Genomic DNA, 121299 nt, shown 5'->3' on the forward strand with positions numbered 1-121299 from the left:
ACAACCAGCACACATTTAACGTTACATTCGCAAAGATTTATTGAGAAATATCTTACCGATACTCCGCTTGTGCTCCTCTTCTGAAAAGGCGACATGGCGACGATCCATCTGGCGGCGCTCGATTCCTCCTCCCTGCCTTCTATAGGAGATAGCCAGGAAGGAGAAATCGAACGCAGCCAGATGGATCGTCACCATGTCGCCTTTTTAGAAGAGGAGCGCAAGCAGAGTATCGGTAAGATTTCTTAATAAAGTCTTTGCGAATCTAAAGTTAAATGTGGGCTGGTGTTTTTTTTTCGTTAAGGGAAAACGAATTTTTTCATAGAAAAAATTTCATGTTACTGTTCCTTTAAAAAGTCCCAGATTACTCTTTGATCTCCTGCACTGACACCAGAAGTTTCTGAAACTTAAATAAGAGGCTTTTTGGCAGAGAGCCCAGAATACACAGCACCTGCACTTAGATACATTTATAGTAATTTAAGATAAGCAATGATACAATTGTAGCTATTGACTTCTTTAGGAAAAATGTTATAAAACAAAACACTAAAACTCACTCATCTCTCAGTAGGGATGCACCGAATCCAGGATTCGGTTCGGGATTCTGCCTTTTTCAGTAGGATTCTGCCAGGCCCAAATTAATCTGAATTTGCATATGCAAATTAGGGGCGAGGAGGTAAATCACGTGACTTTTTGCCAAAAAACAAGGAAGTAAAAAATGTTTTCCCCTTCCCACCCCTAATTTTTGGATTCGGCCGAATCCAAAAAAAAGTGGATTTGGTGCATCCCTATCTCTCAGTGACTATATGATGATGCAAGAGGAGAAAACATGAAGGGGCAGATTTATCAAGGGTCGAATTTCGAAGTAGAAAAAGGTTCGAAATTCGACCATCGAATTGGAATACTTCGAATATCAAAGTCGAAGTTTTTTTTACATCAAATTTGTCCATTAGCGGTAGAAGTAAAATCGTTCGATCGAACGATGAAATCCTTCGAATCGAAGGATTTCATCCATCGATCGAACGATTTTTCTTCGACTTCCAAAAACGTAGAAAACTGCTCTAGAAGGTCCCAATAGGCTAACATAGCACTTCGGCAGGTTTAATTTGGTGAAGTATTGAAGTCGAAGTTTTTTTTAAAGAAACAGTACTTTGATTATCGAATGGTCGAATATTCGAACGATTTTACTTCAAATCGAATTCGAAGTCGTAGCATCCTATTCAATGCTCGCAGTATCCAAAAAACTACTAAGAATTTTGAATTTTTTTACTTCGAAAATTCCCTCTAATTCACTAGGCCCCTTCATAAATGTGCCCCCTAGAGTGAAGCCCATAACATAAAAATTAACTTTTAAAAACACATTCGAGTTCAGAATACATAAACCTAAACAGTATAATTTGAGTATCTAAGAATCACTCGTTTCATAGCATAATACAAAAAAAGAAAAAAAAAAACAGGCCGGTCACTTTTTCCCCCTCACGTCAGTTACGTTTTTAAGTACGTTATATCAATAAAACTATATCACGTCACAGGATGATGATTTTAAGACTTTATTCTACGGCTTTGCATAACCACGCCCCTTTATCTAGAATCGTCATCAGAGCGCCCACCAGGCCAACCAATGGCTTTCTCCTTATCGTGACAGATATGGCATTCAACCAATGAGTAGCTGCGGAAGGTTTCTTCACTCTGTAGCTCTAGTAGAAAGCTATCTGTACGAGAGATCAGACATAGCGGCAACGTTGTGTGAGGACGTGCAGACTAAACAAACATGATTCGTCTAGCGAGCAGCGTTGCGCTTAGAGAACTACTCAACACTAACTGCAGGACTTCGGTCACCGCTTTGTCTGTTCGGAGACTTGCCATTGACACCCCAGTTCACATCGTTCGGAAGAGAGCTGGCGTAGTCGGCTGGAAGAAACATTGCCTGACACGCGCATGCATACTTCCGACTCGCAGGTACAATTCAAAATCCGAGGGTACGACTACGGAAAACGAGAGCGGAAAAATAACTCCAGCCACAACGGAATCCGCTTCCAGAGATGACAAGTGAGTGTTTGTGTAAGGACCGCTAACCCTGGCTAATAAACGTGTTGCGCTGCCGTGCTCTAGGGCGTGCCGTGACGTAGGCGACTCTGGGGTAACACTCTCCTGTGAGGGAGCGCTGTCATTTTGTTGGTGGGCTTGACGTTGTGAGGAAGCGCACGGCCTTGCAATAGGTTGGCGAATGAAGGAAGACACTGCCGCCTAGTACTGTGTAGATGCTTCTGTCTTCGCGGCGTGTCTTCTCAGTCAGTGAGTTCAGAGAAGCCGTGTTGCTGCCTGACCTCGTGTTGCCCTTTGATGGAAATTGGGACGTCATGGCAATTGTCACGTATTGAATAGGAAACGGTGCTTTCATAGGGGTTGTTCACCTTTAAATTAACTTTTAGGGGTAATTTACTAAACTCCGAATGCAAAAATCACGAATAATTAATGATTTTTTTTTTATATATATATAAAATCGGACTTTTTAAAAAAAAAAAAAAAAATCTTTACGAATTTATCGGAAATGATTAAACCCCGAGGATGGAGAAGTCAGAATCTGAAAATCTGGGGGACATGATTACACTTTACAAGTACATTAGAGGACATTATAGACAAATAGCAGGGGACCTTTTTACCCATAAAGTGGATCACCGTACCAGAGGCCTCCCCTTTAGACTAGAAGAAAAGAACTTTCATTTGAAGCAACGTAGGGGGTTCTTCACAGTCAGGACAGTGAGGTTGTGGAATGCACTGCCGGGTGATGTTGTGATGGCTGATTCAGTTAATGCCTTTAAGAATGGCTTGGATGATTATTTGGACAGACATAATATCAAAGGCTATTGTGATACTAAACTCTATAGTTAGTATAGGTATGGGTATATAGAATTTGTGTGATGGTATGGGGTGTGTGTGGATGCTGGGTTTTCATTTGGAGGGGTTGAACTAGATGGACTTTGTCTTTTTTCCACCCAATTGAACTATATTCTGAGTTAATTTGCCATTTGTTTTCATTTTTTATTAGTTGTGTTTTTTATATAGTTATTTAGCTTTTTTCCCACAGCTCTCCAGTTTACAATTTCAGCAATCTGGTTGCTAGGGTGCAAATTACCCTAGCAACCACTGATTTGAATAAAAGACTGAAATATGAATAGGAGAGGAGTAATACAAAGTAACAATGCATTTGTAGCCTTACAGATGGAGGGGTGCAAGTAACATACCTCTTCTGTCACTTTCCCTTAGTTTGGACCCTTGTGTCCCCCAACTTGGCTCCTCTTCACGTATTCTTTGAAATAATTGGCAAGTATATGCACACGCTCGCTTGTTCCCGTGCCAGCAAACTCATTCACGCATGTTAGGTGGGTGGCGGCAAAGCCAGACGGGTTGCCTAGGGCGTCTGGCACTGAGCACAATGTTGTTTAATTCCTAAATAACAGTACCTTTTCTCCAGTGAAAGGTTAAATTCAGTTCTAATGTCACCTATATGCCACAGGGTTGTTATTTAGTACTCTCAAAGGCATCTAGAAAAGCTGGGGTGACCCCTATTTGAAAGCTGGAAAGAGTCGGAAGAAAAAGGCAAATAATTAAAAACGTATACAAAATAAATAATGAAGACCAATTGAAAAGTTGCTTAAAATTGCCCATTATATATCATTCTAAAGGTTAATTTAAAGGTGAACCACCCCTTTAAAGTTTCAGTAGCTTTCTGCCCCTGCTTGCAATGTATAAACACACAGGTAGCGAGAAACAACATGGAGCAAAATGAATTAAAGCCTGGCTCAAACTGATTCTGTACATTAAAAGTGGCCTTCTACAGCTCTATTTATTATTTTGCATATTTAAATAACTGCCATTTTAAATGGGCTGTATTGCATTAGGATGAAGATCTGAACACCTGTAAACACGGTTATAGGGGTGGTTTGGCGCCAAAATTTGCAATTGCTTTTAGCGGGCGTAATTGGGAAGCCTGGTCCCCCCTTCCCCCAGTCATAGGATAAACAGAGAGACACACTGGCTACACAGAGAGTGCTACACACTGACAGCCCATAGATAGCAGATAGCTTTATCAGCTAAAATTGATGTTGGAGGAGTTTAGTTCTCCTAAAGCAGGGGTGTCCAAAAGGTAGACTGGGATCTACCAGTAGACCTTTAAGCTCCCCATAGACGCGACGATTCTTCTTGCCGAACGACCGATTTTAGCGAAATTATTGTGGGATTCGAACGATCGTACATCTTACGATTTTTCGGCCGACATCTGTCAGGAAATTGATCGGCCAGGTCAAAAAATCTTTGTCGGGCCCAGTGCAATCTATCTATGTTTTCCTGGCAAATTGGTCTTTTTAGTTGATGGTCAATTCGTACGATCATTCCAAGAAAATCGTGGTCTCACGATGAGGATCGGATCTTTAAAAAATCTCAACATCTATGGCCAGCTTTAGCTTGTGATCAGTAGATCTCAAGACACTGTCTGCAAACAGCTTGTCTAAATCATCCTCCTTCATGCTTTTCATACAGATATTTATAAGAAATTCTTTATATAAGAAATAGATGTTTAAAGGGGTTGTTCACCTTCAAACAACTAGTTGGTTTCAGATAGATCACCAGAATAATAATGACTTTTTCCAATGACTTTCTATTTTCTATGAGTGACGGTTTTTCTAATATTGAAGTGTAAAGTGTCATTTCTCTCCTTCTGAAGCAGCTCTGGGAGGGGGGGTCGCCAATCCTGTAAACTGTTCTAAATGGGTACATATAGTTTCTTATCTTTGTCCATTACAGGCAGATGTTAGAATTGATACAATAGTTGCTAATACTCCAGAGATGCTGCTGAGAAATGTATCCACTCAATGTTGCAAAATTGTGACAGTTTAGAGTCTGCGCCTGAATTACTGAGCTGCCAGACTCAAACTCCAGAGACAGGAACATTTTTGCAACATTTAGTTGATACATTTCTCAGCAGCATCTCTGGAGTATTAGCAACAATTGTATCAATTCTAACAGCTGCCTGTAATGAAACTCAGAGATTCTGCTCAGTAGGGACAAAGGATATGTATATAAAAGAGAAATGTATCATCTAAATGTATCCATTTAGAACAGTTTATAGGATCTTCAACCCCCTCCCAGAGCTGCTTCAGAAGGAGAGAAATGACACTTTAAACTTCAATATTACAAAAACCGTCACACAAAAATATAAAGTCATTGGAAAAAGTCGTTATTTCTGGTGATCTATCTGAAACCAACTAGTTGTTTGAAGGTGAACAACCCCTTTAAAGGAGTTATCTTAATTTTGCAAGATTTTCTCCCTATTTCTTTCTATAAATCTTTGTCATTTTATCACTTTCTAATTGTCCTCTTCCAATTCCCTTCTGTTATCCCAATATTTTTAATCCCCTTGCCTATTCTATTTCCCTTTCTTGCTTTTTAATATTTCCCTGCTTCTGATTTGTATCCCAACTTTCTTCTCTCTATTCATGTCATTGTTTTTCATTCCTCTTCTGGTCTCGTCTCTTCACCCTTTCCTTTATCATTCTCTTCCATGTTTTCTGATTATCCACTCACACTTCCCCCCCCATACATGTACTTTACTACTGTATGTCATTTCATTATATATGAATTCCCTTTCACGCTTCTCTTCCTCTGTTCCCTCTTTCTTATTCTTTCCAATTTATTTTTGTGCTTTTTTTTCAATCCTAACCTTTTGCTTTTTTTTGTCTCGATCTGTTTGTCCTTGTTAATTTTTACTTCTCCATATCCATCACTCTCTTATTGGACTATGCAGGCACATAGAAAGCAAAGTGGACGATGTTATAGGCACATAGCAATTATACCACACTATTGGTTAACCCCTGAATGACCAGGATTAGAACATAACTACTGCCATAACTTGTATCAGTCTCTGTTGTGCATAGGTATTGGTTGTGTTGTTCAGTTTTAAATCTCCTGGACATCCAATACCAATGGAGATTGAAGCAAGTCTGTGGCAGGTAGTGATGTGCAAAAGTTACATGGTCAAAATTCCATCAAGTTGAACTCCTCTAAATGAACACCAGTGCACATGTGTCACACACAAACAGATGTATCGATACACTCGTATATTTAAACTGCCTATATGGATACCTATATTAAAGTAACTGTAGATAGCCTTGGATTGTATACTTGTTCAAGAAGTCATCCATGTTCTTACACTCAACTCTATTCACAGTGAGGGTTTTCTAGTCGATATGTTTTTGTTGTAAAATGTGTTTATCTGATATTTAATGTGGTATAATGTTGAGAACTGAAAATATTCGATTGCTTTTATGTACACTGTTTTTGCCGTTTTGTACATTGCTCCTTGGAACTGTGCCGAAATTGCACTTTTTGCATATTGTTTGTTGTAATATGCATTGTACATTGTTCTTTTAGTGGGTTCTAAAACCTTTTTTACAATTTTCTCACTGTGTACTTGCATATATTTGAGATGACCATAAAGTCTGACTTGAATTAAAGGTCAAACCAGCCATCACAACATCACCCAGTACTGCATTCCACAACCTCACTCAGGGCCATTTTAAGGCCTTGCTGGGCCCAGGGCAGAGAGCTGACTGGTGGGCACCAAAAACCTGAGCGCGCGCAGCAGTTCATGTATACATGGAGTGCGAAATGTAAGTGGATCGGCCAGGGGAGGGAGCCAGCACCAAGTACTTATTTAAAAAATAAATAAATAAAGGCAAAAATTTACAAGTCATGGGCCCCCAAAATAAGTGGGCCCTGGGCCGACACTGTCCTCACAATGAAGACCTACGCCGTTTCACATGAAAATTAATTTCCACAAGTTTAAAGGGATGGCCTCTCATTCTTTGATATTTTCTAAGGGAGAAAGGATTCCCTGCTATCTTGTCTATAATTTCATCTGTGTTCCTAAAAAGTAACCATGTTCTCTTGCAGGCAGCTTTGCTCCAGAGACAAACACAACCCTGTGGTGTATATATTTGAATTCTTCCTTTCCTTTTACCAAGACTCTGCACTCTTTCTAGCTTATTTATATCCTTCTTAAGAACTGTAGCTCAAAACTGCACTGCATACTACAGGTGAGGCCTTACCAGGGACCTATATGGAGGCAAAGTAATACTTATATAGCTTATTAGCCTCAAAAATCTCCAAATCCTTTTCAAAGGATTGTTCACCTTTAAATGAACATTTAGTATGATGTAGAGAGTGATATTCTAAAAAAACATTTTAAATTGGTTTTGATTTCTCATTATTTGTGTTTTTTATTCAGCAACTCTTCAGTTTGCATTTTCAGCATACAGTTGCTAGGGTCCATACCACCCTATCAACCATGCATTGATTGAATGACAAACTGGAATATGAATAGGAGAGGTCCAATAGAAAGATCAGTAAAAAAAAAAAAAAAAAAAAAATTGTACAAAATATAAATCTACAGCCCTATGGAGGGGTCTGTGTTCCCCATTTGAAAGCTGGAAACTGTTGGAAGAAGAAGGCAAATACAGGTATGGGACCTGTTATCCAGAATGCTTGGGACGTGGATCCTATATCTGTAATTAAATAAAAAAACTATAAAAAATTAAGATCAATTGAAAAGTTTTAGAATTAGCCATTCTTTAACACACTAAAAGGTGAACCACCCCTTTTTTTAAGGAACTTCCCAACACACTATCATTTATTGTGTATCATCAACAAAAGGAGAACCAATGACTATCATTTATTGTATAACTTCCCTAACCCTCTACCCCAGTGATCCCCAACCAGTAGCTTGTGAGCAACATGTTGCTCCCCAACCCCTTGGATGTTGCTCCCAGTTGCCTCAAAACAGGTGCTTATTTTGAATTCCAGGCTTGGATGAGACTTTTGGTTGCATAAAAAACAGTTGTAATGCCAAACAGAGCCTCCTGTAGGCTGCCAGTCCGCATAGGGGGTACCAAATAGCCAATCACAGCCCTTCGTTGGCATCCTCAGGAACTATTTTCATGCTTATGTTGCTCCCCAAACCTTCTTACATTTGAATGTTGCTCACGGGAGAAAAAGGTTGGGGATCCCTGCTCTACCCCCTCTACTGCCCCTTGTTCAAGCTCCCTGCCTGCAGCTTCTATATTGTGAAAAATGTCCATATGCCAACCTGCCATAAGTTCAAAGGCACCATCTCTTTCACTATCACTATCCTTTCATCCCTTTCTGTTAGTTCACCGTGTAGAAGAACTGACAGAAGAGCGGCTTTATGGCAGGTTGGTATACTCGAGAATTAGATGCAATGAACTCCAGCTCTCCCATTTTGATCAACAAATTCCGTGTATTTGCCAGCATACAGCGTGGGTTACTACTTTTCCATTATGTAATGGAGAGTTTGATCTAAAGTTATTATTAGCTTGTTTTCTTTGTAACAGCGTGATCTCCTTAGGTGGTAAACTGTATGCTTCCAATGCTGTAACCACTGAGGAAAGCAACCTATTAATCGCATTGGTGGTTTTCTGTATTCTTTATGACTTTTTTGGGTCAGCCACAATCCGTTCCTCATTTCATGGTTACGGTCTTGCAACATCTCCCTAATCCCCCCAGCAGCCTATCCTCCGAACAATGAAAAAGTAAAAGGATAACTGCTCCCTGACACCTGCATTGCTTGGCGTAGATGCATACCTCCCAACATTGGAAAAATGAAAAGAGGGATTCAGAAGCACTGCTGTTAGTAGCACGCTGGAACTTTTTAGACCACGTCCATTTTACAACCACACCCTTAATTACCAACTCTGGACTTTTTAGTATAAATTCAGGCTGAGCTGTCAATCAGGACTTTCCCACAGAAAACAGGACAGTTTGGAGGTAAGGGTATATATGAGAATAGCACTCCATAGAAAAAAATCCAAGTCCCACTGCGACCCCACCCAGTTACATTGAGTAGGAGAAACAATAGCTTATCTGAAATAAGATCCATTGTAAAGTGCTGCCTCTTTCTGAAAGCAAAGTATCTGGAGCAATGACCTGTGATATGGCTGCCTACATACTAATGTTACAGCTAAAAAAATAAAATGTTATATGCTAGAGTGAAATTTTGAATCTTTGTTGTTCTGGTGTATATTTGTATTTTGTAAACATTAAGGTCACTATTCCCTAGAGCAGGGGTCCCCAAACCCTGAGAGCAACACAAACATGAAAAAAGTCCCCAGGGATGCCAAATAAGGGAATTGATTGGCTATCTGGTAGCCCTTATGTGGACTGGCAGCCTACAGGTGGCTCTGTTTGGCAATGCACCTGGTTTTTATGCAACTAAAGCTTTCCTTTAAACCAGAATTTAAAAAACTTGCTTTAGGCCACTGAGAGCAACATCCAAGGGGTTGGTGAATAACATGTTGCTCACAAGCCACTGGTTAAGCATCACTGCCCTAGAGGAAATTGTGTAAATAAAAATTGTTGTATTTATCCCCAAACAAATCTCCACCCCAGCTATGCCCTAAACCTCATCTAACCTATCTTCCACATACAGTATATTACTCACTGTACCCTCCCCCATGCCTAGTTTAAAATCAACCCCAGCCTTCTAGCCATCTTCTTCCTCAAAGGTGCAGCCTATCCCTGGCAAAGAATCTGTAACAAATGGAAAAATATGCCCAGTTCTCAAAAAAACTCAAATATCTCCTCCAGTCTCTCAGCCATGCATTAATTTCCCTAAGCTTAATGTTGCATGTCGCCCAGGTAATATCTCTGGCTTAATTACCTTCGAAGTCTTTGCCTTCAGCTTTTTAGCTAATGTTCTTTTAAATTACAATGCTAACTGACTTTTCAATTTGAGGTGTAGCACAGAACACATGACCTTACTATGGAAAGTATGCTGATTTCTGTAGCAGTGCTAAGAAAAATCATAAGTAAACTTAGCTAGGAATGCACCGAATCCACTTTTTCGGATTTGGCTGAACCCCCGAATCCTTTGTGAAAGATTCGGGCTAATACCGAACTGAATCCGAACCCTAATTTGCATATGCAAATCAGTGAGGGAAAAGTCACATGATTTTAAGGATTCGGTTTGGCCAGGCACAAGGATTCTGTCGAATCTGAATCCTGCTGAAAATGGCCGAATCCTGGCCAAATACCAAACCGAATCCTGGCTTTGGTGCATCCCTAAATTTAGCCTAAGTTAGCAGTAGAAACCTATAATTAATATTTATTATTTATAGGTTTTATATATAATAGTATTTTTAATTATACCACACATTTAGATAGTAACTAATATAGGATATAATAAGAGTCCTTTTCAAAGGTTTGCATACCCTTCGCACATAATATCTTGTATTGCTGCCTTTAGCATTAAAGGGGAAGGAAACCTAGTCAGCGCAAACCCCCCACTCCCCATCCCGTTTGTTGCCCACCCTCCCTCCTCCCCCCTGGCCTACCCGTCCCGCTGGGCAAATGCCCCTAACTTGTTACTTACCCTTCTGCGCAGGTCCAGTCCAGGGAGTTCACCGACGACATCTTCTTCCACGCGATCTTCTTCCTGCTGTGAACGGCGTTTTGGCGCATGCGCAGTAGGATCATTTCGCCGGTACGGATCTACTGCGCATGCGCCAAAAGTTACGCGCATGCGCAGTAGATCGTACCGGCGAAATGATCCTACTGCGCATGCGCCGTTCAAAGCAGGAAGAAGATCGCGTGGAAGAAGATGTCGTCGGTGAACTCCCTGGACTGGACCTGCGCAGAAGGGTAAGTAACAAGTTAGGGGCATTTGCCCAGCGGGACGGGTAGGCTGGGGGGGAGGGTGGGCAACAAACGGGAGGGGGGGTGGGGGGTTTGCGCCGACTAGGTTTCCTTCCCCTTTAATGATGGTTTGTAGTCTTTTGTGGTAGTTGTGAATGAGGCCCTTCATTTTCTCATGTGTGATTCTTCTCTGGTGGGGGGTTTGCGCCGACTAGGTTTCCTTCCCCTTTAATGATGGTTTGTAGTCTTTTGTGGTAGTTGTGAATGAGGCCCTTCATTTTCTCATGTGTGATTCTTCTCTGCAACTGCATGGTCTGCTTCCTTTGCCTTTACGCCCAGATCGCAATGAACAACACAAAGGTGGGGCTATTGGGGCTATCAGTGTGTTTTCATTTATCATTATGATCACACACAATTCTGTGATCATAAATAGCTTCAACTGACTAATATTCTGAAGTAAAAAAATGTTGTGCCGGATCACTCACATCTTACAGATTTTATACTTATAACTTTCCTTCTCCTTAAAGTTACCGAATCGGCTTTATTTCCTAAAATCTGCCACAGTTATGCACCTTGTTTTACTAACTATGTTGTATTGTAGCAGAAAGTTTTACTCTATTCAGGGAGACCATAGAAACAAAGGGGTTGTTCACCTTCAAACCCTTGGAGTCTGTGATGTGATGGTACTTCACCAGTAAATACAACACAAACCTGAAGTGAATAAAATCTTACAACATCAGCTGAACAACAAATATAATGAGTCTAACTTGAGAATTCTGCCAATAACCACAGGGCATCATGGCCTATGGGCAGTAAGCATATGGTAACTTGGAGACAGCTGTAAGGCACTGGTCAGACATTTCTGTATTAAACAATACATTTCCATGGAATGCATTTCCAAAACTAGGAAAAGGGCCCCACCTTGATGTTCCTAATCTGTAAGCCCTGCTTCCTGAATCTTGGCAGGATGAAAGCACAAATATCCCACCCAATCCTCTCCAATGGAGGCACCTCATCTCTGCCATGGAAAATTCAGCTGTACAAAGTAATTATTTCAAAAAGCAATAGCAATGGCCAATCCAACTGAACTATAGGCAGGAAGACAAAAAAACATACTCTGTTATGATGCAGCTATTGAATATACATATTGTTAGACTGCCACTTTCAAAGTTTGCATATTAAAGGCACATTAAAACATGTAGCTTAACACATACATACTGGCTGCTCCCAGAAACCTTGCAGAATCCTTACAAAACCTGTAAGTGAAACCAACTTTATTGGGGCACAGTGAACATTTGCTGCTGCAGCTTTTAAGGATCAACTTGCCATGATTTATAATTGCTGCTATATACCAGCCAACCAACTGCTAGACATGCATATAGTCTTGTACCATAAGATTGGCTAGTTGCCGCTTTAAAAGTATGCCGTAATAGAACACTAAATTAAATACAGTTTTGCTGTAGCTTATAATGCATGCCTACACCAGGGCCCTCCCTCATGTACACTGAGAATGACATATGCTTATCAAGCACAAAGCCAGCCTGGTAAGAGAAACTCTCTGGTAAACTTTCTGGTAGGAAACACAAAGCCCCTGACCAGTTAAAATTGTTTAGTCTGAAAGTTTTTCTTAGTCCCAAAAGATCTACAAATAGAAAAGACTTATACCATTTTGCTGCTAGTGGCACACTGTCATTAGGTCTATCTGGACACTTGCTCAGTACCAGTGTCATTGAAGATGGGCTGGGGATTGTGAAATTGGGCAGTTCAGTATCAGAACCAGGTTGTGTTTGGGGAGCAAAACATTCAGGCTGCAGGGCTGGTGGGGCCTTTGGTGCTGGCCTGACCCTTCCCAAATACAAACCTGTTCCAACCCTGACTTGCCCTAGTTTCACTTGGCCACTAAAGCCCTGTCCATCACATTCACCTTTCACTTTCTTATAAAGCAGCTCTGGGAGGGGTTCAGTATCTCTGGAAAGTGCTCTAAATAGATATATTAGTTATTTGGTACTTCTTTTTCAGTTCAGTTGGTTTCAGATTGTTGAATAGAAATAAAGACTTTTTGCAATTACTTTCTATTTTCCAGTTGTGACAGTTTTTCTAATATTGAAGTGTAAAATTTCATTTTCACCTTCTAAAGCCGCTCTAGGAGGGGTGACATACATTGACACAAGCAATGAATTACCTTTCACACATCTTTGATCCTATAATCTCGTTTAGCATTGGAACAGCAACACTGGAGCAAGGCTGCTCAAGTATACATTATATAATCCAGTCAAGGCACTACAGAAATCTGTGTTACACCCTGTAAACATTCAGCCAGGTTGCTCCTAAGGGTTGAGACAAACGGGCAGATTCAGGGAGATTTAGTTGCCGGGCGACTAATCGCCTCTTCGTCTGGGCGATAATCTTCCCCGAACTGCCTTTGCGTGTCCTTTCTTTCGCTATAATGAAAAGTCGCCTACGCTGTTTCTTCGTGAGGCAACTTCGGGAGACTTTGGAAAACGAAGTGGCACGTGTGTTTTAAGCGCAGGCGACTTTTCATTACAGCGGATGGGAAGACACACGAAAGCAGTTTGGGGAGATTGTCACCCAGAAGAAGGGGCGATTAGTCGTCAGGCAACTAATTCTCCCCGAATCTGCCAGTGTGTCACAACCCTAACAAGGTATCTATCCAGAACAACTGGAAAGCCCAAGAAACAATTTGGCTAAAGTAGCTGTTATAGAGTGGGGAAACCCCAGTGTTGTAGCTAACTGCATGATTACATTTATCAGAGGCTGTTCAGGTATGCATTCAAATTTAGCCAGTTCTCAGATGTTGTTGCAAACCTCCACAGACACTCCAGAGCAACTGCAAAGCCAGTACAGTAGTCCCCTTCTGTCTGTATGTAATGGTTGGCCATACACGGGCAGATAAAGCTGCCGATATCGGTCGTTTGGACCGATTTGACAGCTTATCTGCCCGTGTGTGGGGGCTTCCGACGGGTCTTCCCGATCGATATCTGGCCACGACATCGATCGGGAAGGTTGGATTTTTAACCAACCGACCCGTCGGAGCCCCTTGGTGCATCGTAATTCGATCGTTTGGCCATACGGCTGAACGTTCGAATTACCCCCGATATAGCCATGCCGTTAGTGGCATATCGGGGAAAGATCTGCTCGTTTGGCGATGTCGCCAAACGAGCGGATCTTTGAGTCTATTGCCACCTTAACACAGGACTGTTGCTATTCCCTTGAAAGAACTAGTAGAGGTAGGGAAGACAAAGAGCCCTTTACCTAAATGCATGGCTGCCTTCAGATAAGATTACCCAGAGGTGTCAAGTTATATATCAAGGCAAACAAACCGAACTATCTTAATGCACCCTGACAGCCATAAGTTTAATGACTCAGAGATGTCAAATCCCTAAAAACAGTTTTGAGGAAAGGGAATAGCCCAGAACTATGCAGGAAAAAAACCCAGAAAGAAATGAGACTGTTTAGAATAGATCACTACTTTAGAGTATGGTTCACCTTTTAGTATGTTATAGAATGGCTCATTCTAAGCAACTTTTCAATTGGTTTTTATTTTTTGTAGGTTTTGAATTATTTGCCGCCTTCTTATAACTCTTCCCCGCTTTCGAATGAGGGTCACTGACCCCATCTAAAAACAAATGTATTTTTTTTAAGGCTGCAAGTTATTATTAACATGTATTTATAGAACGACAACATATTTCGAAGCGATGAGTTTGTTGTTATTTTTCATTACTCATCTTTCTGTTCAGACGCTGTCCTATTCATATTCCAGTCTCTTGTTCAAATCAATCTAAATCACTCCAAAAGCCACTAATAATAAAATGAAAACCAATCGAAAATTGGCTCGGAATATCTCTTTCTATATCATGTTAGATGTTAATTTAAAGGTGAACAACCCCTTTAAATACCTTACTCAGGACCCTTACTTCCTTACTTACTACCTCTGAGCATCTGAAAACATACAATGGTGTGTGATGTCATGTGCAGGGTTAGCTCTCATGGATCAAATCCATAATGCTTTTTTGAGGTAAAAAACAAAAAAAGGATTACTTTTACTGGAGTAATTCAAGCATAGGAAGAAGAGACATCATAGAGTGAGTAGGAAGGGCTTTTAGATTTTTGGGGAGGATCCTTCTTATGGAGAGGGAGCAGATTAGTTAAAAATGTTTTGAATTAAAATATTAATATATTTTCTTGTATATTTGTTGCAGAAATAATAAACAAGGTTTGTTGCCTAGTCTAGAAGACTTGCTGTTTTACACAATTGCAGAAGGACAAGAAAAAATACCAGTTCATAAATTTATCACTGTAAGTATAAATACTGTATTTTCATTTTTAAATGTATTTATTTAATGACTTAATTGAAATTGAATGTAATTACAGTGAAACCTCAATTTTAAGTACCCTGATTTTAAGTTTTCCCGCATTTTACACTTTTTTTTTTTTTGTAGCCCCACAAATTTATAATGCATTTCAATGGGTGCATTTCACTGATTTTAAAGGAGAAGGAAAGCTACGGAGGCATTTTATTGCCAATAGATTAGCTGCAATAGTGCAAGCTAGAATGCTATATTTATTCTGTAGAATGTTTTGCAATACCTGAGTAAATAGCTCTAGAAACTCTGTTTGTTTAGGATAGGAGCTGCAGTATTAACGTGGTGTGACATCACTTCCTGCCTGAGTCTCTCCCTGCTCTGGGCTCAGATTACAGTAGAGAAGGGAGGGGGGCAGGGGGAAGAGGAGCAAACGGAGCATGCTCTTGCCCAGGGCAATGAGGTTTAACCTGAAGGCAGGAAGTCTGATACAGAAGCCCATGTGTACACAATAGAAGAAAAGAAATGTGGTGTTTCTTTTGACAGAGGACTCAGAGCAGCATTACTTTGGGGGTTTACTGGTATATTTAGATGGACCTTTCTGATAAGGCTTACTTAGTTTTAACCTTTCCTTATCCTTTAAGTAATTTTTTCCCGGATTTAACATCAAAATGTTGTCCTGATGTTTTTTCCCCTCTATGAATGTTATTATTTGTGAAATAAAGAGGTTTAAAATAGTAACCAGATATTTTGCCATGGTTCTGCGTGTAAATGGTTAATTCCAATTAGCTGGCCCCTTATACAATCCTGCACCAATCACTTATTACTTTAGGTTGTGTATGTGACTGACAGAGAGAGTCTTGCACATGCCCCCCATAGTGTAACATTAAAGGGATACTGTCATGGGAAAAAAAAAATTTTTCAAAATGAATCAGTTAATAGTGCTGCTCCAGCAGAATTCTGCACTAAAATCCATTTCTCAAAAGAGCAAACAGATATTTTTACATTCAATTTTGAAATCTGACATGGGGCTAGACATATTGTCAATTTCCCAGCTGCCCCAAGTCATGTGACTTGTGCTCTGATAAACTTCAATCACTCTTTACTGCTGTACTGCAAGTTGGAGTGATATCACCTCCCTCCCTTTCCCCCCCAGCAGCCAAAAAAAGAACAATGGGAAGTTAACCAGATAACAGCTCCCTAACACAAGATAACAGCTGCCTGGTAGATCTAAGAACAACACTTAATAGTAAAAACCCATGTCCCACTGAGACACATTCAGTTACATTGAGAAGGAAAAACAGCAGCCTGCCAGAAAGCATTTCTCTCATAAAGTGCAGGCACAAGTCACATGACCAGGGGCTGCTGGGAAATTGACAAAATGTCTAGCCCCACGTCAGATTTGATTATAAAAAAATCTGTTTGCTCTTTTGAGAAATGGATTTCAGTGCAGAATTCTGCTGGAGTAGCACTATTAACTGATGCGTTTTGAAAAAAACATGTTTTCTCATGACAGGATCCCTTTAACACTGCAATGCTTAACCTTTTGTTATTAACACAGTAAATATTGTATTTTAATCTAAAACAGACTGCTGTGCTTATATCCTTTCAGTACTTGAAGAAAAAGTTCCTATGCTAGGAAGTTTTTAAAATATGATTTTTTTTTTTTCTTTGCTGGCAATTTTTTTGATCGGTTGGATGTCAGAGCTTGTCATGCTTTGGCACCCTTTGCTCTATATCTCCTTAGTTGATTTTTCATTAGGATAAAGTGGTGCTGTGCACAGGGACCCGGCTTTCTTCCAAATATTATTTTGGATTTTGACATTAATCAGGTAGTTTTGCCATTGTTTTATCCAGCACCTAAATCTGAGAAGGAAAGTGTGTCTTATTTGTTGGACTTTGTCAGGTTGTTAAAGTTCTGTTTAAAACATGTTCTTTAGGAAAACTATTTTGGTGCCTATAAGGGTGCAGGCACATCCAGAGATGATGTTCCAAATGGATCCTTTCCACCATTGTCTCTGCTGAGAGTGTGAGTTCATTCTCCTAGGGCTGTAGGCGCATCTGGGTGTGCGTGCAAGAAACACACTGCGCAATGTGGCACTTTGTGTTTTACACATTTAGCTGTTTTTAGACTGTCTGTTCCACTAGGAAAGACGGAGAAAAAAAATAATTATTTTTATTAATTACACAATCATACTTTTCTTTATTTATTCCCAAAAGGGGACCCAGACCTTTCCCTATTGGCTATTGCTAGATAGTGGCATAGTTTCAAGTATCCAATTCTGTTATCTTGTAGAGTAGACTATTTTGTGGTCTTTGTTACCGAGAACCTGGATACTATGGGAGAGAAAGTTTGTTGTTGTTAGTGCTCTGAAACTGAAGGAGCAAGAGCGAGGATAAACCCCTTGGTGCCTGTGCTCATCTTCAGAAATCGGAGAAACATATTTAACAGCAAAACATCCCTTTTTTTGTTACAGTAAGGCAGGATACAGCATCAGTTTTCTTCGATGTCACAGAGGGGAGGCTGGGCAGGTAGATAAGTAAATAAGCTGAGAACAGGCAGCCGCTGGTAAAATTGGTGGATGCTAATACTGGGGTGGGTCTAACATCACTTTAGTTACATTACATTAAAGAACTGTTTTTCTGGCCTGCAACCACCTGACCCACAGGTTTCAGGCCATCCTGAATATCCACGATTTACACAAACTAATTTAATCAGGGACCAATCACTTACAAAATAAAAGATTAGGTATGAAATCCCTTCCATGTTTAGTTTCTACTAAACCATAGTGCTGTGTATAAGTATTCACCTCCTTGGATTTTTTTTTTCCTTCTTTTTGTGTTGTGTTAAAAATACGGAATTAAAATTGATTTAACTGACTTTCATCCCATTTAGTTTGCACAACACATTTAAGGTAGAAGCTAATTTTGTTTATTTCACTTCCTTAGTAGTTTGTATAAGGCCTTATGCAGTATACCTAGCTTTTGTATTTTGTAGAGTTAAAGGGGTTGTTCAACTTTAAATTAACTGTTTATTTTGAGGGGGAATAAGTGAGATGCATATCTCTTAACCCCCTTATTTTTGGCAAGGCATATGTACTGCAAAAATGATTCTTTTAACTCGTGAAAAAACCGTGCCTTTTAGTGGAGGCCTGAGGATTTGGATGTGGCTATGGGAGTTATTCATTTATGATTTCAATTTGACGACTAGTGGTTTTGCTATTTTCCCACAGATAGAACGTTCACATGTATTTAAAAGGCCCCCTCTGGTTGTTCCAGCTGGTTTTATGGGTTAGCGTGATTTATCATTCTAGATGCAGTAATTGCCTGAGCAACTTTTCCATATACATGTATTAAAAATGTTAGTGCTTTTAAAGTTATATGTAAAAACAGTTGCTATTGAAAGCAGCATTTGCTAAACTCCTGGTTGTTACATCAAAAGCTATGTTGCAAAAGCCTTCCCAGCAAAGACAAGTCTATTAATCAGCTGCCTTGTTCTAGGTCAGGGATCCCCAACCTTTTGAACCCGTGAGCAACATTCAGAAAAAAAAGCAGTTGGGGAGCAACACAAACATGAAAAATGTTCTTGGGGTGCCAAATAAGTGCTGTGATTGGCCATTTAGTAGCCCCTTTGTGGATTGTCAACCTACATTGATGCTCGGTTTGGCAGTACACCTGTTTTTTATACAACCAAAACTTGCCTCCAAGACTGGAATTAAAAAATAAGCTCCTGCGTTGAGGCCACTGGGAGCAACCTCCAAGAGGTTGGAGAGCAACATGTTGCTCACGAGCTACTGGTTGGAGACCACTATTCTAGGTTCTGGCCACATGGGCAAATTCGGGGAGATTAGTCGCCAGGTCACAAATGTCCTCTTCTTCACCGCGATTAATCTCCCCAATCTGCCTTCCGTCGGCTAAAATGAAAATCGCCTGGGGGCAGGCACACTGAGCGCTTCGTTTTCCGAAGTCGCCCGTAATTGCCTCACGAGGAAATCTCGTATTTGATTTATTTCTTATTTCCTTATGCAGGCATTAAAGGCTACAGGATTACATACATCTGACCCCAGGTTGAAAGAATGCATGGACATGCTAAGAACGTCTCTTCAAACAATGTCTGATGGTGTCATGCTAGATAAGGAACTCTTTAAAAAGTAAGTGTTATCCAGAATGCCTGGACCCTGGGGTTGTTCAGATAAGGGTTTTTTTCTGTAACTTGGATCGCATTAATTAGTTAACATAATTGAACAGCATTATTTTGGCAGGTGCAGATATAGAATCTGTTATCCAGAATGCTTGAATCCTGGGATTTTTTACATTTCTACTACAGTCTACTAAACACCATAATAGTTCACTAAATAATCCCGGCAAAGCTCATTTGTCTGTAATAGGTCAGACTTTTTTTTTTTTTTTTTTAAAGGCTTGTTTTTAATATCCATTGAGCACAGCAGTATATGTTGTTGTTGTTTTTTTCTTTTCTTTTTGTGATGTGTAAATCTTTTTGGGAAGCTCTTCATCAGAACATTTTGCTATATTTCTGGTGATAGCATATTTTCTGGAGCTTTTCAGCCATGCATCCTATAGATTCCTTAAAATTAACTTTGATGTAGACACTATTTTTGTGGTTTATTTGAACAGGTCATCTAACACGAGGGATGTCCTAAATCCAGGATTATGTTGGCTTTGGCAGAATCCTAGCACATCTTGTTGAATTTGGCCCAATCCTTATAAATCACACAAATGAATGTTCTGCATAACTATTTCCCAACTTTAAATCGATATTGACACATTCATATAAAAATTATAGTAGCGTGTCCATATCTAAAAGCTGCTGTACGTGATGCTGGCTGGGGGCAGCGCGATCCTTCCATAAGATAATTACAAATAAAAACAAGACTACATCCTATGGAAGGATTGCTCGGCCCCGGCCCAGTGTCACTGAAGCAAGGCGGAAGATCCATGAAAAAAATATTCAGCGTGCATCAGCTCCGCCTCCTAGGTATGGACACATTGCTATGATTTTTATAGGAACATGTCAGTATCGCTTTAAGTACTAGACAACTGATATATACAATTTGATACTGTTTATTCAATATGTATATATGCAAATTAATATTTGGTGTAGTATTTGGCCAAATGTTATTATGAATCCAGTATTTGTCCATACCTAAAAATTGATTCTGTATGTTATTATCCTAACATCAACAGAGTCACTTAATAGAGCCAGGCCCAACATTTTTGGGAGAGGCTTGCACCATCAGCTGAGCAAACACGTTCCTACAACCTCACCCAAACTCTGCTACGTTATTTGCGGCAGTTGGGAAACCTACAGCTGTGACAGGGCTAGGGAACAGGACGCATACAGCAGTCCTCGAGCACATTATATGGTAGTTACTAGTGATGTGCGGGTCGAGAGTCCCTACCTGCACCTGACCCGGGCCCGCTGCTCCCCTTTATTTATAGACCCGCGCCCGCCCCGCAGTGACGTCGCAAAAGGGACGGCGTAGGCGGAAGTCTATAAATTCCGGCGCCGGCAGTACTAGGCCGTGGGCGGGGAGAGCAGGAGAAGAGCTCGACCCGCAGATTTTATCCAGGGGTCGGCCCGAACCCACCCGACCCACGGGTAAACCTCACATCACTAGTGGTTACACCACTGTGTAACATGCTTAATGCAGCGTTTTCCCCAAAAATTATATTTTACGAGGGGGGAACACTTGCGTGCCTCCCCTGCTTCTTCCCCAAAAATTATATTTTACGAGGGGGGAACACTTGCGTGCCTCCCCTGCTTCTTCCAGCCTATTAAAACACTTTTAATACTATGCCTTCTTTGAATAAAGTGCTACCATCTTCTAAAAGTAGAATTTTAATATGGCGCAAAAAGGTGGGGGCTGCAGGGGAGAACAATAAGGGCTAGTCCACACGGGGAGATAGCGACGCGTTTGCGGTCGCGGCGACAAAGCGCCGCGACAGTCGCCGCGACCGGCGCAGGCGACAGTTTTGTATGGGCGCCTATGTAAAAACGCCTGTGGCCTGTGGCCTGGCGAGGCTTTTTCAGGCGACTGTTGAAAAGCGCATCGCCTCGTGTGGTTAGCACAGGCGTTTTTACATAGGCGCCCATACAAAACTGTCGCCTGCGCCGGTCGCGGCGACTGTCGCGGCGCTTTGTCGACGCGACCGCAAACGCGTCGCTATCTCCCCGTGTGGAATAGCCCTAAAACTTTAAGGTAATACAGAAGAAACAAGAAAAGACTTATCCATACTTTAAATGCTTCCTCCTATCATGCAATTTCTCTTTCTTGCTATTCTCTTACTGCCTTTTCTTAAATTTTCTCTCAATTATTATTTTTTTTTTGTTGTCATCCCTACTGGAAATTTCCGTTCGTTCACCGATTTGTGGCCAGTAGTAAAATTAAGGTGATGATTAAACATGCTTAACTATATTAACCTTAATATACCAAGTAACTTGACTCCACATTAATGAACCTCCAGTAAATTCTCTTAGAGCTGTTTGTTCTTTGGTTTGTATACGCATAGATAAATAATAAGCATAAAGTGTACTGTATAGTTTAGAAGCTCTTTTAAGGCTAAGGTCACACTGGGCGATTTTTAAAAGCGAGTATTGGTGACAAGTCATTAGTTTTGTCAACACATCAAGATTCATGCAAATCGCAAGCTAATATGTACACAGCACAGTTTGAGATCTCCTGTAGCTTTAAAACGCGCAGAGACACTTTTTGGAGCGAAAGCTGAGATATCAAGACCCTACGTAACAACGATATGAGAGGCCGCACCAGTACAGACAAACAGCATATGGAAGTGGCGCACAGCACTATGGGATGATAAGCGCTTCCTGGTAAAAGTCGCTCTAAACTTTCGTTTTGTACAAAGGCGATCGCCTTGTCGCCGCGACTTTCTTTTAAAAATCACGGGCGACTTATCGCCCAGTGTGACCTTAGCCTAAAGAGGATCTAAAGCCTAAAATAGAATAATGCTAGAAATGCTGTATTTTTTATACTAAACATAAACATGAACTTACTGCACGTGAAGCCTAATTAAACAACTGATTTATGTTTTCAAAGTGGCCGCAGGGGGCTGTCATCTTGTAACTTTGTTAAACATCTTTGCAAGACCAAGACTATGCACATGCTCAGTGTGGTCTGGGCTTCAGTTGGGAGGTTAAGCTTAGGGATCGTCATGAAGTATGAAAACGGCACAAGCAGTGGCGGAACTACCGGTGGAGCAGGGGGTGTGAGCAGGCCAGGGCCCGCACCCCCTCAGGGCAGCCCGACCGCCACAGAAATGCGGGCCGTACGGAGGGGGGCGGGGGCCCAGCTGCACGTCATGCACCAGGACCCGCCCCCACTCTAGTTACAGTACTGAGCACAAGTCAAATAATATCTGCCGTAGAAGCCTATATAAGACATTAATAATCTGAATATACAGACTGCACTGGGTCTGCGGATACAAATCTCTACACAGTTGCCGGCTGCTCTACAGGGAAACCTACAAAGCTGCTTGAGGCCAGGGAAGCAAGGTGGGGAGGCTCCCCCCTGCCGTTTGAAAGTATGATCGTTTCCCTGCAGAGCAGTTAGGGACCGTCTGACGTTTCCTATCTGCAGCTGTCAGAGCAAAACTAGGGGGAATTTCACTGCATACAGTCAGGTTTATTATAAAAACAGTACACATTTTTTAATTAAAGTATATTGGAGATAGATTTCTTTTTCATTAATGAAAGTAAAAATGGGTTGTTTTTTTTGCCTTTACATCCCCTTTAAAGGAGAAGGAAAGGTTAAAACTAAGTAAGCCTTATCAGAAAGGTCCATCTAAATATACCAGTAAACCCCAAAAGTAGTGCTGCTCTGAGTCCCCTATCAAAAGAAACACAGCATTTCTTTCCTTCTATTGTGTACACATGGGCTTCTGTATCAGACTTCCTGCCTTCAGCTTAAACATCATTGCCCTGGGCAAGAGCATGCTCAGTTTGTTTCTCTTCCCTCGCCCCCTCCCTTCTCTACTGTAATCTGAGCCCAGAGCAGAGAGAGACTCGGGCAGGAAGTGATGTCACACCATGTTAATACTGCAGCTCCTATCCTAAACAAACAGAGAGTTTCTAGAGCTTTTTACTCGGGTATGGTAAAAGATTCTACAGAATAAATATAGCATTCTAGCTTGCACTATTGCAGCTAATCTATTTGCAATAAACTGCCTCCGTAGCTTTCCTTCTCCTTTAAGGGCTGCTTCCTTTTATCTATGAACAATATACCTTCAGCACCAAAAGGGAGCTTCCGGACATGTTGGGAGACACATCTTTGCATATTGAGCGATTGCATGCATGTAACATAGGATCAGGGTTGTGTGTAGGTATTAAAGGGGTATATTAAGTATGATGCAGATCTTGATATTCTGAGACAATTTGCAAATGGATTTCATTTTCTATTTAGCCTTTTATTCAGCAACTTTCCAGATAGCAGTTTCAGCAATCCAGTGGTACAAATTACCCTAGCAACCATGCATTGATTTGAATAAGATATAGGAATACCTGAATAGAAAGATAAGTAATAAAAAGTAGCAATTACAATATATTTGTAGACTTACAGAGCATTTGATTTTAGATGGGTCAGTGACCCCCATTTGACAGTTGGAAAGAGTCCGAAGAAGACAAATTAAAAAAAAAAACTATAAATAATGAAGACCAATTGAAATTAGAATTATGTAACATACGAAAAGTTAACTTAAAGGTGAACCACACCAAGAATAAAAGCCATAGATAAAAGGGTAGTAGTCCTGGAAAGGTTTCCCAAACTGATTAAATTTTGCTCCATGTTTATTAACCATTGGGAAAAACTGGAGCAGTGCAGTGAGGTTAGTGAGCACTAGTCTTGTATCATTTATTCTTTTTATGCAATCAATTACTGAAGCTAAATATTCACATTTAAAGCTGATCTGAACGTGCCTTCAGGAGCCCATACTTCTAGTCTGGAATCACATGGAGGAACACTTTAAAATCTTTAGGGATACTACCTTCTAGCTAGAGTACCAGTACTGTACCCATGCATATTGCATATATATGTTTGAGTGTAGTTTTGTATATCAAAAAATAATTGGCTGTATTGATAGGAATATAAAGTAAAAGCTTTTTTTGATGTAATAATTTCTGTCCTCTAGCAGTGCCTGAAAACCATATTTTACCAATTTTCTAGGGTGTCTATTTTCCAAATATAAGAAGTATATGTTGTTTACCTTACTGTTTTGGAACTCGTTAATAAGCTCCGTTTGCTGGGTTGTTTGGTTTGCACGAGCTAAAGAGTAGTTTGTGAAAGATGTAATGCACTTTTTTACATTTTGGGGTCTTTGCATAAAACATAATTAGGAAATGATTTGCATATGTGCTATCAAACAATTCAGAAAAGGCATTCATCTTTGTATTTATTTTGTCTTTCTATCATAATGAGGTAGGCAAGATGCTCTAATTGTAGAAGTTATTTTTGGTTTGGTATTTTTTTATGTACAAAGGCCTATTTAACCATTTTGAATTTCTCAGAAACTCTATACTCTATATTTTTTTTTCATTCAGTTCAGCCAGGCACTTAGATTCGGCCAAATCCTGCTGAAAAAGGCCAAATCTTGGCCGAACCCTGAACTATGATTTCAAACCAACCGCATATTATGAGTGCTACTAGCTAAATGCTATTAATAGCATCTGTACCTCCACATTTTAATGTGTATCCCTTTTGAAATTTAAAAAAAATGATACAATGTAACCATAAAGTATATATGCATAACAGCCCTAGCAATGCTAATCCCTGAGATCTCTTGAAGTAGAATTGTGCATAGGGGAAGGGAACTCCAAACACCATGGGGCAGACTTATTAAAGAGTCAAATTGAAAATTCGAATTTTCTTTATTGTCAAAACTCTCAAAATTCAAATTGTGAATAATCAAAACTCAATTTGAATTTTAATTAGAATTTCGAGATTTATCAAACCATGGCCCTTTAAAAATTTGAATTAGACTATTCACCACCTAAAACCTGCCGAGTTCATGTATAAATCAGTGGGAGAGGTCCAGTGATCATTTTTAAGTGGTTAGTAACCTTCTTGACATTAGATTTTTTTTTTTTGGAGAAAAAGCTCGATTCCAGTTTAGCCGAATTCGATTCAGATTAGATTTGAGTTTTCAGGTCAGTAATATTAGTTCGAGTTTTAGATATTACATTTTTTTATTAAATAACCCCCCAATCAAATTGAATCAAGTATATTCAAATTTATTAGAGTTAAAAAAAAAACTCACATGAATTCAAATTCGACCTTTGATAAATGTGCCTCTAAGAGCTACATACTTCCCTCAATGATTTATTACCTCTGCATGGTGTCTCTAACAATTAAGCTGGCCAGAGAAGTGCAGATTTTATTCTTTGTGCCACGAACTACCATTAACCATTCAGATTAAAAGATGTAGGAAAAAGAACAACTCAGACGATGTTCTGGCCATAAATTGACAGACGGTGATCGTGCAAAAGTCATGCCCGACAAATAGTAATGACAGTAACCCACTGATATTGTCAGGCGATACATGCAGAGATATTATCATTATCGGAGAGAAACTTTCTAACCTTTCTGATCGACTAAAAGATCGATCGCCATGGTAAGTAAAATGTCTGGACATTCCACACGTGATCTGAAAATCATCTGAATCTTCATTTTGTATGACTGCATCTTTGCGTCTATGGCCAGCTTTAGAGACAGACAGATTTGGGGAGCCTAAGGCTTAGGTCCCCAAGGTAACACAGGGCTGAAGTTGACATGAAGGAAAAGCAGGTGAACCAGTGCATGAGAGTAACAAGTGGAGTGAAAGAAAAAGGGCAGGCTAGAAGGGTAACAAAGTAAAGAAAATTAAATATATTAAAGATAGATAAGAATGGGGAGGGAGTAGAGAATAACAGTAATGAAAGAAGAAATTAATTCTAAATGGAAGAGGCTTGTAGGGAAAAGTTACTTAAGGGAGTGAGATCAAAAGGTAGTACATTTTATTATTTTAACAAGAAAAGAGGAAAATATGTGTATAATGTATCTATCGGGGAAAATCTATGTGTTTCAGTGTGGTGAGGTGCCTGGCTGATAAGATATTTATTTCTGGCTGCAGTTTTTCCCTCAATAACAGATTTAACCATTTTTTTGCCCTAGCCACCCAAGCTATTTTGTAACTAATCAAAAGTGCAATACACCCCCCTCCCCGGGGGATCACTCTGCAGTAGTGGTGCTGGTTCTCCGCTAACCCGGCACGGCCCCTTAGCAACAGCAGCTTTTTGTTCACGGATCCGCACACACAAAATTTTGCAGTGCCCGAAACGATGTTGGTGATATAAATCAATAAAGAAGGGGCACTTTCCCCACTGCAGAAATTTGTGTGTGTGAACAAAAACCTATTGCTGATTATACAGAAAGTGCCATTAAACAATCATGTTCATAAGTATGAAAAAATGATATCCAGATAACTGTTAAACATGAAAGACTGACCTTATTTTAAAAATGTTTCATTTTACTTTTTGTTTGATGTAGGTGTGTTCAAAGCAACATTGTGCTGCTCACACAGGCCTTTCGAAGAAAGTTTGTGATTCCTGACTTTATGTCTTTTACATCACACATCGATGAACTTTATGAAAATGCCAGGATGTTGTCTGGCGGAAAGGTACGGTCTCACTGACTCAGCTTAGATCACGCAAATAGCAACAGCTGCAACCAGTTTAGAGAATGATATGATTTATAATATTTGAAGTCAAAAATAGTGATGAGCAAGCCTGTCCAGTTTTGCTTTGCTGAAAAATTTGCTAAACTTTTTGGTCACAAATCTTTGCCACATGAAAATTTTATTTTGTCATGCAACATTTTTGTAGCAAACTAAATTAACATCTATGGCCTTTTTTTTTTGTGGCATCTTTTTTTCTGCTTTTGGGCAACCAATAAAACATTTTATCCAAACTCTCAAGTCTTATTGACTGTGTTGATGAAATCTACAATGTTCTGCTGAATTGCATTGCAAATGTATATGCATTTTTCACAAGTATACTGTTACACACATGCCTTACATTGTTAGAGGACCTGCTATCCATTACACTACAATCCCTTTTTCAATAGAAAATAAAAATACTCCCATGTTGCCAATTTCTTAAAAACATGTCTGGGATTTTTGACACCCACTTATGGTGAACTGATAATAGTATCCAATACTACACTTAGGTAGTTATTTATCAAAGTTCGAATTTATCTCAATATTTTCTGAAAAAACTCCGACCGTCTTCATGGGTTTTTTGGGCTTATTTATTAATACACTTTCCCGAAATTTTTGTTCGTTAAAAAATCGTGAAAAATCAGATTTTCACCGATTTTTCATCCGAAAGCTCAGAAAACATCGGGTTATTGCCAAAAACCTTGGCACATCAAAAAATCATTGGGACTTCTCCCATTGACTTATATGCAACCTCGACAGGTCTGAGATGTGGATTTTCAGATTCGGACTCCTCTGGGTTTAATAAATTTCGAAAAATTTGTGATTTTTTTTTTTTTTAAAAAAAGTCGGATTTTATTTTAAAAAAAATCTAATTTTTTTGTGATTTTTGCATTCGGAGTTTAGTAAATAACCCGCTTAGTAAGTCTGTTGCTGCAAACTGTTGTCATAAACACATTTATAACTAATCAATAGAGCAAAGACATGGTAGCTTGACCATTGGACAATAGCCAATCAAAAAGCTGCTGCTTTTACCTAAACCAAGGATTTGATTCATATATCAAAGCAGATGCATATATTGTAAATCATTATCAATTATATAAAAACTGCAATGCTACAGCATGTATCCATGTTTCTAACTGAATAGCCAAAAACTATTTTGTTTGGAATCACTTGCCGCTATTATTTTGTAGTTGACAGTATTACAAATCTTATTTTCAGGACAACCTGTTTTATCTAACGGTTTCTTTCTTTTCTTTACAGGTTGCAGATTACATTCCTCAAATAGCTAAATTCAGCCCTGATTTGTGGGGAGTTTCTATTTGTACTGTAGATGGCCAAAGGTAAATTCTTCAAAAATAAGTATTAACCCTAGTGCAGTCCGTTATCTTGCAAAGTTTAAAAGGGCTCATTTATTATATCCCTGGACCCAAATTGAAGAACCCTAAATGGAACAAAATTGTGTCCCTTAGTGTACAGTTACACAGCACTTTCATCCAGGGGATTGCTGTGCTCTGTACCATGCACATGCCAATATTCAAACTTAAAGGGCTTGTTTACCTTTCAGTTTAATTTCAGTATGATGTAGAGCAGTGATATTTTGAAACAATTTGCGATTGATTTTTTATTATTTGTGGTTTTGAGTTATTTAGCTTTTTTTATTCAGCAGCTCTCCAATTTCAGCTGCTAGGGTCCAAATTACCCTAGTAACCATGCATTGAGATGAATAAGAGACAGGAATATGAATAGAAGAGGCCTGAATAGAAAGATTAGTAATAAAAACTAGCAAGAACAATACATTTGTAGCCTTACAGAGAATTTGTTTTTTAGATGGGGTCAGTGACCCACCATTCGAAAGCTGGGAAGAGTCAGAAGAAGGCAAATAATTCAAAAACTATAAAAATGGATGAAGGCAAATTGAAAAGTTTCTTAGAATTAGCCATTCTAAAACATACGAAAAGTTATTTTAAAGGTGAAATACCACTTTAAAGCCCACGTGATGTTCTCATCCTGCCCACTTTTGAATACACCACTTCACAATGCAAGGACTGCTGTATTCATTGGAGAAGTATAGTGGGTAAGCCCCCCATCCCATCTAACACTCTCCCATCACCCTCCTCATAACCCATGATCCTTTTAATATAGCCCTCTCTGCACTTGTGTACAGGGAAAAGGACCAAGTTATGCCTCTGGTCTTGGGTGCTAAAGCATGGCAGTTTACTTATACTTTGTATCTTGCTTTAAATTTGGTAAATGAGCCTTAAAGTCTCTGAAGCTTTCCCTAGTTTAATACATACTTAATGGCACTGCCTTTTTCCCCTCAGAGACTAGTGCCTATAGGATGGAAGGCTTTATAAGAACAGATTAAGAGATTATCATTCCAAATTAGAATTTCAAATGTCAGCAACGTGTTGAAGATCTGACACATATACTGTGTAAGCGTTTCTTAAACACCGTTGCTGTTTCCATGTAATGATTACGCACCGATACAGTTATTAAATAACTGTACATATTTTTTGAAATTATTTAATTGGTTTTCTTTTAACGTAGCAATAAACCTACAGTTCTGACTGATCAAAGTGTCTAATCTGTTTCCCCTCATCATTGCTTAAAAGTCAGGCCACGATCATAAAGGTCACAATGTTTGCAAAATGAACAGTGCACATTTGACATAAGCACAGCATAATGGTTTGGCTAAAATCAAGAAATAAAATTGTCAGCAATTCTGGAGGAGGGGTATTCATTCTTAGAAGGCATAATGTTGTTACATAAATTAAAGGGGATGAAGTTGAATTTAGATTGTAATAACACGGGCAAACGTTACAATTTTTATATATATTTAATGAATTTATGATATAGTTTATAATATGTATTTATTTTATGTAAAGAACTCTCTTTACTGCCACCCCCACTCCTCAAGAGTAGCCACTAGGCCTGTTGTCCCAATTTACCGTTGACATGTTACTTGAAAAAGCATTTGTCTTTATGTATTCAGTTTAGATGAGTTACTTGTGTTCCTTTTAATCTGTTTCCTCACAGGCATTCAGCAGGTGATACCAAAGTACCATTTTGCCTCCAGTCTTGTGTGAAACCTTTAAAATATGCCATTGCAGTAAATGACCTCAGTACAGAGTATGTGCACAGATATGTTGGGAAAGAGCCCAGTGGCTTACGCTTCAACAAATTATTTCTAGATGAAGATGGTAGGTGAATGTATATGTATTTTTCAACAATAAACTTTTCAGTTGAACTGTAATGCATATAATACAATGTTTTTGTGCTGTAGTACACTATTCATCAACAGCTGAAACAAGTCTGTTTCATTCATGGCTTTCCAGATATACTCCTGAAGGCTTTATTATAAATAAAACAGCTTGTAATGAAATGCAGTCAATGTATCACTCTTATATAGCAGGAGTCTTTCAGGCGACTAATCCCTCCGAAAAGCCTTCCCACCGGATAGAATCTACTGTAAATCGGTGGCGTGTTGAAACGCTTCGTTTTCCGAAGTTTCCTTGTGAGGCAACGAAAACGAAGCGCTCAGAGCGCGATCCTGCTGGAGATTTTGATTCTAGCCGACGGGTAGGCAGTTCGGGGAGATTAGTTGCCCGAAGAAGAGGCGATTTGTTGACATCTGGGCCGGATTTACATAGAGGGCACCCCTAGGCCTGCTGTCGTTCGTCGACCACGTCATTCAAATTTCATCATCAGGACTGGAAATGGGGATTGGCGCACAGAAGATTTAAAAAACTGTTGTATCTCCTGCTCATCCCCAGTGTTTCTGAACCAATGTGGGTGTGGTTGGGCAGCATGTCGCCCCCTAAAATCCTGCCGCCCTAGACCCGGGCCTTGGTGGCCTCTCTACAAATCCGGACCTGGTCGCCGGGCGACTAAATCTCCCCGAATTTTCGTGTGTGTCTTTGCTCTTAAAAGCAGCTGTTAGAAGTGATACAATAGTTGCTAATATTCCACAGATGCTGCTGAGAAATGTAGCAACTAAATGTAGCAATTTGTAACAGTTCAGAGTCTGCACCTGGATCACTGAGATCTAGTAAAATATAATATTAAACGAATATTACGACTTCAATTTTGGGAAAATGGTAAAAGATGGAAAGCAATTGCAAAAAGTCTTTGTTTATGGTGAACAATCTGAAAACAACTGAACTGAAAATTTTTTTGGAAGGTGAAAAACCTATTTAAGACCCATCATATTTCAAGACTTCTAATACTTTATTCATATTTCAGACAAACCGCACAATCCTATGGTAAATGCTGGTGCTATTGTGATCACTTCTTTAATAAAGGTGAGTTATTTGTAGAAAACAATTTTTTTTTTTTCTTCTTCTAACTGGTTTTATAGTTAAATAGAAATACAGGTATGGGACCTATTATCCAGAATACTCGGGACATGCGGTTTTCTGGATAATGGATCTTTCCATAATTTGTGTCTACTTACCTTTGGTCAACTGGAAAAAAAATGTAAACTTAAACGAAACCCAATGGGACTGTTTTGCCCCAACTAAGGATCCATTATATCATAGTTTGGATCAAGTACAAGGCACTGTTTCAATATTACAGAGAGAAAGGAAATCATTTAAAAAAAAAAAATAATATTTGATTAAAATGGACTCTATGGGAGATGGCTTTCTGCATAATGGGTTTCCAGATAACGGATTCTAAACCTGTACTGTGAATGGGTATATCTGATTAACTCCTTAAAGGAAAACTATAGTCCCAAACAATGTTGCTCTCTGTAAATATTTTGCATAAAACAGCTCATATATAAAACCCTGTATCATGTAAATAAACCATTTTCATAATAATATACTTTTTAAGTATGCACCATTAGGTATTTTAAAAAAATAAGGGCCGCCCCCTGGGGATCGTATGATTCACGGTGCACACAAACATACCAAACAAACCATACTTGTTAGGTCACATGAGCCAATTAACGGACAGAGTTCTGCCTTTTGCTTCCATACTTCTTCCTGTTACATTTAGAGTTGCAGTATTTCTGGTCAGGTGATCTCTGAGACAGCACACTGACCATCACAAAATGGTGGTTCAAGGCAAGAGATGTAAAGGGCTAATATTTACTTAAATATATATTCCAGTTTGGTAAAATTCTTTAATATGCCACTTAATATGATGTAAACTATCTGTTACTTAAGTATTCGTTTTGGGGGTAAAGTTTTCCTTTAAATGCAGACATTGCTCAAAATGTCTGTGTTTATTCAGTTTCACACTGTAGCCTAGTAGCCAGTATTTGTACGTAATGTGTATATGTGATGTAGACACTCTTGTTTGTACAGTGCTGTAAAATATGTTGATGGTTTTTAAATATCAGATAGTAGTATTGGTTACTGGGAGGCTGATGAAATATATTTATTGAGCTTTGTGCAATAGCTTTATGGCAATGTTCGTCTATAGTGATAAATCTTACACATTAGACACAAAAAAAAATGCTCCTTTATAAAAGAGAAGGAAATGTGTTTTCTTTAAGAGTGCATTACTTGCTTTAACTCTTCCAAAGTCTAGTTTCCAAATGAAATGGTGCTACTATGTGAGGCCACATGTGTCTTGCTTTTGCTTTACAGTAAATCTAAGCTTACAAGGATTTATTTTTGATACCATGACCTTCCTCACTGAGCTGGCTGATAGTGGGAGGCTCCAGTTACCAACCAGCCAACTGCTCCTGTGGAGTGAATGTCAATTTTTTATTTCCCCGGTATATGTTCTTAGAAGCAATTACCAGGCAAATGGTTAATGTAACATGGACAGGTGTTTGTGGGTGTTTTTTGTTTTTTTGACAGTGCATACATAATCCACCAAGATATTGATCTTATTGATGTTCGAATTTTCTTGACAACTGGCTCTCACTCTTGAAACAATGTAGCTGAAGCAGCTGATTATATTAGCTGAATGAGAGTTGATTTCAGAATCTAAGAAAAGAGAGTGATATCTTTTTTTTTTTTTTCTACTTCTATATTTTTTTATTTATGATTGCTGCGTTTAACAAGACATCTGTATATTTTTGTTCAGTAAAAGTTATATGAAATATTTAAAAGGGGAAATGTTTTCAGAATGCAGCAATTCATTTTGCTCCTCATATAATCCTGTAATAAATAAAAACTGCACCATCAAGATTGACACTATCCCTTTAATTGATGCCATGCAAAAGTTTAATTTTATGCTAGTATTTTCATTATTGGGGGTAGAGTTGCCTATACAAATATTGAAATGTTTTTTTTTCCTTTTACAGCAAGGAGCAAGCAATGCAGAAAAATTTGATTATGTAAGTAAATATTTTGTTGTTACAGTGTTGAGAGACTAAGCAATAGAACAAACAAATTAAAACATTAGAAATCTAGATCTGATACTAAGAATTACAATTGCAGTTTGGAACACTATGCCTTATGTCTGCTAAAAATCTTGTATGCATTAAATATCAATAGGATTGTTATGCAGCTAAAACTTCAAGTACAAGCCACTGTTTTTGTTTTTATAGAGAAAAATGAATAAAAAAATGAAAATATAATTTTTTTTCTTAAAATGCAGCCTATGGGAGATGGCCTTTAGTAATTCAGATGTTTCTGGATAGCAAGTTTCTGGAAAAGTGATCCCATACCTAGTGCAGAATAATGGTACATTATATTTAAATGCATCTAAAACACTTCAATTTTTTGGTGTTACTGGTCCTTTAGCCTGTTGTGTGGCCATTAGTCTGCTTATAACAATGCAAATGTTGATTCAACCAAAATGAGCCCCAAGGTTTTTAAAACTAATTTTTGTCTTTTGTATTTGTAGGTGATGCAGTTTTTAAATAGGATGGCTGGTAACGAATATGTGGGGTTCAGTAATGCCACGTAAGTGACTAACTTAATATATTTTTTGTCCTTATAGCATTCACACTCTTAGAACTGCAAGTTTTGATTTTCTGTATTAAAGAGGGCATACATTCAGGAATAAACACAATTAAAACGGCCCTCCTAATTCATTAATTATCTTTGCTATTTCATTCTCCCCAGGTTATTTTCTTTTTTCATTTGATGGAGTACTGTAAAAATATAATTATGAAAAGACTACATGGGAGCCCTCTCTTCATAAAAATAATTGCTTGCTTTCTAATAAAGCTTACTTATGACCAAGGAAGTGAAAAAAATCACGTTTTAAATTACATACTCTACTCCCATGTTTCCTCTTTGCCAACGCAAATGTCATGTAATCTGCAAAGTTAATAACACAAAACCTTTAGCTTAATCCAAACAGCCTGAACATTTTTCTTCTCTCGCCCAGGCACACATGTATAAAAGACAACCAATCAGCCACAGTTAGGCAAAGAAAAACATAATTTGCAATTGGATAGAAAATGTGGGGTTATTCTTTAGAGGACCATTTAGCTTTGCTAATGTCAAAGGGTTGTTTTCACTACTACAGGCCAAACAGCCCTCCCTGCCTGTAACTGTATCCCATAGTAATCTAAGGAAACTACTATGTGAAGCACATGTATGTGCTGGTAGACCTCTGCTACATGTTTGCTTGATCATTTCTGATTGGAGATCCACCTGTCAATGCTACATGTGCTTTAGACACAACTTTTTATATTTATGGAAATTGAGAGCAGACACAAAGTGACATTTTACCTCCGCTTTTTAACTTTCTTTTTTTTTTACATTGTCACTTTAAAATATTTTTACCCCTTGCATTACAGAATGTTCTGGCATTGAATGTAGGTTTCTCCTTGTATATATGAATCATGCTCTCTATGAAGAAGTCTTAATGGCATGTACAGTCATTTTTTTATTTTAAAATAGATGTATGTTGTCGTGATGAATCAAATAAGCGGTGGTGGCTTTAATATATTTCTTCTTTTTACTTTGTAAGGTTTCAGTCGGAGAGAGAAAGTGGAGATCGAAATTTCGCTATTGGATATTACCTTAAAGAAAAAAAGGTTCGCTCCTAATCTCCCATTTTTCAATTCTAATGTCAGTTGCACTTGAAATTTAAATTATACAAGTTAGAGCCCCATTTTTATAAACAATGGCAACTCGTCACTCTAACGACTGGATAGCATTATCCACTATCAGTTCTTGGTACCAGGATTAATATCTCTCCTATACTTAACACTATGTGTACCAGGGATACAATTACCCACCCAAATATAGTGCTGCTGAAGTGTCCATATTGTACTGAGAGAAAAGGCACAACTATTTGTCCTCCAGACTATAAGTTTAAGGGCATAAAGGCTGCTTCTTTGGGTGCAGCTCACAAGGAAAAGAGCAAATATAGGATACTTTGTGTCTGTTTTTTCCCTTGGCAGTTGTATAGTAAATTAGATCTTTCATCTTTATTCAGAACAAATTACAAATAGAAAATCGAGTCACAGCTGATTGCTTAAAGTGCTTTGCAGTTAACACCACCAGAAAGTTGTATACCTAAATTGCCCTGTACCTTAATAGAGCACCCTGTTCAGACAGCTCCCTTGCTCTTAACCCTGTCTGCCAATCATGTATCTCTTACATGCTGACATTTATGAAAATAGACTGCTGCAAAGTGCAAGCTCTGAGTATCATTTCAGTAATTTCATCAAAACTGCTACATTTAGGAAAACTTAGTAGTGGAGAGTAGAAGGACATATTTACCTAGTCAGAATGCATTCTTTCCAAAAAGGTATGGTTTTCTGGGCTATAGTGCTTTGGAAATTTACACATATTTAGATTTTATTTTTAACATGTTTAGTTATTTAGAAGTATGTTTCTTGTAACAAAAGTTTCAAACAAAGATTGAGATACAAAGCTTTGGTTACCCTGAATTAAAAGATAGTATACCTTAGTAAACTTCCCCTATAATTCTAGTGTGTAAGCGCATTCACGAGAGGGTGAGGAGAGGGGAAAAAAATTTATTTTCCAAATATGTCTGATGCAACGTTCTGGAGTTCTGGAGTAATTTTATTATATGGGTTCTGCCCATTTCCAGTAGGGTAGGATCGACAGCAACCAATCAGCAAGTGTGTCTTTTGCAGATAAAATAATGAATATAAACCTCTCATTGGCTGCTATAGGTGACTCCAGTCTTTTTATGAATTGTAAATGTTCTAAATCAATTATAGTTTGCTTATTGGTGTGTACTGTTATTGAGTGCCATTTAATTATCCTTTTTCTTTTCCTTTCTGCAGTGCTTCCCAGAGCACACTGATATGGTTGGCATTCTGGACTTTTATTTCCAGGTACAAAACTGAGCAATGTATTTTGGGTTTTTATGTTTTTTCTTTACATAATAATGTTATTTTAAAGGAAAACTATACCCCCCAAACAATGTAGGTCTCTATAAAAAGATATTGCATAAAACAGCTCATATGTAAAATCCTGCTTCATGTAAATAAACCATTTTCATAATAATACACTTTTCTAGTAGTATGTGCCATTGGGTAATCCTAAATAGAAAATTGCCATTTTAAAAAATAAGGGCCGCCCCCTGGGATCGTAGGATTCACTGTACTAACAAAGATACCAACAAACTATACATGTTAGGTCACATGAGCCAATGAACAGACAGAGTTGTGTCTTTTGCTTCCTCACTTCTTCCTGTTACAGTTAGAGTTGAAGTATTTCTGGTCAGGTGATCTCTGAGACAGCATACAGACCATCACAAAATGGTGGCTCAAGGCAAGAGATGTAAAAGGGCAAGATTTACTTAAATATATATTCCAGTTTGGTGAGATTCTTTAATATGCCACTTAATATGATATGAACTATCTGTTGCTTAAGTGTTCATTTTGGGGGTATAGTTTTCCTTTAAAGTCAAGAACATATATTTTATTATATTATACATTTCTGAGTAGTGTTAAATGTACAGTTTTAATAATTGTTATTCCTTTATCATCTTCAATGAACTTAAGTGCACTGCTTATATTTAACATGTTTTTTTCCACAGAATTGGTTTTATTAACTTTATGATTCCCAAACTATGGAGCTGAAGTATTGGAACTGGACTCAAAATGAAAGCCAATTAGGGGGACATTTAAGGGTTAAAGGAGAAGGAAAGTCGCAATTGCTGGAGGTGCCAAAAGTTAGGCAATCAAGTCATCAACCAAAAGCACACCTTTTTTCCTAGACTATATACAATAATTAAGTGATATGCCAAATCTCGTAGAAGATTTGTTGGAATTCATTGATTGGAACAAGCAAGCAGCCCACAGTTTCCTATTTACATCCTTATGCACCACAGTCCTTTTATTCAGGTTCAGGGCCCAGGTTCAATACGTAGATCAGATCCACAGGAGATTTTCTAATTTCCCTGCACATATGGCAGTGGACTTGGAGTATGAGCCAAAACAAATCCTAGCATTGCTGCATGCACATAATCATTATGATGAGAGAGACTTAGGCTGCTATCAGTACTATACAGATTAATTGTTATTATATTGCATTCTGCCCATCTGTACCAAAATACACATGATAGCCACAGGGCCCATCATCTCCATAATGCATCCTTAAAATCATATCTCAAAAACAAGTCTCGCCCTCATCCATCAAGCTACTGTTAAAGGAACAGTTTAGTATAAAAAAAACTTGATGAATAGATAGTATGTGCAAAATAAGAAAAAAAAAATTCTAATATAGTTAGCCAATAATGTAATTTATAAAGGCTGGAGTGTACAGATATCTAACATAATAGTCTGAACACAACTTCCTGCTTTTCAGCTCTCTAACTCTGTTAGTCAGCGACTTTAAAGGAAAACTATACCCCCCCAAACAATGTAGGTCTCTATAAAAAGATATTGCATAAAACAGCTCATATGTAAAACCCTGCTTCATGTAAATAAACCATTTTCATAATAAAATACTTTTCTAGTAGTATGTGCCATTGGGTAATCATAAATAGAAAATTGCCATTTTAAAAAATACGGGCTGCCCCGTTGCATCGTACGATTCACTGTGCACACAAACATATCAAACACAACATACTTGTTAGGTCACATGAGCCAATTAACAGACAGAGTTCTGCCTTTTGCTTCCACACATCTTCCGGTTACAGTTAGAGTTGCAGTATTTCTGGTCAGGTGATCTCTGAGACAGCACACAGACCATCACAAAATGGGGGTTCAAGGCAAGAAATGTAAAAGAGCAGAATTTACTTAAATATATATTCCAGTTTGGTAAGATTCCTTAATATGATGTAAGCTATCTGTTACTTAAGTGTTCATTTTGGGCGGTATAGTTTTCCTTTAAAGGGGGGCCACATGGGACATAATTGTTCAGAGAGATTGCCACTGATCCTCAAGTCGAGTCAAGAGTGCGTTTATTGTCATTTCATCCATATACGTTTGTCAAGTACACAGTGAAACGAAACATCGTTCCTCGAGGACCATGGTGCTACACACAACATAGATGTACCAATCGGTGGAAACCAAGAGAGCTTCAAAATGTTTTGACTATTATGTTAGACATCCAGTCACTCCAGCCTTTATACATTACATTTTTGGCTAACTAACTATATTGAAAACGTATTTATTTTGCACAGACGATCTATTTACCCAGTTTTTATTTTTACACTGAACAATTCCAGCACTCAAAACCTCTCCATAGCAGAATAGTATAGTAAATTTCATTCTCTAAGAGTCTTGTCCATTTCATGGTTAATATTAAGAGACTTTTTAGATTTATTTGAAGCAGGGCTGGCAAGCAGGATTATAGAGATACAAATCAGTGGAGAGACCCAGAACATAGCAAACTGAGTACATACAAAGTTCAGTAAATGGGTGCATTTCCTTGGTGCAGCAGACCCACATAGCCATGCACACACAGGCAGACAGACTCACCCTTGTTTTTTTACACACGGACACAGTCGCCCACACAGAAACTCGATAATAATTTCTTCCCCACACTAATGCAGAAATGTGTTCTGACACTCTCTCGCATAACACCATATGACCAGGCTGTGACTCAGTCTCTAAATGAAAACAAAGTAAGAAGTATCAGAGCTGCCAAAAGCAGAGAAAATAGTCAGTTCCTGAATTCTTAAAGACATTTGGCTCAGTATTTTGAGATATATAATGATGTTTATCATTACACACACATACATAAATGCATACAGATTCATATTTAGTCTCTCTCACACACACTTCCAAGACATGGTTATTAATATAAAGTTGGTTTTCTCTTTGTTCTATAACAGCCTCTACACTAGATTTCTGAACATTTTTGAAGAGTATATTTTTACACTATGGCATAAGCCACGCAGTTAACAAGAGTAAACCTTCACTTCCCTTACTCTGTGCCAGGTTAATGGTGGATAAACTATAGGGTTCCACTTGGTAGTCCATTTTCTTTTTTTGACATTTGTAACATATTTAAAAATATTGATAAATAATTCTAGGATCCAGCAGAATACCAAATCCTCCACTGAAATTGGGGTCAAATGCAGAACTGAATTTGGTTTTGACTAAGGATATGGCTGAATCAGATTACTGCAAAAAAGTAATGGGATCTGTCCAAGTCCTGGATTCAGCACATCCCTATTTAAAAGCTGGGTAATTTTATTCACATGTATGCGTTTCTGTATACAGGTATGGGACCTGTTATCCAGGATGCTAGGGGCTTTCCAGATAATGTATCTTTCTGTAATTCAGATCTTCATATCTTAAGTCTATTAAAAAATAATTTAAACATTAAATAAACACAGTAGGCTTGTTTTGCTCCCAATGAGGAGTAATTATATCTTAGTATAATAATGTTTAATTATAACAGAAAAAAAGGAAATAATTTTATCCAAAAAAAAAAAATATATATATATATATATATATATATATATTTATATATATATTAATTGTACAGGCATGAATTCCTATCACTGACATGTTTTATTTATTTTCAGTTATGTTCCATAGAAGTTACTTGTGAATCGGCCAGTGTCATGGCAGCAACCTTGGCCAATGGTGGCTTCTGTCCGATAACAGGGGAGAGGATTCTGAGTCCTGAAGCAGTCAGAAACACATTAAGTTTAATGCACTCTTGTGGAATGTACGACTTTTCAGGAGAGTTTGCTTTTCATGTAAGACTCTTAAGACCTTCACTGCTTGTCGCAACAAATTATATATTTCTATTATAATGGCTTAGAATAGATCTGATTGTTTCAATATTCTATACCTAGGTCTTGTAGGAAAATCCAATATTATTCTCTCTGTATTGTCTGACAGCCCTTAGCTCTGTTAAATGCTGATGGTTATAATTCAAAAGCAGCAGCAGTCCTCTGTCCATATTGTATTGAAAGAGCAATTTTAGAATTTTGGCACACACTGCCACATTCAGTGTCTGTCAGAAACGATGTCTTGTGCAAGAAAATAATTATATGACATCCTGTAGCTACACCATTAGGTTAGTCAGAGCAACAAATCTTAACATATTAATTTTGATAGCCATATCCTTTTAATCTTATCCACCCCAAAGGTGGCCATACACATGCCAAGACAAATTCGGCAGCTTATTGGCCATTGTATGGGGCCCTCCAACGGGCTTCTGCAATTGATATCTGGCCAAAAATCAGCCAGATCTTGATCGGGCAGGCTTAAAATTCCCATTCCCAAGGACTGCATCAGTTTGTTGAAAAGGCTTTCAGTCTGACCAACTTTATTACCAGCATTGTGTAAGGAAAGTAAAGGATGCGAGTGCACTAGGGCCCATCCCCCAAGGGGCCCTTAAAAGTGCATTAGCTATATTGGTATTGGAGATATTGGGTGACGTGAGGTTGGCAGGTGGTGTGTTGTGGAGGGTGGCCAAGTTCAAAATTTTTAAGAATTTGTACTGTACATATTGACCCACAGGATATAATATTGTCTTTTAATATATCAGAAATGTTCTATCCTTGCTAAGCTGTTCTGAAGTGAAAAGGTCAAGCTCTTTGAAAGCAACAGTAATGTGTTAACACTTTCCTTTATAACAGGTCGGTCTACCAGCAAAATCTGGAGTTTCCGGGGGCATCCTTCTAGTTGTTCCTAATGTCATGGGTATAATGTGTTGGTCTCCTCCACTTGATAAACTAGGAAACAGTGTTCGGGGAATTCAGTTCTGCCAAGTAAGTTTTCTTGATTTACTTTTATCAATCGTTTTTTTTAATATGGTGTGGTTAACTCTTTTACTTACTAACAACTACAACACATGGTTAAACAACTTTAACATATGTACTGCTCCGCAGGGTTGCTTTTGAGTCAAGGGGAACATTTTGGCTTAAGTTGATGGGAGACGGGAGATTTGTCACCTGCTCTTAAATCTGTGCTACCACAGGTGGCAAATCTTCCAAAACTGCCTTCCCACCAGCAGATTTAAAGTGGACCTGTCACCCAGACACAAAAATCTGTATAATAAAAGTCCTTTTCAAATTAAACATGAAATCCAATTTCTATTTTTTTATTAAAGCATTCATAGCTGTTGTAAACTCATTTAAAAATCTCAGCTGTCAATTACTTTCACTTTCCATTCAGCACTTCCTAGATGTCACTGCTCTCCCCACATTCCCACATTCTATTTACCATTTAATTGTGTAGCCAGGGCATGGGGATGGACATTGGGTTCCCCATTCTGGAGCACAAACAAGATTCTGAGATGATGCAAAGCTTGCCTTAATAACAGTGTGCACAAAATGGCTGCTGCCTGTTTGCTATCATTTTGAATTCCCAGACTGAAGGAAACAAGATTCAAATAATTTATATAGTGTAATTTAAGTTCATTTTGCTTGACTAATGTGATAAAATAGGATTTTTGATAATTTTTTTGGGTGACGGGTCCCCTTTAACACAAATCTCCAAGCCTGCCAACACCTTTGTATCACTTACTGCTGCTACTAATACTACTACTACAGGAGAGCACTTTACAATGAATTTGCATCCTTTATTAAAGGACCAGTAATATCAAAAAATGTAATTGTTTTAAAGTAATAAAAATATAATGCAATGTTGCCCTGCACAGGAAAAACTGCTGCTACTGTTTGCTTCAGAAACTACTATTATTTATATAAATAAGCTGCTTTGTAGCCATGGGGGGCTGCTATTCAAAGGCGAAAAGGCTCAAGTTACACAGCAGAAAGCAGCTCTGTAGATCATAATGTTATCTGTTATCCATTATTTATCCTGTGCCATATAGCCTTTTTCAGTGGCGGAACTACCGGGGGAGCAGGGGGTGCGAGCGGGCCAGGGCCCCCCGGCAGCCCGCGCGACACTGAAATCCGGTGTGTACAGAGGGGGGCGGAGGCCCGGCTGCGCGTCACGCACCAGGGCCTGCCCCCCCTCTAGTTATGGTACTGCCCTTTTTTCAATTTCCGCCATTGCTACTCAGCAGCTTGTTTATATGAACTAAATTAGTGTTTCTGAAGCAAACAGGTCAGTTTTACCAGTGAAGGGCAACTACATGATATTTTCATTACTTTAAATCACTTTCAGTGTTTGATGTTACTGGTCCTTTAAGATCTTTCTATTATTGGTGTCTTTGGAATTGAGGAACAGCACTGAACCTAAATACAGCCACGTAACTTGAGACTGTAGACAATTATAACACAGCCCAGCCCAATAACATTTGTGTAAGCTTTTGTAAAATAGAATGTTTATAGTAGGGTTATCTTTTAAAATATGGGTTTTATAAAATGTCCTTGTTGCACTGTGGAAAAGCACATGAGGCTCTAAATACATACATTGTACATATGCATACTGCATCCATTTTACAGCATGTAAACTGATCAGGAAATTCAGGTATGTTTGTCTAACTGATGTCTGCTTGTCAATACACTCTCTAATACAGTAAACTTTTCTCTGAACTATAGGAGGTTTGTGATTTTAAAACATAAATACAATTACAAAATTATAGTTGAAACAGAAGTGTTATCTCTGCTATGTAGATGGACATTCAAATAGTAGAAGTAGCTCTTTATCATTTGTGCCAGGATCACTTTAATTTTTAAATTGCAGTTGTTTAGTATTTATATTAAATATGCCTTCTTTCATGCAGGATTTGGTATCTCTCTGCAATTTCCATAATTATGATAATTTAAGGCACTTTGCAAAAAAGCTTGATCCTCGTCGGGAAGGAGGTGACCAGAGGGTGAGTTCTTTATCTTCATGACATGTACACCTATGTCAATATAAGCTAAATAAACATGGCTTGTATAAAAAATAGTCTTATGTCTATTCATATTTAAAAACAATATTTCCAGTACCAATGAATAATTGTTCCCTTTTGCCCTTTCATCCTTTCCTAACTTTGATTGATAGCTCTGTATAGAAAAGCCTCTCATTTCTCCTGGTTGTTGACTGGATCAGGTTGATCGTGGAGGAGGAGTTCATTATAATTCAGTTTTAATTTCATTAACTGCTCACAATTCCTCTAAAAATCCAAGTTGGGATTTTGTAAGCTATTTAATGACTAGAAAACCCACTAAAAACTACAGATATTTTAACTGTAAGCAGAGTACTTGTCCAACATAGCCGTGTTTATTAGACTCACGTTGAACATAGGTGCAAGTGTTTTCTACTTTTTCATTTTTCTGCAATGCACATTAGTGCAAGCTTTCCTGCAAGTTTCTTTAATAATGTATATCTAGCTTGGAGTGCTGAAATAATATTTACTGATTTAAGATTATCCATAACTAAACCATAATATTAAAATACTATATCAAATATACAATATCTGTTAGGCCTTTTCTACTTATTTTTTTTTAATGATTTAATTAGCACTTTTTGTTATTGCCCTCTGAAGCAGAATGCCAAAGGTCATGTTTACAGCAAGGCAACTAAAACCAAAGAAATGAATATAGATTTTACATTTGTGTACAAATAGATTTGCCTATTATTATTTTCAAAATAAATTGTAAAAAGCAGGATTTGAATAAAGGGTTCATATTTTTCCAAATCAAAAGCTCTTACTGAAAAACGAGATGGGTTGTAAAGGAGCTTGTTATAGAACAGTTGCTTGTTTGGGTCATAGATGTTGTTTTAAGAGGATACAATACTTGTTTACTTGTTAAAATTTTATTGCACTTTTAGGCATTTTTTAGCTTTACTAGTCCGTTGCAGATGAAATTTAGTGTGAACCAGTGATTCACAATGACTCAGAATGGGGGCAGTGTTGTCCCCCTCCAATGCATTAAGAAACAGCTAGGTGGCAAAAAGCTAGACAACTCCCCATGTCATTAACCTAAAGGTTATGGATTTTTCATACAAGTTGCATGGATTTTATGCATGGCAGTGATGCAAGGTTTGAGGCACTAAATGGTGTTGCTATCTAATAACCTGCCTGGTGTGTCGGAGATACTTGGTATGTGCTTTGCATAGCCATGTCTGTCACATATAACATATGTGCTTTGTTCGCTACAACTCGCGCGTGTTTTGCAAGAGCAGCAAAGTCTTGACCTGTCGAAATACTGACATTCACTAATGAATTATGTATGTTGCTTAAGAATCAGAATTCGTATGGACCATTGGATTATGAACACCTGCAGCAGGAGCTTGCTCTTAAAGACACAGTATGGAAAAAAGTGTCACCAGAATCTAATGAAGATTCTTCAACCTCCGCAGTATATAAAATGGAGAGTCTGGGAGACCGAAACTAAAGTCCATGGCATAAATAGAATGGAGAATCCGGGACACAGAAACTAAAGTCCATGGCTCTCGTTTCAGAATGTTGTATATATGTTACTGCAGCCGTAGCATCCTACTGAAACTACTTGCTACAACTATATTTATTTTTTTCATGTTTGCTTTTATGTATGTAGTCTGACGTACACATATCTGTGTTATAAACTAAAGCTTTCAAATATGCATTTTCCTTTTTGTGAGTTTATTTTATGGTGGCCTTTCAAGTAGGGATAAACCGAATCCCCTGTTTTGGGATTCAGCAGAATACCATACCTTTCATGAAGGATTCAGCCAAATTCCAGGCTGAATCTGATCCCATATTTGTATATACTGTGCACAGTGTGGAAAATAAATCATGTCTTCCTTGTTCGTGTGAAGGAAAGTCACAAGATTTTAAGGATTTGGATTCTATTCAGCCAGGCACTTAGATTCGAGTGAATCCCGAATTCAGTGCATCCTACTTTTAAGTGAATTATAACTAAAAAAATTGCTATTCCAAGAGAGCTTATTTTGTAAATAGAACGGAAATATGCAATTAATTTTTTTTTTTTGTAGGGATGCAAACTACCTTTGTTCTATCATCCCTTTATGTTATACAGAGCAAAATTGTGCTTCTCATATGCTATCCTACAGCTATGGTAAAATGACTACAGACAATTCTCTGAGCACCAGTACAAATTAAAGAACATAACCTGGATTTTCATAGACTTAAATGATTTTTGCTGCTAGGACGTTGCCCTAGAGAACATAGACTGTGTAGTCAGTTTACTTTGTTGCTGGTGAGGACAATTATTTGAACTCATGCCTGCTTCATTTTGCCTATTGACTATAGTATGGGCATGTAGTCTAAAACATATTTTGAAAAGTGAAACTTTATACTAAATGTATCACTAAATGCAGGGTATGTGTAGGAACAGCTTGGTACAAATCTATTATAGAATAGAAACAAATCATTCTGGGACTGGGACTTGCACTCCAAAATTTGCAATGCCGTAAAAGCCTAATGAAGAATATTACATTGTGACATGTGAATTTTTATTCACAAATTTTATTCACAATTCTTTGGGAATTGTATAACATTTCCCCCTTAGAGTTTACTTGTCAGGCAATGGACATTGTATTAAGGAGAGGGATCTGAAAAGTAGAGTGATGTGTGATTGGGAGAAGCAGAGCTATTGCCATTCAGATGCCTCAGCCAGATCCAAGATTAAAGTGGTCTATATTATTGGCAAAATGATGTTTTGACTCTTTTTTTAGCTCTGTTTAAACCAGTATCAAAGAAAGCACTGATATTTCCCAACAAGAACACCTTGATGCACTATGCCATAAACTGTGCAACTGCATTTAATGGAGAATCATTGGTTTAATATTTGAGACACACACACACACACTGCCCTTCCCTTTTCCTAAGCCTTATGTCTTGGTTTTTGGCCTCTCCATGGTTTATTTCCAAATGCAGGCTCTGCAGTTTTTCTTGCATGTGCTCCTGTAGGGATTGAAATGTGTTGGCCTTTTTTGTTAGTGTTATAAATAAATTTAGAATTTAAATGTAGTGCACTGTATCCTTAATTTCAGTGATGCACTAGAGTCCACTCAGCAAACATTTTTCTACAGTTTAATTCCCATTTTGGTTGTCTTGCTTTTATATTGTTAAGGTATATACAGTTGTGTTCAGAATAATAGCAGTCCAACATCACTAAACTGATCAATCACTGTTTTTGGTAGAAATTATATTTCTATATGGCAAATAAAATAGTAGATTAATAGAAAACCAACATACCCAACAGCCATGACATGCTGCTGATTCTGTGAAATTGAATCATTACTTGAGGCTTGTTTCAAATAATAGCAGTGTTCAAAATAATAATAGCCGCGTGGAGTTCAATTAATAAGGTCATTTATTCTGTAAAAAATACAGGTATTCGTTACAGCCCTTATTTAAGGAAGGACGGCAGCAAATGTTGTGCTTGCAGGTTATAGTGAATTTCTCTCTAAACATCTGAGTAACATGGGTCGTTCCAGACATTGTTCAGAGGAACAGTGTACTTTGATTAAAAAGTTGATGTGAGAGGGGAAAACATATAAAGAAGTGCAGAAAATGATAGGCTGCTCAGCTAAATGATCTCAAATGCTTTAAAAATGGCAACCAAAACCTAAAAGACATGGAAGAAAATGGAAAAACTACCATTTGAATGGATAGAAGAATAGCCAAAATGCAAAGATTCAGCCAATGATCAGCTCCAGGAAGATCAAAGGTCTTACCTGTGAGTACTGTTACAATTAGAAGACACCTATGTAAAGCCAAGCTATCGGCAAGAAGTCCCCGCAAAGTCCCATTGTTGAAAAAAAGACGTGCTGAAGAGGGTACAATTTGCCAAAGAACACATTGACTGATAAAAGCAAGATTGTTCTTTTTGGGTCCTGGGGCCGCAGACACTCAGACAACCCCAAACCCTGAATTCAATTCATAGTACAGTGTAAAGACAGTGAAGCATGGTGGCACAAGTATCATGATATGGGGAGGTTTCTCATACTATGGTGTTGGGCCTATTTATCTCATACCAGGGATCATGGATCAGTTTCAATACATCAAAATACTTGAAGAGGTCATGTTGCCAGAGAGGAAATGTCCTTGAAATGGATGTTTCAACAAGACAACAACCCCAAACACACCAGTAAATGAGCAACATCTTGGTTCCAGACAACAAGATTGACTTTATGGAGTGACCAGCCCAATCCCTGGACTTTAATCCAATAGAAAACTTGTGGGTGACATCAAAAATGCGGTTTCTGAGGCAAAACCAAGAAATGAAGAATTGTGGAATGTAACTGGTGCCAGAATTTGGTTGACTCCGTGCAACACAGATGTGCAGCAGTTCTCAGAAACACTGATTATACAACTAAATATTAGTTCAGTGATTCAAAGGAAAGCAAAATCTTGAAACATTTTTCAATTTATACAGTGAATGTTTGAGTTTGTTCAGACATTGGTATTTCTTGGAACAGATTAATATTCCATTTTCTGTAAAGGAATAACACAAATGTGTTAAAATATTTCTTCATGTTTTGATTTGAAATAGAATGTGCAGTGTTTCTAATGCAATTGTGTGTATGCATATAAAAGCTATTATAAGGATTTTGAGCTTTATTCACTTTTTAAGCACACTGATGCTATTCAGAACACAACTGTATATACATTTGTCTTTGTATAATTAAATTGTAAAGATGGAGAGTCCGCAAGCAATTTTTGTTAATTGTGTTTTGGTCTTGCTTTTGCATTGTTATGGCATATACCTGGTTAAAAGTTTGGTCCCTTATAGTGGCTTCTCTCCACTCTCAATAACGTACCACTGGCCAGTACCATAACTGCCCCATTTGATTTACCTAGTTATAAAGAGCAGAGCAAAGCTGCAAGCTTGTGGGTGCTGCCTTGCTCTGCTTTAGGTCCTCCTAAAAATCTCCAACCTGGATCATGCACAACTAAAGCCAGGTCCAGATCAACTTCAAATGCACATGATTCTGCTGCAGGATCACTGGGAAGAGTGTTACTGTACTTTTATAACTAGTTGCAACAATTCAGGATGGTTGGGGGTTCCCAGTTGGTGGTGTTCAGGATGTAAAGGGAAGCCTCTAGTCAGGGCTTAGGGTTTCAAACAATCTTTTCATCTCTTTTAATGTCAGGCAAATATTGTGTTTATGGTTAATATGCCTCAGTGATGTCTCCTGTTATTAGGATTTCATAGGGGGCAAGGAATGTATGGATCAGGTTGGGTCAGAGGCTGTATGTAGTTGGAGCTGGCATGGGAGACTTAACAAGTAGGGTTTGGAAATGAACTGTACCTATAATACTTTGACATGCATTTGTTTGTGACCTTGATTGAAGGTGGACTGGTATGATTACCATAATAAGAATATGTTAATTCATTTAAGTATATATTATGCATTATAGGTCTGATATATTCTATAAAAAAAGGTGTGTTATATATTATTATAATTTATAATATGTGGTTCCCTGGTTTCCAGCCTGCTTGTGTATATTGGCTGATAGGGTTATGGTAAATGTGGTGGAGAAATGTCTGGGTCTGCCACTATGTGGATGCAATGTCTTATTGATGTCACATATCCATTGTGACAAGTTGAGCTATTTCTGCCTGTTCGAGTCTTACAAGGTTACTAAATGTGCTCTACGATGTATGGGCATTTGTAGATTTGGACTAAGCTTGACTAATTATAAAGAGGATACTTAAAATGTTGCATGCACTACCTATAAAAGCACATTTTGAATATTATTTTATTTGGCCTAAGGAACTTTTGATATCCTGATCATTACTTTTTTAACATGCTGGTTTCAGTGAGTCATGTGACTTAAATTACATCACTTAGCACTAACTGTAACTGATGACATCACTGGACGCCATTTAGAGGGGTATAATTTACAGGATATTCATGGGGAAAAAGCCATCACAGAGATATCATGGGATATTGCTGCTGTTTCTCTATCATTTATAAACGCGCAACCAAAGATATTACAAATCACCCTGGGGGCTTTACAGGTGTATTAAAACTTTTTTGTTTTTGGGAGGGTTTTGGGTCTTGCTTTTTTCAGGAAAACACGACTTTTATCTTACTTTTATTTGAATTGTTGATGGGGTTGTCAATATGTACAATATAAGAAGTAAATTTTACCTAAAAGTGACCAAGATTGTGAGGAGGTTGTTAAAGGTTTGTCTAATAGTGTTGGCTGTATATGCTGCCGTGCTTCTAAAAACAGTGAAAATAACAGTGGGCAATACACAGAACTTTTATCATTTTTCAAGAACGTTTTCCACTTAGCAAAATATTTTTTATAAAAGATAAATGGTGCAATTATTGGTGACATTTATTTGCTTCTGAATGTCGATTGATGTCTGAATGTGTGTTTGAGTATTTTTTGTTAGAATAAGTAGATCATTTGCATTTTGTGTTATATTCCATACTTTATTCCTAATATTTTGCATGTTTTCAAAATTATAATGTATGTGTGATGCCTTTTTGTTTTTTATTGTTCAATAAATGGATTTTTAATGCCATTATCCTGTGTTTTTATTTTTTTATTTTTTGCTTTGTTTATTTTTCACTCACCTTAAAGGTCATGTATCTATAGTTTGTCTGTGCAACAAAAGCAAGCTTGAAATGTTTTTTATACTTCCTTTACTCTCATTTTCTGTGCTGGTATAAATACATCCTCAGAGGAAACCTGATCCGCAGCCTTCCACAACACAATAGTGTGTGAAATGCTACCTGTAGTGCAAATAAATAGGTCAGAGATCAGTATATACAAGGTCAGCTATATACATGAAATTATGTAACAATTCATCCTTTACACCATTAAATTGCTGGAAAATTTCTCACAGTTAATAAAAGCACTGCAACAGCTTGCACTGGCTACATGTTGTATGTTAGGTCATTAATCAGCTGTAGAACTAGAAAAAGTGGGGGAATCGCATCCCATTGTTTATCTTGAGTGTGTGATTTCTATTAACTCTGTATAGCTGGACATTGTGGCCTGTGTTTATACGTTGAATTATCCGAGCGGATCTTTTCCACCGACTTTGAGGTTTGCGATATCTGACTGTCAATCACTTGGCCCTGGGGGCAAACAATTGAATCACAATTATGGCAATACAGGCCGTTGGGACGAGGACCGCATCAACAATCTGATTTGCCTTCTCGCCCTGATGATTTTCCAACCTGCCAGATTGACATCTGCCCCATCAGTCTGTATATGGCCACCTTAAAGCATGGAGCACATAGACAAGTCTCAAACATGGCTGAACAAATATACCAAATCTAGCCAATTGGGTGTTCCGCCCAAGCATTACATTTATATTAGGAAACCACTGACAGCCATCTCATTTGATACTGATCAGGGTGGCCATAATTTACAACCCATAGGCACTTTAAGGGAACTCAGAAAGCTAAATTAGAGTTCCTGATAAAAGCTATGATTTATGAAAGCTATCTTTAATGAGCTTTTGGAGGCTTTAGGCCAGTGGCACACATGTTTTTATGCAGTTTTGCCCAGTGTTGATAAATTCGCCCCAAGGTCTAAAGTATATGATATAGTCCATAAAACAAAATTCACATAAATAAATCAGCCACTTCCTACAGCTTCAATCATTATTGCATTATTCACACCTGTAAAACTTCTATTGTTCACACCACTAAAGCCCTGTACTGTTCACTCCTCAAACCCAGATTGAAACAGTCCACATTGTTCACCTATTCACATCTCATACAAACTGCTGGAGGTGCACAGCACTGTCACTGTATGTAGTACAGTATGAACTGTTCAAAGTGTTGAGTTTGTGTCTCCTGCTGTATTCTGCCTGCCCTATGCTCCCTGTGTGTGCCATACTCTGTATTCCCTATCCTCCCTGTGTATACCATACTCTGCCTGCCCTATGCTCCCTGCATGTGCCATACTCTGCCTGCTCTATGCTCCCTGTGTGTGCCATAATCTACCTGCTCTATGCTCCCTATGTGTGCCATACTCTACCTGTCCCTATGCTCCCTTTTTGTGCCATACTCTGCCTTCCCTATACTGCCTGGGCGTGCCATACTCTGCCTTCCCTATGCTCCCTGTGTGTGCCATAATCTGCCTGCCCTATGCTCCCTGTGTGTGCCATAATCTGCCTGCCCTATGCTCCCTGCATGTGCCATACTCTGCCTGCTCTATGCTCCCTGTGTGTGCCATAATCGACCTGCTCTATGCTCCCTATGTGTGCCATACTCTACCTGTCCCTATGCTCCCTTTTTGTGCCATACTCTGCCTTCCCTATACTGCCTGGGCGTGCCATACTCTGCCTTCCCTATGCTCCCTGTGTGTGCCATAATCTGCCTGCCCTATGCTCCCTGTGTGTGCCATAATCTGCCTGCCCTATGCTCCCTGCATGTGCCATACTCTGCCTGCTCTATGCTCCCTGTGTGTGCCATAATCTACCTGCTCTATGCTCCCTATGTGTGCCATACTCTACCTGTCCCTATGCTCCCTTTTTGTGCCATACTCTGCCTTCCCTATACTGCCTGGGCGTGCCATACTCTGCCTTCCCTATGCTCCCTGTGTGTGCCATAATCTGCCTGCCCTATGCTCCCTGTGTGTGCCATACTCTGCCTGTCCTACTCTGTTACCTGTGGGACGTGAGCCAGGTAGGGTTTATTCTGGGGGTTTGTTAGCATTTGCAAATTGTTGTTAAGGGGCCCCTAAGGTGTTTAATCATGTGCTGGAGGGATGCTTCTGTGTTTTCCACAGGGGAGGAGGCGACTAGTGATGGGCGAATTTATTCGCCAGGCTCGAATTCGCGGCAAATTCCAGTGATTCACCACGGGCGAATACATTCACGGAACTGCCGCGAAAATTCACTGGCGTAAAAAAATTGGATGCAGGCTCTGTTTCGCGCATTTTTCAACATTTCGCGGGTAATTCGCAAATTTTTCGGTGAACGAAACGGGGCAAATTCGCCTATCACTAGAGGCGACATATGGATTTAAGGGTCAACACTGGCTTCCATTATCAGCCTTCATATTACACCATATGACCAGGCAGTGACTAAATGAAAACAAAGTAAGAAGCATCCGAGAGCAGCTGCCAGAGAGACCTATAATGCTATCATCAGTCCTTAAACATCATTATGGATACCTGGGCCTCTTGCTTTTGTCCTGCTTGGATTAAAAACTCCAGGTTCTCCATGTGGACACCTATAAGATTGTGTTGATGCTGGAGAATATCTTCTTGAGGAATTTTATAGATAATATTGATTATAATGTTTATTTTGACTTAGAAGCATATGATTGTTTCCTCCCATAGATTACCATCTGGCTTTATTATTATTATTATTATTATTATTATACTACCCTTTATGCATCCAGATCTTCCAAACATTTATGGCTGCCTCCTGCAAATCTCTGTGATGCTACAAAAAAGATGCAGAAAGTACAGGTATGGGATCCATTATCCAGAAAGCTGAATTACAGAAAGGCTGTCTCTTATAGACTCCATTTTCTCCAAATTCAAAACATTTAAAATGATTTGCTTTTTCTCTGTAATAATAAAACTGCACCAACTAAGTAATCCTTACTGGAAGCAAAATCAGCATATTGGGTTTGTCAGTGTTTACATGATTTTCTAATAGACTTATGAAGTATTAAGATCCAAACTATGGAAAGATCCGTAATCTGGAAAACTCCACGTCCCAAGCATTCTGGATAACTGGTCCTATACCTGTATAGGAGGAACCTGTTGTTTTGTGTTGACTAGCAACCCTCTCTGTTAGCCTAGCACTATAGAAATTCTTTGGTGAAGGACATTTATATAAATGCATTTAGGTGTATACTCATACTTAGGCATAACCAATTATGTGCTTTAATATATGCATCATATAGTTCAAGAGGACCCGCACTCCATGGTTAGTGAACTAACAATATTTTTATTGTTCAAACTTGTGCATCCAATGTTTCGACCCACATTTAGGGCCTTTATCAAGATCCTTGATAAAGGACCTAAATGTGGGTCGAAACGTTGGATGCACAAGTTTGAAAAATAAAAATATTGTTGGTTCATTAAGCATGGAGTGCGGGTCCTCTTCAACTATATATAAATACTTTGACCCTGCACCCACGTTTATTGAAAACTGGTTCAGAGTGCAAGCGTCTGATTCAAGTTGCATCTATTAATATATATGATATAATATATATATTTGAGACGGTATATATGCAATTATTTGTCTGGGTTACATCTTGCCTTCAAGTTGATGAAATAACAATGTCTATATAATATACTACTTGCTAAAATCTATCCATGACTTTATTATTATTTGAAAGTTCCTGTCATGTAATAGTAATTTAATGTGACATCTGTATTTGTTCTGATTTGAATCAAGTGTTTATCCTTTCTGTGTAATAGCACTTTGGCATTTATGGGGACATTTAAAACAGACATATGATATGCAGGATAACTGTCCTGCAGATGTAAGGATCCTAGATATCAAACGGTTACCCTGATGCAGGGGTTCAGCATGTAGTGAAATGAGTGGACATATTGTTGTGAGGGGCTGGGGAATACAGGACAGACTTGGTACACAATGGTACAAGTGACCAAATTAGAGAGAGGGCAGAAGTCTACAAGAATAGGCTCAAGAAACGTGGTTAAAGGCTGAAGGTACTTCTAGGGTAATATGTCAGAAATATACCAAGTACCACATGCTTCCGTAGAAAGCAGCAGGAGCTTAGGGAGAATAATGTGCTGTACAGTGAGGTGTTATTTACTTTGTCAGAGATGGGCTGCACCTTAGTGATGATTGGCAAATTGTGGGTAAGAATAGCTAGAAGATTGGAGGAGATTTGAAACTAGATAGCTAGTCAATAAGATATTGACTGTAGCAACAGAGGAAGCAGACCCTGCAGCTGCAGGGGGCCCAGGAGGTATAGGGGCCCCATGAGGCCCTAAATAATGAGCAATTTCAACATATATTGGTAAAAAAAAGGACAACCTTTTGTTAAGTTGGGGCCCCTAAAATTAATTTGCTGTGGGGCCCAGTAACATTTATTATGCCACTGGTTTGTAAATTGTTTCATGACAATTGTTTGCCACGGGTTGTTGAGGAGCCAACCAGAAATCATGCAAGACTGGATCAATTGATTTCTAAAAACCCAGAACATAAAGCAAATGTGCAAGTGCTAAACCACCTGGGTTATAGTGACCATCATATTAGTTTATATAATGTAGTATGTATAGAAAAAGCAAATATACACTGAGTTTTAGCACCTTGAGATCAATACTTCAGTACATAGACGGGATGGCAGAAAGTACAGACACTTCTATAACAATGTATAAATGCGAAGATAGAAAATGGGGAACAGATTGTTTTATAAGCAAAGACTAACACCAAGAGGCTCATTTATCAACAGTCGAATTTTAGTTATGTGAATTTTTTTTACTCTAATAAATTTGATTTACCATCTATGGGATCTATGGGTGTGATTGTCATGGCGAAACTTGGAGAAAAATTTCACCCACTACTTTTAGCATCTTAAAATAAGTATGTGACTACATGAACTCTGCAGGTTTTATGTGGCGAATATTCGATGGCTCAGCACTACCAAGTAAAAGCCTGAGACAGAATTTGTACTTCAAAGTTTACTCAAAGTTAATGTGAACTAGGCAGCAGGCCCTGATGGAAAGTACCCTAGAGTTTAGATCAGTTTTAGCCAAGCCACTTTTTCTCATTTTCTCAGACTCACTTTGCTTTTCTATGGTGTCTATGGAGTGGAGAAAACTGATGTAAATGCAGTACTTAAAAGGTTATTATAATTTCAGCTTGGCAGTTATTGTGCTGGATGTTTTACACCTGTGGTGGAAAATATTTTAAGGGATCACATTTAAGATTGTTATAGAGCAGTGATCCCCAACCAGTAGCTCGCAAGCAACATGTTGCTCTCCAACCCCTTAGATGTTGCTCCCAGTTGCCTCAAAACAGGAGCTTATTTTTGAATTCCTGGCTTGGAGGCAAGTTTTGGTTGTATAAAAACCAGGTACAATGCCAAACAGAGCCTCAATGTAGGTTGAAAATCCACATAGGGGCTACAAAATGGCCAATCACAGCACTAAATTTGGCACTCCAAGAACATTTTTCATGCTAGCGTTGCTCCCCAACTCCTTGTACTTCTGAATGTTGCTCACGGGTTCAAAAGGTTGGGGATCCCCGTTCTAGAGCAAGGGCTGCAAATTGCCTGTGAGCCACATTCAAATGTAAAAAGCGTTGGCAAGCAACACAAGCATGAAAAGAGTTCCTGGGGGTGCCAAATTAAAGGACCAGTAACATAAAAAAATGAAAGTGTTTTAAAGTAATGAAAATATCATGTAGTGTTGCCCTGCACTAGTAAAACTGCTGTGTTTGCTTCAGAAACACTACTATTGTTCATATAGCTGCTGTGTAGCCATGGGGACAGCTATTCAAAGGAGAAAAGGTTCAAGTTACACAGCAGATGGCAGATAAACTCTGTATAACACAATGGTATCTGTTATCCATTATTTATCCTGTGCCATATAGCCTTTTTCAATTTCCATCATTGCTACTCTGAAGTTTGTTTATATGAACTATAGTAGTATTTCTGAAGCAAACAAATCCGTTTTACCTGTGCAGGGCAGCTCTACATGTTATTTTCATAACTTTAAAACACTTTAATGTTTTGGTGTTACTGTTCCTTTTAGGATATGATTGGCTATTATGTTGCCTATATGGATTCGAAGCCTACAGGATGCTCTCTTTGGCTGTAGACCTGGTTTGTATGCACCCAAAACTTGCCTACAAGCCAAGAATTCTAAATTAAAGGCCACTGAGAGCAACATCCAAAAGGTTGGTAAGCAGCATGTTGTGCACGAGCCACTGGTTGGGAACCGCTGTTCTAGAGTATTGCAATATATTTAGGAATCTGCATAGTTTCATAAAGAACAGATCCTGCCAAACAAATGTAGGCAAAACATAGTCATCTTATATGTAGCTGGAGTGTCTGAGAAACTCAGGAGGATTTTCAACAAACACCAAATCCCTGTGTTTTTTAAACCTAGCAACACACTGAGACAAAAACTGTTACACCCAAAGGATCCAACACCAAAAGAAAAACAAAGCAATGTGGTATACGGAGTCCAGTGTAGCGAGGAGTGCACAAATCTATACATTGGGGAGACAAAACAACTGCTCACCAAGTGAATGGCTCAGCATAGGAGGGCGAACTCTACAGGGCAAGACTCAGCTGTCTTTCTACACCTAAAATACAAGGGACACTCCTTTGATGATAGCAAGGTCCAAATCTTGGATACAGAAGACCGGCGTGAAAGAGGCGATTCATGTCAAGGTGGAGAAACCATCCCTGAACAGAGGCGGGGGCCTTCGACACCACCTGTCTGCTACATACAATGCTGTTCTAACATCTGTACCCCGGCAGTTTCAGAACACTTCACACATCCATTCATGCAACTCTCACAAGTAACTCCTCTCTAGGAGTTGCATGACACATTGGATAATCCTATCACAGTAACTACACAGAATCTACACCTCTGAATTTCTTCAGATGACACCTCTTTGAAGAGTTACAATGCGCCATTGTGATTGGATTAGTTGAAGAGTTTATATGCCGAGAATTTCCCACACCAGTCGGTTGAACTGAAGAAGCTGCTCGTCTTCATTGATTACTCAGCAAGTCCAGTTGTTTTTAGATTTACCTATACTAGATATTAATTTATCAACTATTGTTTATAGCCACGGTGTGTGTGAATCTTCACCTCACCCAATTGTAATAATTTGAAATACAGTTCCTAATTGGGATTTTTGCACTAACTCCACAGCCCAGCATAAGTTATCAATAACCCTGAATGGCCTCTACTACTGAGAAATTGTTTTTAGAAATAAAAGTGTTTAGAAATAAATAGGCACCATGATTTTACAGCAGCCACCTGGTCAACAAAGTTATATTTTGGCCTAGGGCAACTCTGAACCTTGGCTCATCCACCAAAAGCCCTGATGTTCATGCACAGGAAGTGATGTATTGCTCATGGTGGTAGGGTGTGATGTCATATGCATGCAGCAATGTATTCTGGTCTGATGCTGCCCTAGGCACCGGATCTGTTTGCGCTTGCACAGTGACATTAGGTTTTTTTTTTTATTAATTGTTTTTAATGTATAAGAATCCCAGGTCTGCCCCTTTAAAGCTGCTGCATTACATCACTACCATGCATCCATGCCATGGACCTCCCTCATCCTCCCTGGTCTGCCATTGGATTTAGTAGGCAAGTATCCAGCAGCAAGAAGAATTTCCTTTTTTTTTTTTTTACATTTTTTTTACATTTTTTTCTTTTGGACTTTTTCTTTTTAACCATTATAGGCATCTGAGGGGCGCCCCCTTAAAGTTGCCACCCCTTAAAAAATAACATGTTTTGTGATAAGTTTTCTGTTCTAATCATTATATTTAGGACTAGTGACCATTACACCCTAGAAATTAAATACTTTGTTTCTTTTGCAGGTGAAATCTGTAATAAACCTTTTATTTGCAGCATATACAGGGGATGTGTCTGCTCTCAGAAGGTAAGCTCCAGCTTCTCTAATGCAAGTCCTTGTTTCTCAGATTGCTTAATGCATGTCAACCAGCAACTAATTGTAAAAAAAAGATTGTTGCTTGGTAATTATTTTGAATTGTTGCATTTTTCCTGTGTTAGACACTATTACATGAGAAGGAAGGGTAAATACCACTAGGGATGTCAAGTTGTTAGCCCCTCCCCCCATGATTCTAGTTGCTTATCTCCTAACTTGGGCTGGAAACAGGTTTCAAAAAATGCTACTCACCTACTATGACTTGCCTTAATAAAGTGTAATAAATAGTGGAATAGTTCTCCCTTTCACATAACATTGCCAGAGAAACCAGGGGAAATTACCGCTGGTAGACCTAATTAAATATTAAGTCACATGACAGACAAAATTTGGGGATCAGGTAAGATTATCTCATTCACTAGGATGCACTAAAGAGTACTTGTTGCGGTCTCTGTAAGTCTAGTGTGGGTTTTCCCCAGGCACAGCTGTTAGCACTCCAGTGCTGCTTATATACATTTCCATTCCTTAGGGCAGTTACTAACGGGGAGATTTGTCGACTACAATAAAAATGCACAACTGCAGGCAACAAATCTCCCGAAGTTGCTTCTCTGTTGGTAATAACTGAAATCGCCAATTTTACAACCATGTTGCTTTGTTCTTCCGAAGTTGCCTCTGGGCGGAAACTTTGGGTGATTTCACAATTTGTAGGATTTACCACCAGCGAGTTCCAATGGAGGAGCATTTTCAAGAGATTTGGCTCTTGCAGTCGTGCATTTTTATCATAGGTGACAAATTTTCCCGTCAACCACTGTCACTTTATATAAGTTTATATAAGTGACTATAAATACCCCTGGGCATTGGGCAAATGTATAAATATAGACTACTTTTACATTTATTTTTAAAATTGTGTGCATAAACACTCTCTCCACTGATCAAGCTGGTAAAATAGATTGGTGAACTGCTGTAGGTTTACCCAATCATGCAAGCTACACTATGAATGCTACATGAATGGTCCCTTAAATTCTTAACATTTAATGCAACTGATGTTCTCATCTGCTGTGACAGATTTGAATAGGCTGAGCTATTTTAATGCTTTTCCCATTAATTCTCTCCTAATCCTTTGCAATTCAGGTTTGCTCTCTCTGGAATGGACATGGAACAACGTGACTATGATTCTCGTACAGCCTTGCACGTAGCATCTGCTGAAGGTATTTTAAATTAAAAAAAAAAAAAAAAAAGAAAAAAAAGTTCCCCAGGATAAGCACTTTGCATGCAAAGCAGAATGAATTCTGTAAAGAAGATCTTTAAGCTCATCAGCGCAGTACAGCATTTTCCAGATATGTAATCCTGTGCTTTACTGCTAATATTACAGAAATTTGTAATTCTACTCAGAACTTAATGTTTCCTTTTAGAGCTGAAAAAAATGGTACTTGTCTGATAGGACTCGAGTCAGAAATACATTTTCCACAAATAGAACAGGGCTTCAGGCAAGGATTTTCACTCTTCTCTGGTTCAGCTAGTAGTTAGACAGGTTTCTCTTGCACAAACAGTTCTAAACCAATGGGAGAAAGTCTTTTGAACCTCATCTATTATTTTACTGTTTATGCAACTTTTAATAATGTCTAAGTATCTTTATATATTTTTTTTTTTTTTACAATGATATATTAATTTTTACAGGACACGTTGAAGTTGTTCGTTTTCTGCTTGAAGCATGCAAAGTAAATCCATTTCCAAAGGACAGGTGAGTATTTATAATTCTCTTAAAGTTTCCTTTTCCCCCAGATCGACTTGAAGAGCTGTAATGTAAGAGTTAATATACAACAAATCCTGTTGTAATAGATTCTAACACGATTTTATGAGTCACAGTTAATGGAACAGTAACACCAACAAATGAAAGTGTATTTAAGAAATGACAATAAATGTACAGTTGTCCTGCACTGTTGTGTATCCAGTGCCTTGTCTCCTTTTTCAGCTTTGAATGGCTGCCCCCATGGCTACACAACAGCTTGTTTATATAAACTATAGAGGAGTTTCTGAAGCAAACACACAAGTTTTACCAGTGCTGAGCAAAAGTACATTACGGGGCACATTTACTCGAGTGAAGGATTAGAATTTCAAAGTATTTTTTTGGCTACTTCGACCATCGAATTGGCTACTTCGACTACGACATCGAATGATTCGAACTAAAAATCGTTAGACTATTCGACCATTCGATAGTTGAAGTACTGTCTCTTTGAAAAAAACTTCGACCACCTTCTTTGCCACCTAAAACCTACCGAGCACCAATGTTAGCCTATGGGGAAGGTCCCCATAGGCTTTCGAAGTAATTTCTGATAGAAGGAAAATAGTTTGATCGATGGATTAAAATCCTTCGAATCGTTCGATTCAAAGGATGTAGTCGTTCGATTGAACGATTTTTCCTTCGATCGAACAAATTGTGGTAAATCCTTTGACTTCGATATCCGAAGTCGAAGGATTTAACTTCGATGGTCGAATATCGAGGGTTAATTAACCCTCGATATTCAACCCATAGTAAATGTGCCCCTGGATGTTCAATACTTTAAAACACTTTCATTTTTGTGGTGTTACTGTTCCTTTAACTAACTAGTCATTCTTATGACCCTTCCACTAATTTGAAGTTGTATAGTGTAAATTATTTAAAGCCATTGGTGCCCTTAAAGCACCCAATCCTTGAACCAGTGGAAATCCATCACATCCCCATGCCCCATATTTTGTTCATTAGGAGCCTCGCCTTATACCTATTAAAATGACCATGAGCAGGGTAGGCTGCATTTTATTTCTTCAACTAAATATCCCTGTTCCTATTTGATCAGGTATTGAGGGTTGAATGTGTGACCCCCACCCTGTAAGTTATTCACCCCCCTTCTGGTTAATGAAAGCACACATTAAGGGGCCGATTCACTAAGGGTCGAACATCGAGGGTTAATTAACCCTCGATATTTGACTAGGAATTAAAATACTTCGACTTCGAATATCGAAGTCGAAGGATTTAGTGCAGATAGTTCGATCGATAATTCCTTCGATCGAACGATAAAATCCTTCGATTCGAACGATTTGAAGGATTTTAATCCAACGAACAAAGGATTATCCTTCGATCAAAAAAACTTAGCCAAGCGTATGGGGACCTACCCCATAGGCTAACATTGACTTCGGTAGCTTTTAGATGGCGAACTAGGGGGTCGAAGTTTTTTTTAAAGAGACAGTACTTCGACTATCGAATGGTCGAATAGTCGAAGATTTTTAGTTCGTATCCTTTGATTCGAAGTCGTAGTCGATGGTCGAAGTAGCCCAAAAAAAACTTCGAAATTCGAAGTTTTTTACCTTCGAATCCTTCACTCGAAGTTAGTGAATCGGCCCCCTAATTCTGTCTCATTAATTGTGGTGATAATGTGTTAATGCCTTTTTAGCAATGATTTTTCCAGTCAGGCTTTGTAACTATCAATAGGTTATGCAAAAGTATGTCGGTTGCAGAGGGAGAAATAATCATTTACAAGTATTCTTTAAGACTGGAAAATCTTGCAAGTTATGAGGATATTTCAAATGTTACTGATTATGATCCTGGTTTGGCAAAAATGGATGTAAATTTAGGTCAAGATTAATTTTTGCAATACTAAAAGATTTTATACAAAACCGCACATACCTTGAAACAGCCCTATGACACTGTAAAAGATAACAACACACTAAACGACTAACGTTTCGGCCTCTCCGAGGCCTTTCTCAAAGTGACAATAGGCAATCAAAAAATGCATTAAATACCTATGATGGCTGGAAAATGACTTAATTGGCTAACATGTCATCGTCATCATCACTATGCGTCAAATAGTTATGTTAAAACCCCCCTATTGGGCGAACAACAAGATTAAGATAAGATTAAAATAATGTATTTTGTAACAATTTTTAGTCTTAATTGTAACACTCTGTAATTAACAGCATAAAATGTTACTTATGTTACAAATACCTACTGTAAAAGATAACCACTCACTATGACCTATATAAAACCACTCGGCCTCTGGCTTTTATATGGTCATGGAACTCCTTGGTGACTTATAATAGCCTTATATTTTACAATAGGGGATACTTTATTCAATAAATATAAATATATATAAATATATATATATATATATATATATATATATATATATATATATATATATATATATATATATATATATATATATATATATATATATATATAGTGAATAAAGTACCCCCTCTTGTAAAATATATAAGGATATTATTAGTTACCGAGGAGTTTCATGACCATATAAAAACACGAGGCCGAAGGCCGAGTGTTTTTATACAGGTTATGGAACTCCGAGGTAACTTCTAATATCCTCATATTTTACAACTGGGGGTACTTTATTTATTATAATACACAAATTTTAGTGAGTCATGTGACAGAAATGACATCACTACTCACCGTTTATAAGGATATAATTTACAGAATATTCATGGCTTTTGTGTATTATATATATATATATATATATATATATATATATTGAAAAAATTTAGTTACTTGCCTGAGTGCAGAGCCATTACAGCGTTATTTAATTTGAAAATAAGTCTGCACACTCAATGTTTTGGCCAGCAATCTAGCCTTTCTCAAAGTCTTGGAGAAAGGCTAGTTTGTTGGCTGAAACGTTAGTCTCCCAGTAATTAATTTAAAAATATTCTTTGTTCTTTAAGACCTGAGTGTGCATACTTGTTTTTGAATTATATAGTGAATAAAGTACCCCCTCTTGTAAAATATATAGTGAATAAAGTAGCCCCTCTTGTAAAATATAAGGATATTATAAGTCACCGAGGAGTTTCATGACCATATAAAAACACGAGGCTGAAGGCCGAGTGTTTTTATACAGGTCATGGAACTCCGAGGTGACTTCTAATATCCTCATATTTTACAACTGGGGGTACTTTATTTATTATAATACACAAGTTTCAATGAGTCATGTGACAGAAATGACATCAGAACTCACCGTTTATAAGGATATAATTTACAAGATATTCATGGCTTTTGTGTATTATAAGGATATAAGGACGGCCGAGTGTTTATACAGGTCATGGAACTCCGAGGTAACTTCTAATATCCTCATATTTTGCAACTGGGGGTACTTTATTTATTATAATACACAAATTTCAGTGAGTCAAGTGACAGAAATGACATCAGAACTCACCGTTTATAACTGATGACATCAGAACTCACCGTTTATAAGGATATAATTTACAGGATATTCATGGCTTTTGTGTATTATATGTATATAATATACTCCTTGGTGGTCAGTCTTATAAGGTGCACTCTTAACCAACCACAACAGCTGCCTGGGTGCTAGGTCAACCCTATAATGCATACTTTACCAAAAACTTCTCAAGTGAAAAACACACAACATTTTTCAACGTTTTGGCACCATCATTTGAAGATGGCCCAAGTGATGGTGCCGAAATGTTGAAAAAAATTTTTGTGTGTTTTTTCACTTGAGTCCTTGGAGTGTGGTTATTTTTGGTAATGTGTGTATATATATATATATATATATATATATATATATATATAACAATATAAATTATGATTTTTATTTATCATTGTTATTATTATAATGTGTTCTATTATTATTATATGTTCTACCACAGTGATATATATTATAAATGGATGTATACAGTGAATGAAATACAACTAGCTATTCTTACGAGAGGTTAAGAGGGCCCTTCTCAGAAAAGCTTACAGTCTGAAAGCTTATTAACATGTCATAGTTAATCATTTCTTAACTACCCAAATGCAAATTTGCACCTGAGCAGTATCTCATAGCAACCTTTAGCTGGGTGAAAACAGCTAATCAATGATGGGCTGCTTTGGTTTACTGCCCATATTCAAATGTTAAAAGTGGAGGAAAAGCGATGGGCAAATGGAATATGGCAGGAGACGAGAAAAAGTTATAGCAATGACCCGTGCATATGCTATTTGAAGGCAATTGTTGCTGCTCTGGGAATGTGACTGTTCCTCTTTAAAATTATTCTGGTCTCACAGAAGCCAAAGACAAAAAATTGTCATAGCCCAGAACAGCGTAAAACCCATCAAATTAGATATTTCTATGCACCAAAGCAGTGTATGTTTTTTCTTTCAGATGGAATAACACACCAATGGATGAAGCAATGCACTTTGGACATCATGATGTTTTAAAAATCCTCCAAGAATACCAAAATAACTATAAACCCTTGGGTGAACCAAATAATGGAAACGATCAGACCGTTCAGAAGAACCTGGATGGAATGTTATAATCATGAGTTACAAAACTTTGCTTATTTGCACTTGTTAGGGGTGTAGGAACCTATAAAGAGTGTGTATTTTTATCTTTTAGTAGTGTATTTTAAATGAGGTACATGTGTTTCTGTTACCTTTTTTTGTTGGAGGCTCAATATGAAATATAAGAAAAAGCAACAAAGGGAAAGTCTTACTGCTAACTCTTAAATTACCAGAGAGTGTTCAACTGTTTGTTTATATATATTATACAGTATATATAAGCAGGTCTTTGACAGTTCAGAGTTAGAGTTTTATGCTGCACATTTTTGCCCTGATTCTTAGAGAAATCTTTATGCAAATAGGATTGTTGAATGTGATTATAGGCATTAATCTTGTGTTCTTAGTGAGTTGATGGAAGAACCTTTTGTATTTTGTATTTCATACAAAGTTATACTAAAGTCAATAAGTGTGTAAGTTGTTGCTTTGTCTCAGGTGATACTCAGGCAATCAGATTCTACTTGCTGCAGAACTTTGTCTCCCAAAGAAAATCTTAATAACCGACATTGCTGACATAAAAGCATTTTTTCTAAATTTAGAGATATTATGTCGAGGTACAGAATCACAAGAGTACAAATTGATTTCTACTTTATTTATACTTGAAGTATATTTATTTAACTGACCATTTTAAGTGTTTTTTTATGATAACTTATCATACAAAGAGTTAAAGTACCAGTAACACCAAAAATTCAAATTGAAGAAAGTAACATGACATTGTCTGATACTATTATTTATAGTAGTTATTATTGCAGCATGGTTGTCGTCTGTTCGGCCATATTTTATTCATTATCTAAAGGAAGCTCTATTGCTTTAGGTAAGACATAGGGACAAATTCACTAAAGGGTGTATTTTCGCCTGTGAAGGCTTCGCCACACTTCACGCCATTTCGCCAGGCATAAATTCGCTACAAATACGCTAATTCACTAAAATGCAAGGTTTTGCTAGTGTTAATTTGTCAGCTCGAGCATTTTATAGCAAACTTTCACTAATGTTTGTTTCTGCCTAACAAAACTTTGTTAGTAAACTTTCTCAATTTGAATAGGGCGGGGTACATGCAGGTCATATATACAGTATGACTTTATTAGAGATGTTGGTGCAAATGTTTGAACTGGCCACTTATTAAAAATGTTCAAGGAAGCTAAATAAAGACAAAAGAGATCCTCTAATGCCCTAGACATGAGCCCACCCTAAAACAAATGTGGCATGTCCCTCAAATGGTAAAATCAATTTCAAACAAAGTTACAACTTTCAAAGACAATCCCGCTTTAAAATATGAAAAACCGCCAGCGTTTATAATTTTTATGACTTTCCGGCATACAGGATATGATGTCACGGACATAAGATTGAGGAGGATGTAGCTTCATCTTATCAGTTCCCCAGGTCAAAGATGGCGAAGGAAACTCTGGCAAAAAAGGGAACTTTCTGTAAAATTCGCACTTGTGAATTTGCAGAGTAACGATCGTTCGCCTGACCATGGGACGCAAAACTTTGTTAACGATGAACTCTTTTGCTAGTGAATTATCCTTTTAGTCTGTTGATAAATTGGCGATGTCCCTGTGGATGGTATTTCTGGCGAATTTTAGCTAGCGACAGCCACTTTGCCCTTTAGTAAATCTGCCCCATTGCCACAGTTGTCCCCAGAAGTCTTAAACTAGCCATGCATGCTCAGATCTGTTGGCAGTTTGACTCATTTTCACCACACTGACCAACCATATACAATATTACAACCAGAATACTGAAATCCAGCAAAGATTTACAGATTATCTGTTCTTTTTTGAAAATGCCATCTGCATAGTTCATTGACAAGTAAAATAAGTAGCTCCTATTCACTTCCTTGAGTTCTAGTTGTGCTGTCGTCCTAAATAAAAACAAAATTATGGAGAGATTTGTATGGCCAATTCGCTAGTGTATGGCCAATTTTACTAGATAAAACACTACTTATTTAGAAACACAAAATCATGCTGGTGTTGAAATTTTAAAAGCAAGAACTATGTAGAATTGTTAAATTGTATCATTTCCTGGTGTTACTTGCCCTTTAACGTCAATCATTAAAATTCCAGTCTGTAGGCTTTTTTTCCAACAATATCATAATCTCTGTTTTAGATATTCTTTTAAATGTATTTCATAACCCCATTGTTAGACACTCCAGCGGTAGTGATGGTCGAATCTGTCTTGTCTTGTTTTGCCGAAAATTTGCGAAACTGTGAAAAATTCGCCAAATGCATTGAAGTCTATGGGCCAAAACAATTTTGACGTGCAACAAATTTTTTCACCCTTTGGAGTCTATGGGAGTGTTTTTTTTTTTTTGCTGTGAAACCTGGTAACATTTTTGCTCATCACTATCAAGCAGCTATTGATTTTAGGATTTGTTTAGGAACGTAAAGGGCTCTCTAACAATTGCTTACCGTTTCCCTGTTAGTATTTGTTCAAAATGGGCGGCTTTGGGAGGCACAAGTATATATAGTATATTTAATGGACACTATATAGAGAAACATATTTCATACATTCATTTATGTCTAATTATTTATTTTATTGCACTAGTGAACACAATGGGGGGAATTCACAAAAGTGTCGGTAAAATAAGTCACCCAGAAGTGGCGGTCGACAAATTTGTAAAATGTCGTATGAACGGCAAATTCACAAAAGCAGATGTTACCATCTCTGAATGTCTCGTAAGTCTGTCAATTTTCTAAAATGTCGTATATCTTTTCATCGTACAAACGACATTTACCAAGACTTTTTAAAAGACAATTTGACTGACATTTTCATTTTGGAGAGCCTAAAGTGTCTGAAAAATTGTCGGTAAAAAAAATGAGTTTACGAGTAATTCATAAAAATGTCGGGAAAAGTGGCGCCGAAAAAGCCACGCCCACTTTTAACGACACTAATTCAAAAGTGTCGTAAGTGTCGGAAAATTGGCGGAGAAATGCTCTGTGAATTTGTCGGCTGCTGCTACGACACTTTCTACGACATTTTAAAGACATTTTTTCGTTCCCGACACTTTTGTGAATTCCCCCCAATGGCTCTTAAGGTTTTCCCTGAATTGGCAGCCATTTTGCTTTCTAGTTCAGCAACTTCTAGTTATGGCACTACTTACCTATTTATTAAACAGCCATCTCAGAAAAAGTAAAAATATCTGCAAACACGTTGTGGCAACCCCACAGCTCTTGCATATTTGGGCTTCTAAAACCTCTAGAGTGGTGGGGAAAGATAAGGGGCAGATTCATTAAGGGTCGAATTTCGAAGTTAAAAATACTTTGAAATTCGACCCTCGAATTGAAATCCTTCGACTTCGAATATCGAAGTCGAAGGATTTAGCGCTAATCCTTCGATCGATCGAAGGATTTTTCGTTCGATCGAACGATTAAATCCTTCGAATCGAACGATTCGAAGGATTTTAATCCAACGATCGAAGGAAAATCCTTCGATCAAAAAAAGGTTAGCAAACCTATGGGCACCTTCCCCATAGGCTAACATTGACTTCGGTAGGTTTTACCTGCCGAAGTAGGGGGTCGAAGTTTTTTTTAAAGGGCAAGTACTTCGACTATCGAATGGTCGAATAGTCGAACGATTTTTCGTTCGATTCGTTCGAATTCGAACGAATTTAACCAATTCGATGGTCGAAGTACCAAAAAAATACTTCGAAATTCGAAGTATTTTTCATTCGAATCCTTCACTCGAGCTTAGTGAATCTGCCCCTAAATGTAAGTAAAAATAGGTCAATTTATAGCTTAACTTTTAAAAAAAAAGGTCCATCCTGAGCTTAAGCAAGAATTTTCTGGCTGCGTGTGTTCTCTTTGTATGCACAAAATATTTAGCTTCAATGGGTGTGCGCCTTCTCTCTTCATATTTTGTTCATGTGTTCTCTTTGTAGTCGGGCATTGATCTTATATACAACTTTTAAACAAGAATTTTGGGTAAAGTATTTATTGTTTTGTTGACATTTTTTTAAAAGACTATTAAAAACATGTAAATGCTGATAATTAAGCAATGGTAATTAATGACAGCAAGGCCATTATGTGACCAATTTCAAGGGATGGTTCACCTTTGAATTAACTAATCGTAAAATGTTGATATTTTATGAGAATTGGGGGCATATTTATCAAAGAGGGAAGTTAGAGATCACCATAGTCCACTAGAGTGAAATTCCGCCTCTCTCCATTCATTTCTATGGGACCTTTGAAAGAGTATTTATTCTCCATACTAATTGGGTGAAAGTTTACCATTTTATAAATACGCCTTTAAAAAATATGAGTAGCCAATGCACCGAATAGGGAGAGAAGTAATCAAACGTAGCAATAACACTACAATTGTAGCATCTGAGAGCAATCGTTTTTTTGGTGGCACCCCCCATCTGAAAGCTACAAAGAGGCAGAAGAGGAATAATTTAAAACTATAAATAATTAATGAAGACCAATTGCAAATTTGCTGGACTATTATATAACATACTAAAAGTTAACTTAAAGGTGAACCACCTATTTAATAGACAACCAAAAATGTATCAAACTTAAAATGAAGACAAAGCCCCACACTTCTAAAAGATATACAAAGAAATCCTATAATTTTGATGGTAACCCTCTATACAGCACAAATGGGAACATGATGCAGTGTTTTGGCTATACATGCAGAAATGAAATCAGTACCTTGATGTGCCCTCAGCTGATACATAGATAAAAAGATAAAAATTGATAAAGCTCTGAATTACAGGAAGGCCATCACTCATCCACTTGAAGCAAATAATTCTTTTTTTACATTCTTTTTTTCCTGTTAAAATAAGTTTCCTGATTTTGGTGTAACTAAGCTGCATAAATCTAAATAGGTGGCAAACAATCCTGTTGGGTTAAGTAAATGTCTTTAACTTAATATCTAAGCTCTGTTGGATACAAGGGGTTTAGATTCCTGTGTAAGAATTAAACCCATTGTATTCTACAGAGCTGATCTTTTTTCTAGACTGAATGGCTGCCCTCATGGCTACACAGGAGCTTACTTATCCATTTCTTATTTTGCAGCTTCTTTAGCCATAAACATGCAATAGCAGCAGGCAGGAATTCTTGGCATTCCATTGGAGATCATACCTGTAACGTTGGCTTCTTCTAATGTGAAAGCTGCCATGTGTGATCTACTTTTTAAGTGAATCTGATGTTGCAAGGAAAAGAAAATCTATTAAACAGAAAATAAATGCTGCAATCGTATTGAATTCTGTTTGATTAGAAATGTTATAACTTAGAGTCTAGAGAAATATTTCTGTTCCTCTTGTATTATCAGATAATTTTGGTATTAACGTGTTCTATTTTGTACATCACAGAATGATATGATTTCAAATGCAATTTCTCTTCTTTGTGTCTGCTGAATGTATTTGTTGAAAATTTTAAAATATCGAACACAAATGATTATTTTTCTTTATATAGTGTCAACATATTCTGCAGCGCTTAAAGATGAAACCAAAATGAAAAAGTGTTTATTGAGATTTATTAGAACTCAGTGTTGCTTTGTAATGTGCAATAAAGATGTAAAGTAAACCTCATGGTCTTTATTTTATAGCACCACATTTTATAGTGTCTAATTTAAAAGCAACTGGACATTAAGTTTTTCTTCAAAACGTTTCACCACTCATCCGAGCGGCTTCTTCAGTTCAACTCAAGTAGTAGGGAATTGCCCTTCATGGTAGTAAAGTCTTAGACATCCAATCACAATGGTTCCGTTGAACTTCAGTAAGGTGTTGGCTGAAACTCACAGATGTGTGATCCAGTCACAACAGTACCATGATTTTCCTTGAGGCAGCTGTTAATCTGTACATGACTGGAAGTGTGATTTGTTGTGAAGCTGCCGGGGGAAGGATGTCAAAGTGCCATTGTATGTTGATGACAAACCGTGTCGCAGGCCCCTTCTCTGTTCAGGGATGGTGTTTCCTCTATCACACCTCTTTCCAACCATTCTATCCAAAATGTGCACATTGTTGTCCTCAAAGGAATGGCCCTTTTGCTTGTGATGTAAATAGACTGCTGAGTATAGTCCTGAGGAATTAGCCCTTCTATGTTGTTCCATTCTTTTACAGAGCGGTTGCATGTATGCTGCAGTCTAATCTGTGATACAAATGAAGGCAGCACTCCAGTAAGAAGGGGCGGCATATTATTTGACAGGCAGATAAGGAACAAGGCCTTTAACCTCTTATGGAAACAGTCACCAATATCCAATCACTTTATGTCAAAGTAGGAAGGGGTTTGTGTATGGATGCTGGGTTTTCATTTGGAGGGGTTGAACTTGATGGACTTTGTCTTTTTTTCAACCCAATTTAACTTTGTAACTATGTAACAATGAACTAGGAGAAAGCTGAAACTCACAGAGGTGTAGAAGTGTCGTCTTTTCACGACTGCATCACACCTGCACTTTTTTTCAATTTCAGCAAACATCTACCTGAATAGTTAAACGACCATTGATGGTATTTATTTTTTGTGCCAATGTCCCCTTGCAATAAACCCTTCCAACCCCCTATCCACGACGAGTTCAGATTCAATGTAAGTTGCACATACCAGACAAGCAGGTGGAAGATGAGCAGCTGCTTTGTCTCTTGGCCCAGATCTCCAGCACAAACACCATCCTGGGTAAAGCTCAGTCACTCCTATCCCCTAACTGCTTGGTACTCGGATCATCTTTTAAGCTTTCCCATTTTCACAGGATTTTGAGTGTAAAATCTCATGATGACATCACTGTAGTCGTGAGGTAGGGATTTAGGGGAGTTTTAGCCTATGTAATGATTGGTGACTATTGAGAGCATATTTAACATCATTATATGAAGTAGGATTTGTGGCCATAGAGATGAGCAGTTTTATTTTAGTACTTATAGTAGTATAACAAATAGTCTGATTAGCTCTATTATCCGTACGCCAAATTATATATTGAATAATAAATTATTTAATTATTTCCTGCATTCAGTGAGAAGAAGAGTTAGTGAAAACATTTAAATGTACTTCTTTCTTTTACCGATTGAAACACACCCGTCGATCTTGTTACTAAACTTTCTCACAGATACGGATACCTCGCGGACAGAAAAAATACTACTTACTTTCCTGCTATTTTTTGCTAAAAAGGCAATAGCTATAAAATGGAAAGATGATCTCCCACAAACTACTTTCTGGAAAAGCCTGGTTGAGCAAACTCTCCCAATTTTGGAACAAATTTACACAGCTCGAGGATTCACTAATATTTGGACCCTCTGGATACTACAACATGAATCTTACACTAATAGGAAACTAATTTCCCCCCAACCGGCCCTGGACTGGCTTAATGATCTGGACTAAAACTGGGATTTCTCATGTATGGACTATATGTTATTTAGAAATCTTGGCTGTTTCCATTTAGAATTTTGATCTATTACTTGGTTATACGGATGGATGCAACATCATTTAAGTCGACAAGTGGGAAGTGAGGATAATGTGACCTCCATAATCTGTATCCCTCCTTCCTTTTACTAATCTCCCTTTAACTCTCCTCTTTTCCTTTTTCTTCCATCTCCCCTCTCTTTCTGTTGTCCCCTGGGTTCAAACCATTAAAATGTCCAGTGCATTGTGGTTATATGTGATATGGCTGAACAACATTTCACTGTACAATAGGGATGTCGCGGACTGTTCGCCCGCGAACTAATTCGCGCGAACATCGGCCGTTCGCGTCCGCCGAATGTTCGCGAACGTCGCGCGACGTTCGCCAATTTGGGTTCGCCTTAGCTGGCGCTTATTTTTGCCCTCTCACCCCAGACCAGCAGATACATGGCAGCCAATCAGGAAGCTCTCCCTCCTGGACCACCCCCACACCCCTGGACCACTCCCCTTCCATATATAAACTGAAGCCCTGCAGCGTTTTTTCATTCTGCCTGTGTGTGCTTGGAAGAGCTAGTGTAGGGAGAGAGCTGTTAGTGATTTGAGGGACAGTTGATAGTAACTTTGCTGGCTAGTAATCTACTTGATACTGCTCTGTATTGTAGGGACAGAACTCTGCAGGGATTTGAGGGACAGTGAGTTTAGGTTAGTTAGCTTTGCTGACTAGTAATCTACCTTCTACTGCTGTGCTCTTTATGCAGCTGCTGTGGGCACTGCTTCTGATCTCATCTGCTGACTGATGTAATAACCCAATAGTCCTTGTAAGGACTGCTTTTATTTTCTTTTTTGTTTTTTTACTTTGCTACTATAAGAGCCCAGTGCTATTAGTCTAGCTGTGTTGGGGAGTGGGACTGGTGTGCTGCTCCTCCTAGTAGTTCACCACCACCAGCACCAACCAGAGTCAAAATTGTTACAAAGTATCTTATTTGCACCTGTTAGCTGTTCTGAGCTCTCTGCCAAAAGCTAATTAAGTTAGAAACTGTTTTTTTTCTGGCTGTTCAGTTCAGAGAAAAGAGGGACTGGTGTGCTGCTCCTCCTAGTAGTTCACCACCACCAGCACCAACCAGAGTCAAAATTGTTACAAAGTATCTTATTTGCACCTGTTAGCTGTTCTGAGCTCTCTGCCAAAAGCCAATTAAGTTAGAAACTGGTTTTTTTCGGGCTGTTCAGTGCAGAGAAAAGAGGGACTTTCCAGTACAAAAGAGGGACAGGGGGTTGAGTGGTCAAAAGAGGGACAGTTGGGAGGTATGCAAGTGCCACCTAGCTGTGTGAGCTTTTTCACATTCTGTCTAAATAACAATAATAATTCCGTGTCCGTAAACATCACCTGAGTGATGTTTTTACAGCAGCAATAATATATTCCGTATCCACTACGGTATACGTTGCCCTTGCAGGCATTGTTTGCCCAGTCTTTAACCAAGTGCCACCTAGCTGTGTGAGCTTTTTCACATTCCGTGTCCAGAAACATCACCTGAGTGACGTAGTGTGATTTCTGCCCTTTACAGCACAAAACGCAGCGCTGTGTCAACAATGTATTTTTCAGATACATTTTTGCCCTTGATCCCCCTCTGGCATGCCACTGTCCAGGTCGTTGCACCCTTTAAACAACTTTAAAATCATTTTTCTGGCCAGAAATGTCTTTTCTAGCTTTTAAAATTCGCCTTCCCATTGAAGTCTATGGGGTTCGCGAACCGTTCGCATTTTTGGACGCCGTTCGCTACATCCCTACTGTACAATACTGTGCTGGTAATAAATAAAAGTTTCATATTTTATGAATAGAATTAAAGTGCATTTGGGACACGTTTATCAATACAGAACAAATTTGCACCTGGGCATTAAACCATAATTAGCCTTTAAAGTCAGCTGCAAGTAGAACTATGGAAGTAAATTGTGTGAAAGTATACTGGATGCAGAGATAAACACCCCTTTTAATGGAAAATATACTACATTTTAGTCCATTTTGTTTTTGCATATCTGATAAATTGGTAAGTTTTCTGGCCTGGCAGCGAGGTGATATTGATTTAAAGCTCTTGCTCATTTACCTTGGGGGAAGGGAACAGGTCCATGTTACATTGTTGACCTGGTAGAGAACATATTGAGCTTTGGGAGAACAATTGCTTCCCTCTGGTCTTTAACTAATATCAGCACATGTATTATCATGGAAAGGGTTAAAGGGGCAGTGTACTCTTGTTTAGTGTGCGTTGAATGAATAGAGCTTATGTACAACATCGTTTTTGTCTGTTGTTTGGACTGTACAGCGGCAAATGTATTTATTGAACATACGTTGCACAAGGGGATATAATAACCATCATGTTGTAATTTGAAAGTTTCTCTTTCAGCATGAAGAATATATTAAGGGACATTTATCAAGTTTCGAATTTCAAATTGGAAAAACTTCAAAATTCAAAAAGACCAAAGGTCGATTAGGTCCATATTAGGCCGAATGGAAGGAATAGCGTATTCAATCAGATTTCCCCAATTGTCCACCAATTGACTCCAAATAGGTTCTAGGAGGTCCCCCATAGGCTAAAACAGCAATTCGGCAGGTTTTAGATGGCGAATGGTCGAAGTTGAATTTTTAAAGTGGCATTACATGATAAATTTCGAATTTTTTTCATATTCGAATCAAATTTGTACTATTTCCTAGTCGAAGTACACAAAAAATAGCTCGAAATTCGATTTTTTTTTTTTCATTCAAAAATTCACCTCAACCTTTGATAAATCTGCCCCTAAATGTTCATTTTTGCAATACTTACCCTTTAAGCAAAACAATATATATTTTTTTTTTTAAAAAAAAAAGGAGCATTCTTCATTGTCCTTTAAATTTTGAGAATATTGTAGATCTGTAATTGAATTATACTGAAGAGATGTGTCAGTTATAACATTTTATTTTGAACCAGGATCAATTGCTCTTTCCTTTCCCACTATATGGCAGGGAAGAATCTTATTATTGCCAGGGATTGATGTAAACCGGATAAAACATTATTTCACTGCAGAAACGGAAATATTGTGAACCAGTGAAACACAATTATCCGTCTATTTTCTTTATTATTGCACTAGCTAAAGAAAAACACATTTTGTAACCAAAAAATACATTTGAAAGAAACTTAACATAAAGCCAATAATATGTTTATATTTTAACTCTTAAGTACATCACTGGATACCTGCTAAATAACCTCATTGGCCCGACCTCTGGAGAATTAAGTTCTATCTATGAAGTGTCCAGTGTTAATGCAAAATTTGGCAGTTGGGGGAACAATTAGGTCCGATAAGGTCCTGTAATTGTGACATATGACACCAACAATCAGAGCTGCAGAATGTGATGAGAATTCCTTCAATGTGTGTGTGGCCTTGGAAAAAACGATTTCTGAGCACTGGACACATTTGCACCTGGGATAAACTACTGTAATAGCATTTCTATTATTTGCACATACTCACCCCGATTCTCATTGTCCAGGCGCTTATCTCACCATTCCACATGTACCATTTACTATAGTAATTTTCAAGTAAATTTAGGGAAATGAAGGGAACTCGTCTGTGCTTATTAGGCACTTATTACATGTTGGTATTGTATTAAACACAGTCATGATGCCTTTTCGCTTTCTTTCAACTGCATCTGACTTAAAAGGTTGAACTGGGCCCCTCGCCCTTGTGGGACTCGGTCCAATTGTCCCAGGTTTGAGCTAGATGCTCCTCCCCACCCCTGATCATGTTTGCTTGTATAGTAGAATCAGCTCTCAAACTTTGTCAATTAATAGAGCCTGGTGCACGTACCCTGACTGGCCACCTTCCAATCCTTTTCAAAGTATTTGATTGACGTACAGCACCAAAACAGGAAGATTTTTGTAGATAAAAATGCCTTTATTAGAACATTTGGCAGGACCTGGATAAGCGACGTTTCAGGCTACACAGAGCCTTTTTTCAAGCTCCCCACCCCTGATCATGTTTGCAATAAGAGGAACGCATTTGCACATGCAAAGGGAGGATTAAGTGTAGTCTGCCCGCAAGTTGTGACTATGGTGGGGGGACTCCCCAGCTGAGACTGCTTGCTGATATGGCTGCAGTCAAACACCTGCCAAAAGGGCATTCTTGGCTAATTCTGTCTAGATTTGGTTCCTCGTCAGACTGGGGTTTCAATAAGTTGACCCGACCCTAACCCCATCTTTTTGCACCCGACCCTAACTCCACCGTTCTGCACCTGACCCTAATCCCACCGTTCTGCACCCGACCCTAATCCCACCATTCTGCACCCGATCCTTATCCCACCATTCTGCACCCGACCCTAACCCCACCGTTCTGCACCCGACCCTAACAAACCAGTCTGCTTCCCTTTATATATCCGCACCTGCCCCCTACATGAAGTCAGAGACAGGGTCGGGCAGGCACATGTCTACAAATAATCGCAGATTGAAGTGGTGAATACTTTAGTCGTGGGCAGGATGAGTGGAAGGAAGAGCTTGGCCCAAACCAGCCTAAGGCCTGAGTGTGTCGGTCCAAATAAACCCAAACCGATCTGCAGGTAAACCTGTGGGTCCCATGGGTATCAGGCCTGCCCTCACATCACTAGTTTGGGTGGTAACTCAAGGATAAGGGGCTGCAGTTTTGTCAACCACTATTGGCTTGTCCGCTTAATACTGTCGTCCCTGCATGTATAACAAGTTTGTATCATTGATTAAATACACTGCCATTCAATGTGGATTTTTATCAGCTCTGTATATTTGGTGGCTTATGTACACAAACAGTTAAAGACATTGAATAAACATTATTATGAGTTGAAGTAAGTAGATGAGTTCTCGTACATAATAACAGCGAGGTACTTTGATGCGATTCAACCAGTGAAGAGCAGTCAATTTCTCCAGCTGCAACAAAGAAGCAAGAGCTCACGTCTCGGGTTGTCTTTAGCTGTTGTAAGAAGACATCTATCAGAGAAGAAACATTAGGTTAAAAATTAACTGTTTCTACACACTTTAATTAAATATTTATACTGTTGTATACATGGGAATCAGTTCTGAGATGAATACATTCAAGTACTTAAAGGGATCCCCCACCCAAAAACCCAAAAACTTTCTTCATTAGTCTTTTTTAACAACAGAATCACTGGGGGTCATTTATAAACTTCGTGCAGGGCGGATTGGTTGGCAAAGTGAATATATTTGCCCTGCGCATGGTTATATTTATAAAGCTGGATAAGAGGGTGCACACTGAATTGCAAATTTTTTTTTCACAATGCAAATGTCTATAGCAGCTTTTTAAATATGTCACAAATTGCAAATATTTATGCGCACACTCTGCGACTCAATTACGCTACAACTTTGGTGGTGGATAAAATATTCGCAAACTGTGAATTTAAGTTACTGTCAATGCTATTTTTGCGCACAACCACCTCGCAGATTGGGTGCGCTCACGCAAACTCTCTTCTCATTTGCATGCCATTTGCGAAAATTTATTCACACTGCGAATTCGCAAAAACCAGATAGACGGGCAGAGCAGTGCAATAAATTAGCATTCAGGAAAAACCATGCGCAATACAATCGTTTGCGAAAAATATGCCCTGCGCACACTTTACAAGTGTCCCCCAGAGTTGGAACTAAATGGCACTGGCATTCTGCTAATAAACTCACCACAGTGTCAAACTCAGCCGGTCCCATAAGCCTTGCGACCTCTGCATACTCATCAGGGGACATCGGCAAAAGGAATTCTGTTGTTTGAAGTCTGGAGGGATGTCTGCAGAAGGTAAGTAACATATTGTAGCTGTTAGTAAAGCATGTGTAACAAATTCCTCCTGCAAGTTTGTAGTGACAGGAATGCATATAACATGGGGTGGATTTAGGTTAAAAACCCCTTGTTTTTACATTTTCTGGCCTAAACTGACCTGTGTCTGCAGTGATTGGCTGGTCTCATTTCCTATCACTGCCAGCATAGGAATGAACCTGGTTACCCCTAGGTAAGGGGGGGGGGGTTGTGGATGTGTTAAAAGTCTAAAGCAGTGATCCCCAACCAGTGGCTCATAAGCAACATGTTGCTCTCCAACCCCTCTGCTGTTGCTCCCACATATAAAGACAAAAGTTCACTTCCAAACAGATCTTTTTGTCTGTTTCCCAGCTGCCCCCAGTCATGTGACTTGTGCTCTAATAAATGCCACTCTTTACTGCAAGTTGGAGTGATATCACCCCCTCCCGCCACCTCCCCCAGCAGCCCATCAGCAGAACAATGGGAAGGTAACCAGATAACCGCTGCCTGGTAGATCTAAGAACAGCACTCAATAGTAAAATCCAGGTCTCACTGTGACGCATTCAGTTACATCACAGAAAGCCGTCCAATCCTAAAGTGCTGGCTCTTTCTGAAAGCACATGACCAGGAAAAATGACCTGAGATGGCGCCTACACACCAATATTACAAAAATTTGAAAGAGCGGATTTTCCCACTAGAATAAAGTGATGGTGTGGGCAGACATAAGAATCTGTCAAGAATGGTAGAGAACAATGGATGCATAATTCACTAACTATAAACATGTATTCACCTTACTATTCTATTAGAAAAAAAGCTAATTTCACTGTTTTTATTGCTTTTTCAAATAAACAAACGAGTTATTATTATGTATTTATATAGCGCCAAAATATTGCGTAGCGTTAGACAGCGGACAGGTCATTGACAAGGCTGAACAGGAAAGGCTTTTATAATACAATATTCTATAAATTCATTGCAGCACATATTTCCTGAGTAATATTAATAAATCTCATCAGTGCTGAATATAAGAATATAAGAATATGAGAGCATGCCAACAGCATCGAAAATGTAAAAAAAAAAAAAGGCAATGAAATATTTAATACTCACACTTCAGACACTGAAATAAGTTCTGTTTTAATATATCCTGTTCCTTTGGGTCCATCAAGGTCCATTGGTTCATCTGCTAAACAAACAAACCCATCAATAAAACTTGTAACACTACCTACCAATACTTAGGGGCACATTTACAAAGCTAGAGTGAAGGATTCAAATTAAAAAAACTTCGAATTTCGAAGTGTTTTTTGGGCTACTTCGACCATCGAATGGGCTACTTCGACCTTCGACTACGACTTTGACTACGAATCGAACGATTCGAACTAAAAATCGTTCGACTATTCGACCATTCGATAGTCGAAGTACTGTCTCTTTAAGAAAAACTTCGACCCCCTACTTCGGCAGCTAAAAGCTACCGAAGTCAATGTTAGCCTATGGGGAAGGTCCCCATAGGCTTGCCTGAGATTTTTTGATCGAAGGATATTCCTTCGATCGTTGTATTAAAATCCTTCGAATCGTTCGATTCGAAGGATTTAATCGTTCGATCGAACAAATAATCCTTCGATCGTTCGATCGCAGGATTTGCGCTAAATCGTTCGACTTCGATATTCGAAGTCGAACGATTTTAGTTCCTAGTCGAATATCGAGGGTTAATTAACCCTCGATATTCGACCCTTCATACATCTGCCCCATAATGTTCCTGGCACAGTTTTCCAGAGGGATGAAGCACAAAAAAAACGAAAGGAAAGATGTATACAATTTTAACATTATTCTTGATTATTTTTTATGTGAGAGAAATGTCATAGGATGTATCTCTTAACTTATAATTTGTTGTGTATTTTTCTGGAGCATAGAAGAGTCTCAGAACCTGAACCATTGTTGTCGGAGTCAGAAACGGTAAAGCAGAGAATAAAAACAACCAGACAGGTACTGATTTCAATAGCAGTTACATTTACAAATATCTTTAAAGGGCATGAAAATTGCCAAATATATTTTTAGCGAAGACAACTAGATAACCAATCAAATTTAAGATTTCACTGTTTTACCTGCAGCTACCTGAAAAGAAAATCCCTAGTTGCACAGGTGCTAGTTTGTAACTACATATGATTCAAGGCAATCTTGTCGAGGAGTAACATACCTTCCGTTGGCCGTGAATAATATTTTCCAAATGCCAAGTCCTTTGGGGTGTCTGGATACAGGAATCTAAGAGGGTTTTCTGGAATATTTTCAGCTGCCATCACTTTATAGTTCCGAATAATGTCTGGAAATGTCACAGCAGAAAGTTCTCTTTTTGTATAAGGTTCCACAGAATGAAAGAGGGGCTCTGCAACACAAAACGTACATAACCAAATAAAATAACACCACCTAATATTGGCTCAATTGCTCTTTATCTTGAATCTTGCATTTAACTCACTCTAATGTACTTCAATATTTGCAAACCTGAATTTCATCTAAACAGAGCTCTGGTGCAAACTAGAATATGAAAAAATACATTTTCCTTTGATATCAGCATTGTTAAATTACAAGTTTAACCTAAATAACATTTAATTGCTGCTCCTCCCCACTACACCCATTACTGTCAATAGTTTTCCTTTCTTTGCACCAGATACACACAGGAGGATTGACAGGATCCATTTGGCACTGCTTGGCAACAGAGCTTGCCATCTGGAGGGTGTGCAGTTAAAGCTAGGTCTGGGTAGGCATTATTCATGCTCAATATAGGCAATCTGCCAGAAGAGAATCTGAAGTGGTGCAATATGGGACTTATATATAATATAGGCCCAAACCCCCTCTGGGCCTGCCAGCAGTTCGCACCCTCAGGGCCCCACCATCTATTGTTACATTACTGCAACAATACACAACCTCCTCCGTTTCATTTTTCCCTCGACTCTCTCATAGGTGCAGCTGGTAATCATGGCAGTTCTTTCTCCTATTTTATTTACATTATAATAGGCAACACAGTTGAGGCCATTAAAAGATGATATATGTCTGGAGGGGCTCAGTCCTGTGCACATAATGTGGTTGGAATGGCTGACATGCTTGGCCAAGGTATGTACTATACAGGGAGATAATTCAGCAAGTCAAGGTGTACTATTTGCTAACACCATGTCCCAGTTTTTCTTCAGGTTGGGTGGGGGGTCAGTATTTCTTCCACAAATCTATGTGCTGACGTGGCCACTGTTAATTATGCTTCAACCTATGGTTTTGGTACTAGGGTGCGGATATGGCTGTTCTGATTCCTGAGAGTCTGGGCTGCCTGCCTGTATGTGTGTGTTCAGGATGGCTTTATGCGTTAAAGGAACAGAAACATCAGAAAATGAAAGTGTTTTAAAGTAATAAAAATATAATGTAGTATTGCCCTGCACTGGCAAAACTGGCGTGTTTGCTTCAGAAACACTACTATTGTTTATATAAACAAGCTGCTGTGTAGCCATGGGGGCACCAATTCAAGCAGAGGAGAAACAGTAAATAACAGATAAGCGCTGAAGAATCCTATTGTATACTAAAGAGCTTATCTGTTATCTGCTGTGTATACTGTGATTTTTCTCCTTTTCCAGCTTTTAATGGCTGCCCTCATGGCTACACATAGGGTTGCCACCTGGCCGGTATTTTACCAGCCTGGCCGGTAAAAATGATAGGTGATCCCAATGTTATTAATAGGGAAAAAAGATAAATATATAGGAAGGCCGGTATTTTTTTCCAGAAAAGGTGGCAACCCTAACTACACAGTAGCTTGTTTATATAAACCAGTGATCCCCAACCAGTAGCTCGTGAGCAACATGTTGCTCCACAACCCTTGGATGTTGCTCCCAGTGGCCTCAAAGCAGGTGCTTATTTTTCAATTCCAGGCTTGGAGGCAAGTTTTGGTTACATAAAACCAGGTGTACTTCCAAACAGAGTCTTCTGTAGGCTGCCAGTCCACATAGGGGCTACCAATAGCCAATCACAGCCCTTTTTTGGCACCACCCAGGAACATTTTTCATGCTTGGGTTGCTCCCCAACTATTTTTACATCTGAATGTTGCTCACAGGTGAAAAAGGTTGGGGACTCCTGATATAAACTATAGTAGAGTTTTTGAATCAAACACACTAGTTGCACCAGTGCAGGCCAACATTGCATTATATTTTAATTACTTTAAAATATTTTAATTTTTTTAGTGTTACTGTTCCTTTAAGTATGATTTACCTATGTAACCATCATTCTCACCAGGTCCAACAGCGAACTCCAGTAACAATTAAGGTTTGTGACGTTTATGTAAAAATAAAATACAAATATCTTTACCATTTTGTGGTCTCTCTACCCAAGTGAAAGTGATGGCTCCTTCTCTGCTGCTTTCACTGAATCTCAATAAAAATGTCCCAGGAGCCTTCTCTTTTAGCAGGGAACGCTCCTTTTCTTTGCCAATGAATCCAACAATACATCTGTAAACAGAAATGAGAGAATACATTTTTTTAACATTGTTATCAAAGTACATAATCATGCAACATCTCAGACCTAACGTTTGATCGTATAAAAGAGAGAATACATGGAAGGTAAGGGGCCCAATCGAATGGTGATTATTTTCCATGTATCCCATGAAAAATCTGGTTTCCTATATATCTAAAAAGCTCTAAACAATGAGATGTAAGTTTAAAAAACATGCAAAATGTTGCCATGTAAAACTTGTCAAGGGCCTATAGAAGTCAATGCTGATCTGACTGGACCACTTTAACTCAATTTGGTTTTTGGATTTTTTTTCACTAGGAATTGTCTAAAAAAACTAGAATTAGAAGGTTTTCAAGGTATTCATATTTTTTATCACTTTTTTTCGTTTGTACTTTTTAATAAACTATTAATAACCTCAATGACATTCGTGGTTTTAGAGTTCAGTTGTGGTTTCCGAAACCGCTAAAAAACACTAAAATCCGACCTTTAATAAATAAGCCTCTAAGAAAGGCTTGTTCTACCTATAGTGGGAGCTACGTTCTTGGGATGATTACTGAGATATTAAGGAGTTATGAAACTTTTTCTCAACTTCAATATGAACTTAAAACAGGTGGGACATTTTAAGGAGTTGATCTATAGTTATCAGCTGACAACATTTACTAGTCAGGTCATTTAAATCAAAGATTGGAGTGATTGGAATTATATGGAACTGAAGCACAGATTTCATTACCCCCTTAATTGTGTAAGATCAAGAAATATAGACAAAATATAAGTTAGTGCAATTACATGCATTATAACCAAAATTGTACATAAAACCACACAGTCATAATGGATCACTTTTGTGCTAAATCATACACAGTTTTCCAAATACACATTTCTAACAATTATGTACAATTGTAATGTTTCAATATTTTTTTAAAGAAATATTTTATATATATATATATAAAAAAAAAGAGTATTGGGTGTACTAGGGAAAAAACAACGGTATGGGACCATTTATCCAGAATGCTCGGGACCAGGGGTTTTCCAGCTAATGGATCTTTCCATAATTTGGATCTTCATACCTTAAAGGAGAACAAAAAATGTGCTAATAAAATCCCCTACATAGACCCCCTCCCTGCACCACACTAGCCTAGGTGTTACCCTGGGTAAATGCCCCTAACTCTTTACTTACCCCTCGTTGAAGATTTAGGGCATTGAGCAGGGAGCAGGGAGGGGGTCTATGAGAGGTAGGGATTTTAATGAAAAAGGTTTGGTTCTCCTTTACATCTAAAAGAAAATCATGTGAACATTAAATAAACCTAATAGGCAGGGTTTGCCTCCAATAAGGATTAAGTATATCTTAGTTGGAATCAAGTACAAGCTACTGTTTTATTATTACAGAGAAAAGGGAAATCATTTTTTAAAAATTTGGATTATTTGGATAAAAGGGAGTATATGAGAGACAGCCTTTCTGTAATTTGGAGCTTGCTGAATAACAGGTTTCTGGATAATTAATCCCATACCTGTACGTGTGTGGCAAATATTACTTCAGTCACTCAAGACTATATTCATGTTTCTGTTAAGTGATTTTAGCAGTAAGCTAGGTGTGTTACATTAATATTGCTTCTTTGAGTTGTGTCTATGTGAGAACCATCAAGAGTTAACATACCCAGTGAAAAACATGCTTTTATATACTTACCCATCATTCCACAGACATAAAAGATGTTTTTTTATGAGCTCCAAGATGCCTTCAATCCAAAGCCAAAAGGGGAAATTCTTATCATTCATAGTTTCCTAAAAAAAAAGGTGAATATAATGCAAATTATAACAATATAGTATAAATATAGGATCTGTTATCTGCAGATGAAGAAAGCTCTGAAATACAGTATTACCATTTCCCATAAGGTCATATTTAAAAAAACAATTCTTTATTTTTGAATGTAATAACGCGTTACCTTGTAACTGAGCAGAGATCCATGCTGATGGTTAAACAATCCTATTTTTTTTAGCATGGTTAAAGGGGTTATTCACCTTTGTTAACTGCTGTATGTTATAGAATGTCCTATTCCAAACAACTGTGACATGGGTCTTCATTATTTATTTATTTATTTATTTTCTAATTATTTGCCTATCTTCTTCATCTTTCCAGCTTTTAAATGGGGGGAGGGGGTCAGTGCCATTCATTTTGGATATATATTTACCCATACTGTATACCTATGAATGGTTAAACACACTTCAGCTGATAAAACAAGTAATAGATTTTGAAAATGTGTCTGTTTTGCACAGTTCACTGTATTTTGTGATAAAGGGGTTGTTCATCTTTAAATTAACTTTTAGTATGATGTAGATAGTGATATTCTGAGACAATTTGCAATTGGTTTTCATTTTTTATTATTTGTGGTTTTTGAGTTATTCAGCTTTTTATTTAGCTGCTCAGTCCTAGCAACCATGCACTGATTTGAATAAGAGACTGGAATATGAATAGGAGAGGCCTGAATAGAAAGACGAGTGACCCCCATTTGAAAGCTGGAAAGGGTCAGAAGAAAAAGGCAAATAACTAAAAAAGTATATAAATAATGAACAAGCTGCTGTGTAGTCATGGGGGCAGCCATTCAAGCACAGGATACACAGTAGATAACACAAGTTCTGAAGAATCTCATTGTATACTACAGAGCTTATCTGTTATCTGCTATGTATCCTGTGCCTTTTCTCCTTTTTCAGTTTGAATGGCTGCCCCCATGACTACACAGCAACTTGTTTATATAAACTATAGTAGAGTTTCTGAAGCAAACACACCAGTTTTACCACCATAGGGTAACAGTACATTCATTTTCATTACTTGAAATGAACTGTAAGACCAAAAAATTTGTGTTTTAGTAAGTAATAAGTGTTGCCCTGCACTGGTAAAACGGAATTGTTTGCTTCAGAAACACTACTATAGTTCATATAAACAAGCTGCTGTGGAGCAATGGCGGAAATTGAAAAAAGGCTATATGGCACAGGATAACTAATGGATAACAGATAACACCATTATGTTCTACAGAGCTTATCTGCTGTGTAACCTGAGCCTTTTCTCCTTTGCATGGCTGCCCCCATTGCTTATTTATATAAACAATAGTAGTATTTCTGAAGCAAAACACTTATTTTTTGATGTTACTGTTCTTTGAAGACACTTTTTTTTGGTGTTCCTGTTCTTTTAAGAAAACTAAACATATTGGTATCTAAAGACAAACCTTGCAGAATCTGGTCCATGGAATTAGATCATCTCCACTACTTGCGTTAGGACCTAGATAAAGATGACAAAATTAGGCATACTCAAAAAATTCATAAGCAATTTGCCAACAAAAGACTTTCCCCCATAAGTAATATAACATTTACCCAGCAACCCCTTTATATAATTATTCAAATAAAACATGCAGGTTGCTTAGAATTGTATATAGACCGAAACTTAGATATGGGATTTATTACCTGAAAACCAGGTACAAAGAAAAGTCCAAAGTATATCTTCTCATAATGTTCTTTTAAAACGACTCATTTTTCATCAGTTACCTTTTCCTCATAATAATAAAACAGCACAATGAACCTGATGACTTCTTTTTCAACTATTACACATATATTTTTAATAAAAAATATTAACGGGCAATAGTTTGTTTTTTTTACCCTGGCCTGTGTGCCTTCCCAAACAGAAGCTGGCCAGGGATACTCTGATGCAGAGGGTGACAGCTCCATCTTTCGTGTGCTCCAGGGCAGGCCCGGACTGGCAATCTGTGGGTTCTGGCAAATGCCAGAGGGACTGCTGTAAAATGCCATAGACACTCACTATTTAGTGGACTGGTGGGGGGCTGTTTGTGGCCTGTTGGGGCCTTTGGTACCTGAAATACCAGGGCCTATTTTGATTCTCAATCCAGATTTGCTCCAGGGTAGCCCAAGCTGGGTACATACAAAACATTTTCTTTAGGGATGCACCGAATCCACTATTTTGGATTTAGCTGAACCCCCGAATCCTTCGCGAAAGATTCGGCCGAATACCGAACCGAATCCTAATTTGCATATGCAAATTAGGGGTGGTAAGGGGAAAACACTTTTTACTTCCTTGTTTTGTTATCAATATTTAATACACATGAAATATCTCAGACAGAAACAGCACCAACATTGCAGCAGGTGCAGAAAGAGAAGGAAACTGGCACATGGGGGCAGAATGGAGAAGAAGGCAAGTACACGAGGAGAAAGACAAAAGAGAATGGCACATTTGGGCATATTTACTTAAGGGTATAAATTAAAAGGTTGTGTTTTTGACAAAAATGAAAAATCACAAGAGAGCTGCAATTTATTAAAAGGTAAGTACATGATTTGGCAAATTCATTTCAGCAGGTGAAATTTCTTCATTGTAGAAATTCAAATATTCACCACTTTATTAGAGGTTCAATATGAATTTTTCGCCAAGACGAATTTCATCAGCAATCACTTCTGCATCATCTCCTCTAATCCCACATAAGTATATTTAATGTCTAAATTCTCTGGAAAGTTTTGATATGCACAAAGAGTTAAAGGAGAAAGAAGCATGTATTAGACCTGTCAAGTAAAAATCTGTGACTGTGACTTGCGCATGAAGAGAGAATGATGAAAGACGGATTGCTGAGAGGGAGATACTGTAACTGATTATATAAAGAAAATGTTTTATTTAGTGAAATGAAGTTTATATTCAGTTTATAGTTTTGCAATAGTTCCCCTTTATGCTCATGAGTAAATATGACTCTGTCCTGATCCTCCTTACACTATGTCACACGTGGTGTTATCTCTGTCAGTGGAAGTTATTTATGTCACTACGAACAGACAGGGGCTCATTTATTAACACTGGGCAAATTTGTCCATGTTCAGTTACCTATAGCAACCAATCAGTGATTAGCTTTTTAACGCCAGCTGCAAGTAGAACAATGAATGCTGCAATTTGATTGGTTGCCATGGGTTACTGCCCATGGGCAAATTTGCCCAGTGTCAATAAATGACCCCCAATGAGTTATTCTTACAGACATTACTTAAGGTGGCCGTGCACTGAGTCTGATCTGCTCGTTTGGCAAGGTTTACCTGAAATGCTCAACTACAGTAGTTGCAGGATAAATCTGCTCATGTATGGCCGCATTTACAGACACAGAGTTACAGTTTATCTCTTACCTAAGAGTTTCTCTCCCAACATGCTCAGTTGGTCTGCATTAAGTCCTCTCTTAGTTGCCGAAGAGAACTGCCAACTGAGAACATCAGATAGAAGTGGCCATCTGGCCGCTGGTGGGTTCAGAAAAAATGAAACATTCTGTGAAAAATATAAGGAATAAGAAAATAAATGAACGTACTGCTTTATTCTCCCAAAAGACCACACTGGCTTAAAGAGTTTCAGAAAACCAGTTTGTAATTGGTTTTAATGTTTTATTATTTATGGTTTTTGAGTTATTTAGCTATTTATTCTGCAGCTCTACGGTTTGCAATTTCAGCAATCTGGTTGCTAGGGTCTAAATTACCATAGCAACCATGCTTTGATTTGAATAAGAGACTGGAATATGAAAAGGAGAGGCCTGAATAGAGGGAGGAGTAAAAAAGTAGAAATAACAATACATTTTTAGCCTTACAGAGCATTTTTTAGATGGGGTCAGTGACTCCCATTTGAAATCTGAAAAGATTCAGAAGAAGAAGGGAAATAATTAAAAAAAAAATTTAATGAATATATAAGGACTACAAATTGAAAACTTGCTAAGAATTGGCCATTCTATAACAAACTTAAAGTTAACTTAAAGGCGAACCACCCCTAATATTCTGCAACTGTGCTTAAAGACTTACAGTTCAGTGTAAAAATTAAAACTGGGTAAATAGACTTTGAAAAATCAAAATGTTCTATATATTCTATATATATTAAATGTAATGTATAAATGCTGGAGTGAATGGATATGTAACATAACAGAACACAACTTCCTGCTTTTCAGCTCTCTAACTCTGAGTTAGTCAGTAACTTTAACGGGGGCCACTTGGCACATTACTGTTTAGTGAGTTTGCAATTGATCCTCAGCATTCAGCTCAGATTCAACAGTTATGACCCATATGACCCCCCCTCAAGTCACTGATTGGTTACTGCCTGGTAACGAATCAGTGGAAACCAAGAGAGCTGCAAAGCAGGAAGTAATGTTCTGGCTATTATGTTAGACATCCAGTCACTCCGGCCTTTAATTGAAATTATGGGAAATAACAGTTATCCAGACAATGACTAGTGTCAATATCACTTTAAAGGGGACCTGTCACCTGAAGAAATAATTCCAAATTATTTTCTTATCATGTTAGTTGAGCAAAATACACTTTATTTTATACTATATTTATTATTTAAATGTGGTTTCCTTCAGTCTTGGAATTACACAACCACAGCAAGCAGGCAGGAGCTATTTTATGGCAAGTTGTTATTAACGCAAATTGTGTATCACCCCAAAATCATGTGTATGCGCCAGAATAGGGGGACCTAAAGCCCATGCACAGTGCCCTACACAATTATAGAGTGTGAGGAGGGAATGTGGGTAGTTCAGTGACATCTAGGAAGTAGTGAATGGAAAGTGAAAGTAATTGTCTGCCTAAGCATAGAGGTGGGACTGGTAATATTTGATTAACAGTTCAAATAATTAAACACAAAATAATTGGGGTTCTATGTTTAATTTGCAAAGGACTTTCATTATACAGATTTTTATGTGCAGGTCCTCTTTAAATAAAAGATGATAATGAAATCTGAATTGAATGTCTGCAAAAAATCATTGACAAATTATTACTGAATAGTAAAATCTCTTGTCTTCTAATGGGAATTTTTTCTTACGTTGCATATCATATAATACCTTTGTCTCAGAAGTGAGCATGTTGTACCACAGTATGGAGGCCCATCCACTGGGAAGCTGGCTGACATTGGATATAACCACAATAGGAAGTGATGACGTCTGAAACAAAATGGAAAAATTGTCTGTTGATGACACATTCACTTCATATTCGTTTCTTCATTTAAAGGAGAAGGAAAGCTATGGAGGCATTTTATTGCCAATAGATTAGCTGCAATAGTGCAAGCTAGAATGCTATATTTATTCTGTAGAATGTTTTACCATACCTGAGTAAATAGCTCTAGAATCTCTCTGTTTGTTTAGGATAGGAGCTGGAGTATTAACATGGTGTGACATCACTTCCTGCCTGAGTCTCTCCCTGCTCTGGGCTCAGATTACAGTAGAGAAGGGAGGGGGGTGGGGAAGAGGAGCAAACTGAGCATGCTCTTGCCCAGGGCAATGAGGTTTAAGCTGAAGGCAGGAAGTCTGATACAGAAGCCCATGTGTACACAATAGAAGGAAAGAAATGCTATATTTCTTTTGACAGGGGACTCAGAGCAGCACCACTTTGGGGGTTTACTGGTATATTTAGATGGACCTTTCTGATAAGGCTTACTTAGTTTTAACCTTTCCTTCTCCTTTAAAGGAGATTTGTCAAGGGAGATTTATAAGCCACCCTCCAGTGACTACACCTGCTAACCCACCTGCCAATGACTTGTGCATTTTCATTTTTTTTTTTTACATTAGTTTTTTACTTTAATTCTCTACTGACTTTTTGTTCAACAATATCACTCAATATGGAAGAGCAATAGAACCGAGAAGAGAAGTACCAGTAAATTAAACTTTTGCCTTTCCACCTGGACAGAACTGCGGAGGTTGCTTCTGTATATATATATACAAGAGGTCCTCTGCACTCAACCCCTTAATCAATATATTTAAGACCGATACATTTTGTGCATACTGCTATTGATTGTTTGTCCATATATTGCAATATATTTAAGCTGGCCAACTACGTCAAAGTCATCCCATATCTGGCCAGTCCTACACTCAAATTGCATCTGATTCATTAAGAATTCTATTGCTTCATTATACATTTTACAAAGGGACTAAGTTTTACCTGCAACTTACTAGCTGCTTTCAAAGTAAAACTCCCAAACTTGGCTGCCCTTTTATTTATTTGTAAATAAATGCACTGTTGACAATTCACCTTAATTAATTGCTGCTTTCTTCTAGATCTTTCCAGCCTTTAAATGAGGGTCACTGACCCCATCAGCCAAAACTAAAATTGCCCTTTTGGGGCTACAATTTTACCTTTAATTACTTATTTTTCTACTTATGCCCTCTCCTATTCTTATTCAGTTTCTTGTTTAAACCATTGCCTCATTTAGGAAATTTAGACCCTAACAACTGGATAAGGGCGCTAAGACTCCAAACTTGAGAGCTGCTAAATAAATAAAAAAAACACACACACAAATAATAAAAAAGTCCAATTGCACATTATCTTAAAATTAACTTTTAGTATGATCTTGAGCATGAAATTCAGAGATAAACAACCCCTTTAAACCTAGCCTACATACAGAACTCAAAAGCCTGTGCCTCAAGCAATGAGAGGTGCTATGAAGTTACTTACCTCAAGATCAACTACTAATCCAGGCTGACATAGCTGTGTCTCAAAACTTAGACAGTGAAGTTCTTCTGTAACAATAAGCGGCCCCTACGGAACATATCAATATAATTATTCCACAACTTTAGAATCAACAATGAATAAAAACAATGTGCTGCTTTACAGAACTAAGAGAAACTACAAACACAGGCAAGGATAGACTGCTCACTGTGCAGGCACTGGCTAGGCCAGTATGAAAGGGATGTGGAGATGGGACCATTTAGGTCAGAAGTGCCCGGACTTTACTAATGTGAGGTCTACTTTTAGTGATGTTGTCCCATTATGATCTACATAAAAACATTGTTAGCATTCTGTTCCATGGAAAATATTACTTAAATATTGATTTATGAGAAAATGTATACGTCTCTTGAGATCTACTGATCACCAGCTAAAGGTCTACTGGGCACTCCTGATTTAGGTAAATGAGGAAGGCAGGTGTGTTACAGTTACAAGGAGACAGAAGAGCATGGCAGTGCATTCCACAAGCTCACTGCCCTCACCGTGCAGAACCACCTTCACTGCTTCAAATAAAAGCTCACTTTCTGACAACTTCATGGGTGGCTTCTGGTTTGTTGATCCTGTCTATGAGATAACAGATCCTGTTCTATCTGTTTATACTTCCCTCAAATTTACTTGTATAGACTAAGGGCTCTTACACACGGCTGTTTTTTCCTGCGCTCCCCTGCGTTGCGCTTTCTTTCATTCAGCGGCAGGGGAGTGCAGGAGTATACACATTCAATTGTGAAGGGGGCTGTACTCACACAGACGCATGTATGTGCTGAATGCAGGTGAAATGCAACATGCTACGACCCAACCTGTGTTTGGCGCTTACATGCGTCTGTGTGAGTACCAGCGCCGATCCGCGCCTTTATGCCGCCTGAGGCGGCCTTCCGTTGCCGCCCCGACCCCTCCTCACGGCGCTCACATTTTCTGCGCAGGAGGGGGTCGGGGCGCTGCACGACGCTAGTGCAGAGAGCGCGTTTGCGCTCTCTGCACTAGAAGAGCCGAATTTCCGGGTTGAAAACCGGAAATTCGGCTCTTAGTTACCAGGAGCGGCATTTTTGCCGCCCCTGGTAACCAGGGGGGCGCTGCCGCCTGAGGCGAGTGTCTCAACTCGCCTCATTGGTGGAGCGCCCCTGGTGAGTACAGCCCCCTTCACAAAGAGTGCTGTGTGTAAGAGCCCTAATAAAGCCTCCTTGCAAGTACTTCTTCCCGAACCAGGACAGTCTTTTCTTCCTTTCCTACTTTAAATGATCTATTCCTTTTCCCAGTCTACTTCCCTAGGTGGGTCTTTAGGGAATAATTCTTATGGAGTGAAGCCCAAAACTGCACCACATAATCAAGATAGGGCCTTATCGAGGACCTACTAAGAGGCAAGATTATGTTTTCATCACTTTTATTTTATGCATGACAGTATTTTATTTGCTTTAGTTGCCACTGTGTGACACTGCCTAGCGTTACATCCACAAAAATCCCAAATCCAACTTAATTGAGGATGTCCCCAACACACTACTTTATAATGTTTAACTTGCATTTATGCTATTCTCCCAAATCTTGAACCTCATTTGCCAGTTTGCTGTCTAGTTCTCCAACTAAGTCTAATCACTCTGCCAAATAGCAGCATACTTTATGGAATTTATAGTTTTGCACAATGTAGTATCAGGAAAACATAAAGACACCACTTACAATGCCCATCCTCAGGGACATTAATAAACAAGCAAGGGCCAAGGACAGGCCCTTGCAGTATTCTACTAACAACACTCCTTAATTCCTTATTAGCAATCTGTTGTGTGGTACATCATCAAATGCTTTAGCAAAGTCTAAGTAGATCACATCCACTGCCGCCCCGCAGTCTAGTTTTTGTTCACCTCCTCATAGAAGCAAATATATGTGTTTGGCAAGATCTTTTACCCTTAAAACCATTCTGGCACAAAGCCATAATATTGAGATTTGCAATGACGTATCTCATGCCTTATTACCCTTCCAAAATCGTACCTACCAGTGAAGGTCTATAGTTTTCAAGGTCTATATCAGACTCTGCCCTTCCTTCCAAATGATTCTTAAAGAACCACCTGTTTAGTGACTCATATTCACTATATGTTGATTGACATTAACATCAGTCTTTTCATATTCCTTATTTGTCAAATGTACCCTAACCCTTTAGATTGTAAGCCCTCTGATCCTATTTTTACTCTGTAACCCTTGTTTAAATATTGTATACGACCCCTATTCATTGTAAATGAATGTAAAAGCGATGTACAACTTGCTGGCACTATGTAAATAAATGATGATCAAGTAAATAGGAACTTGGACAGTGGGGGTGTGGTCTACTTAGATTTTGGCAAAGCTTCTGCCAAATAAGCATTTTTAAGCTAAGGTCTGTTGGTCTTAATGCTGTTTGGATAGAAAAGTAGCTTAAATATTGTGTGCAGAGAGCGCATTCTCTACTAAGTTTTTGACCAGCTCCATGTTGTAGCTCCCACCCTTCCCAGCTATAGTCAGGTGATCCCACTGGTGTCTAATAAAAGGGCAGCCAAGTATGGAGGTTTACTTTGAAAGCAGCTAGTAAGTTGCAGGTAAAACCTAGTCCCTTTGTAAAATGTATAATGAAGCAATAGAATTCTAAATGAATCAGATGAAAATTAAGCGTAGGACTGGCCAGATATGGGATGACTTTGACGTAGTTGGCCATCTTAAATATATTGCAATATATGGACAAACAATCCCTGTTTTGTTTAAAGGGTAAGGCATTTTTTAGTAGCAGTATGCACAAAATGTCGCTGTCTTTAATATATTGATAATGGGTTGAGTGCAGAGGACTCTTGTGTTTGACACTAAGTTTTTGAAGTGTAGCGATACAGGGTTCCATCTACTTTTATTCCATTTGTTTATTAATTTATTGTTTATTACTTGATTTATGTTTACGTATGAAGGTGTTATTTATATATATATATATATATATATATATATATATATATATATATATATATATATATATATATATATATATATATATATATATATATATATATATATATATATACAATATCAAAACAGGGGGGTTGTGGGAGCACTCTAAAGGCTTTAAAGTATATATATATATATAAGTATAATAAATGCTATTGCATATGTACCCAAAACAGGGGTTATTTTGTTACAAAGTTATGATCATAAAATTGATAAGCCACCATACCACGTCAAGGTAACCCCCGAATGGCGGTCCCTAACTTGTTTTATATTTTATGTGCATTTTAGCATTACCTGTAATCAATGTCCGTTGAACGCTGTTTTTTCACTGAGGGCTTATCAATTTTATGATCATAACTTTGTAACAAAATAACCCCTGTTTTGGGTACATATGCAATAGCATTTATTATACTTATATATATATATATATATATACTTTAAAGCCTTTAGAGTGCTCCCACAACCCCCCTGTTTTGATATTGTATATTTAGCCAGGAGCTGTGGCATAGCTTCAGTGGTTGTAGCACCCCATACCCCCCCCCCCTTTAAACTAGTGGTGATCCTATGCTTTTAAAATTGGGCGTTTGTTTTGGGAATATCTCTCCTTTAAAAGCCTGATTGCTGGCTGGGGAGGATTTAGCCCTTAGTGAAAAAACAGTGTTCAATGGACATTGATTACAGGTAATGCTAAAATGCACATAAAATATAAAACAAGTTAGGGACCGCCATTCGGGGTTTACCTTGACGTGGTATGGTGGCTTATCAATTTTATGATCATAACTTTGTAACAAAATAACCCCTGTTTTGGGTACATATGCAATAGCATTTATTATACTTATATATATACTTTAAAGCCTTTAGAGTGCTCCCACAACCCCCCTGTTTTGATATTGTGTATATATATATATATATATATATATATATATATATATATATATATATATATATAATATTGTGTGTTTATGTTTATATATCTGAACTCGAAGGCAATTGTCTTCATTTGACATAATTAATTACAGGTATGGGACCTGTTATCCAGAATGCTTGGGGGGTTTTCCAGATAATGGATCTTTCTGTAATTTGGATCTTCATACCTTAAGTCTACTAGAAAATCGTGTAAACATTAAATAAAGCCAATAGCCTGGTTTTGCTTCCAATAAGGATTAATTATATCTTAGTTTGGATCAAGTACAGGCTACTGTTTTATTAGTACAGAGAAAAAGGAAATTATTTTTAAAAATTTGGATTATTTGATTATAACGGAGTCGATGGGAGACAACCCTTCTGTAATTTAGAGCTTTCTGGATAATGGGTTTTCGGATACCTTTGTTATGTTCCATGTATGCTTCTATTTGCCAACTGAGATTTTACAAATTTTACCTCATTAGTTCTGTTTCCTGTATTCTTCTGCTCTTTTAGTTGCTGAAACGGAAAAGTAAAATATTTTCTGTTACATTACAGCAATGTCTTCTGAAATAATGGTTCAGAGTTATGAAATGCTGCATTTCTTCCTGTGTCCCGTTATGTTATTGTTTGAAATTGCATTGTAATAATAACAATATATTCTGGGGCATAATATGTAATATTAATATATAGATAATGTTGATGCAACTTTGAGCATGATACTAAATAAGTATGTATGATAGGAAAACAAATGCTTTCACTTTATTTAAAAATATCTAAATATAAATATAAGTTAGTCTGCAGGCACACATTTCATTGCATTCTCTTAATTCCTTGAAATAACATTACAACACTGTTTTCTAGAAGCCTGTATGAAAATATTTAAATGGCTGAAACAGTGTTCTAATGTTGTTTGTAAGAATAGAATATGACATAATATAAGACATGATTTGATCAATTATAATATGATAAATCACAGGCTCACATCTATTCAGGAGATGTGTGTACCTTGCCGGATGTACTGTATTGGGCACTGCCTTTATGTACTGGGAGGCATCTTTATGTTAAGTTTCTAAAAATCCTTCTTTCTAGATAAATGGATGTCTCCATGTACTTGATGAATATCATAGCATAGTAAAATATATTATATTTAAAGGAACAGTTCAGTGTAAAAATAAAACTGGGTAGTGCATAATTAAAATAAGTTTCTAATATAGTTCGATATCCACTCACTCCAGCCTTTATAGATAACATTTTCAGCTAACTAACTGTATTAGAAAGTTTTTTATTTTGCAAAGTCTATCAATGTGCCCAGATCTTAAAGGGATACTGTCATTGTAAAAAAAAAAATTCAAAATTAATCAGTTAATAGTGCTGCTCCAACAAAATGCTGCACTGAAATTCATTTCTCAAAAGAGCAATTCATGTGACTTGTGCTCTGATAAACTTCAATCACTCTTTACTGCTGTACTGCAAGTTAGAGTGATATCACCCCCTCCCTTTTTCCCTCAACAAAAGAACAATGGGAAGGTAACCAGATAGCCGCTCCCTAACACAAGATAACAGCTGCCTGGTAGATCTAAGAACAACACTCAATAGTAAAAACCCATGTCCCACTGAGACACATTCAGTTACATTGAGAAGGAAAAACAGCAGCCTGCCAGAAAGCATTTCTCTCCTAAAGTGCAGGCACAAGTCACATGACTTGGGGCAGCTGGGAAATTGACAAAATGTCTAGCCCCGTGTCAGATTTCAAAATTGAATATAAAAAAATCTGTTTGCTCTTTTGAGAAATGGATTTCAGTGCAGAAGCTGGAGTAGCACTATTAACTGATGCGTTTTGGAAAAAAAATGTTTTCTAATGCCAGGATCCCTTTAATATTGCGCTGAGCTATTTTATATGTTGGTGCCCGGAATACAACATCTTTTATAATCCTGCAATCAACATTTTAGGCAATGATAACATTAAATTGTATGTCCCTGTATTCATAATGCAGCTATGCTGGAGAATTTTACTCTCACTATGTTGTCACTATCAGTTACACCTAAAAACTGCTTGAAAGCTGTAGGTAGCAAAGAAGTGGTTACCAGATGTCTGAATTCCGCTGCTAAACTTCCATTTGTAGATTCCTCCATGTTCATTACTTTGGTGTGTGTTCCTAATATGTTAAATTTACGAAACCTGTAAAATATAGCAGAAGGCAAACGACTCTATAAAAGTTTATGCATTGAATAATGTTACTAACTTCAGCAGTTTCGTTTTTGTATCACAATTCATCAAAAATGTATATTCTATAATAGTCTCTGATAAACAATACTTACTAAGAGAGACAACACTTGCTTGACAGCGAATAAATTGACATATTTTTAAAAATACAAATATATTTTGCATGCATGGAATTAAAATACAGAGAAAAAACAGAAGAGAGAAGCTGCTTACCCTTTTACTGTGTTCTTTTCATTTACATCTCTGAAATGCAGGGTTGGTTTTGGGGGAGGAAAAAAAAAGGTACAGAGATTAAGAGACAACAATGATCAATCTGAAAACTTTATAGAACAAAAGTATGGTCTTTATGACAAGCAATTTCAACTTGTACCTTTGTACTGACTGATTTCTATAGTTTCAATAAAGCTGGGGTTGCCTCACTTCTGATACTATCAGACAAGTAAGTGCAACTATAAGTAGTAAACGGTGCATAAAACTCATGTTTTAAAAATAATAATGTGACGGCACCACACCAAATATTTACAATAGTTTACATGTGAAGCAGAGTAGGAGGGTAAGTTTCACTGCCCACCCCAGTCTTAGGGTGCATACCAACAACCAAACAATGAATGTAGCGAGATACCCAAAAAATCAATACAAAAAATTACGTTTTGTAAAGGAGAACTAGAGCTTAACTAAAGAAGCAGGCTAGAAATTTTGTACATTTTGTTTTGGGTTTCTGTACTACCCCAAGGCAACGACAGCAGTAAAGATCTGTGTCTCCAAAGATGCCCCAGTAGCTCCCCATCTTCTTTTCTGCTGATTCACTGCACATGCTCTGTGCTGCTGTCACTTACTGAGCTTAGGGACCCACTCGCAATAGAATATAAATGTCACAATATATGGCTGGTTAGTAATTAATACAGATAATTACTACATGGCAGCACAGAAACCAGTGCAAATAGCATCAGAATTTAGCTCTGTATCAGCTTATTTTACAGGGGAACCTCATTTTCTGCTTGATAATTTGTGACGCCCCCTTAACTTAACTTCTGAACAGCTGCTCAGAGCCCACTGAGCATGTGAGAGTCACAGACATTTTCCAAGATGGTGACCCCCTGTGACAAGTTTGAAGTCATTTTTAGGGTTTAGTTCTCCTTTAAAGTTACAGGCACTAAGTAGTGTAATACTGTGTTGTAGTACATATTCCCTGGGGGTCTAGTGGGCGACGAGGTCCCCTGCCGCGTCTCAGGCGGGGAGGCCCACCGCGTACTTCCTTTCCTCTCCATTGCTGGCTTCCTCTATGGTGCGAAATTCAAATGCTTTTTAAGGGGAATTCCCTTTACAGCACATTGCCCGTTGTTAGGTTCAATTAGATTGTTTCCTGGTACTATTAATTTTTTATTCCTATTGATCCTCTGGTTATTGACCCTTGCTTTGCCTGACTATTCTAAACTATGTATCCTGACCCTTGCCTGGCTGGTTATCCTGTACTCTCCTAGCTGACCTTTGCCTGTCTGACTATTCTACGCTCTCCAATTCTGATTCTGGCCTGTCTGACTATTGTACACTCTCTAACCTGTCTGACTAATTCTACTCTGCTAGTGCTGGCCCGGCCTGCCTGTTCCACGCTTTGTTGTCTGGCCTGCCTGAGTTTATGTTGTAAGTGCACTGACAGACATGCCATTGGCCTGTATGAACGCGTAGCAGATTTCATCACAGAAGTACAATAGTGTGCCTTTTGTGAGTAGATTGGCTACATCTCTGCCTGTGTTTATCCACAGCACGGAATTAGCCTTAAACAGCACCTGGCTTTATCTGTAATACAATTTCATAACAGTGTTTTGTTTATATAAAGGAAAGACATGCAGCATAAAGCAGTCTGAATCCAGAACGTATTTACTTGCCTTGTGCCATAAACATTGTTACATAACGCTGCCTTAATACCAAAAATCTTACTTTCACATAAGCATTATGGGCAGAGACATGCAAATCACTCCTTTGGCTAACTATGCATCCAGAACCACTAGTTTTATAGCACAGATACAGCCTAATAGGAAAGCTTATGAAAAGAGTGTACAAAACATACAGAAAAATGAATTAGTTCCTGATAAAACTGATTAACAGTTTGTGTTTATGTTATAGTTACTTTGGCCTGTATACTGCACTGTGGCAGGGACAACTGTAAATGAGTGCTACATAAAGAACAATAATAATTATTTATTCTTTAATTACATTACAGAAACAACTGAGGACCTTTTTCTATTTAAATTGCTGCCCCACCAATTCTAATTAAATACTTACTTATCAAACAAGGCTTTAACTTTTAACTGGTAATTCAGTTCTTGTAGTTTCACCAAAAGTCTGAAATTAAAAAAAAAAGCATGCAAAACAGTTTAAGCCGCATCCCTTGTAAGCAAAGGATTACAGAAAAAACTGTCCTGCTGTAGCCAAACAATATAATCTGCTATAGAAGGATTGGTCCCTCAGCAATAATGAAACAAGTATCTATGAGTGACCCCTATCTGTCTCTATCAGTATCTGCCCTAGTTAGAGGGAGGCATTTCTTCAAATGGGAAGTAGCAGGAAAGACAATATGACATTATTTTTTAAAATCAATAGTAAATGATCTTGTGGGTAATCGGATTGCCATTTCAGGAACATGAAGGATTCCTCCAAACTTTCAATTGAAGCTGGACTGCTGGGCAGAAGGGTTTCTGCAGTCTTCTGGAACAAAGTGCTTGAAGTTGAGATTAATTAACTCTTACTGTAAGGACTAGCTTATGATACACTGACAGGAGCCAATGTGCCAAGTAATTTTTTTGGTTTAAAAGAATTGTTTAGTATAAAAATAAAAACTGGGTAGATAGGCTGTGCAAAATAAAAAATGTTTCTAATATAGTTAGTTAGCCAAAAATGTAATCTATACAGGCTGGAGTGACTGGATGTCTAACATAACTGAACAGAACACTACTTCCTGCTTTGCAGCTCTCTTGGTTTCCACTGATTGGTTACCAGTCAGTAACCAATCAGTGACTTGAGGGGAGCCATATGGGTTATAACTATTTGCTTTTAAATCTGAGCTGCATGTTGAGGATCAATTGCAAACTTACTCAATGGTTATGTCCCATGTGTACCCCCCTTAAAGTCGCTGACTAACTCAGAGTTAGAGAGCTGAAAAGCAGGAAGTTCTGTTCTTTTATGGTACACATGTAGTCACTCCAGCCTTTATACATTACATTTTTGGCTAACTAACTATATTAGATAATTTTTTTATTTTGCACAGCCTATCTATTTACCTAGTTTTTTATTTCTACACTGAACAATTCCTTTAATAAAGAAAAGTATACACAGACCTCTGCGGGGGATTGAAAATGGGTCCGACAGCAAAAACTAGTCCTTGAAACAGGCCGAGGTTCAAGGGCGGGCGGCAGTCAAACATAAACCAGGACACAGGTTAAAAGTCAGGACAGGTAGAAACTAGAAACCATGCAGAGTAAGTTAACAGGTTGTGGTCAAAAATGTCAGATCAGATACTAGAGGGAATAGGGACAGGATAAGAACAGTGTTACTGGATCAGGAACACGGTCATAACTCAGGAACAAAATCAACACAGCACAAGGCTGGAGATAAGGCAGATTGGCCAATGATACAGCAATTGGGACACTGGGAAGCAGGCTTTAATAGGCCTTTAACAAGCAGTTGCCAACAGCTGGATCCTGACCAATGGCCACAGAGGCAGCATCACAGAAAGCCTTTTGCTAGAATCAGGCTGCTGCTACATTGCCTCCTGTGGCTTAAGCACAATGAGTAGTGGCAGGAATACAACAGGTCCCTGGTTTGAAAGCAGGGAGTTCCTGACACTTACTTTGTTAATACAAACTATTTTGGCTTCGGCTGAACCCCCAAAACCTTTGTGAAAGATTCAGCCGAATACCGAACCGAATTCTAATCTGCATATGCATATTAGGGGTGGGAAGTGGGAAACATTGTTTACTTCCTTGTTTTGTGACAAAAAGTCACGCAATTTCCGTCCCCGCCCCTAATTTGCATCGAATCCTGCTGAAAAAGGCTGAATACTGTCCGAATCCTGGATTCGGTGCATCCCTAATATAGACTGCCAATAATTAAAATAAAAGTCTCTTTATTGGGCTTATTACTTATATTGCACATATATGTATATAAGGATTTTTTAGTGGGCCTTTAACCCTTTTTCAAGCAACCTTTTCACTGAACTGGTAGTTTTATCGCTACCTTAAAGGGGACCTGTCACCCAAATAAATTATTAAAAATCCTATTTTATCACATTAGTCAAGCAAAATGAACTTACATTACACTATATAAATTATTTGAATCTTGTTTCCTTCAGTCTGGGAATTCAAAATGGTAGCAAACAGGCAGGAGCCATTTTGTGGACACTGTTATTAAGACAAGCCTTGCATCATCTCAGAATCTTGTTTGTGCATCAGAATGGGGGACCCGATGTCCATACCCCATGCACTGGCTACACAATTAAATGGTAAAGAGAACAGGGGAATGTGGGGAGAGCAGTGACATCTAGGAAGTGCTGAATGGAAAGTGAAAGTAATTGTCTGCCTAAGGCATAGAAGAGGAGCAGACAATATTTGATTGACAGCTGAGATTTTTAAATGAGTTTACAACAGCTATGAATGCTTTAATAAAAAATAGAAATTGGATTTCATGTTTAATTTGAAAAGGACTTTTATTATACAGATTTTTGTGTCTGGGTGACAGGTCCACTTTAAAGGTGTTACAATTCTATAGATTACTTTTCTTGTACTCGCCTTGTGTCAAATTTAATTACAGCATGGTTAGCCAGTCAGAGAATTGTTCTACATTACCTTAACTTTACAGTAAACTGGACTGCAGTCTTTAAAACCAGAGGCCTCTGAGGATGCGTAGGCATGCAAGGCTGTCGTTCAACCACAAATGAGCTGCATTATAAAGAAGGAGAATAAAATAGCCAATAGTGTATAGAAAAAAATATAATCTATCAACACATCTAAAGGTTTGTCATGACCTTCTACATTTAGCTTATCTGTGAGCCGTTTACAGTCACTTGCAAAATGTGTAAGTTGCTAATACACTTTGACACAGTCTCACTACACAGTGCAAGTCTCAATTAGTCCGATTGTCTGTACAGAAAATGAATGTACCTTTGTAAGAGCTGCTTAAATAGACTCTGTGTCCGTTCTTGGAGGGCTTGCTTGTTACGTGTAATGGGGTCACCGTCATACGTGAGCTTTTGTTCAAGTTCCTCTAACTTCTTTAGCTGTTGGCGCACTTGCAGTAAACTTTTAGCAATCGTGGTAAACCTGCAAAGGCATCAAAAGATAAAATGAACAGAACGCACCCAATACAATTTCATAGAAAGTAAAGTCACCCTAAATAAGTTCATCTAAACTAAGAAAAAAGACAGCATTTCAGAATCCATTATGCCAATAGTTGTTTTGACAGTTGGGAACACTCCCCATTTCCTTAAAGTAATGTTTATATGAAACAAAACAATGCATTAGTTGACATCTAGTTACAGAAGTATCCAAGCCAGCAATCTTTCACCCTAAGGGCTATGATACATAATACATGATGCCTTTTTTACGCATTTTTGAGCGAGATCACAAGTTAATTGTTGCCATTCTTAGTATGCTCTATGGCAAGGTATTTCTGATATTTCATAGTAGAGGAAAAATTACGCTGTTATTGCCCTAAAATCCAAATTTGGCTTTGAAGCTGCATCCACTCTAAACCTGGCCACATATTCCCAGATTTGCGGAGAAAAAAATGCATAATTAGCACAGATGATGTAATACAACCAAATTAGAAGGCAGTGCACCAACCACAATGAACACAAAGCATAAAAATGGCAAGTAAAGAACACAAGGAGGAACAATGGGCATTCACAGTATTGGTATATAAACCTCATTTGAGTATCGTTTGCAAATCATATCAGCACAATTCCCCAACCCTACAAACAGTATATAACATATACTGTGCATAACATAATCTTGAGGGGCAACCTAACCGCATCTTGTTTAAAGCATCCTAACAGCATCGTTATTTGGTACATCACAAGCCATATTATAAAGCTCTTATTCATGTAAAATTGTAAAATTGGTCTTAGTTGACTGGAAAGCACAGAGTCTTATGTTCATAATCCATCTTTGCTCTGCATAGTTTCCTGCAATATCTTAATCAGAATCCTATAACCCATGAATTGCTTGTATATCTTGTGTCCAAGCAGTATATATAAACATAGGCAATTGCGATATTAATATCTGTGGCAACAATCATATAGACGCCCTATAGCATCAAAGTCTATAAAATCTTCTTCTCATCCTAGAACTTACCCACTTTTCATCTGATTCTCTTTTACAATGATCAAAGGAATAAGGAGTACTGGCACTTGGCTAAGAGAATTAGACCCCGGCAGGCCTAGTGAACAATGTTCTTTATGCTTTAATGCTCTTAAACGTGCATTAATGATGCAGTGACGCCACAAACAAGTGGTTTCAGAAATGATTTCATTGGCTAGAGGTCTGTCATCTATTACTAATATATGTAAGGTAGTAGGCAAGGGTAGAAGGGATACACAATGATGGTTGGCAAAGGTAACCACTCTTAAATCTAGGAAGGCATGCACTGAAAAGGTCTTGGAAGACCTGGAACTGTAATTTCATGGTGAGAGGGTTCAATAACGCCACAGTGATATTCTCCTCTCATCTAGGCTTTCAGTGAACAGTTTGTGAAATGAACCTTGCAACTGCAGTACAGGCAATGACATGTGCCCTCCCAAATCTGCATCGGTTCTTTTGAAGGACATAAACACAGCTGCATAACACAAGGTTGGAGCAAGGGCATTTGAAAAGATGGGGTCAAGATATCTCCTGCCACAATGTTTATCTGCCTGTCACTCTCCAACCAAGTATCCAGTTTCAAGGAGAGAGTGAGTAAACCCTCCATCTGATCAGTAAGTTCTCTAGACACCAAATCATCCATCAGTTTGTTTTACAACCCCCTGCCAATAGGCTGTCACATAGGTCTAATTATTCCAGGCTGTTTTATAAATCTATACTCACTTGCATTGTAATTCCCCTACCTTATTTGCATTAAATGAGAAAGCTCCAATCACAAGGCCAAGATTATCAAAGACAATGTGGAGACTGTAGGAAGCCTTTAGCATTGTTAATAAAGAGAGAATTATTTTCACAAAGTGGGAACACCCATTCTAAGGGTTTGTCGCCATACTACACAAAACTTTATCAAGGTCAAAATGAGTTTCCTCAGTAGGGTCCATGGGCATTATAGTACTGTCATGGCCACTCGGTTAAATGCACAATAGTTAGGACCAAGCAGGAAGTTTGGCAGTGGACAACAGGCCAAAAGTTCAATCATGCAGAACACAAAAGGTTATACAGCTCTTGGTCGGTGCAAGCACCATTTAGACTAGACAGGAATAGGCAGAGTCTATAACCCAAACAATGAGCAAAGAAAACAATTTAGGGAGCACATAGCAATTTTTCCAACAAAGACCTGTTATCAAGCATTGAAACCACATGTTGCCTTTAATGACAACTCATATCACACGGTGCTGGCACTGAGTTATGATGTAATGACATAGTAAGAAAGAGGTAAACCTTTCTCATCAAATTGAAGCTGGCCCTTTAAAGAAAGTGAAAGAAACAATAAAGCATACCCTCTTCCTAACAGAATAGATATAGTGGAGCCTAGATTAACTTGAGCTCCTCTGAGGACCGCAGAAGCTGCAAGAAAGACTTCAATCTTATCAGGAGGGTGTCATAAAAATCAGTAGTTTGTAATTTAGTTTATATGTGTATTTTGAAAAGAAGTTTAAAAAAAAGATTACCAGCTCTGCAGCTGATCAAGGCAAGCATTAGGCGGGCCTCCGATGCATGCTATCTGTTGTCTGTGCTTCCACTCAACCAGCTCTTTGTTAATTAGATCACTTTGTGTGTGATCAGTTACAGTCATTAACTCTGCTATGTTCTGAATAATTGCCTAGAGAAAAAAAGATACAGCTTATTCATACATACATATCAGAGAAGGGCAACGCTAACAGTTAATCAATTTTGTATTTGTGCACTTCTGACACTGATACCTGGACTTGGCAATTAGGGTTAAACCATTTCTAACCTTTATTGGAAGTCAGTAGTGAGTGAAGCCTATATCAAAAGGGGCTGGAGTCGTGGGTAGGAGTAACGTGTTTTTATAATAGTTTTAGGATGGATGGAGTCAATGCATGAACCTCCATAGCTTCTGAATTCTGTCCCTTGACGTACTGAGTGGCATCAGAAATTCAAAATGATCTGTAGTTTTATGTGTTTGAAGTCAGGCATGTGCAATGTGTTCTGTACTAATTGAACTTTTCTATAAACTGTAGGCTATAAAGCCTATTTGGGGAAAGTCCACTGTAATGTATAGACAAACCTTTCTTTTCAGAAGAACGCCAATATGCATATTGTTTAACAACATTTTTTCTTTCTTTAGTTCATTTTGTGCAAGGCCGTTGTGTTCATGTTCTATTGTTAGAAAGAGAATAAAATAACGTTAATAATTCAAAATGATTACCAGCTGTACATAACATGAGACATCAACTAGTGGGAGTTCCCTGCTAACACATACATTTTTTTAAAATAGGGGTTTTAGTCACAAGTGTATGATCAAAAAATGCTACAGCACTAGGTAAACACCATATGGTGGCTCTAATATTTCATTTTTATTTTTTCTTTATTCATTTTTTTATAAGCTAGCATCTAGTTGAATGGTTGTTTTACTGAAGAAAAGAGTCTGGTCCCAAAGGCTGACAGTAGCCTTTTATATTTTCCATGAAATAAATACTATTAAATTAAGGATGCGCCGAATCCAGGATTCGGTTTGGGATTTGGCCTTTTTCAGCAGGATTCGGCCGAATCCTTCTGCCCAGCCGAACGAATCCAAATCCTCATTTGCATATGCAAATTAGAGGCAGCAAGGGAAATCGCAAAAGAAGGAAGTAAAAAATGTTTTCCCCTTCCCACCCCTAATTTGCATATGCAAATTTGGATTTGGTTCTGTATTCGGCCGAATATTTCGCAAAGGATTCGGGGGTTTGGCCGAATCCAAAAAAGTGGATTCTGTGCATCCCTATATTAAATACAATACAATCAATGAGTAACTTTGCTGGAAATCAGGATATTAATAATGGACTGGCCTTTGAGATCCCTACATATCCCAGAATATTTCTCCCTTCGATTGTTAAACTTGGAGCGCAGGATGGTGCCCTTTTTGCTTAATAACCACACCATGGTAACCAGCAAACAGGAATGATAGATTCCTAGCAGTGCAGCACCACTGCAGCTACTTTCCAATTTTTCCTTTCACCTGTCCGGTGTAATATAGCTGTGAGAAACCATATGCATACACAGTACAGTAAAAATAAAAAAAATATTGCACATCCACTTGATTTTGGACATTTGATATATTAACATGTTTGTGGTTTTATCCTCGATCACCTTGCAATGATTATTTGGGTATTATAATCTAGAATTTTAATCAAAAGCATGACTGGACTGCTATCTGTACAACAGAATTGAAGATAAAAAGAAAATCACAAATACACCTCTGCCTACAAAAAGTGCTACGGTCAGCTGACTAGTCAGCTACTAAACAATAAAAATATCTGAATACAGTTAGATGCTGCAGTGCACTTCTAAAGGATGCTTTGATCCAGTAACTTCCACCAAATGTTCCCAATACTTCCTTAAGGCATATCTCATAAAGGTGAATCAATGCAAAATGATCTGGGGATATGTAAAATCATTAATAAAGCGCAAATCGTATCGCTCACTCCAGAATGCTCAGGACCTCAGGTTTTCTGGATAACGGATCTTTCTGTAATTTGGATCTTTATACCTTAAATCTACTAGAAAATCATATAAACATTAAATAAACCCAATAGGCTGGTTTTGCTTCCATTAAGGATTAATTACAGTATACTGTATTTTAGTTCGGATTAGGTACAATTAGGGATGCACCGAATCCAGGATTCAGTTTAGGATTCAGCATATGTAAATTAGGGGTGGGTAGGGAAATCACATGACTTTTCGTCACAAAAGAAGAATTTTTTCCACTTCTTTCTTTCCTGCCTCTAATTTGCACATGCAAATTCGGATTTGGTTCGGTATTCAGCCGAATCTTTCATCAAGGATTTGGGGATTCGGCCGAATCCCAAATAGTGGATTCGGTGCATCCCTAGGTACAAGGTACTGTTTTATTATTACAGAGAAATTTTGGATTATTTGGATAAAATGGAGTCTACAGGAGACAGTCTACTGGAGACAGCTTGCTCGTAATTCAAAGCTTTCTGGATAACAGGTTTCCAGATGACTGATCCCATAACTGTAATTTATGTGGTTGTAAAATCAGCTTGACAATCAGATCCCATTTAAACTATATCATTGTTTTCCACTCCAGTTTTAGTACATGTTGATTGTCTACTACATAGTCCACTACCAGCCAGGGAGTAAAATATTGATGGATGCCAATATGTAGCATAATCTCAAATAGAGCAGTCCAAAAGAAAACACCACGTGTTTCAGTATGATTTGTCCCTTTATAAAAAAAAAAGAAAAAAAAGAATTGCTGATGGCAGCTTTATGCCAATCACTGCCATCCAAAGTTATAAAAAAAAATTACAACAAATATAATAAATACTCTCTTTCTACAAAATTCTACACAAAATATTTTAAAGGGATTTTTATGATTTTTATGGTTTACTTTTTATTTATAAAATACTCTGTTTACATTGCAAATAATTCACTCTACCATTTAAAATGTTATTCTTGAACCAGCAAATGGATTTTTATTTAGCTGTAATATTGGCGTGGAGCTTTGAGAAGGAGCCAGCACTTTAGGATGGAACTGTTTTGAGACAGCTATTGTTTCTCCCCTTCCCATTGTATTATACCACAACCTAGGTTGTGGTCCTATTCTCATGTCTACCACTAGGTGGGGCTAGGCACCTTACGCAATGAAAACAAAACCTTCAGCAGAGGTGTCAGGTAGCTGCTATCTGGTTAGCTACCTATTGTTCTGTTGATAGGCTGCTAATGGGCTGCTAGGGAAGGAGGGGAGGGAAATTGCAGTGCAGAGTGACTGAAGTTTATCAGAACACAAGTCACATGACCTGAGGGAACCTGGGAAACTGACAATATGTCTAGCCGCAATCCAAATTTCAAAATTAAATATAAAAAAATCTGTTCTTTTAAAAACAGATTCAGTGCTGAATTCTGTTGGAGCAGCACTATTAACTAGTGAGAAGCGGAATTTTTTCGCCAAGTTTTGCCGTGAAAATGACGCCCATAGACTCCAATGGGTCAACACTACTATTAACTGACTCATTTTGAAAAGAAAACATGTTTTTCCACGACACTTCCCCTGTAAAAGAGTCTTACCTCTGCTTTGCACCGTTTTATTTTTGAAGTCATATTCATCTTGTAGGTCTTCTAAAACCTTGACATCTTGCTCTACTTCCTAATACAAAATATGAAGCATATATGAAACCAATAGCGAGCGCTGTTATTTCTACACCAGTAACCAAATTGAATTTAACTAAAATCAAGAGTATTTAAAAAGGTCCTCCAATTGATGAAGAGCCTTTAAAGACCAGGAGGATATCCACCTTGTTAGATTATTATAAGAGTCCACGACTCAGCGACTAGAGAGGGAGAAAAAAAATACTTCTTTCAACTGAAAATACTTTTACAAAAAAAAAAAATTAAAACCACTGAAAATGTTAACTCAATGTATACTGTACATTTTCTTTCATTACATCCAAAAAAAAAACATTTTTGATGGAGAACCCTTTTCATATTGAATGACACTACATTGTTCTCCTTTTGACAGTATCAAAGTATCCGTTCATTATATTTTTAAAAAAACCTTGGAGTATGCAAAAACCACATCCATATTTTAGGAAATCCAGACTTACATTTGGCTCACTTGTTTGCAAGCATATCCACCTGAAAATACTTGATTTGAAAGCTTGGTTTGAAACTATAAGTGGTTTTGTTGTCAGTCATTACTTAATGTTTGCTACTGTATCTAGTAACATAGTATTAGCCAAAAAAAAAAGGTCAGATGTCATCTAATTGAAAACTGCCAAAATCAAACTCCATTCATAGGGAGAAAAAAAAAGAAAATCATATTTCCAATCAGCTAAAAGCTTGCCATACAAGTGCTGATGGACACTGAAGTAACCAAGTTGTCTGCCAGCAGGAGGTCCTGCACGATTGATATCTTATCTGCACATACTACCAGGTGAGGAACACACTCAAGCATTGATGGGGACCTCATCCTGATTTGACCCATTGAATTAATGGTAAAATCAGTTAAAGAGTTATGTTTTTGGCCAGTGTCGGACTGGGTCCCACCACAGCACCCCCTGGTCCCCCAGCGCAAATCTTCTCTGTGCCACCTCCCCAAAACAAGAGGGTCTTACCATAAATGGCAAGCTTTAAACCAGTGTCTGCAATGTGATGTGCATAATTGACTTTTCATAAATGTAAGGTTTAAAAACCTCAGATTTCATGGATGTCAAGAGGCCCATTTACTTAGCTCGAGTGAAGGAATAGAATTAAAAAAACTTCGAATTTCTAATGTTTTTTTTGGCTACTTCGACCATCGAATGGGCTACTTCGACCTTCGACTTCGAATCGAACTATTCGAATTAAAAATCGTTCGACTATTCGACCATTCGATAGTCGAAGTACTGTCTCTTTAAAAAAAAACTTCGACCCCCTAGTTCGCCACCTAAAACCTACTGAAGTCAATGTTAGCCTATGGGGAAGGTCCCCATAGGCTTTGCAATCTTTTTTGGGTTGAATAAAAATCGTTCGATCGATGGATTAAAATCCTTCGATGCGGTAAATCCTTCGACTTCGATATTCAAAGTTGAAGGATTTCAATTCGGCAGTCGAATATCGAGGGTTAATTAATAAATCTTTAGCAAATATTTTATTGTATCTTATATATTTTTATCAAAGCATGGTAATTAAGCTTGTATTGATCAAACAAATATTAATATGCAAATTCTAGAGCATATTCTGTTTCAACATTGACTTTAAGGTCCCATTTTGAACCAGGCCCCCCCCATCAATGACAAGCCTTTGTTCAGAGCCCCTGCAGCTCATAACATGAGCACAAAAATAAAATTATTCTTGTATCACTCATTCCTTTAAAATGAAAAGATTAACATGCCAAAACCTCAAAACTCATCCTATTTTACATTCAAACGTGGCAAACATTGTAGTTGATAGAATAAGAACTGCATAGAATGGCCATTTATGAAACAAAAACGAAAATATGAGTTCTATCAAAAATCAACAAAAATATAAGAGCATTTATTAGGACATGACGGACAAGAGCCTAGTGTGTTTCATGCCTGTTGGGGCACTTACTCATAGAATAGCCATTTACTCTGTCCATCCTTCCAGCTGAGCTACACATCCACTATTGTCATCTGTACATTATTTGGGGCCTACAGCAAAATTAAAACATGACCCCATCAAAATTCTCTGCATGTAGCCTGGCATTAAATATTTTCATCCATGCCTTCTTTGGAAGCCTGTTTAGTCATAATGACCCTGACATGCCAGTATGATCACTACAAAACGTAGCCACAGACATGACTGTACAATCACCTTAAAATTAAACATATGAGCAATATAGCAATGTTGTCTACCTCACAATCAGATTTTTTTTTTATATCAAAGAATTAAATCTGTTTACAATATTTAGCTTTATCTTCATATTTTTTAGCATCTCTAGATGAAGGTCTCTGTGCGAGACAAAAATGTTGAGTAAAAAACTTTTCTTTTAGTGCAAGTATATTTTTTCTGAACAAAAATGAAGGTTGTTCATTGTTCAGGATGTTTTAACAAGATGTCAGTGGACCTAACCTTGTTTTTGGTTTTAAGAATGAAAATGATTAATTACTTACATTAGCTCTATTGCGGACATCTGTTACTTTCTTATCCAGCTCCTTCTGCTTGTCAAGCATTACGGTTTGTGTGCTGCCAACTTGATTCTGCAATGTGTTTAAATGATACAGTTTTAGTATTACTTCAAAAAAGGCCAAGAAACCTTATAATAATAATCTATATAGCACTTACAGCTATATGTAGCTAGCATTAACATGTATCTATAAACTGCCCACATATTTCGCAGTGTTGTACAACAAATGGGTGTATGCATTAAACATCTAAAAACAACCAGTACAAAAGGTAAGTAAGTTGACAAGACGCTGGCACATATATATGAAGCTACGCTGTCAAAGCTTCCATTTGAATAAGGAAATGACCTATGGTAAAATTGTTAAAGGGGAACTATCATGAAAATGAAAATTTAATATAAGCTTCCTCATACTGAAGTAAGAAACCTTCTATATACAATCAATTAAAAATTCTGCATTGTTTCTGAAATAATCAAGTTTATATTCACTATTACTCTCTCAGCATCCGTTTCTCTTCATTCTCTCTTCATGCAGCAGTTGGGTGTCAGATGGATGATCCAATATATCGGGGTTCCCTTTCCTAGCAGATGTATTAGAGCTCACGCAAATAACTGATTCTAGTACAAACAAAATCTATAAAAATAACTGCCCTTTGCACAAATTCTGCATGTAGAGAGACAGGATTTCTGGTGATTTTAATAAAGTAATAATAAATATTCTAGGCAAAAGGAGCCCCCCGATAAGATATATTGGATCATTTATCTGACACTCACCTCCTGAATGAAGACAGAATGAGGAGAAACAGAGGCTGAGAGAGGAATAGTGAAGATAAACTTGATTATTTCAGAAATGGTACAGAATTTTTTAATTGATTGTATTAGAAAGTTTCTTATTTCAGTATGCTGAAGCTCATATTAAATTGTCCTTTCCCCTTTAATTAAATTAATTACTCTGTTGATGCTTGGATATATGTGCAATTCTGGCACTGTGGTGATAATGAGCACAAAGGGTCAATACAAATTTGTGCAGAAGCTGATAATATATTTAATGAATAACTTATTTAAACATCACCAACTAGTCAGTCTACAAGACATGTACTCAAAGGGGTTGTTCACCTTTAAACAACTGTTCACCAGAAATAACTTTTTCCAATTACTTACTATTTTCTATGTGTCACCGTTTTTCTAATATTGAAGTGTAAAGTGTAACCTTTCACCTTTTAAAGCAGATTTGGGAGCGGGTGGGTCGCGACCCTGTAAACTGTTCTAAATTGATACATTTAGTTGATACATTTCTTATCTTTGTCCCTGCTGAGCAGAATCTATGGGTTTCATTACAGGCAGCTGTTAGAATTGACAATAGTTGCTAATACTCCAGAGATGGTGCTGAGAAATGTATCAACTAAATGTGGCAAAATTGTAACACTGCCAGACTGAAACACCAGACACAGGAACATTTAACTTTAAACTTAAATGTTGCAAAAACAATAAAAAATAAATAATAGAAAGTAATTGAAAAAAGTCTTTATTATACAAGAACTTTTATAGGATCATGAAGGAACAGTTTCTCATGTTTGGATTGAAAAAAATATTTAAATTTATGTTGGATTTTTCCCATCAATGTGAATTTATGCAACCGAGAACATGGACATAAGGATTATGATTAACATTTATATCAAAGTGTGAGATCAGAGATCACCACAGAAAAACTCTCCCACTTTCTGTTAATTTCTATGGGATTTTTAGAAGTGTATTTATCAAATGGCAAACGCTCACCCATTGATAAATACAGTTCTAAAAATCCCATAGGAATCAATAGAAAATGGGAGAGTTTTTCTATGATGATCTCTAATCTCACATTTTGATATACAATGGGCTGAATGTTACTGATTTAATAAATTTACCTTGTTAGACGCACGGGCATTCGCTAAAATTTTACTTTCTTCTCTTAAACAGTTGTAGATGATCATTGCCATTTGCACTGGGTCTTCTTGAAAAAGATCCTTTAAAAATTGGAAAGTAAAACATTACCATCAACCAAATATACAAGTGAGCATGCCATGTGTACTACATAGGTTTTAATTCTGAAAAAAAAGTAAAACCTTGAATCAGATCCGGAGAGATCATTTCTTTAAATCTAGAAAACAGTAAAGAATACTTTTATGTGGTTTATATGTCGATGGGTTGGACGCTTAAAGGGGATCTAACATAAAAAATTCAAAACTGAATTTATAGGTTCCCTTCTCAAAAATAACTAGCTTTCTAACATACTTGCATTTGAAAATTAGCAGTGTTCCTTCATTAAAGGTGGACAGTTGTATGGTGCCTGGGGGAGGGGGGCTGAACAGGTAGTGCAAAAACAAGTAAAGCTTGCCATGGACGCAAAGATCGTACGAATTTTCAGACCGTGTGTGGAGAGTCCGGACATTTTTCGTATGGCTGAGATCGGTCGTTTGGTTGATCGGAAAGGTTTGATTCTGTCCTGACCGTCCCGCCGGAGCCCATTGCGCTCACATCGTAATTTGATCGTTCGGCCATAAGGCTGAACGTTCATATTACCCCCGATATAGCCGTGCCTGTTAGTGGCATGGCTATATCGGGTCAGTGAACTTGGGTCAGTGGAGGATGGGGTCACTGACTCCAGTTATTCTTGCAGTGATCTGCAGCAGTACAGAAGACATGATGTAAATTAGGTTTGGGGTTTCTTTATCAGCCAAACAGTTAAGATCTGTGTCTCCAAAGATGCCACAGTAGCTCCCCACCTTCTTTTCTGTTGATTCACTGCACATGCTCTGTGTTACCTGCGTTATTCAGATTATTAGTACACGGTAGCTCAGACACAAGTGCAATTAACATTAGGATTGAATCATCAGTCCTGTAACATTGTTTTAAATAACAGTCCTCGTTTTCTGCTTGATCCTTTGCTTCTCAACAGCTGCCCACAGCACACGAAGCATTTTAATGAAGTTGACATTTATAGCAAAATCCACGATGTGGAACTCCTGTGAAAATTGTGTAGACCTGGATCATTACTACTATAGAAATGCTAAAGAAAAGGGGGCAGATTTGCTAAAGGGCGAAGTGACTAACGCTGGCGAAAATGTGACCTCATTCAGGCCCTTTGCCAATTTACTAACAGGTGCAGGTGTAACTTCGCTAGCGAAAGAGACAGACGCTATTGATCATTCGCACTCTATCTCTAGGCGAATTTTCACTCTGGCGAATGGACGTAACTTCGCAAATTCACTAAGATGCAGTTTTTACTGAACGTTACTTCTTTCGCCCAGACTTGCCTTCGCCAGCTCAGACCAAGCGAAGTGCATTGGAGTGCATAGGAATTCCTCATTTCCCAAAAAATGCTGGCGTCTTTTTCTTTTTTCAGATTGGTAGCCTGCAAAAGTCCTTAAAATTTTTTTTTTGGGTAACCAGGTTCCCCCATACATAACATATGAAACACAAACTATACAGTGGCCTCATGTGTAGGGCATTTTAACAACTCTATTTTATTTATTAAGGTTTCCTGGGCTTGTGTAATGTAATGTATTTGCTACAACATATATGTCCATTAACTTTATAATTTCCCGCTGTATGCAAATTAGCCTGAGCGAAGACCTCTAACGAAGTTGTGCTAGGCATAATTGAACGCTTGCTCATCTTCGCTTTGATTGCCGATGTAACACTAGTGAAAAACTCAACTTTGCATTTTAGTAAATAGCGTTGTCTGAGCAACTTTTCGCCTGGCGAAGTGTAGTGATGTATGCAAAGCAGTCGCTGGGGAATTTGCCCCTTAGGCCCCTTAGGCTGGTGCATTGAATTTTTAGGATTTTGTTCTCTTTTAAAAGTAACTGTGATTTATTGCTAAGAAATTCATATTGTCAAAATGCATATACAATAGGGACTTGTGAACCAAATGGTGGACATATAGAATGTCAGCAGACAAGCCCTGTCACAGCTACATGGGGCTGTAATACTGGGAGAGAACAGCACCCTCCTCAATGTCTATGTACACCTGATGAAGGGGAATGCTCCTGAAACATTAGGTTTGGACTTTTGACAAATAAAGCACAGAGGAACACTCCAAGGCAAATGTGCTGGTCCTGTTTATACATAGACCAAAAGGTAGACATCCCTTTCAAAATTCAACTTATGACCAATGACTTGACTGACTTATTAACACATTAATGAATGCATCATATGCAAATAGGTCAGGAAGGATACTAAATGATAAAGCACTATAAAAAGATATATACCTGAAGGTTGCGCTTACTTTTCCTCATGTTGTGCTGCTGTAATAAAAAGTTGTTTTCCACGGAAAATCTGCTATACTGATCATCCAGCTGAGACAGCAGCCCATGAAACAATATTGTGGCTAAGGAGACATTGTTTGCAGCATGTTCCCTATAATATATGAGATTTTTGTTTTATAATATTTATAGTGCTAAAACCTTGTAACACTAACAAAACAAAAGCCTTAGAGGTCTATAATACACATATTAGAAGTATATTTTACAATATTGGGTACTTTATTTTATATATATATATATATATATATATATATATATATATATATATATATATATATATATATATATATATATATATATATACATATTAAAAAGATGCACACAGATAACAAATGCAAGTGCTATGAATCTCATATACAGGTATGGGACCTGTTATCTGGAAACCCTTTATCCAGAAAGCTCAAATCACGGAATGCCTGTCTCCCGTAAACATACCTCATTTTTCTTAGACTATGACTGAAGGTTCCCTGAATGCTGTCACACTTACCAGTCCTGAGCTTCCAACCACTGAGCCAAATACTGCCTTATTTCCATGGGAAAGCTATCATCGTACAATTGGTGAACTTGCTCCAGGAATTTGGTGTCAATTTGCTGCAGGTCGTACCACTGTGCCATCCTGGAAACCCACAAATAAGAAGCATTTATTAAAACTGAGTATACATAAAATATGCCTCTAAATGTATGTACTGAATCTACTCTGAGACCTTTAAAAGTCAATAGTGGTAGTTTTTGCCTGGCATGCTATCACAAGATATTACATTTTTTTTTAGCAAGAAATGTTTTTTAGCAAAATCGCTTACATCACTTATGGTAGTGTCTGGCATCGGGTCAGGTACCCGCGGATTACCCGCAAAGTGGTCAGGTTTCAGGCAAAAAGTCCCTGATTCTTTGGCCGTACGGGAAGTCCACTGGTAACCCAGCTGGGTACCCAACAAAGGTGCGGGCTTAATCCCTCCCACCCACGTTTGTGGTTTTTATTTATTTTGGGGAAGATCCAGCACCGGAGTGACATCACTTCCGGGCAAATGTGATGTCACTTCTGGTTTCAGGTCGGAAGGTTAGTTGGCCTATTGCAGGTCGGGTAGTGGGAACATACAGGTCAAATTGTGGGTTGCAGGTACGGGTTTTAAAAAAATGGAGTCATGCAGGACTCCAACCTATGGTCATTTGCACTGTGCTAAGATAGCATTATATTAGCATTTATTGTTGGCTTCATTATTTCTTTTATCCTTTTGTTTTCAACCCAGGGCAATTTTCCTGGAACAATGCATGTTATGGCGTATATTCTTGAAAAAATTGTGAAGCATCTGTGCAGATTGTTGTAGTTATATCCATGGTTACTATTAAAACCACCTAACTATGAATCTGCGTCCTGGGGATTAGACCATGCATGTGTTTTATATATATATATATATATACAGTATATATATATATACAGTATATATATATATATATATATATATATATGTTTTTTTGGGGTTTTTTTTGTCATTTTGTTGGAATACATTAATACAAGTTTTCTTTTAATACATTCAAAATATACATGGGACAAACATATGGTTCTGTTAATATTACATAAAATCAAGTGCCACAAATGACTTAGAAAAGTCAATGATTATAGCACCAATGCACAAGTCTGAAAAACAATGAAGTCTCAAAAAACAGATTCAGTGTAATATAAACAGTGTAACTATACCATTTTTATAGAACTAATACTGCACTAACAGTGGAGGAGGATGACTTTGTTGGAGAGGATACCAATAGGCAACTTCCCATAACATTAAAATATATGGTGACAACTTCATATAATTGAAAAATGAGGATTCAGTGCTTTAATATAGACCAATACTACCGCTTCCCTCCAATAAAGCCTTTTAGTCCAGCAATGAATACGTGGCAAGAACTGGTCAAACGCAGACAATTACTGCAGGAGTTGCTCTTTTTCAAGTGTTGACACTTGAAAAAGAGCTCCTGCTCGGAACATCTAGAGGGACATTTATCAAGGGTCGAATTTATGTGAGTTTTTTAAAACTCCCACAAACTCCCATGACCTCGAAATTCAACCAATCAAAATTTATTATAAAAATCAAATTTAAGCTCAACCAAAATTGAATCAAATTTGTTTCAAATTTTAAAACTCAACTCCAGGTTTTTTTTTTAAAAGAAACTCAAATGTCAGGACGGCTGCAAACAACTCCAAATTGATCCCTGGAATTCTCCCATTGACTTAAACAGCGATTCAGCAGGTTTTAGGTGGCAAATTCGAGTTCTTAAAGGGCCAGAGTATGATAAATCTCAAAAATCAAATTTGGAACTTTTTGAAAAATTTGAATGACTCCCTAGTCGAATTGACAGCTTTGACCATAAAAATACTAGAAAATTCAAATTTCGAATTCTAATTTTCAATCCAGCCCTTGATAAATCTGCCCCCTAGTGTGTCAATAAAAGCACTTAAACGTTTGCAGTAATTATCTGCATTTGACCAGTTCTTGGCACATATTCATTACTAAAATATATGGTGAACGATTTACCGTCTATTGCAAAATATAAGGATATTATAAGTCAGCCAGGGTGCCATGACCCTATAAAGCATAAAACTGAATGCAGAGACCTGAGCTAAGAGATCTTGAGTTGAGACTGAAAAATAAGAGATAAATATGTCACCAGCCACGCCCGGACTGGCAATCTATGGGTTCTGGCAAATGCCAGAGGAACTGTTTTAAGATGCCATAGAAAGTGACTATTTCGTGGGCTGGTGGGTGGCTGTTTGGGCTTCTGTGTACTTGGAATGCCAGGGCCTATTTTGATTGCCAGTCCAGACCTGTCACCAGCACAGAGTTGGTATTGGAACACATATGGGTTGACCAGTTAATTAAATGTAGAGAAATGCTGCACAGATTTTGCACAGAGTGAATTTTGCAAAGTAGGGTTGCTAGCTAAGCAATGGCTGTGCTCATACAAGAGCAGTGCAGATTTGTAACTGAGGGAATCTGGTCCCTCCCGGTGCAGGCAGCCAAGTGTTGGTAGTTGCTAATATTGCTCCCTGCAAAGACTTGTCTGTAATCAGCTGCCTTGTCTTTCATTGTATCAACAGTCTGAGCCATCAGGACAGAGAATAGAAAGGAACAGACACTGCTTTCAATAGCAATACATTTCCAATAACTTAAAAAAAATCATGTAACATGTGTAAAGAATGTATATTGCAAAGTCGATTGGAATTAAGAGTTCTTTTATCAGGCAAAATAATTTTTTTGGTTTAACACGGGTTGCGGTACACTGGAGCATATAGTCAAATACAGCAATGACACAGGGATACACAGAGGGCAATCATTACAAAATATGAACAGAGGTAAAAGTATGGTGAAAAAGTGCAGAGACAGAGACATGCACAGGCAGCAGAAACTAAGCAGGATAAACATTAGCTGAAGTATAACACAGGTGTATTTAGGAGACTCTATAGTGGAGTATATGGGAGAGGGATGGACACTTGTCCTACAGGCAACAGTGAAGTGATTTACAGTCTATGAGGCCACAGTATCACAAAGTACACAAGAGATATAAGCAGAGTCAGAAGGATACACTCAATTGCAGAAAGGGACACAATAAGTATAAGAGACTACAGGAGTCACAGGGGTGCCAGGCGGGCATGTCTGTCACACAAACCCCAAATGGCAGTAACATTAGGAGCACAGCTTTACTTTACCTGATACTGTCTGAGCAAATCCCTTCCTGAAGGCAGAGTGATGGTTTTAACACTTGGTGTTTGTAGCAGTTGCACCACTCTTCTGCACCCAAACCAAAAGTACCCACACACCGGAGCCTTTAGTTTGTAGTTAGCAAGGAATCCCCGCCCCATATATCGTGCCTTCAGCGAATCAGAAGATTGTGTGCTGGCTGTTCCTTCCAGTTCATAGCCTCCCTCTGCTGTGAGCCGTGCCTACTTTTTATAGCACTACTGTAAAATACGGTGTCCCTCTGCTGCTGTTCTAACAAAGCAGCCTGCTTGTACGTTATCAGCATTTATATGTATTTATGCAACATACCTCCCAACTGTCCCATTTTTAAAGGGACAGTCCCTCTTTTGACAGCTCAACCTGCAGTCCCTCATTTGTACTGGAAAGTCCAGTTTTTCTCAGTCAGAAAAAGAAACAAAGTTTCTAACTTAATTGACTTTTGGCAGAGAGCCCAGAACAGCCGCAACAGAAGATAAGATACATTTGTAACAATTCAAATGTATCTAAATAAGCAAATAAGTAATTGTAACAATATAATATAACAGGTCCCTTGGGAAAAGTTAGACACACAGCTTAAAGGGCAATTCATCTTCATTAGCAAAACTGTAATAACTGAGAAAACAAAACACAGAAATATGATCAAACTTTTATAGCTTGCGGAATTTTATAAAATGAACATGGTAATTAGGGGGGTGGCCACAAAAATGGTCGTGGTTAAAATGTTTCAGCACGCTACACATGGCAACTTTCTTGTCCCTCTTTTTATTTCCAAAATGTTGGGCGGTATGCAATCAATCTTTGTTTTAAAGACCTGCAGAGCATAGAACTTTCTCCCTTCTTATATGTATCTATATATGCCCTTCTGTCTGAGTGTGTATATTAATATATATATATAAATATTTATATATATATATATATATATATATATATATATATATATATATATATATATATATATAAAATACGCAAGAGCCATGAATATCCTGTAAATTATATCCTTACATAATTGCTTAGTGATGTCTTCAGTTATGATCGGAGCTTAGTTATGTCATTTCTGTCACATGACTCACTGAAACTGTATATTATAATAAATTACCCCCTGTTGCAAAATATAAGAATATTATATTGGAGTTCCATGCATCCAAGCCACTCTCAAAGGAGAAGGAAACCCCCTGGGCGCAAAAATCCCTCACCCTCCCCTGCTATTTGTCTATAATGTCCTCTAATGTACTTGTAAAGTGTAATCATGTCCCCTCGCAAGCGCCTTTTTTTCAGAGAAACAACTCCAACCTTGACAGTCTACCCTCATAATTTAAGTCTTCCGTCCCTCTAACCAATTTAGTTGCACTTAGTCTCTGCACTCTCTCCAGCTCATTTATATCCTTCTTAAAAACTATAGTCCAAAACTGCACTGCATACTCCAGGTGAGGCCTCACCAGGGACCTATAAAGAGGCATAATTATGTTTTCATCCCTTGAGTTAATGCCTTTTTTATGCAAGACAGAACTTTATTTGCTTTAGTAGCCACAGAATGACACTGCCCGGAATTAGACAACTTGTTATCTACAAAAACCCCAAGATCCTTCTTATTTATTGAAACTCCCAACAAACTGCCATTTAGTGTATAACTTGCATTTATATTATTTTTGCCAAAGTGCATAACCTTGCATTTATCAACATTGAACATCATTTTCCAGTTTGCTGCCTAGTTTTCCAATTTAGACAAATCACTCTGCAAAGTGGCAGCATCCTGCATGGAACCTATAGTTCTGCACAATTTAGTATCATCTGCAAAAATAGAAACAGTACTTTCAATGCCCACCTCCAGGTCATTAATAAACAAGTTGAAAAGGAAAGGACCAAGTACAGAGCCCTGCGGTACTCCACTATAGTTACATAGTTAAGTTTCCAGTCAATATGTTACAGATATGCCATTTTGGCAAACTTTGCACATCTAAAATGTAGTGCTTTAGTAGCACCAGGCCCGGATTTATAAAGCCAGTGCCTCTAGGCCAGATGGCCTTATTGCTCCTGTGTCCCTGTGCATGTTTGCAGTAATCAAGTCCAAAGCATTAGGGATTGGACAAGCAGGAGCTTTAAAGAGATTTCAAATCAAGCGGGTCCCCAGTGTTTTGGAGTGAAATCAGTTGAAGCTGGGTGGCATACCACCCCAAAAATCCTGCAGCCCAAGGCACAGGCCTTTTTGGCCTTCGCACACAATGCGCCATCTCTCTGCAACCTTGGGCTGAACTCCACGAATGTTTTTTGATGGATGGTGTCGCCATCAGTTCACATCATTGAGTCAGGACAGAATGTTTTCCCCCACAAAGTGCAAATTTGGTTTTCCTCTTCATCTTGATCACCTAGGTTTTAATTTAAATTTAATTTAGACAGATTATGGATGTATGTATTTTTTTAGCCTAAATTATTATGATACAGCCAGTATGTGTTGCATTGGCAGATTAGGATGTGTAGAGGAGGCACAGCTCATTCAGTTTCTGCTGTTTCAATTGTTTCTGTTCTTTGCAGTATCGCAGAAATACTGTGTATGGTCCCTCAAATGCGCTCCATCCTTTGGCCTGTGTTTCAATCAGTTAGATAGTGTACCAGATTGGCCTGTATACCTATATGCTGCCTTATACTAACCAACTAAAAACTAAAAGTTAGCTTTTAGATAACTTAGCTATAGCACAAGAAGGCCTGAAGTCAAATACTAAACTGTAACAAAGCTAAGAGAGTAAACAACAGGAAATATAAGTACTGGACAGCAACTCAACAACAAAAAAGTACAATAAAGTTTCCAAAAATGTGTTAAAACTTCAAAGAAAATTGAAAATACTTTGCAATGAAATTAGTGTTCAGAATATTCAAAATAACTATTTTCACTGTGAGCATAAACAAGCACTCAACAGCAACACATAAAATAAATGCAATATAATAAAGAAATCCTATAAAACACCTAAAAAACAATAAATGGATGCTTTAGCCATAAGACAAAAAAAACTCGACAAAAACGAGCGAAAATACGAATCATACTATTTTTTCTGAATTTTTTCTTGAATCACTCAATTTTTGTTCAGTTTTTCCCGAAAAGTCAGTTTTTTTGGATTTTTGACCGAAAAGCCTGAAATAGTCGGATTTTCATGCTAAATCCAGAGCAGACCACAGAGACTTCTCCCATTGACTCATATACAACCCTGGCCGGTCTGAGATGGCAAATGGCAATTTTTCAGATTCTGACTTTTTGCAGCTTCTGGGTTTAATAAATCGTGAAAAATTTGAGCGTTTTTTTCCACAAAATT

At 38.0% G+C, this 121299-nt stretch overlaps 2 protein-coding genes across 5 annotated transcripts; one reads left to right on the plus strand and one right to left on the minus strand.

The window, feature by feature from the left end:
* Positions 1 to 1552: 1552 nt before the first annotated feature.
* On the plus strand, positions 1553 to 64321 carry gls.S (glutaminase S homeolog). 2 transcript variants are annotated; one of them, XM_018239036.2, is made up of 18 exons: positions 1554 to 2043; positions 14922 to 15018; positions 19053 to 19174; positions 26579 to 26708; positions 28008 to 28087; positions 29784 to 29947; positions 30990 to 31048; positions 33007 to 33039; positions 33552 to 33610; positions 34629 to 34695; positions 35920 to 35970; positions 39621 to 39797; positions 40686 to 40817; positions 42740 to 42832; positions 57421 to 57482; positions 58617 to 58693; positions 59163 to 59226; positions 63623 to 64321. In XM_018239036.2, the coding sequence occupies exons 1-18, from the start codon at positions 1766 to 1768 to the stop codon at positions 63774 to 63776; spliced, it is 1899 nt and encodes a 632-aa protein (XP_018094525.1). In that variant the 5' UTR covers positions 1554 to 1765; the 3' UTR covers positions 63777 to 64321. The 2 variants fall into 2 exon arrangements, with proteins under 2 accessions (XP_018094526.1, XP_018094525.1); XM_018239037.2 differs by lacking the exons at positions 57421 to 57482; positions 58617 to 58693; positions 59163 to 59226; positions 63623 to 64321 and adding an exon at positions 44187 to 44547 and having other exon boundaries at positions 1553 to 2043.
* Positions 64322 to 75862: 11541 nt separating this feature from the next.
* On the minus strand, positions 75863 to 118116 carry stat1.S (signal transducer and activator of transcription 1 S homeolog). 3 transcript variants are annotated; one of them, XM_018239040.2, is made up of 24 exons: positions 117967 to 118116; positions 114751 to 114879; positions 114210 to 114357; positions 111864 to 111962; positions 109949 to 110035; positions 107403 to 107481; positions 104398 to 104489; positions 103817 to 103968; positions 101109 to 101267; positions 100794 to 100886; positions 98236 to 98295; positions 96166 to 96195; positions 95814 to 95907; positions 94203 to 94244; positions 89823 to 89906; positions 88217 to 88315; positions 86529 to 86664; positions 84590 to 84642; positions 83056 to 83150; positions 81231 to 81370; positions 79087 to 79272; positions 78003 to 78075; positions 76790 to 76892; positions 75863 to 76087 (listed from the first exon to the last, which is right to left on the minus strand). In XM_018239040.2, exons 2-24 carry the CDS (start codon positions 114876 to 114878, stop codon positions 76067 to 76069), a joined length of 2253 nt encoding a protein of 750 aa, XP_018094529.1. In that variant the 5' UTR covers position 114879; positions 117967 to 118116; the 3' UTR covers positions 75863 to 76066. The 3 variants fall into 3 exon arrangements, with proteins under 3 accessions (XP_018094529.1, XP_018094528.1, XP_018094530.1); XM_018239039.2 differs by having other exon boundaries at positions 78003 to 78078; XM_018239041.2 differs by lacking the exon at positions 98236 to 98295 and having other exon boundaries at positions 78003 to 78078.
* Between the last annotated feature and the right edge of the window lie 3183 nt (positions 118117 to 121299).

Source organism: Xenopus laevis, chromosome 9_10S (genome assembly GCF_017654675.1).
Source record: "Xenopus laevis strain J_2021 chromosome 9_10S, Xenopus_laevis_v10.1, whole genome shotgun sequence".
In the NCBI taxonomy this organism is placed as follows: domain Eukaryota; kingdom Metazoa; phylum Chordata; class Amphibia; order Anura; family Pipidae; genus Xenopus; species Xenopus laevis.

Bases quoted from the DNA above. Each gene is read 5' to 3' on its own strand.
- gls.S (XM_018239036.2), top strand. From the start codon at position 1,766: ATGATTCGTCTAGCGAGCAGCGTTGCGCTTAGAGAACTACTCAACACT. The intron at 15,019-19,052 runs GTAAGTATAAAT...TTCCTTATGCAG, and splicing joins CAGTTCATAAATTTATCACT to GCATTAAAGGCTACAGGATT. The intron at 26,709-28,007 runs GTACGGTCTCAC...TTTTCTTTACAG, and splicing joins GGATGTTGTCTGGCGGAAAG to GTTGCAGATTACATTCCTCA.
- stat1.S (XM_018239039.2), bottom strand. From the start codon at position 114,878: ATGGCACAGTGGTACGACCTGCAGCAAATTGACACCAAATTCCTGGAG. The intron at 107,482-109,948 runs GTAAGTAATTAA...ATTTTGTATTAG, and splicing joins ATGTCCGCAATAGAGCTAAT to GAAGTAGAGCAAGATGTCAA. The intron at 84,643-86,528 runs GTAAGAGATAAA...ATCTTTATCTAG, and splicing joins GTTGGGAGAGAAACTCTTAG to GTCCTAACGCAAGTAGTGGA.